General features: G+C 41.5%; 1 protein-coding gene, 1 long non-coding RNA gene and 1 other non-coding gene across 3 annotated transcripts; 1 reads left to right on the top strand and 2 right to left on the bottom strand.

The window, feature by feature from the left end:
- Window positions 1-19,873: 19,873 nt before the first annotated feature.
- PRSS12 (serine protease 12) lies at window positions 19,874-104,250 on the top strand. The gene is made up of 13 exons (XM_063136105.1): window positions 19,874-20,276; window positions 52,466-52,604; window positions 60,029-60,207; window positions 63,924-64,074; window positions 68,651-68,829; window positions 70,203-70,344; window positions 71,732-71,928; window positions 78,272-78,413; window positions 89,521-89,729; window positions 89,835-89,913; window positions 92,177-92,299; window positions 99,827-100,107; window positions 103,544-104,250. Exons 1-13 carry the CDS (start codon window positions 19,874-19,876, stop codon window positions 103,849-103,851), a joined length of 2,532 nt encoding a protein of 843 aa, XP_062992175.1. The 3' UTR covers window positions 103,852-104,250.
- A 2,540-nt stretch (window positions 104,251-106,790) lies between these two features.
- On the bottom strand, window positions 106,791-109,030 carry LOC134404650 (uncharacterized). The gene is made up of 2 exons (XR_010025894.1): window positions 108,720-109,030; window positions 106,791-107,524 (listed from the first exon to the last, which is right to left on the bottom strand). It is a non-coding gene; the product is annotated as an uncharacterized LOC134404650 (long non-coding RNA).
- Window positions 108,383-108,516, bottom strand: LOC134405220 (small nucleolar RNA SNORA24). The gene has a single exon (XR_010025947.1). It is a non-coding gene; the product is annotated as a small nucleolar RNA SNORA24 (small nucleolar RNA).
- Window positions 109,031-118,875: the final 9,845 nt, after the last annotated feature.

Here is a 118,875-nt window from a genome sequence, read left to right as displayed (position 1 = left end):
GTCCACTAGGAGATGGTTGTGGCTGGTCTTCTAAAAGTTCATTTATGTGCGACTCATTCTTAAGCAGCGTGTCCCCATTTCTCACAATGGAAACACAATTTAAACTAAAGATTAGGATTTCAGTAGCTTTATACCTCAAGGATATATTGAATCACTCTAGGTCATGTTAATAGACCTCCAGGAGACTGTCCAATAAGAGCTGCTGTCTGCTACAATCTCACAAATGGGGTGCCTGTATCATTCATAGTAGTAGTAACAAAATATGAATAGGGAAATGGAATTTGAGCAGCTGTTCGTCCTCAAATACATATTAGCCCACCTCAAATCATATGAGCATACCACTAGGAGCCTCTTCTCTATGAGCAGCTGCACACTGCTGCACATTCCAAAACGACTGTATGGGTATCCCCACTCCTCATGATGGAAACATAAATACAAAGAAAGAACTAGGGTTTCACCACCTTTACATCTTAAAATAGACTTTGAATCACCCCAACTAATGTATCCAGGCCAGTAGGAAATCACCCGCATAAGATTCTATATGCCAACATCAGCCCAGACATCTTGTAAGTACTTGGCTTAAGTGGCTGGTGAACTTTTACCTTCTTTTGTAAGCCTGCCCAAATTCAAGAGTGTGGAGCTCCATCGGTATAATTGGGCACTATCCAGCAAAAGCTAAACATTTTATATCCTTTTGATTTCAGTGAGTTGGATGATCGTATTCGTTACTAGGATTATTACCCCTAATAATGCATTACCTTTGGATTTCAAAGCCTTTATAAAAACAAGGGCATTAATTGATAATTGCTCAGAGTCTGCATTCCTAAACTATATGAATATTATGATTCCCTTTTTAAAAACCGGATTTCCTATCCATATCTTTTCTTTTTTTAAAAAAAATGTTTTGGTGTACTGCTATACTCTTCCAGTCATAACTACTGCAATATAAGTTCTGAAAACTGCATGACACTGTCATGTAAAACACAAACGTCCCTGCACGGATGTGTAATAAGCAGGAATTCTAATGAGGGCTAACAAGGCATCTGTTTTGAACTGAATGGTGTGTGCTTATTAACATACTTACATGTGTAAATTAGAAGCAGATTTTCTAAGAAGGAAATGCAATCTGAAGTACTGGAAAACATGCTGATCTAGCTAAAATGCCATCAAAGCAGCATATGAAGTAACTTAGCTAATTTTGACAGGGATATGCACAGTCATATCAGAACAGCTAGCTAGATATATTAGCAGAGGGTGTTCGATTACTTTTCAAGTATGAGATTCTTGATTGTCACTTGATCTACATGATAAGGAAGTAGCCAGGACATTCTTGCTGTGTGTGAGACTACACTTCCTCCTGGGTTTTAAGTGGGTCAGTGCCACTTAAACTTTTTTTATGAGAGTTATGATGATCAGAATGACCACTGGAAGACAGATGGGTGAAAATAAATTTCAAGAGTCACTTCAGAAAGTTGGAGTGCTCCATTGCCATGAAAGAAGAAAACCACTTTCCTGTATATGGCACGGTTAGCATAAGTAATCCTAGCATGAAATAATAGCTTGAACAAAGTGGCCAACCAACAGCTTACACTGGACTGGATCCAGGCTAAGTCATACTGTGAGTAGACCCATTGAAATCAGTGGGATTTAATGGTCTCTAATTAGTGGGCCTACTCCAAATATGACAAAGTCTGGATCCAACCCATAATTTCTTCAGTATCATAGCTGTCATCCATTTCCTGTGCATAGTAGAAACATTTCCCCACAACCTTGTATTTTGGTTGCAAGGGTGTTGGATTTTATCAGTACTAGATGAACTATATTTTGTACATGGGGGAAGAAAATTCTTCTCCTGGGGATGTTTTCAACCATTGCTATAGCAGTTGCTGTGTGGAATGTGATTGCTCTAATGTTATATATACCTATTGGATGTTGCCTAGGATGTAAATAGTGACAAATAATGCATACTTTGTTTGCAAATAATGCATACCATTGCCTGCATACTCTTGTGACATTTAAAATATTTCTTCATACTCCATTGTTCCATCCCTGGACAGGAAAAGTAATCAAGCAAAAGTAATGGTGAAAATGTATGTTGCCTAAGATACCCATTCTGGTCCATATTTCATTAGCTTCTGCTTTAATTTGATTTTTATTTAGTCCTTGGAAGTCCACTGATAGTGTGTGTTTTTAAAGGAGGGAGATAGCAATATGATCATCTCCAAGGAGTATGGCTATCTTTTTTCCATCTGTTACATTGGGACTGGATATTATGCTTTGAATTACATCCTATGGAGCCAAAGTTAAAATTTGGTCGGGACACTCATTCACCAAGTTAATTGAATAAATCCATTGCAGGTTTGGCCTATCTGGTTTTCACTGAGTCACCCCGCCTTCTATAGCAGATTTGGGGTGGGGAAGGAGGAGGAATTGGTGAATGCCACATTCTCCCCCCCCCCTTCCACTGGGGCAAGTACCAGTTAGCAGAACTGTGCTCAAAGCATGCTCCTGCCAGCGAGAGCAAACACTGGATCCCAGGCAATGTAATGGATCTCTTCTACTTTTGTGTTTTTAAAATACCATTACATGATTTAGTACTTCCTGAATTACCATCTTACTACTTTTACCACCTTAGAAACTTCATAGAGAGAGAAAAATGATCTCAAACTGCACTGTTTGCTGTAATTAATATCGTGGAAGGTCCCTAGCAGTAATCGTATCACTTCCTCCTGGATCTTCAGACTTCCCATACACACGCACACACACGCATACACACACACACACTCTGAAGGAGATTTGTGTGCGGGAGTGCTCTATTTTTAGGACTGCCTAGTAAGATAAGGTAATTTTATCATCTCCAGTCGCTGTGAAACAGGGGAGGAATCATGTTACATGTTTGTGCTGCTGGTTCAGAATAAAACTGTGCCAGTGAAAAATGTGAACACCTTGGAGCTTTCAAAGTATATGCATTGTGGGGAACCTGTACTGAATTATTTTTGGTTTAAATAAATGCTGAGCTAAACTTTGTCTGCGTCCAGCCAGCTAGGGATGGGATGTAATTTCATTTCCAACAGTAGAGCATGCCAGAGACAAATACAGTCAAATCTAATCCCCCCTGAGAGGCTAACACTTTATTCCTAAGTATATCTACTTAGAAATAAAGCCCATTGAGTTCAATGAGGTCTACTTCCAGGTAAGTGTGTATAAGACTGTGGCTTAAGGCTGCTGTCCTATACACACTTAACTGGGAGGAAGCAAATCTTTTTGAACCTGATGGGACTTAACTTCTGATTGACTGCGCAATTCTATGCATGTCTAATGTTCTATCCAAGCCTGACTATAAAGTCACTTGGGATGCAGTCCTATACTTGAGATCTACCAGCTCAGGGACTATAGGATTGGACACAAATTGTCTCCAACTGACTAGAAAAAAAACAAACCTGTACTGCTTTTGTGCCTTCTAACGGAAGCTTGGTCTGCAAAAATGAGCGGGTGACATTTTTGATAAGCTTGGAGGTAAACATTAGGTTTACTTAGTGTAAAGTTGTAGACTAAGGGTGGGCAGTAGGTAGAGTAAGGGAGGGTCAACTGGTAGATCCCTAGGTGATTTGCAGTAGATTGCCAAGGGTTTCTGACTTCCATTAGAAACAAATCCAGTTTCAAGTGGGGGAAATTCTGACCCAGTTTGACTTGTGCTAATTGCTTCTCTCTCAGCCTCCATGGTGCCACCTTGGTGCCGTATTCCCCCTCAACCCTGTGGTTTGGCTTACCTGGTGTGGGTAATCCCCATGCCAAGGAGGGAGCACAGGGTTTCTGGTAGTCATCCAGGTACTGGAGCCACCCGCCCACCCTCTTCCTGGCTTTTGTCGACCAATCACTGGTGGCCATCCTCCAGGACCTCCCCCTGGATCAGCCATGGAGCAAAGTCAGATGACGAAAGAGCCGGGTTGACCTTGCTCCCACCAAAAAAGTTGACTAAGTCTCTGACTTTTTTCACTGTGCAGCTTCGGGGAAAAGCCCCGTGGTGGCTGCAAATCTGTGGCTGCATCGTATAACTGACACAGTGCAGATTCGCAGCCACCACGGGGGGTTGAGCATGTATAGACAACCCCCAAGTCTTTGCTCAGCTCTGCTGGCCACTTCTGATGTTGTATTAGAACATTCTCTGTTCTCTGGTGACCTGCATGAGATATGCCAATGCTTTGTTCTTGGGGTGCAGAAGATAACAGACTCTGCTCCTCAAGCCATCATTTTGTGCTTGGCTTTGGTTTGATAGACATCTTTGTCCTAGTAATCATCATTAGCATCCATCTCACAGACATCACACAAGCCTGAAGTCTGCCCACCCCTGGTGCAGGAAAAAAATCTCATAATCCACCAAGTGTTGGAGGCCTATAGTACACTATTATTGCCAGAATCCCCAAGGTTCATCACTGTGATGCAGCCCATTTGGCTGTTGGGTGGAGTTGCAACATATGCTTTACTGGGACCACAGGGTGGGATGGGGTTGCAGATCTGATCAGGAATGGTGGTTGAGACACTCTTTCCTCGTATGTTGAGAAGATTAAAGAGCTGAGTGGTTGCTGTTAGCAGGGCTGATCAATCTGTAGCCCTCCAGATGTTGTTGGATTGCAGCTACCATTAGCCCTTGCCATTGGCTGAGCTGATGGGGGTTGCACTCCAACAACAGCTGGAGGACCACAAGTTGCCCAGCCCCATGTTAGTTCTTGTTGCTACAGGGTCTATACAAGCTGGACTATCCCTGTGCTGAATGAAGGAAACCAAATGGAAAGTTACTGCCGGTCAGTGTGGACATTGCTCATCTCAATGGACTGATAGTCTGTGTGGTAGATGGCAGCTTCCTGTGTACCCATGTGGCTTGGTTTGAGCAAAGTGTCCTGGCAACACAGGAGCTATAGCTACCCTGGGATTTCAGTCACATCTTATACCTACTGAGAACTGTGCATAAAAATGATTGCAAATACATGTTGGTTAGATCTAAATGAAACTAAATTTATTAACTTTGGAGCTCAATATATTGAATAAATGGTAAAGATCTGTGTGGGCTGACAGTCCTTTAATTTGCAAGTATAATTTTCCACTAAAACCACCAGTGTAGAGAAATTCCCATCTTTCTGTCCAAAACACACAGGCAAAGCAATCTTTGGGTTAGGTTCACCTGCAGGACAGTCAGGATGGTCTCACATTGATCTTGCATTAAAGCACTTGGCAAATCAACTCATGGCATGTTTTGTTAGCAATTTTACCGACTTATTCATGTCACAGTTGCGCTCTCTCTCTCTCTCTCTCTCTCTCTCTCTCTCTCTCTCTCTCTCTCTCTCTCTCACACACACACACACACACACACACACACACACACACACACAGAGAGAATGCTAATACCACTGGGAATATATTAAATAAAGAGCCAAACATGGGAGGTGTAGCAAAAATAAAGTTGAGAAATCTTAAGCTGTTTATGTCACTAATTGTTAAATTAAGCTTGCAAGACCTACAGAAATATTACAAGACCATCATCTTCAAGTAAAGCGTTACTAAAATGATGATAATGTCTTTCATATATAGCATATTATCTCTGGGTGGCTACAAGGTAGTAGCTACATACGGACCCCACATGTTCAGGTGCTCCTTCCTTCTCCAATTTTTCACCCTTCCCTTCAGATGCTTTGCTTAATAGACCACTTCTTGGTTTGATCAAACCACAGTTTGTCATGAATCCTGAACTGGTAAATTATGGTTTGAGCAAGCAAAGCAAACCAGGATTGGAAACCACAGTTTGGTTCTTGTTTGCAATCCTGATTTGAAGGGCTCACTTAAACCACAATTTGCCAGTTCTGATGTAATGGTTAACGTTGGGCCTGTTCAGAAGACCATGGCTTTAACCATGGCGAATAAGGCCGTGGTTTAAGGTGTCTTCTGGACAGGGCCTATGATCTGGTCAAACTAGGAAGTGTTCTGTTAAGCCAAAGACACGCAGGAGATGGGGAGAGGAGGGAGAGCAGGAGCACAGATTTCTGGTTCCTTCAAACAATGGTTTGGTGAGTTGAGAATACAGTTTCGAAAGCTTAGCCATGTTAGTCTGTTAAAACAACAGTAACCCTGTTCAGACGATACACTAAGCAATAGTGGTTAAGCATTTTGAGCTTAACATTATGGCTTAGCATGTCGTGTAAATCATGACTTAGTGTGTTATTGAACTGTCCCTAACCATGATTGCTACATAACCACAGTCTAAACACACACACTACCCATTTGCTGCAAAAGGGTTAGTGGGCTAACCATGGCTTAGCAAGTTGTCTGAACGGGCCAAAAGAGTCTTCTAGCACCTAACAAATGCATTCCAGCATTAATGGTTAAGACTCATGTACATTAAAACTCAAGCAGTATGGGCATAGTTCAAGCTTATAGTTTATTGACTTTACATTCTTTTTGGAGGTACAACCTCAGTTCTAATAATAAATTTGCACATCTGGAAAGAACATTGCATAGACTTTGTAAGGGTTACTTCGTACTGACCAAGCCGTTACTGAGAGCAGAGTTTTATTTATTTTTTCTCAAGGGCAATTCAAACATATCACATTTGCTGCTTCTATGATTTTAATTTGGAGTGAGCTTATTATAAGTGCAGGGACTATGTGCTATAATTTACGCCTATCTCCTTGCACAAGGAGACTGGAAAGCCATTTTAATGTTTTATTTTTGTGTGTACCTGTCTCTTTGTCTTATATGCAACCTTGTCTAATTCACTAGAATTGTGGTAATATAAGTCATGTGTTCCTGCTGAACTTTCAGCATGATCCTAAGCGTGCTTGCTCAGAATTAAGTCCTACTGAGTTTAGTGGGACTTAGACCCTAGAGAGAAGTATGCATATGATTTGTGATCTTTATCTGTTTTTGTCGAACTAACAACAGTGACCCTGATCCCACTCCAGCCAGATGCAACTAATCACACACAGATATTTTGTGGCCTTGGCTGTGGTATCCACATTCAAAGTTGAATCCAGACATTTCAATTGCATTTGCAGCAGTAGTGTGTGCCTATGCCTTTTTCCACACATGGATCTTCCTTGCTAGCTCAGGAGAAATATCTTAATACAGCTGTGTTATCTCCTAAAACAACAAAGAGTCTTATGGCACGTTTAAAGACTAGAGCAACCTCCCCCAACCTGGTACCCTCCAGATGTTTTGGACTTCGGCTCTTATTGGCCCCAGCCAGCATGGTCAATGGTCAGGAATGCTGGCAGTTGCCATTCAAAATGTATGGAGGGCACCAGGTTGAGGAAGGTTGGACCTAGAGTCTACATCATCAGATGGCATCTGATGATGTGGACTTGAGTCCATGAAACCTGATGCCATACTGTAGATGTCAGTCTTTCAAGTGCCACAAAACTCTCTGCTGTTGTTGCTGCAACAGGCTAACATTTGTTGCCGCCTCTGGATCTGGTGTGACCAAGAATGAAAATGAGTGTGTGTATCTTTATATATTCAGTGTATTAACCTTTTGAAAATTGCTTTTATTATTCCAGTAGTTCCCTGTCGTACGCCTGAACAAACAGGGCAGTGCCCAAATTACAAGACGCCAAGTAGATCCCAGCACCTAGCTCTTGTGACAACTCTATAAATTGAAGTCTAAGGGGACATGTTTTGGCTAAAATTGGTGGGTGTTAGAGGATGGGGTCATGGAATTTATTATGCCTCCCCCACTCCCAGCATTTTCTTTCATAAAAAGACTTAGCATCAATTACACTAACACATTTGCTCCTAAGATTTTAAGAACATTTCTGAAAGTATGCTTTCTTTTTCATATCTAGTATTTTATTAGTATGCACACCTGTGATGTTCAGCTGCCTATTATGCATTAAATGTAAATATTTGTCAAGTTATAGTTTATATTATGCATAAAGTTCCAGGAAGTAAGTATGCCTTACTGTACTTACAATTTGTATTGGGGGGTTGAATGCTTGAGTGTTGATTGGATAGTGGCAGGGGAGTGCTTGGATTGGCTGTGTAAGAGTGGGAGCAGCTGGAGAAATGTAGCTCTCTCTCTCTATATAGGCCTTAGCTAGATCTACCTCATAGTCTGCGACGGAGGAGGGAAGATTTCGCATTGTGATTAACGCGAGATCCCTCGTCCGTTTACACGTGAGGTGCGACGACCTCACGAGGAGAGGCGTCACGCCCACCTTATTTTTTAAAAAAGGAGGAAGGAGCGCATGAACGGTCGTGCGCTAAAGGTAAGGGTTTTTAAAATTTAAATTACTTTTCCCGCTCCCCCCACCCTATCCCCGATGGGCGCACCGCTCTTCCTGGCTCAAACCACGGCAACAGGCCACACGTTCCGTGGTCTCAGGCTCAGCCCAGGACCATGGACAAAGCAGGCCCAAAGGGGAGGGTGAGATCCCGCACGCACAGGGACGATCCTGGGGTTCGCCTCAGGATTTCGCCTGGTCTAGCTAAAGCCATAGTCTGAGCTGACAGGAAGACGGTGGGTGTGGATTATGATTCTGTGAAGTGAAGGGTAGAAGTGGGGTAGAGAAAGTGAAGGAGTGATTAAGGAATGTTTTTATGATTCTGTGAGAACAGATATATGGGAGAAATATATGATATATGAGAGAAATGGATGATTTTATGGGAATAAAGATATTGAATATATAAACAGTAGTATATAGTGGAACCTTTAAGAAAGAGTTTACAGAAACCAATACGTTTAGAAGCCTTGTAGCCATATGCATTGCAACTGAGGAAACCATTAAGATTGTTCACACACTTACGTTAATAAATTCTAATTACTTTCAAACAACTGGTGTGGTCTGTGGAGGAGTGACTGAGGAGAGAACAGTTAATGGTGGCAGCGCAATGGGAAACTGAGGGTTAGGTTGCTGGGCTGTGGAGCCTGAAGAATAAAAGAGAGATAGGAGCAGCAGCAGTAGGCCTAAACCCTCACACACATCATCAGCACGGGGGATTGAAGTGGTCCTGAGTGCTAGTGGTGTGGATAATCCTGTCAGGTAGCTTGTGGGCATCTCAGGAGAAAGCAAGACATCACAGGTGCAGGCAGGATATCACAACACCTTCCGGAATACTGCCAGTGTACCTGTGTCATATCTGGGCAAAATAGGCATTCTAGTTTAGTCAATAAAATAGAAATATAGGCATATCACAAACACAGGTAAAAAAATAAAGAAAGAATATGCAAGCTGGCCTAGATTTTTATTTATTTAGGGAGACCGCTAAAAGGCCTAACATTAATGCAGTAGAGACTAATGCTGCAATCCTATTCATGGGTCCCCTGCGTCATGTATTACTCTATTCTACTCATGAGTTCACATGAGAGAGCTTTGGACCCAACCAGTACAATCTGACCTAAGCAGGAGTGGGCAGTTTGTGGGATTTATTATGGGTTTGTTTGTTTTTTACTAGAACCTTGAGATCCACCAACTGGATCCAACAAATCATGCAGAGAGAGAGATCTAGCAGTAGATCCCAATTTGCCTTCTGGCCAATTCTGGTCTATCTTGGATTGATATTTACTTCTCTGTTGCCAAAGGTCTTTTAGGATGAGCTCACACAGCCCATTTGTCATTTGACAACCTAATGAGCTGTGAGCTGCTGTCTCTGTGAATGTCGACTGCTTGGACCTGATGAAAAGGTTCTATTCATAATGGCTAACACTAGATGGGACTTTTAAATGACCATATAATAGTTCTTATCATGTGAAATGAATCTACCCCACAGATTACAGGCTTGAATGGAAGCAGAGTGGCCATAAGATGTACATTGTACTCATTGACATTGGCTTATTGATATACTACAGTATTATCCAGAACTATATGTTGAAATAGGAGTCAGCAAGTAAATAGGAAAGAAGAGAGAACATTCAGGATTCAGGAAACAAGAAAGATTTACTAACTACTGTGACTTATACTTACAGCAATGGCAGTAAATCTTCCATTGCACACACACAAACACACACACACACGCTGTCTATTTCACACACACCCCTCAACACTTGAATCTTCAAAGAACCCCAATGAGCAGTTAAAAACTTCTGTGGTAATGCTTCTGGAACACTGCCAGTATTGTTCCAACTCCAAATGCCTGGTTCAACAGTGACCTTTCTTCGCCTCCAACCCAGACAATAACCTAAGCACATTTATTTCAAGACTGTTTAGGAGTTTCAATGCACACACTGAAGAAAACGCACACATGCGCACACACACAGGAAAGTGCAAGGAGTGGACCTTTATGCAAAGCGTTTTACAGAACAGCTCCCAAGGGAAATGTTTTACCTGTTTGTTCATGTATCTGTGGAAACAACCTCAGAAAGCTTGTATAGATTCAAAAGAACAGCTTTGTTTGCAGTGTTGCTCTTTATAATATCTATAGTACTTTTATGTTCACAACAGCTTTCTGAATCAGTTCATCTGAATTTTATATAAGTAAATATTAGTACATAAGCTTATGAAGCATTTTATAGATATGCAAGATAGTTCCAGAGCTATACCTTATGCTGGCAATTATGGGTTCCCCAAGAACACATCTGCTGGGGGGGGGGTGTCTTTACGACATCGTTTTGGCTGCTCGTTCCCTCAAAACCCTGCGGCATTGCAGCTGCAGGGTGATCAATGGAAAAAATAGTCAACAGCCTTATGTAATTGGTTCAAACTGTTTCAAGGATCCTTTCAAATACAGAAATGGAACTATCTTTCCTTAAGACAATGGAGTCTGCTAGTCTTATTCAATACCATTGCTAATGCTTACAGAATTCACAACTCTTTTCCTTACAAAATCTATCAATATGCTTTTCATAGACTATAAATTTCTGTTACATTTCCATTTTTAGACAGCAAGTTCAAATTGCCACATGTCTGATAGATATGTTTATTTGTCTATGAAGGATTTGTGTTCTCAGTATTCAATCCAGAGAAATGTTTAGCTGATATGGCTCAAATCTTCTTAACAGACAGAGCAGGCAAAATTGAATTTTTCCAGCAGCAAAGTTGTTAATGCATCTAACTTCTGGGATACTTTCAGGGATGGTCCAAGCACATTTATTGCTTGATGATTGCAATATCAAGTGATGGTATATCTGTGTGAATTAGCTATTTACAGATCTAACAGCTCAGATACTGTGTTCAGATACCCAGTGGCATAGCACATGCAATTCATTTCAGTGGTGTTGGTTCAAATGTTCAGTCAACAAGTCTTGAGTATATGAATCAGGACTAAGGGCCTAACTACACGTGGTAAATATTGAACGTGAATCTTTAAAATCAAAATAGCTACTGCAGGGAGAATGGCTGAGAATAAGGATCAAGGCATGTGGTGAGGCAAGGTTAATCACCCTCCAAAGCTGCTATTTGCATCTGGAGGGAAGCTCCAATTGGCCTCCCAAGGCAAATAGCAGAGGAGTTGAGGGGGGCAATTTTAATCTATGGTCCAAATCCTAATTGCCTCTTCACCATGGCAGCTATTTTTTGTTTGCAATGATCCACATTACATGTATTATTGTTTTTGACATAGCATTTAGCATAGTGTCACTTTGAGAGATCTTGGGCAGTGCATAGCAGTTGTTCTTCCAAGACTTGTGTTCAAAGTCCAGTTGACTCACTGCACTTAGGGGTCCTGTTGCCATGTGTCCTCATTCACATGGACAGGCAACTGGCATATATGCATGTGTAATGACTGACATGGGTCTGAAGAAGGCTTTTAACCTGAGCTATCATGTGCACACAGTGGACTTATGCGCTAATGTTCTTATCTACTATTCAAATGAGGAGATTAGCTCAAACCTTTATTCAAAGTCCAGAAGCCATGAACTTCTTTAAACAACTTTTTGTTCTCAGAAACACACATTTGCATATTCATTATAGAGAAGGAAAAATGGCTTGATTAATATACCCACTCATAGGGGTATATTATAGTAATATACCCACTCATAGGGTGGGTGAGTTTTGGGAGTCAGGGGGCTTTTTGGCCCCACAAGGGACTAGCCCTCTTGAATTTGGTACAGCAGCAAAAATTGTGACAATTTTGCAGGCAAACAAGGCATGTGGGAAACCTTGTTTCCAAGCAGAATCATGTCGTTTTGCAACAAAGGGAAGAAAGGGTTTGATGGCTCCAAGACTGGACAAAGGATAGGTAGAAACAAAGAGAACAATAGTTTTGTTCTGGGGTGGGTGGGTGTCTTCATGGTATTTCAGAAAGCCCTACGCTTTCCCTCCCCCCCCCCCGGGTGACATCATGTAATCCCATGAAGACACACACACCAACACCAAGGAGGGAATGTGAGGTTTCTGGCCATCCATCCAGGGACTGGAGCTGCCCCACCCTCTTCCTAGTGGAAGGCGACCAATTGCAGGCACCGCGTTCAGAGCTTTAACTAATTCCCGGCACCTCTCACGATATGCTTTCCAAAACAAAATGGATTCCTCAGCCAAGGTGTCAGGGTAATCCCAGATAGGTCCATAATGGACAGCACATCTGGAGCTCCACTGCAACAGTCCTGGTCTTCTAAAAATGGAAATGAATGCCCTATAGTAAGCAGAAGAAAGGAGAAGGTAAACAAGCCATGTGACTCGTGGCATGGGAGTAGCAGCTTCTATCTACTGTCCTCTTGCCCCACTGCTCTTCAAGGCACAGATAAGATTTCTGGATCTGGCAATCTTAACTGTGGTTGCTAGGCCACTGTAGAACAGCAGTCTTCCTCTTTCATGATTCCCTTAGTCAACAACAGAATAGCTGAGCCTTGTCTTGCAAATGCTGGTAGCTACAGGACCACAGGAGGGCTCAAGAATTATCTCCCAGCCCAGCGTCTCATTGTTCCCCTTGGAGCCCAGGACCTTCACTCACTCTGACTAGAAGCAACCTGCAAACAATGGCTGCCCTGTGTTCAGATAGTAGTTTTCCCCGTGGAGAGCGTGAAGGCAGGGCCTGCCATTGCCATGCTGCAGGCTACTCTCCAGGTCCCCAGAAACCATGATACAAGTGCTGATGGCATCATATACAGCCACGCTAGATCCATTTCTGCAGTCAGAGTCCTCTGCATCCTGTACTCTAGCTCAGGGGCTGGATTGCATCCATATATACTAGGGCAAGGGTGGGGAAGAGAAAGCCCGAGGGTGAGTGCGGAAAAGCATATGGACCCGAGGAAAGAGGGGCATTTGGGGACCAGCTCCTCAGAGGGCCAGACTGGGACCCCAGAAAGGCCTGGATTTAGTCTCCAGGCCTGAGGTTCCCCACCCGTGCATTAAGTAATAGCAACATCATTAATTCAGCAAAATGATGTTTATTAGATACGGTATTGAACAAAATTTGTTTGTTTCACCATTCAGTGTCTGGGACACACATTTTATTTATGTCTCTTCTATGTCCTTGAATAGAAATATTTTCCAAATTACTCTTGTTTATTACTTATTAATATATATGATCTTATTTCCCTGCTACTGCTTTGAATTGAATTACCATGTTACAACTCACTGGAAATATTCTATAGTTCAAGGAGATGTGCCTGAATATATATTTGTACTCAAATACATATTTCGGAACCAGTGTATAGGCTTTCTTGACCTCAGTAATATAGTAACTTGACAAAACGATGATGAATAGGATACCCAAGAAGCCATTTCATATATCCAGCTGTAGATTACTGCTAAATTAATTCTTATGGTCCTCTGAGTTGCTACAGTGCCTTGGTAGATACTTAATCCTTTTTGCATGTTGCATCTGAATTGCTATCACGTTTCCTGAAAGATGCCTTAAAAATCCTGCAGGAAATATCAAAAATACCTTTGTATCACTGTTGCTAACAAGGAGTTGATAGTTCATATATATATATATATATATATATATATATATATATATATATATGTGTGTGTGTGTGTGTGTGTGTGTGTGTGTGTGTGTGTGTGAGAGAGAGAGAGAGAGAGAGAGAGAGAGAGAGAGAGAGAGAGAGAGAGAGAGAGAGAGGGAGAGAGAGAGAGAGGGAGGGAGGGAGGGAGAGAGAGAGAGAGAGAGAGAAGTTATTTCTCTGTGCAGTTTATTGGTTCACATTCATTTAGATCTTGCAGCCATAAGGCAGATTAGGAGGGAAGCATTTGTAATAAAATGATGAGGTAGTGTGAAACATTTGAACTGAAGACAGTTGAGCCAATCTGAATGGGATTTCTTTTTACATAACTACACTTGTGTCAGAATTGATGATAGGAAGTGGGAGCAGGAGCTAGGCCTGGAGGTCAGTGCTGGAGAACCAGTCAAGAAAGACTATTATTGCCCAGGCAAAATCTCATTTTCAACACAAAGACCTTCTAGTTCTTCCTGTTAAAACCGGCCAAGGTTGGCAGAGTTGCAACACTACTTGGGAGCTCTTTACTAGAGAGATGCCTTGCTTTGTAGCCCTGATGACTCACCACATGGAGCAAGTCATAGTAACTGACCAATCTCTTTTGAAATAGAGAGGGATTTCGTAAGGGGAAGGTCCATAGCTCAGTGGTAGCGGCTTTGGATGTAGAACAGGGATGGGCAACTTGTAGCGCTCCAGATGTTGGACTGTAACTCCCATTAGTGTTAGCCAACATTGCCAGTGGTGAGGCATGATGGGTGTTGCAGTCCAACAGCATCTTGCAATTGCAGCCCAACAAGTTGCCCACCCAGGTTCAAGAAGATTCCAGGTTCAATTCCGACACCTCCAGTTAAAAAGATTGGGTAGATTAGAGGGTGGCCTGGTTCACACAGAGTGACAACCTAGGTTTTTTTTTAAAAAAAAACCTCTAGGTTGTTTTGAAGTAGTTAATGTGCTAGTCACCATGGCTCAAGCACTCCCACCTGGCTTCTCCTGCCAGCAGGAGCAGCTAAACATCTCAGGGTTGTCCCAGCTCTGGCTTGTTGATGGAGATATGTTCACGCCATCCCTGGAAACACCAATGTGGCCCATCAATAAAGAGCCATGTCAGTAATGGTGGTCACATGCCATACAGACATGCAGGGAGCCAATCCACAGAGGCCAAGCCTGGGATGTATCTCTCATTCACCATGCAGAGAACTAGGCAATAGCCACAAGCACAGCCAAGGCTGCCCTATGGTACTGTCAATGCAGTGGCAAAGATAGGAGGTTGCTGGTTTGAATCCCCCATGGGCAAAACATTTCACTTCTACCACCAGGGCCAGCCCTACCATTAGGCAGAATGAGGCAGCCACCTCAGGTGGCAGATGTTATGAGGCAGCAGCAGGGTGTTGGGAGTGAGAGCTAAATGCCAAGCTCCCTGCCCTGTGCCTCCTAAGCTAACCCATTGGCTTCCATTGGCTGTTGTTCCTGTTAGTGTTGAAGAAAGAGTCCAGACAGCTTTTGTACATGGAACAGGGGAGGGCACCATCTTGATATTTTCCTCTGGCAGCAAAATGTCTTGGGCCATTTTGACTGTCATCTCCTCATGGAAGAAAAATATTGAACCAGGCAGCAGCAGCAATCATGGCAACTCCATGGTGCAGTCTGCAAGGGAGGCTCAAACAGACTTAAGAGGTCACTGGTTCAAATCGACACAGAGGCCATGGGCAGCAGGGTAATGGGCAGGTCCTGCGCCTCTGACACCAGCCAGGCCAGGGCTGTTGGGAAAGGGGTCACCCCAGAGACCAGGGGTCACCCCTTGGTCTCTGCCCATGCTCTTGGTAGGAAAGCAAAAGGGCAATTCAGAGATGCCTGTTGCTCAGCAATACTTAGGATGCCATAGAATTGCTCTCCAAGATGATGGTAGCCACCACACACCTTCAGGGGCTGGGGTAAATTTGTGCCATTGATGGAATGAAGGGGCATGGCATAAATGTGGTCTTCTGCTGTGCCATCCACTTCCCCCATGACTCAGTGTATCTTCCACCAAATCTATGTTGAGTCCTGGAATGGACTCTGGTTTTTATCTTTTCCTTTATTTCTACAATGTCCTGCAAAACCTGGAAGAAGTGAGGACTCAGCAGAACATAATCACTTAAAGGTCAACTTTGCAGGTGGACACTTATTGAATTATTGGACTATTGCATAGAGTCATTTTCTAAGATTGTTCAATTAGTGGTTGCATCATTTTGTACAGGACTGCCTATAAAAGAAACTGTGTTTGAACCATTGTTAATCTATCATCATTCTCATCACTCATCTATTCTCTTACCCCAGCTTGATGTGTGCTGTATTACTATGACCATGTGTGAGTATTTGTAACTTGTACCTTGTATTGCCATAACTAAATTATATATCTGTCAGTAAAGGATTTACTTTTATAACTTACAAGGAATCCTTGCCTTATTATATTGGTCTTTGCTGCGTCCTGACTAAGAGCCGCTTGCTACTCTGCTATTCACTGGTTCAGTCTGTAACTTCCAGCACGTTAAAAGTCCAGTGATTACCCAACAATCTATACCCCTTTGGTCAATAGATCTTGAATATAGGATGTGCCCCTATTAAGTAACATGCTGAATATTTACCAAATATGAGAATTTCCACTGACATCTGTGGATGGGAGCCAAATCCTATTCAAATATGTTCGTTGGTGGTAAGGTTTCTTTGTCTTTCATGTCTTAAAGGCAAGTATTTTTGCCTTCATGCATTGTTGCAAAATTTATTGAACACAGTTTATATACTTCAAGTTCTGGAATGCTGCCCCAAGTTCTGGAATGCTGCTAATATAATTAGCAGATTTCTTCAACAGTTATTTTCTCTATTATTTGGCTGCTCTGAATATCTCTTTAAAAGAAAGGAAGAAAAGAATTGTCAGCATGTTTTAATGCATAATAAAACCTTTGTGTATCTTTTCAATTTTTTGTGCTTCCTTATTTTCAAGTCTCAGTAATGTAATGAAACAAAAGACATTTTTCTTTCTTCTGTGCGAAAGAACATTTAATTGTAAAGAAACAATGCCGTATTAGAGCAGGGATGTAAAACTGCAGGCCCGAGGCCCAAACTAGCCAAGTATATCTCCAATCCTATGCGGACACATACCAGTGAATATGCCCCCATTAAACAAAGTATTAGTCCTAAGTAGACATCTTTAGGCTTGTGCTGTAAGGCTCAATTCTTTGCGTACTTACCTGGGAGTGAGTTTAATCAAACACAGTGGCAGTCTGAGCAAACATGCACAGGATCATGCTGCAAAGTCCTATTGAAAGCAATGGGACATATTCATACCAACTAGCATTCCATTGATTTCAATGGGGCTTTGTCATGGTAACTTTATTTGGATTGGGGCCATTTCATACAAAGGGATAGCTGTGGGAAGCTTAACATGAATGCCTAACTTTATAATGCCATTGAAAAGGTTATATTTAAAGCTTCTCTGATATAGTAAACAGAAACACCCAAGCTCTGAGATCCAGGGGTCTGCAGGAATTTGTGGGGAACATACCAATAGACTAAAATGAATGGTAGAAGAAGAAGAAAATCCAGCATGGTTGTTGAAAGCAAGGGAGGCCTTTAGAATGACCACTGAAAGCAGAAACTGAATGACATAGGTATGAATAGGAATTAATGTGTGCAGAGTGGAATTACATGACAAAGCAGAAACCATGAAACTCCTTTGTCTGGCATAATCTGATTAACTCCAATGGTTCTTTGTTAATTGACTATGTGTGGAGTAAGGGTCTTGTGGGTTGGGGGGGGGAACCCTCAGACTGAATACCCGGATCCTAAAATGCATTCGAGGGCAACACGTTCCGGGGATTTCTATGGATTTCCCACCTGAGGCTTCGTGTGGCTCGCAGCTTTCGAGAGTGAGGAGAAGATGAGCTGAAGGGTGTGAGCGGAGAATCTCCGAGAACTGGCACCGGGCAGAGTCACGGACTCTCTCCTGGGATGTTTTGTGTCCAAGGCGCGCGCAAGAATGCCAGCGCTCCGAAGCTGGGCAAGAGGCGGCCAGGAAGCGCCAGCCATGCACCCGTCGGCAGCGGCTGAGCTTGGCAGGAGAAGCAGGTCGCTTTTGGAAACCGCGGGCGGGGAAGGTGTTAGAGCTTCTCTCAAGCCTTTTTTCACGGGAATGTCCTCTTCCTCCTTGGATAAGGATTACCAAGGGGGTGGGGAGACCCATACCGGTGCATCGCTTTGCCAAAGTTGCAGCTCGGGATGCTCCTTACAAATGTCTTTTCGAGCAATGGGTTGTAGCCCATGTTAGTCTTACTCAGAGTAGACCCATTGAAATGAATGGAGACTAGGTTAGCGTGCCTTGGGATAAAAACCAATGGCAATGATGAAGTCGATGGGTTCTAAGCATTGCTTATTATGTGACGTTGGTTCGCAGCATGCCAGCGAGCAGCGCCCCGTTCTTAAACGCGGCGCAGGGTGGATCCTCCCTGGTAGGACGAGCTCCTCCGTCTATCTCCCACAACTACCTGAAGCAGTGGAGGCTGGTTGCTCCGATTTCCGTGGGGCTGTGAATCCATTCCGGGTTTTAGACAGAACCAGCCAGAACTGTAACGGAGCTATCCAAAGTGCTGAAACTAATGGGGATCAGCACCTTGGACAACACCTTTAGAGTTCTGGCCGGTTCTGACTGAAACCCAGAATGGGTTTACAGCCCCATCGAAATCGGAGCCACCAGCCTCCACTGACCTGAAGATTGTAGCGGAGTGACCTAGGGGGCGTTCTGCAGGAGCCTTGCCGCCACGACCTTCTCCATTCACTGTTTCTTGGCACGCTGGATCCTGCACTCTCTACCTCTCCAATATGAACGCTCTTTGTGCCTGGGTGATGTTCAGAAGAGTCCCCACCCTGGGCATGGATAGTCCCCAGAACCCCTCTTCCTCCCCCCTTTCAAAATCGCGACTCAGTCTGGTAATATTCAAGTCTCTGAGCATGTCCAAAGCGCTTGTCCTCCTTACTCAGAAACCCCCATAAGCAGCTCCCCACATGACATGCGACTTTAGCGGAAGGGGACCCAGGTTAGAAGTTGGCAGGTTTGCCAACTTCCAGGTGAGCAGAAATGAAAGTGGGCGGTGTGGCTTTCCTCCAGCATGGAGGTGCATTGGAAGGAAACGCTTTACCTGTTGAATTTATGCCAGTGTTGCAGCTGTGAAAAGCATAGGAAAACCTAAGAGTCAGTGTGTCCTTGTGGTTAGAGTGTTGCACTGGGACTTGGTTCTAGTCCCCACCTGGCCATGAAGCTCACTGGGTCAGTCACTGACTTTCAGCCTAACTTACCTCACAGGATTGTTATGAGGCTAAAATGGAGAGGAGGAGGAGGACTATGTAAGACGCTTGAAAGGTGGGATATAAACGTAACAATAAATTAAAATAAAATAAACTCCAGATTATGTGGATGAGAAACAAAGAGATAGTGTGAGAGATAATGCAGCAACTCTAACGGGCAGGGGTGAGTGGTTGCAACCAGTAGAGGCTGGTGGCTGCAATTTCAGTAGGACTCTAAGTCCATTTTGGGTTTCAGTCAGAGCGCTAAAGGAGTTATCGAGGTGCTGAAGCCTATCCCCCAAATAGGCTCAGCACTTTGGCTAGTTCCTTTTGAGTTCTGGCTGGTCCGGACTGAAACACAGAATGGATTCACACCCCACCGAACTCGGAGCCACCCGTCTCCACTGGTTGCCGGCGCACTTTGCTAGGGAGTCTGTTGCATTGAACTCAGGGTCGCCGACTTCTGAGGAAACATAAGCTGCGGTGGGAATGGCGATGGACTGGAGCCACCGCGCGCGCCTCTCTTTCGGATGCTGATGCTGCTCTCGAGAGGACGCTGCGAGGAGGGCAGGCGGGCTGTGCGTTGCCGCGGGTGGGGGAGGATTAATGGGACGCCGCGGCCCCGCCCTCTCCTTCCCCAGTCAGGGCGCCCGAGCCGAGGGGCGATGGACCAAAGCGAGCGGGGCTGGCACCATGACATTCGCCCGCGTCTTCCTAGCGCTGGCGGCGGCGGCGCTGGCGTTCGGGGCGCTCCCTGAAGTGGGCAGCTTCGCTACGGGTCGTTCTCCTTCGTCTTCCCGGGGCGTCGCCCACCCTCCGCCGCGTTCCCCGCCGCCTCTGCCGCTCCAGCACCAGCAGCCCGTCGTCGTCGTCGGCTGCCCCCGAGGCGGCGGGCGCTTCGTCAACGTGACGGAGTTCGGCGCCGAATGCCTGCCCTGGGCGGACGTGCCCACTTTCCTGGAGCGGACGCCTCAGGGCAGAGGGCTGCGAGGGCAGCGCAACTTCTGCAGGAACCCCGACGGCAGGAGCAGGCCCTGGTGCTTCTACAGGAACAACCGCGGCAGGGTTGACTGGGGCTACTGTGACTGCAGGCAAGGTGAGGAGAAGGAAGCGAGCGGGGCCGAGAGACGAGGGAGGGAGACCAGGCGCGCCAACTCTCTCTCTCTCTCTCTCTGACTTTCCCTTTGCCAGAGACGGTCCCCTTATTCTGATACAGGTCCCTGATAAATCCGCCTTCCCGTTTTGTCGCCTTCTTCCTTCCTTCCTTCCTTTCTTTTCGCGGGCACACGCGTGCATTCGCGGGCGCTAACTTTCCTTCTATGTGCGCCTTCGCGTGCGCGCTGTCTTCCCCTCACGCGAACTGTCTATCCAGACTCAGCCGAAGCGTTGGATGTGTGCGAGAGGCGCAGCCAGTAGAGGCTGGTGGCTCCGATTTCGGTGGGGCTGTGAAACCATTCAGGGTTTCAGTCAGAACCAACCAGAAAGCTAAAGGAGCTATCCAAGGTGTTGCACCCTATCCCCAAAATAGGTTTAGCACCTTGGATAGCTCCCTTAGAGTTCTGGCTGGTTTGGACTGCAACCCAAGGTGGATATATATAGACCCACCGAAATCAGTCACCAACCTCCACTGGTTGCAGCTATTTTACATGTTGCCAAGCCATAGGGCCAAACTAGATGTGGCTTTAAATACAGCTTTGCACTTGACCTCCAGCGTTTTGTTTTGTTATTTAAATTTGAATGGGGAGGATGTGATCACCCCTTCAGCAGTGTGGGGTGCGTGCGCAGACCCCTTTCCTCCCCTGCTGCTGTTCTGAAGCTGAGTTTTGCCTTTCTCTGCCCCCTTAGAAATATTCCAGCTCCAGAAGAGGGATTTCCCTAAAGACAGCAGCAGGGGAGGAAAGGATTATAACCCCCCCCCCCCCCGCATGCCTGCTGATATCCAATCATCAGTCTCCCCCCCACCTGCCAAGCTATCTACATGTCTTAAAATCTGCACTTTAAAAGTAAAGAAGTATTTAACATCATGTCTAATTTGGCCCTAAACCAGCCCTTCAGACGTTTTGGACTTTTACCATCACCATCCAGTCAGGAATCCTTAGAATTGTGGTCAAAAACACCTGGCAGGCATCGGATTTGGAAAGTTGCCTTAAACTAAAACATTCCCTTGAATGTTATTTATTTAGAAGACATATAGTGTGGTCTAAGCATGTTTACTGTCATTCCCATTTACTCCCCAAAAGCTTATTCCAGGTAAGTGTGCATAGGATTGCACACTTCCCCAACCTGGAGTCCTCCAAATGTGTTGGACTACAACTCCCAAAAACGCCAACCAGCATGGACAATGGGCTGAGATGATGGAAGGCATAGTCCAGCCTCCTGGGGGGGCACCATGTTGCCCTTGAGGTACAAAAACTGTGTGTGGACATTATATGATCTTTAAAAGAAATAAAATTCATGTTTATTAACATCCCTGCTTTAAAAAGCCACTGCAGAACAGGCTGTCACAGAGTAAATGTGCATAGCTGACTGAGAGCCTTCATCAGTGTGTACTGTGTAGAGGTAAATGTGCTGGAATTTGTCTTTGGTGTGAGACTAGTTACAAGTCCACAAGGGTGTCACTTTTTTCATCTGTGAAAAGTTAGGGGGTATGAATGCATCACATGGGGGGGGGGGGAACCTGCTTGACTGCCAAGCAAAGCCCAGCAGCGTCAGGGTGTGAGAACAGCTGCTCAGGTGGGCAGTGCTGAGCACTTGTGCAAATGCCAGCTGTAATGGGATAGGTTACTTCATGAGAAAGGGCTGACATGAGTTGCTGCAAGACGTTGGTGGTTTGGATGTTGAGGTCTTGGTGTACTTGTTACCATTGTTGGAGGTGTGTGTTGATTGAGGTGTGTGGGTCTTTTACTGCATTTACTATTATTTTTTTATTTTTTTATTACATTTTTATACCGCCCAATAGCCGAAGCTCTCTGGGCGGTTCACAAAAGTTAAAACCATAATAAAATAACCAACATGATAAAAGCACAATTACATGTTAAAAGCACAATTTAACATGTTAAAAGCACAATTTACTACTCTGTGTATGTGTGTTTGCTGTTGAGATTTAAGTGGAACATAGGAAGTGGAACATATTGCCGACAATGATTGCCAACAGCTCTCCAGTGTTTCAGGCAGGAGTTTTTCCAGACATACCTGGAGATGTCGGAGACTGAACCTGGGAACTTCTGCGTGCAAAGCAGATCCTCTGCCAGTGTGAGCCATGATCCTTTCCCTACTATTGCCCTTCCCCTAAGTGCAGAAGGATACTTTTAAAAATGACACTGAAAGTCCATTATAACACATTGGTTCTTGGGGCGCAGGGGCCATAGCTCAGTGTGACTGGCATGCAGAAGGTCCCAGGTTCAATCCTTGGCTTCTTCAGGTAGAGCGAGGAAAGAATCCTGCCTGAAACCCTGGAGAGCTGCTGCCAGTCAGTGTTGACAGTACTGGGCTAGATAGACCAAAGGTCTGACTCAATATAAGGCAGCTTCCTGAATGGCCCTAGGAGTATTTTAAGTTTCTGAAGTAACATTTGGTGTTACTTCTTTTTTTGTATGTCCTATGAATGCACTTCTCACACTTTTTGGCCTGGGTCTGTGTGATAAAGTTTGTGTGCATGACCTGCATTATTGAGTGGCTTGCAGACAGTTCAGATGTACAACATACTGACTGATGTATTTATGCATGTTGGTTGCCCCAGGGTTGGGAGGATACCTGCACTACTGGTATTTGTGCATTGGATATGGGAAAGTTTTTGTATTGCTTTTGCTGATGTGTTTTGGCTCGTGCATATTGCCTGCACTGATTGATGAGTACTAGCTGTTGGATTGCGTGACTTGCCTTTAATGATTGGTAGATGCCATGTATTACATGCTACCCTAATGGTATGTTTACTGTAGAATACTTTGTTTCTACATCTTGTGCATACTTTAGATGTCCTGCTTAGAGCTAACATCTATGTGTATTGGTTGCTGTGTATACTGCTTTACAGTACAATCCCACACATGTTTATCAGGAAGTAAATTCTAATGAGTTCAGTGGGACTTATTCCAAGGTAAGTGTTCATAGGATTACAGCATTAGTTATTTTTATGTAAGCACATAGACTGCTACAAACCTCTCTTCCCCCTTACCCCTAATTTCAAGTGGGTTAGTACTTATATCTCAGTTATGTGCCATGATTCTTCTATGATGGAACTCAGGATAGTATACATAGGGTTTCCAGGAGATCTCCTATCCTGGCAGCAACTAGAACCAGACTTGCTTAGTTTCAGCAATGTTGAATGTCCTCTGAGGCAAACAACAAAAGAGAGTAGGCTGGGTTTCTGCCAACTGGTGGGGGAAATGCTGTGAGTGTGCAGGAAATAACCCCCCTGCCTGCCCCTCAAACCCAACTGGACATGAGAGTTGCTTATGCACATGACCCTCAGTCATCAGAATTGGGCATTAGATTGAAGTGGCCAGCCCAAGACCATGACTTATGCATCATCTGACCCCAGTACCTTTTATGTAAACCAGCCTTCCTTGACCTGGATTACAGTCAGTGGAAGCTGGTGGCCCCAATGTCAATGGAGCAGTGAATCCACTCCAGGTTTCAGTCAGATCCAGTCAGAACTCTAAAGGACTTATCTAAGGTGTAAAGAGTTCTCACTAGTTCTGACTGAAACCCGGGCTAGAACTACACTAGTGCTTTATAGCAGTATTGAAGTGCACTGATAACTGTTGGGGCACAATCCACATTCCATATACCATTTTCATAGTGATATTCCTGCTTTTTATTCCACATTCGTAATGATTTGACACAATAGAGCCGATTCACTGTTCCATTGGCATCGGAGCCACCAGCCTTAGCTGACTACAGCTCCCATCATATCCAGCAGCGAGCATGCCCAATTCTGTGCTGGCTAGAGATACTGGGAGTTGTAGTCCAACAGATCTAGAGAGCGCCAGTTTGGGGAAGTCTGATGTAAACTGTATGACAGAATAGTAGTATATGGCCCTACTTCCTGTCAAATTTATGCAAATGAGCCATGTGGCTTTGTTTTGGTCACGTGACCAAAACAAACACCACGTGACCGGAAGTGACGTCACTAGCTGTCAAAACAAGCAACACGTGACCGGAAGTGACGTCACCAGCTGTCAATACAAACAGCACGTGACCGGAACTGACGACACTAGCTGTCAAAACAAAACAGCACATGACCGGAACTGACGTCATCAGCTGTCATAACAAAACACCATGTGCCCAGAAATGCTGGCACTACCTGTCAAAAGAAAGGCCACGTGGCCGGAAGTGACGTTTTTTCTGCGGCGACCGGAAATGATGCTTTTTGCAGGCGACCGGTGGAACATGTCCAGGCATGTCTCCCCACAGCCTCTCAGCGGTTGGCTAAGGAATATCACATGGCCTGCCCCGCAACCAATAGGAAGAGTTTTCAGAACCCCTAAAGGATTCACCAGGGTGTGCAGTGCTTTTCAGACTTTCAACCCGTCGGGAACAGTTGCTGATTTTAAGCAGGAGACAACATGGAAACCCCCAGCACCCCGATGCGGCCTAACCCCAGAAAGATGGGCATAATGCGATCTTCATCCTATCCTCAGGTTGGCATGAAACTTACACCAGATTCTCAGAATGTTATAAAAAATAGTTATGCCGCAACTGAGAGCACGCCAGGACCTGGGGGGTTTTCTTTCCCACCGGCACCCTTGAAAATTCAACCCAGACAGAAGGGAATTGTTCGTTCTTTCTCATATCCACCAGCAGACAGAAACATTACACCACAGTCTCAGAATATTATCAATAATAGTTCTGCTGCAACAATGACTATACCCTTATCCGTTGGACCTTCTGGATTTTCTTATCCACTGGCACCCTTGAATCTTCAGCCTAGAAATATGAATACTGACCAGATGATACCGGTAACTGAGAGCTTACCATTAGCTGGACACCCTTCAGGAGAGGTTTCTTTTCTTGAAACTGCATCATGGGATGACGGCCAAATGGATTATACCGAACAAGGTCCTGAAACAGAGGCTATGGATACTTCAGAGAGCCCTGAGGGGTTCACCAACATCGTCGAGGATGTGGATGGGGGTGTACTTAGGAAACTGTCTAATCGACCTATTGAGAAAATGGAGAGGGCCTACCCAAACTTGTCCTGGACGCCTTACCGATCACTGAAAGAGGAGGACCGGGAAAAGCTGAACAGGAGTAGCCTCCCGGTAAGATATTTCTTAATGTCTTGTGTGTTGGTAATTGCCCAGAAGAGGTACCAATTAATTAATGGTTTTCGCTTTTTCACAGGTTGATACGCTGACTGACAATTTTAAGAATCTGCAAATCGATAGTTCCCGGAATGTAAATATTTCCTGTGTTTCATGCGTTTGCCCCTTTCCTGAGTGATAAGATTTACTGCTGGCAATAAAAAATTGTGCTTTTTACGTGTGTGTCCATATCTTACTGAACAAGCAACATGGCAGAGCATGAAGAAATTCTAAAGAGTATATATTATACACCTGGAGAGGTGGGGAGCTTTGGAGGTGTGGCTCCTCTATTTCAAGAGGCCAAAAAGCAGTGTGAAAAGCTGACTAAAAAACAGGTTATCTCATGGCTTTCAGACCAGGATGCTTACACGCTGCATAGGCCTGGCAGAGTCCATTTTAAAAGAAACAAAACGATCGTGTCTGGTGTGGATGCACAGTGGCAGGCTGACTTAGTGGATATGCGACAGTTTTCTAAATACAACAGGGGCTACAAGTACATTTTAACAGTGATTGACATTTTGTCTAAATATGCTTGGGCTGTGGCTTTAAAAACTAAGACCGGTAAAGAAGTGTCCAGGGCCTTTAATGACCTTTTCAGTCAAGATGACAGAAAGCCAGGCAAACTGCAAACAGACAGAGGGAAAGAGTTTCTAAATCATTCAGTAAGCAAGGTGTTAAAAGAACATGGTGTTCACCACTTTGTCACCAATAATGATGTCAAAGCGGCCGTGGTGGAGCGGTTTAATAGAACTTTCAAAACAAAAATGTGGAGGTATTTTACAGCGAATAATACCTTCAACTACATCAATGTGTTGCCACGCCTCCTAAAAAGTTATAACCACAGCTTTCACAGAACCATCAGGGCGCGACCTGTGGATGTTAATCAGGCTAACTCACTTGCAGTTTGGAAAACTGTCTATGGAGACAATGTTAAAAGAAAAGCAGAGACCCCTTTGTTAAAAAAAGGGGATCACGTCCGGATTTCTAAATGCAAGGGAGTCTTTGCTAAGGGGTATGAACAGAATTTTACCACAGAGTTATTTATAGTGGATGAAGTCATCGAAAAAGCAAAGAGACCTGTATACCTGTTAAAAGATTATGAAGGAGATACGGTGGTGGGAACCTTCTATCCTGAAGAATTACAGAAAGTGAATGCCAAGGCGGATAGGACATACAGGATTGAAGAAATCTTAGCAACAAAAGGAAGGGGCAGAAGTAAGTGTCACCTAGTTAAATGGTTAGGTTGGCCTAGCAAGTTCAACAGTTGGGTGAACGCTTCTGATCTTCGTGAACCTGTATAGAAGTGTAGAGAAGAAGTATGGGTGATCATGGGTTTTACGTTACCTTGCCCAGCAATGCCTGTGCTTCAGCTTTTCCAAACAACAAGAGTTCGGCATACACTATACAATTAGCAAGAGCTCTGGATCTTCCAGGATCGTGGGAAGTGGGGTTAGTTGAAATACAGTATCCACACAGCTGGGAGACTCTAACTACCTTTGGACGATTTGAAATTTCTGACAAGGAACGTATGTATCGTTTAGTTCTGTGCAATGGTTATTATACTGACATCCCGGAGGTGATTGAAAAGATGAACAAACTTATACATGGTGGTCATAAAGTGACCCTACAGTACGACGCTGTGTCTAGAAAGGTTAGTCTACAGCCTGCAGGAAAATTTACCTTTCAATGTGATGCAGAGTTGGCCCAAATATTAGGACTGAATCCTGACGTGGCTGTCAAAGAATTCCCTTTTTATGCAGACATTACCCGGGGTTTTAACACCTTATACGTGTACACAGACATTGTGGAGCACCAGATAGTAGGAGACTATTATGTACCGTTATTGCGTTGCGTACCCGTGCGTGGAAAGAACAATGAATGTGTAACCCTTGGTTATGACAAACCACACTACCTGCCTGTATGCCGGGATCACATTGACACTATCACCATTGAAATAAAGAACGATCAGAACAAAAACGTACCATTTCGTTTTGGTAAGGTGACGGTGAAGCTGCACTTTCGCCCCCGGAGAGCTTTTGTCTTTTAAAAATGCCTATTTTGAAAAGCTATGGGGATCCAGCCGTTTATAGGAATTATTATAAGGCACAGGCTGGATATGCACTGCCTGGATACCATGGTTCTCCGGTTATGTATGGCGCAGGACTTGGCGGGATTTTCAGGAGCCTATTCCGAAAAGCAATCCCCCTTTTGAGAAGAGGCCTAGATATCATTAAACCCCACGCAAAAACCGCTGCTCGTAATATTGCTAAAGATGTGGTAGGCCATGTTACACAAGAGGTTTTGAACAGAATGAACACCCCACCTCCACAAGATGGGACAGGGTTGATGTACATTAAAAGGAGGCGGTCTCTAAAAAGAAAAGCCTCACAGGTGAGCTTGGTTGGTCCGCCCCAACCCATTAAAAGGAAAGCGCAGCGTGGAAAGAAACGCCAGAAACGACAAACTGCATCAAAGAGGCGGCGGTCTAGTTCAGCTAAAAGAGATATATTTTAAGACATCGCCATGGCTTTTATCCACTGCGGCTCTGAAGAATGCACTAAATCTGAACTTGATCTATTCAGCATTGGCCCCACACAGACCAGTATTGAGAGAAGTTTGTTTATTGAGGTACCACCCTTGTCAGCCCTTACAGACACGGCACCCCTGGATTTCTTCATAGCCGGAAATGGTGAAGATTACATGGACTTAAATAACACCTTGCTCTATGTGTGTTGCAAAATTGTCAATCCTGACGGAACCAACCTTGCTGCAGCTGCAGAGGTAGGCCTGGTGAATTATCCAATAGCCTCCCTCTTTAGTCAGCTGGATGTGACACTTGGCGATCGTTTAATAAGCCAAAGCAATAATTCATATCCGTATAGAGGTTATTTTGAAGCTGTGTTGAACTACAGCGCGGATACCCTAGCAACACAATTCTCTGCTGGGCTCTTTTACAAAGATATACCGGGGGAACTTGAATCTGCGGATCTGGATGGCAACAATACCGGGTTTATTAGAAGAGCAAATCTGACTGCTCAAAGCCGGAAAATAGACCTGTTGGGACACCTCCACGCCGACCTGTTTTTTCAGGAAAAGCTGTTGTTAAATGGGGTTGATGTGAAAATTAAACTTACCCGCAGCAAAGATGCATTCTGCTTAATGTCAGACGTTGCAAACACCCCTTACAAACTACAAATTTTGTCAGCCTCGCTTTTTGTTAAAAAAGTGAGAGTTGCACCTGGTGTTCGTTTGGGTCATGCAGAAGCCCTGTTGACAGCTAATGCCAAATATCCTGTGGATCGTGTGAGCATGAAAGTGTTTAGCATTCCAAGGGGAAGTCGTGTCGCCAACCAGGAAAACCTGTTTTTGGGGCAATTACCTAAACAGGTAATTATAGGCATGGTGGATAATGATTCTTACAGCGGCGATTATCATAAAAACCCATTTAATTTTCAACATTTTTATACAAATTTTGCTGCCCTTTACCTGGATGGAGAACAGATCCCCACGAAACCGTTCCAGCCCTCCTTCGAAGAGGGGCACTGTGTTAGAGAATACATGAGTCTCGTACAGGCCGCTGGCAAACAAATGAAAGATAGGGCTCTTTTAATTGACCGCGAGGACTATGCTAGAGGTTACACCCTTTTTGCATTTGATCTGACACCCGACCAAGAAGGCGGAGACCACTATTCTTTGATTAAAACTGGAAACCTGAGGGCCGAATTTCGCTTTGGTAGAGCCCTGGTTGACACAATCACCATGATCGTGTATGGTGTTTTTGACAATGTGATAGAGATAAACCATAGAAGAAATGTCCTGTTTGACTATATGTAACATGGACAGTGTACAGTTAACTCGTGTCCTATCTTCAAACCACTACACCAGCGCGGCTTTCTATGGGGTGTTTCCCAGTGACATGCTACCCAGACGACGGTTACAGCAGCGTCCTGTGTGTTTGGTGGTTAACACCCACCCTCACAAACTCCCAGGAGAGCATTGGCTAGCCATCTACTTGACAGAAGACAAGAATGGAGAATTTTTTGATTCCTACGGACACCCGCCAGACCATCCGCTGTTTCCTGAAACCATCATGAAATTTTTAACCAAAAATGCACGCGAGATCGCATTTCAGCCCCGACAAATACAGGCTCCAGATTCAGTTGTTTGTGGCCATCATTGTGTCTTCTTCTTACAGCAACGATGCAAGGGACTAACATTTAAACAGATCCAAGAACTGTATTCTTACGATTTACAAGGGAATGACCAAATGGTTTTACAATTTATTAAAAACAAGAAAAATGTACGCGGCCGTGGTTCAAGCGTATTTCAGACCACCCAAGGCTGTATGTCCTGTTCTGCTTTTCATAGCTATGTTTTCTAATAAAAATTGAGTTTAAAAGATTTTTACTTGTGTGATTATTCTTAGCCATTAAACAGACACAGACAGTAAATAGGTTTTAACATATTAAAACATTTATTTTTACATCTTCAAAAACATTACGGTGTTATAACTTGAGCCATGTATGAGGACTAGATTGTCTTTTCTTTTTAGAAGCCTTGTGAAGAGTTGCCGGCGACCGAATAGATGAGGGTACAGCTCCTGGGGAGCTTTTTAGGTGTTCTAAAACTTCTCTGTTGGCAGAATTGCCTACTACAGACGTTGGAACATTTAGCTCAGCCATGGATTGCAGAAAAACATCCCAACCTTTAGGGACGCGCCTGGGTGGCAGTGGATGATTTTGGGTAACCCCTCTGATCAAATCCAGCATATTGGAACCGGTTACAGCAACCCCTTTGTACACAAAGGTTCCTTTGTCATCCCATGAAGAAACACTTTTGTTTTGCTTCATTTTGTTTAATAGCAATCTGGCGTTGTTCTTAGATCTGGCCGGGATGCTGTCCAAGACTTCTTGAAACATCGTGTCAGTATTTACAACCACTGGTTCTTCTTCAGAGGTCTGCTGGTGTTGTGTCAGAAACAGGCTTAGTTTTTCTTTCTCTGCCTCTTTTTGTCTTACGTGCGTTAGATATTTTTGAAGCAGAGCATTGTAGCGTTTAGCCTTCTCATATTCTGTTAAGTCAGATCTTTGAAGGACCCCCTGCATCTCAGTATCTAAGGCATAGATTGTAGCAGATCTGATGTTTTCTTCTTTAGGGGCCCCCCCTTTTAATTGTTCCAGCTGGCGGCTGGGTACCAAATACATCTTCTCGGTATACTCCATTATTGGCTACTTAAAAGGCCAGTTATCAGAGGAATGGCAAAACTTAACAGCGGTGCAATGAACCCCCCAGACTGCTTCACCAATTGTCTCTTCTTTTTTAAAGAGACTCTTTTGTTGCCCAGGCTTTTGATAAAGCGACGTCTTTTTCTTAAGACACGTACCTGGCGAGAAGTCAGTGGTATGTTGCCTTTTAAAGTATTGAGTGCAATTTCAGAGAGGGCCGCTATAAAATCGTCTGAAGCGGTGGTTACAATAGCTTTCCTCTGGCGTGGTGTGGCCTTAATTAGAACTTTTAAGAGGGCCAGATTTCTCTTTACGCGATTAGACATGTTTCCTGTTCGAGGGATCGCCGGTAACAGAAGGCATACCACTAATGGCCACTCCTTTTATAACTAGGTGTACCTTTTTTCATAGTATAGACCACGGGCCACTCTGGTGGGAAAATACCCGTTCTCAACCGGTAAGATTCGGGGGTGGCGGCGTTTAAATCCACCAACAGATAGCCGTAGGGTTTAAATGTGGCATCGTAGAAAGCTTCCATGAAATAGCGGGTATTTCCCGGGAACATCTGACGGGCTAGAGTCGCAATCTGTAATTTATCCCTCGGGTTTTTGAACAGCACCATATATTTTGCATTTAGACTAATGGTGCGGTTGCTTTTTCCTTTGCAGAAAATATTCTGTGTAATGAAAAAAATACTCAAGTTCCTGTGGTGCACGTACTGCGTAAAGGCTTTCTGAATTTCATGGCTGTTAGAAGCAGAGTCCATAAGATCATCCATAATTAACAAATTTGGTTTATTGACAGGCAAAAGTTCATCATCATCCAGCTTTTCAGGCATTCCTTCCACAAACTTAATAAAAGGATATTTACACAGCAGTTCTTTGTACAATGGTTGCCAACAGCTATAACACCATACTATATTTTCAGGCATCACCGAGAGCAGGGTGTGTGCATTGTCTAGCAAATTTTTAATAAAATAGCTTTTACCGCAGTTGCTTGGCCCTGCCAGAATGGCCGAGAAGGGATGCTGCCACCTGGTATCCATTAAAATCCGTAAGGCAGGGTTTTAAAGTCCCCAGTGAGGACCCTTTTATCATACACCACTCTGAGTGTTTTTTTAAGGATACCTGACTCAATTAGCCACTGTTTTTTATTCCTCACAATGGTCCCTTGCTGGACCACAATGTTTTTCGGATCTGTGTGATAATCTAAGACAAGCTCCTTCAATGTGTCAAAGTTGACCTTTTCTGAGTTGGAGAAGTTCAGAGTAATGCCTTTTACCTTGACACAAAACTTGCCTGAGGATAAATGAAAAGCATATGTTTTAGGACCACCCGACACAAACTCTGTGATGAACTGTTCTGGTGGGATCTCGCTGGTCAGGTCCCCTAAGAAGTCACCCAGTGGAGGATTCTGTTCCCCCTTCCGGCTCACAAATATCACAGAATCTGTGTCATGGTATAAACATCTATCTTGCAACATATCTAACAAGTTATACAATTCTAAACGTGCGTAAGCGGTCGTAAAAGAGGCTATCACAACATTAGTCTTTCCCGATACTGTGTGGAGACCTTTTGCATGTTTCCAGGACACACTGACTGTGTCCTCATCTATAATTTCAAAGTTTGAAACCTCATAGCGTGGAGAAAATGCATACTCCAAAAGCTCAGCAGGATCCCTTACAATAGTAGTATTCATTAAGTTTGTGCGTTGGCCAAATTTACCCCACAAAGAATTGAGGAACAGCTTTGCAATTTGACGCTTTGCAGGGTTCACAGCAATCTCATGTGGACGTAATTGCACACCTTCTTTCTCAAAGAAATCATTGACATATTTTCTTTTTTTCTCCTCATCTGTACACCAAGAGGGGTACCCGGATGCCTCTTGCTTCTGGCGCAGATGCATTTTTATATAATCTGAAAACAATTGATCAGATTTTTCCTCAAAATGCCAAATTTCTGAAATGTTCAACACTTTGTAACCCTTCTCCAGTGCTTTCAACAATTCAACAGTACACCACGTTCCTTCAATAGCCCTTTCCTCATCTCTGTGAGAACAACACTCCTGCTGTTTAATCTTGGCACACGTGTGGCACAATGGGAACATGAGTTTGCCATCCATCCTAACAGGCAACACAGGGAAAAGGAGGTGGCGTGGGGGGAGCATTTTAACTTTAGCAAGGCCAAAATAGCTAGAGAGCGGCCCAAAATCCTTATGGATTATTTTGGGGTGTCCAATTGGGTATTCTTTGGTTTTGTTAACAAATGGGTACAGACTGGTGAAGTCATAGTAATGAATTTGCTCATCAGCCTTTGGCTTATAATAGAGACAGATGGCGTTTGTTCTTCCCCCAAAAAGAGAGTCTCTAGGCTGTAGAGGCTGAGGCAGACACTTCTTACTTAGGAATGCTCTGAGTTCCCCATCAGATTCCAACATCTCCTTCCACTCGTGCTCCCAAAGGGTTCTGACATTGAACCCCTGCCTTCTGAGATAGTCAGCTTTGTTTTGTGTACGGTAGTTCAGCTCGCGATAAGTTGTGTCAGTCATTGGGTTTCGACCATTCTCATTGTAGCAAACAGAGCAGCCGTGGAAAAAGCAGCCATTAAACTCAAAGGCTGTTCTACACCCACCAATTTCTGAATACCCATCAAGGAAATAAGGACCTTCTTTGAACTCCCCACCTTTCAGGGCATGTTGTATCTCGATACCCTCCGTGTGCTCTACAAACATCAACCACTGTATTGAAGGTGTGGAATACCGCTTTATCTGCATATTGTAGTTGTCGTATGGGAGAAGAGCTATGCTGTTTTCTTTTAAAAACATGTGTCTAAACATAGCCATGCAGACACTGGCTAGAGTAAGGTACTGGAAAGGATCAAGACCTGTTGCAGATGAACCATCCCCAGCGGTCATCTGCATGATTTCTTCTCGGTACAGGATACAGGCCTTTCTCAGAATTTTAACATCTTGCTTGCAGTAGTACATGAGCTCTTTTTGGAGGTTAAAAGTGTTGCTTTGATTTTCCCTATACCATGAGAGAAATTCTGCTCTCTCTCCAGGCATCATGCTGTCAACGCCATACTGATCTATGCTGGGCATAGGCCCCACATAATCCCAGTTTTCAGCGGTGTTGAAAAAATGTGGGAAATGCCCTTTGCAACCTTCAAAGCCCATGGCCTGTGGTAATTTCGCCAGTTTCATGGGCAAGAAGTTCAGGCTGTCTATAAAACGGATTCCAAGCTTCCTCACCGTCACACACAATAGTTTGCCGCCTTGTGTGACAAGATCCACGTCCATCTTTTCTGCAATGAGCTGCCTAACTATGAAGTAACTATCATACCCCCCAGCGTTGTGGGCCACAAAAGTCCAGTTCCTGTACTTTTTATCAATAAACCTTTTGACAAAGTCAGAAGTACAATCTTCCCCTTTAAACTCCCATGCATCCGTTTCATTGAGGGCCATTGCAAAAATGTAGTTGGGAGAGTGTATCCCCGTTTCCTGTGTGCATTCAAAGTCAAAAAAAATATACTTATCAGAAATGTCACATTTGTTGACAGGGGGCATGAAGCACCGGTGACTCTTTATATCACAAACTGGCTTTTCACACTGCTTGCAGCATTTCAACTTGCACTGGTGTTTCTTTGGGACATAAGAATTGCAAGTGTCACACATAATTTTAGATTTACAGTCCACCTTCTTTAGAGATGCCATAGCACTGTGTCTCTCTAAGCAGTCTCTGGACCTACAGAATAACCTGCAAGAAGGACACCGCATCTCTTGCCCTGGCTCACACAGCGCCTCTAAACATAAACGGCAGAAAAATTTGCAGTTGTGACTATGACTGTACACATTCCCACAAATGCTGCAGTAATTTTTACTACCGAAAAATGCTTTTATGTTTAGAATCCCATAGTAATGTTCATCATGTAGCAATAGATGAAATGTTTGAGTGTGTACCGGATCCCCAGTCCTAAATATCTCCCAGCCCTTAGCCCCATGCAGAACCACAGCAATATTTACTTTGAAATGCCTTTCAAAGGCTGCCACGTCACTCAACATTATTTTGTTGTCTTCTGAAAACCCCAGCTCTCTATACAGCTGCCTTGCCCCGTCTATTAACTCCCCAAAGGTGGGTCTTTGTGGGGCCATAACTGCCAAGAGACCCCCGCCAAAACACAAATTGCTATCGGTGCTGCTTAGATCCACTAAAAACCGCCTTTTTTTCTGCACTAACTGGCTGTGGAGCAGAGTACTTATAACTCTACGTCCCCGTCCTCCACTGTTACGGATAACTAATACATTTAGGCGCAAAGTCCCATGAATGTGGATTTCGGCATTGCTCTGCATGAGGTTTGCGAGGTTGTCCATGAGATCCGAAGCAAGCAGGCCCCCTCTGACCCTCTGCACAGTGTAGAGAGAGTCATTTAGTCCACCACCATCTAAACGTAATTGAACAAGATCCCCAGCCTGTAACCTCACATTAAGGTCATCAAGAAGGCCCTGAACAGCCTCTCGGATTGCCTCTTGTATCAGGAGTGGATGGTTTAATTGTTCCAGGTTGGCAAACCTGAAGGTTTCCCCATATCGAGAAACAGGCAGGCGTGGTGAATGCCATTCCCACCTATTCAGCCTCTCCAGATAAACTCTTGGCAATTCATTGGGTGATAGAGGGCTTTCCTCAAGGGGTTCTGGGGTACCTAGTCCAGGGTCTGTAGGGGATGCCTGTACAGAATCACTTGCACTCAGAATAGACGGCTCCACAGACTCTAAATCAGCCATATGTGCTGCTTGTGGAGATTCAGCATTGCGGGAGGTGGTTGGAGCTGTCTTTGAAGCTTTGATTTTTTGTAAAAAATTTAACATTGATGGACTTCTTTTCCCCACAGCTTTCATGCGTTTAGCATTCCTAACGCGCTTTGATATGTACTTGTATTTTAATGCTAGATCTTGTGGGTATCCTTTGCGTGTGCGACAACGATGCCTCAGCTGTCCTGCTCCATGCTGTCTCATCTTGTTCAGGCCCTCTAAATACTTTTGCATGTTAGAAATTTTAGCCCGGGCTGCTTCCAAATATTGTGTTGATGTATGGGGTCTCAGTAAGCGGGCACTCAAAGCTGACATAGTCTCCTCAGTACATTGCTTGTACCATTCAAACACGTCATCTAAATTATCAGAAGCAGAAGTGCCCACTTTCCGTTTTTTAAATGGCTTTAAAGTGTTCCCCGTGAGGTGTTTGAGTTTTCGTTTGGCTTTACCGTGGCCTCCAGGTCTGTCGTCCTTTGATGCTTGGGGCCCCTCATGTGTTGTCTCAGTCTTTGAATCTTGAGGTTTGAGATTCTCATTGGTTGCGTGGTCATCCGATTGTTCTGAAAAAAATAAACATTCAACATTTGCACAATATTTTCATGACAAGATAACACTACCCTCAAAATAAAAATGAAATAACAATCATGTTTGTCTTTACCTTGATTTTCAGTATGGGTAGGTTCATGTATGGGGCTCTGGCTCCCTGGTTGAGCGATTTTCTTTTGTTGCGACATTTCACAAACACCCTCTGTAAAACACAAGTAGTTTGAATACACAACAGGTATTCCTCGGGTATTCCTCAAGGACATGTTGGGGCTAGCCCACATATGACCAGATACAACACAAAAGAGCGTCGGACTTTTTTTTACTATGCTTCAAAGGCCAATGGATCCTGTATCATTTGATTATGTTTACAAACTCTTTGTAAACTATTTGAACTGTACTTCTGGACAACCATCACCTAAAACATCACAATACAGAACAACTCTGATTTTACAGAAACTTACCTCTATGTATCACGATTTTGCTAACAAGGAGCTGTTGACGCTTATGGATACACTTGAACTGCGTTCTATGGAGGACGGCTGTAGAATTTTCAATCTTGTGATGAAAGAAGAATTTTCTGATGGAAAAATTAATTTTGGACGTTTATTATCGATTATTCTGTTTGGGTTTGCTCTTTTAAAGAAACTACAAGCATGTGGGATTCTTATGACTCATGAAAACACAAGACAGATGGTAGAGTTCATGGCAGAATATATCCACAACACCAAGGCACAGTGGATCAATGAAAATGGCGGCTGGGTATGACTCCTTTGAAGAAATGGGGTAAAAGGCAAACTATATTAGTACTGTATATCCTAACTGAAACTGCTTTACTCTCTTTACCACAGGAAAATGGATTATTCAATGTGGCTAAGGCCGAGAAACCGTCCCACCGTACGGGAGAAAAATGTCTGTCTTTTTTTCTTAAATGTTACGCTCTGAAATGGCTGTTTTTTCCTGTATAGAAATTTCAGCTGTGTCTATGAATTAAAATACCTTAAGCCATAAGTGTGGGACTTTTTATTATTGTTACAGTAGTGGCCACTTACCCAAGGCACAAGCATTTTACCCTAGCTCCAATTTAAAGGGTTCATAGTTAAAATGTAAAACGCCTTATATTTAAGTAAAAGTAACTACCTTCTCATACACACGGCCATATGCTTGGGCTATTTTTTATCATGCTCCCTCAATTGAAAAGATGGAGTTTCTACACCACAATCAAAATTAAAATAAGCATGCATTTAGGATTTGCTATTCTGTGTATTTAGCAGAGATAAATAAGCCGAAAAAATATTTCTTTAGAAATAGAGAGTTGAAGGAAAAGAAAAAATCACTCACCATTTAAATGCCGGAGAACTTCAGATTCCTATGGGCTGCAAAGATGGCTTCTGCATTGCTCTGATTCTTTATATACTTTTTGGCTCTGGGTGTTGTCCTTCAGGTTCTAATTTTGAAGACTGTCATTGGCTGAGACTTCCAACCCCATTACAACAGTGATTAGATTTGCCCCTGGTGGAAACCTATGATGACTCCACAATGGCTTAGTTGCTTATGACCCATGCAACAGTGATTAGATTTGCCTCTGGTGAAAGCCAATGTTGACCCCACACTGGCTTAGTTCCTTCTGCCCCATGCAACAGTGATTAGGTTTGCCCCTGGTGAAAGCCAATGTTGACTCCACAATGGCTCAGTTCCTTCTGCCCCATGCAGCAGTGATTAGATTTGCCCTTGTTCATTTCCTTCCCTGGCCCCCCACCCTGGCTTAGTTCCTTCCATGATGGGATTATGTACCTGTGGTGTGAAATAAAATAAAACTATTGCTTACATAAAGAAATAAAGTTTTCTTTATTTTTTAATTCTCAATGATGCAAAACAATTTAACAATGAAGGAATTTAGACAGAATTTCTAAAAACAGCATTTACAGATGTAAGAAATGACTTATAGGGCCGATCTTTGATTACGCGTTCTACATGTTGAAGAAAGGATTGGTCGGTGGTCTTCATAATTTTTTCAAGGTACATTCGAGGATTTATAGCTCTGCTAATCTCTGTAGTCAGAATTAAGACCTGGTCCACATTCTCTGAGGTCAAAGCAAGACAATTTAGAGAATAACCAATGAGGATAACAACATGCAACACAGGCTGAAACCAGAGTTTTGCACAAAGAATGCGTAGTTTTGTGGAAATGTCATTTTCTGTCCATACTGTACATTCGTGAGAGCTCTGTCCAGGGGCCTGTATTGTACATCCAATACAGCTCTCATACAGATACTGGCTTAGGCAGTGTTTCAAGATGCCATAAATGGTTGCTCTGACAATTCCACGCATAGCTCCTCGACGCTTTCTTGGTAAAATGTGCTGTGTTTCATCAATCGACAGTCCAAGAAGATTTTTCAGGGTGAGATGCGCCGGCTGATTGTTTGCCAATGCTTCAGGAGCCTAAAAGATATTTTAAAACTATTAACATTAAATCTATTTGGAAAACTTTTTAGACAGAACACTGAAAACACACACACCTGAATGTGAATGTTACTTGCAGAAGCCATATTCCAAAGCTCAATAGGTGACGGCGGGATGCTAGTATTGATGCACTTCTCAGGTTCTTCAGCTGTTACAGCCTCTGCTGCTGGCTCCTGGAAATTTAAGGGGAAAATGTAATTTTCTGTAACTCTTACAAGTTGTTTTTGCACATAAATAGGATGCCAGGAAAAAAAAAGTTTTACCTGCATTATAGAGTTTGGTATCGAGATAGAGTCCAACAAGCTTTGCCATATTTGTGAGATCTCCTCATCTTCCTCCTGTGGGGTCTTTGTTGGTGGGAACTGTTCATCGTCAGAGCTGGTGCTGAGATAACGCTTTCTGGGTTTAGGCCTCTCTGGTGCCATCGGGGTAGACACCTCTATAGGCCTCATCGGGGTGCTGGGGGTTTCCATGTTGTCTCCTGCTTAAAATCAGCAACTGTTCCCGACGGGTTGAAAGTCTGAAAAGCACTGCACACCCTGGTGAATCCTTTAGGGGTTCTGAAAACTCTTCCTATTGGTTGCGGGGCAGGCCATGTGATATTCCTTAGCCAACCGCTGAGAGGCTGTGGGGAGACATGCCTGGACATGTTCCACCGGTCGCCTGCAAAAAGCATCATTTCCGGTCGCCGCAGAAAAAACGTCACTTCCGGCCACGTGGCCTTTCTTTTGACAGGTAGTGCCAGCATTTCTGGGCACATGGTGTTTTGTTATGACAGCTGATGACGTCAGTTCCGGTCATGTGCTGTTTTGTTTTGACAGCTAGTGTCGTCAGTTCCGGTCACGTGCTGTTTGTATTGACAGCTGGTGACGTCACTTCCGGTCACGTGCTGCTTGTTTTGACAGCTAGTGACGTCACTTCCGGTCACGTGGTGTTTGTTTTGGTCACGTGACCAAAACAAAGCCACATGGCTCATTTGCATAAATTTGACAGGAAGTAGGGCCATATACTACTCAGAATGTCCCCTGTTGTTTATAGACCACAATGGGAGAAAGGGAAAGTGAGTGTTCTCTGAGCTGATTTTCTGCCCTTCTGGATTGTTTAACCTGCAAATGCTTGGGGAAAGGGAAAGAATCTTCAAGAACTTGCATCCTGGGGACACAACATTCTGCCTCTATTACAGTCCCTCTCCTTAAACATAGTCATCCTACATACACCTACATATGTATGTCAGTATTTCAAATGTGTTTGAGCCATCATCGAAATGTATCCTTTTCTTAAGAGAGTATAATTTTGTAGTGGAGTAAATTAATACATAAAACTGGGATGGATAATTAATGTCTTATTTCCAGTGAACGTCAAATTCAGTTGGATCTCATTTATGTTTCCAGATGGCTTGATAAGCCAGAGATAAGATGAAATATATATCATTTCTTAATAAAAGAAATACATGACAAATAGTGTAAGAGATTTACAGATGGCTTCATCACCAATGAAGATATAGAGTCCCTATTTTATTAATAATGTAATATGTAATATATTTATACAGCACCATGTACATTGATGGTGCTATATAAATAATAATAATAATAATAATAATAATAATAATAATAATAATAATATAGTTCATGTATCTGATAGATTCAATGTCATTTGTCGTTCCTTTTACCTTTTTTTGTAACCTGCTACAGTCATTTATAATTTCCCCAAGCATACTAAAGAGGAGAGAGAGAGAGAGAAATCTCAGAATTTAGTAAAGCAGCGTATATGCATTATCTTTCAAAGTAACACTGCAGTTGAACAATTTTAGCTTGCAGCTAATAGCAAGAAGGGCAAGATCTTAATCCTACAGTTGGCTTCAGTGCAAGCCAGGGTGGCCATCTCTTAGGCAAATCACATTCAGGGCAAGATACAGTGCCACTCCTGTCAAACCGTACATACACATCCCCCTTCCTTCATACCTTGCTGTGGTTTTATTCCAGTATATTGTGCTAGATAGCAATGCTGGACAGAGAGGCAAGCTGGAATGCTGGCAGGCAGGAATGCTGGCCATCTGAGCCTTCCTGAAACTATCTAGGAGTGACCCCTACCTGGATCACTTGTGGCCCCAGTTCTGCAGGCTGATCCCAGATGCTTTAGTCAGAGCTTTGCTAGTTTAAGCCCCATTTCACAGAGAAGCTTATGAATGACTGTAGCAGCTTATAGTTCTAATAGCAAGCTAGCTCACTCATCCTCTCTGTGTAACAGCACCTGGCTTCTTTTTGGACTTGGAGCAGCAGAGAGGACATTGCTGCTGGCTGTGACTTGTTTGTATATTGCTCCTAATCCAAGAAGTTGCTAGGTGTTGCTAGAGGGAAGATGTGAGGCACTGAGTGAGGGCTGGAATCTATTCAAGGGTCTATAGACGCTGCTGGAGGAACTGCTAGCTGCTGCAGTCATCTGGAGGCTTATTACAACATGGAGCCTCATTCATAGGCTCATAAGAATATATGAACATAAAAAGAGCCATGCTGGGTCAGGCCAAGGGGACATCTTGTCCAGCATTCTGTTCACACAGTGTCCAACCAGCTATTGAACAGGAACCCACAAGCAGGACATTGAGTGCAACAGCACCCTCCCACCCATGTTCCCCAGCAACTGGTGTGCATAGGTTTACTGCCTCCTCTACTGGAGGTAGCACATAGCTATCAGGACTGGTAGCCATTGATAGCCTTCTCCTCCAGGGATTTATCTAACCCCCTTTTAAAGCCATCCAAATTGGTGGCCATCACTGTATCTTGTGGTAGTAAATTCCATAGTTTAAGTGTGTGCTGTGTGAAGAAATACCTCCTTTTATCTATCCTGAATCTCCCACCAATCAGCTTCATGAGATGACCCCAGGTTCTAATATTTTGAGAGAGGGAGAAAAATGTCTCCATATCAACATTCTCCATACCATGTATAAGTTTGTACACCTCTATCATGTCTCCCCTTACCCTCCTTTTTTCAAAGCTAAACAATCCCAGCTTCCCTCTTAAGGGAGATGCTCCAGCCCCCTGATTATTTTAATTGCCCTGTTCTGCACTTTTCCAGCCCTACAATGTATTTTTTAAAATGTGGTGACCATAACTGTACACAGTATTCCAAGTGTGGTTGCACCATAGATTTGTATAAAGGCCGTATGATACTGGCAGGTTTTTTCTCAATTACTATTCTAATTATGCCTAACATGGAGTTTGTCTTTTTTTATAGCAGCTACACACTGAGTTGATATTTTCACTGGGCTCTCCACCACAACCCCAAGTTCTCTTTCTTCTCGCTCAGATCCCATCAGGTTATACTTGAAGTTGGATTTTTTTTTGCCCCAGTGTGCATCACTTTACACTTGCCTACATTACACTGCATTTGTCATTTAGATGCACATTTTCCCAGTTTGGAGAGATCTTTTTGGAGCTCCTCACAATCTCTTTTTGCTTTAACCACACTAAATAATTTGGTGTCATCAGCAAACTTGGCCACCTCACTGTTCACTCCTAATTCCAGATCATTTATGAACAAGTTGAAAAGTTCCCTGTGGGACTCTCCATTGGGAGAATTTACGATTTGTTTCTGCAATCTGTTCTTTAACTGGGTACTGATCCATAAAAGGACCTCTGCTCTTATTCCATGACTGCTAAGTTTGTTAAGTAATCTTTGGTGAGGGACTTTGTCAAAAGCCTTCTGGAAGTCCAAGTAAACAATGTCTACCAGATCACCCCTTTCTATATGGTTATTGACACTCTTACAGAACTCTAAAAGGTTAGTGAGACAGGACTTGCCTTTTTTGGAAGCCATGTTGATTCTTTTTAAGCGGGGTGTATTCTATTATATGCTTACTAATTTTATCTTTAAGAATGCTGTCAACCAGTTTAACCCAAAGCAGACATTAAGCTAACCAATCTGTTATTTCCCAATCCCCCTTGCCCCTTTTTAAAAACTGATGTTATATTGGCCATCTTCCAGTCTTCTGGTATTGAAACTGATCTTAGGGACATGTCGCATATTTTAGTTAGAAGATCAGCAATTTCATATTGCGTTTTTTAAGGACTCTCGGATGTATACCATCTGAGCCTGGTGATTTATTTGCTTTCAATTTATCAGAACTCCATCTTTTGTCACCATTGTTTGCCTCAGTTCCTCAGACTCCTTTCCTGAAAACAGCAGTTCAGACACAGGTATCCGTCCTATATCTTCTGCAGTGAAGACGGATGAGAAGAATTCATTCAGCTTCTCTGCAATCTTCTCGTCCTCCTTCAGTACTCCTTTAACTCCATTGTCATCCTCCCTGGCTCCTGAGTGAATCAGTTCTTCAAGTATTTAGAACCCATCAAGAGCAGACCAGCTGTATGTTTAGTCAGTTTGGCTGTGTTTCATGGCATCATAATCATTCATGGTAAGCACAGCCACTCAAAGTGTAAACATTTCTTTCCACAACAGACTTGAAGAATGAAGTACTTCTCCATATGCATGTGGATATAAACATGTGGGCAGTTCCATGTTTGAACTATCATACTTGAAGTCTCACACACTACTTCCCAAGCTCCTTTAGAAAACAATAATGTAGCTTTGTCTTGCTGTTTATTCTATACACATGATGTATCTTCACTACAGCTTGATTAATTAAAAATGGACAAAAACTAGGAAAGTTCATATCAATATACAATATACTCAAAGATGCTTACATCAATATACTAAAAGTAACAATGAAATCAAAAGTACAGATTCTAGAATACTAGAGAGATAATGCTAGAGTAGAATAAGAGAATAAAACCTAATGCCTGGAATGTCTGTTTTCATGTTTTTAGCCTGCAGTGCATAAGAATAGGTGCAAGTATTTTCCACTTGAGATCACCTAGGAACAAAAATGCTCTGCAATTTTAGATCACTTACAAAAGAACACTTGAATATAATATCACTCATGCTAGAAAGTGTTGGAGGAACAATAGCTAAAAATTTCCAGTGGAATGATTATATTTATTCATTTGTAATTCTATACATTTAAAATTTGATTTCTTAAAAACACACACATTTTATTTATTTATTTTCAAATTGTGCTCAAAGATGCTCATATCAATATACAAAAATTAACAATGAAATCAAAAATCAAAAGTACAGATTCATTAAAACCGAACAAACGAAATAATAAAACAATAAGCATATATACATCATGAAAGAAAGAAGAAATATCTAAAACTAATTCTTAGTTCTCAAGGGCCTAATCCTGTCAATAGAGGAATGTATTTACTGAACTTCTAAAAATCAAATGGTGTTGACTTGACTTTCCATTCCTGCATCAATTCAGATATTGTAGAACAAAATAATGTTAAATAGTATGTGGTGAAGGAAAATTGAATATGGAAATATTTGTATTGTATTCATTTTTCTGAATCTGAGAAAGTTTTTTGGGAGCCATTCTCATTATGGTTCCACAGTATGATTTCCAGGCAGCTCAATGGCTCAGGAATTAACAGGCTATTATTTCCAAGGAATCCTAAACCATTGATCAATGAAGTCATGATCTCTAACACTATGAAAGTGCACAGCTGATATATGCACTGCTTTGGGATTTCCAGGTTTTAGGAGAAATAAACGTGCAGTCATTCTGAAACTTGCACTTGTAGGGTGGGGTGAAATTGATGGATATATATTGTATGAGTAAAGGACAATAATTCAGCAGTCGTAGAAGAGGTCAGAATGCAGAGTTGGTTGAGAATTACTTCTTTTGCTCTCTCTCTCATCTATCCTTCATGCTTGATTGTGCCTCATCCAAAGTGTGTGGCACATGTTAACAGAATAAATCTCATCTATGCTAGTCTGAATTCCCCTTCCAGCTTGCACTGGAAAGTGTAACATAATCTTCTCGAAAGGGTAACAGGAGGTATCAAATGCTTCTGCTTGGGACTGATCCAAAGGAGCTCTAATTGCCAGACTGAGTATAAACAGCATGAGTTGGCTCTTGGTGACTTCAAGTTTAAAAGTTTGGGTGCAATCCAGAGAAAGCACATGCAAGCCCCATTGAAACTGCTCTATTTAACTATTGGAATCCAGAGCATGGCTACTTAAAAAAACAAGGATAGCTATGTTGGTCCATGAGGGGAAAAAATCATGAACGAACAATATCTTCATTAGGATCAACCAAAATTCCACAAAAGCTTGCACACTTTTGTAGAATTTTAGCTGGTCCTAATAACATTATTGCCAGACTATGGATTTTGGTTGCTTAAAATAAATTCTGTAGGAATCTCTTTCTTTCCGTGAAAGCTTTGGAACAACCTATATTCCTAATAACCCACCATGGCTTTCTTAAACCTCACACCATCCAGATGTGCTAGACTACAGCCTCCATCATCCCCAGCCAGCCTGGTCATATAACTGGAGGGCACCAGATTGGGGAAGACTACCTTACTGTAACTAAGCTGAAAAAAAATTGCACATTCTCCACCCCTACCAACACCTTTTACCTCTGCCTCTATTTCTCTCCTGTTACCTTTCCCCCATCATGGGGAAGGGATTTGTCAGATCTACTCTTTGTAAGGCCTGTTCTTTGTAAAGTGCCATGTACAATAGAATTTGCAATCAATCCCAAGGAAAATGGTTTAGGATCAGGTAATTCAGTCCTTCACTATACACTTGCATTGATTCCACTGAAATCCTGTTTCTATAGGGTTAAAAATGTGGCTAGATTTCCTTACAATGTAGCAAGAATGAATATCTCCTCCACTGCAATATAAAAGGACCCTGATGTTTTACGGTGCCTGCTACATATCTACATTATATTTATTTTTCCCTTACACTCATTTTGCAGCCAGACATATTTATATTTAAAAAGGATGAATCGGAATTAGAAATGAGCTGAAACAGGGCGATCATGTCCTGACATGAACAAGGGTTTTGTATTACTCAGCTCACATTCATCCTGGAATATCATGTAAACATGATGTTATCTGTGGTGAGTAAAATTTAGAATTCCATAGAAAGATACAGTGTTTGTATATAGCTACATAGTTAACAAGGGTATGTAGCTAAAATGCTCTGAAATTACCTCTGTATATATTTAGGGTCTTGCTATCACAGTATAATCTAACTACAACTTGAAATAATCTCTGAATCTTGATTGTGTAAACAAGCCCTTAGGGCTAGGGTAAAGTCTGGAATTTTTAGTGTCTCAGCTTTATCTCTCTTTCTCAGAGCCCAACTATGTACTGTGGTATCTTCCTTTCTTTTATACTGACTAAATATGGCATGGTCTACTTTCTGGTTAGAGAGATACACTGTTTGTAGAAAAAAATGATCAGTGGTCCTCTAGTGAAGAAGAGGCAATAGATCAACCTAGCTCAGTGGTCTTCAATTGGCCCAAACCTGAGGCCCACCTCAGACTCCGAACCTGCAACATGGGACCCACTTTCACAACTTCACAATTGCCCAATATGGCGGCAACAGCTTTACTGTGATCCATCTGGACTGATCTCGTGACCTATGTTTGGGTCGTGACCCACCAGTTGAAGACTACTGCCCTAGCTGGAGGTTACACTGATGGCTGTGGCTCTTAATAGGGCAAATGTGGCAGCTAAAACCAAAGCTAATGAATAACGCTTTCTATGGAATATTGGCTATTCAGACTAGCATAAAAGTAATCCCATTGTGGCCAACTGTAATCAAAATATGAGAGGAAGTTAGGATGACCCTTAAAGCCCCATCCCCTGACTCCCATTAAATGTAGATAAATCATGCCTCCTGTCCTGTGGGGGATAGCATAAAAGGAAGGGGGACTAGGCCCTTTCTTTCCCTCCCCCTATAATATGAGCACTGATGGTTGACACCAATGAAAAACCAACACTGTCTTTCCAGAATTTGTGATCTGCTTTCAACTGTCTCAAGAATCCCCAAGTTGGATGTAATCCTGATGGAGAACACTAGTAGCTTCTCCACACAGCCTATGGAAATTGTGGAGAACAGTTGACTATCCAGGACAAATACTTGATAATACAAGCAAATCTGAAAGCACAGATCATTCATTTCTTACTTGGTCAAAATCCTAATGAATTTCTATATAAATTTACAACAGATTAAAACCATTAATTAAGTAATACAACAAACATGCTAAATTAAATTATACTATATAAAAGAGCTCCTCTCGGACCAGAATGGAAATAGATTGCTTGTAGTTAACATAGAAATGCATTGCTTGTAGGGGGAAAACTAACAGGATCTGGGACCTAGTTCTAGTTGAATTATCCCTGGGGTGAAGGTGAAAATGTTTCCAATTACCCAAATGGAGTGGGGTGGAAATAAGCTACCCAGTTGAATGCCTTTTAATAATGTGCTGCTTTTAATAATGTATTAGTTATAAATGTTTTAATCAGTTACATGTATTTTATGGCATTTGCATTTGTGTTGTACCACGCCTCGATCTGGAGGGAGAGGCGGGTTATTATTATTATTATTATTATTATTATTATTATTATTATTATTAGAGCATATGTTAAAACATAATAGCCAGTCAAAGAGGCTGAAGGGTTGTAGCAAAAAATGCACGCACCAGAGACTTCTGGAGAGGGATGCCATGTACCGGTATTTCTATACTAATTCTAAAAACCTATGAGCCAAGATGGGAGGGTTAGAGTGCTTGGTTTTAAGAGAGGTAATAATGGAAACCCATTTTAATGGAGAGAGCCAGTGGGATATTGGATATGGTACAAACCCTATAGGAAGGACAGGAAAGGGCATACTGGAGGTAATGTCACACTGTACATCAAAGAAGGCATAATGTCAAGCAAACTAGAAACTTTAAAGGGTCAGACTCCAACACACAATTACTGTGGGTGACAGGCTTCAAAACTAATTTAGTATTGGAGCCATGCATGGTGGTTCTTATACCTTCCAAATACAACTTCAAACAACAACAACAACACCAAAGCTATAATCATATATACAACTAAAATATATAATTCTCTTCATTTCACTGACAATCATAAATGTGCAACTCTGTGGCTGAGTTCAGAGATAATGAGAACCCATTACTTTTCTTTCTTTCTTTTACTTGATTTATATATGGCTCACCATATTTAAATAATATCTCCAATTAGTTTATGAGAATTGCATCCCATCCTCCTCTTCTACCATCTTCATGAGTGTGAAGGGAGGAAATGTAAAGCTTCCTCCTGTAAGAACAAGCCACTGTTATATTTTCCCATCCAAACACAAGACACAGTGGTTTGTTCAAACTATAGTTAGCTGAAATAAACCACAGTCATAGTTCCCTATCATAATAGGAAACTGCAGTTCATTCCAAAGTGCAAAAGGAAGCTTTAAAATTGCTCCTCCCCGCTAAGCTATCAGGCAGCTCTTTTCTTTCATCATGTGAACTTGGTCTTTTAATGTGCATTCTACCTTGCCCATATGACTCCCCTCGCATGTCTCATTTGCAAAAAAGCTTGTTCATCTGACACATATAGCAATACAAAGATACCAGGCAGGTTCTCATGTCACATTAAGAGACTCTGCAAATATGCCACAGTGGGTTGATTGTTAGTAGAACAACCCACAGGACACCTAACAAGTGATCAGCTTGCAGCTGCCTGTTCTCGCCCTTCTTCCCCCTCAGTCCTCCAGCCGGCTCTATCATTTATCTTAGGGGACTTCGTAGGAAAAAACATCTTGTTTCCACCTCCCTGTTCTGATTTCTACCCCTTTTTTGTGTGTGTGGGGGTCCCTCAAATTGCACAGTTGGGATCACTACCATAGCCATAAGTGCTCTAAAAAGCAGCCGTAGAAGGAGGGGAAATAACATCTCGCCTTTCTAGAGTAGATAGAGAATCAGAGAAGTGTTGTAAAGGTGGCAGTCACTCAAAAGTATCAGTCCAACACTTAAAATCGAGAAGATCACATTGCCAAGAGGGAGATATTGTCCCCCACCTGTGCACTTACTCCTTTAGCTTGTTACCCGCTGTTTAGGGTTCTACCAGGTCCCTCCTTTCCCTTAGTGTTATTCTCTTTCCCCCCTCCGTCCTTTGCAACTGTACAAAAATTAGCCAATATGCAACCTCTCCATGTCAGTTTCCTTGCATGTTACCTACTCCCTTCCCTGCTCCCTTTGACAGCTGAAACAGACAAAGAAATTACCCAGGCAAGGCTCTACATATTGGACAGCCATAAGAGCACACTTGCAAAAGACTGATGACAACAACAACAACTTGCAACCCCAATTGTGCATCTTTGAGGCACCGGGGAAAAAATGCAGAGGAATGAGTGATGGTCCTTCTGAAGTGCCATTTTGACTGCCCTTCAGTGGATGGGCAGTCACTGGTGAGTTCATGAAAAGTGAGTGGCACTGGCTTTTTTGCTGCTCTTGTTGAGTGGCTCAGTAGCCAATCACCACAAGCCATGATAAAATCACTTTCCTAGGTTTGGACAACTCGACAATCCATGATAGGTAAAAATAACCCTTCAAGAAACCATGGGTTCTCAGCATGGCTTATTTCCAACAAACAAGCCACCTAGTAGAAAGTGCTCTGGGTTTGGATGACACCACAACCAACCATGGTTGATTGCCCATGATGGCTGTCATGTCATGTGAACCTAGTCACAATGTGCAGTGTTCTTAACTTCATCAGAACTCTGGCCCATCCCTGATGATGGAAAACTGTTTTCTATGTGCAGATCTCCTAACCCTTGAGAAATTGGCTGGCTGTTGTAATTTGTATGGCAAGGCTTTATTCCCTATCTGGCGCTGATTGTTGTTTTTCCCCAAGTTGTTTGCAAGATGGTGCAGGCTGCGTTTTGGCTGCCAAGGGAACTGAACTGCTATTTGAAAGAAACTCTGCCGCGTCCCTTACTGCCTTCCTGTTCACTGGGCTATGGATGGCTGTGATAGGAGAGGTACTGGGGTTATTCCTGGTAGCCTTCTTGCATGTGGGGTGTGTGGGGTGTTGTACCCTTGGTTTCTTGACATCATCATAGTGTTCTCTCGCATTTGCCGTATGTTGATGGAGGACCTCCAGGAATGGATAACAAAGGGGCATTGCCAATGAATGTCACTGTTACTGGTGTTTGGTGGCATTTGTTTCCAGGGACGGTTTGGGTTTGGGTGCTGCTATTGCTATGTTTGTTAATTCTTTTATTGCTATTATTGTGTTCTGATTTTCCTGTGGTTATTACTATTTTATTTATTTATTTATTTATTTCCCACCTTTTTCTCAGTACTGGGACTCAAGGCAGTTTACAAGATTAAAACATGTACAATTAAAACATATAAATATAAATTAAAATAGAATTAAACCTACAGTAAAATTAAAAATATGTTCAAAAATTAAAACCTGTAACAGGTTAAAAATGGGGGGTGGGGGAAAATCCAATACATTAACACAGGTCCAGTATAGTTCCAAAAGCCTGCTGAAACAAAAACGTTTTTGCCTGCCTCCGGAACTGTAGCACAGAGGGACCCAGCCTAGCCTCCCTGCTAATCTAGAGAGTAAGCCCTAGTGTAGCAACATTCATATTGTTGGCTAGCATAAGGTTCATTTATTTTAGTTGTTTGGCAGTGATTCGTCTTAGATATTTTTAATGTGGGTTTATGCATGTAGATATATGTATGATGGTACAGTATGTAACCCTTATAAAAATCTGTCCAGTTATTCAGAACTGAACAGTGAACAAAGATATCTTCTGTGAAATGAAATGGGAGAACAGGCAAACGAAAGAGCAAATATGACAAAAACTCTCATGGAATGCATTTCCATTCAGAATATGGCCTGCAAAATAACATGTCTCATTTGCAAAATATATCCTCTTTTTTCAGTGGCTCTTATGAAAGCTATATAAATATCTTCCAATGTCATATATAAAATAATTTGTTGTATGAAGCTGAAACATATTAATAACCTTCTTCGTTGTATGAACCGTGTTCTCAGTTTTCTATATTAGTCATACATTTTTTTCAGTTCCCAAGGCTTTCAATATTCAAGGATGAGAGTGCTTATTTATTTAATTTCTAGACTTGAGGAAGTTCAGACCATAAATTCACGTGAGCTTTGTGAAGTGGTGTTTGGTTTTAGCCAAGTATGAATAAATGCATTCTTTGGCCTGAAATAAACTCCTGGCATCTATGTCATGCATACTATTATGTGGGTCACTGAAAAAGCTATGTAATCTATGTGATTGTTTGCTAATTCCTTTAAACCTGATGGAATTATATGGGAGGCGAAATATAGCATTCATGCCTGGCTATATGTTGTGGTCTCTTTATCTTTGTTAAATGCCTTTGAAAAAGGAATGGTAAATTCTGTAAGGCTGACATTTCTGCACCTATATAGACTCTTAACTTAACAATATTTTTTATTAACTACATTCTACATATTCCATGATTAGAGTGTAGTAAAAATTAAATATCTGATGCTGACAATTACTAAAAAGGGATTAAAGAGAATTTCTACTAAAGGCACTCCAACCCTTTAAGACAAGGGTAGGCAACTTGTGGCCCTCCAGATGTTTTCACCTACAAATCTCATCTGCCCTCACAATTGACTATGCTGGCTACAGCAGTTGGGAGTTGTAGGCCAAAACTTCTGGATAGCCACAATTTGCACACTTCTACTTTAAGATAACAAAGGTAAGCTCTGTTCCAGGGGGATAATGAGCTAGCTAGATTATGCATCATTAACTTTTCAGTTGTGGCTGCAATTGTATAGAGTTCCCTCTCTAGGGAAACCTGCCAAGGTCCATCTTTATCTTTTTTGGGGGAAGTCCAGCAGGTACTTAGTGATATTGTTAAATGTTGCTTTGGTGTGATTTTATTGTGCTATTTTTATAAGTGAGTTATTAAATTGAATGCTTTCAGTTTTGAAGGAAGAAATGGCATAACATATTTCATTCTACTTGTACTGTAGTGTTTATATTAGACAGGTTACATTACAAAGCATACTTGGAAGTAACCTCTGTGCTTCCCTAGTCAGCATGCCTGGCAGCAAGGTTATAAAACTGTGCTTTTCTGAAATGGGGTGGAAGACAGCAGATGAACGTGTATTGAACCCATTCACCATATTAATATGTTCCTTGTGGTTTTTCATCAGAAGATTATTTCAAGGTCAGCCTGTGTTGAAGAAAGCAATCCTATGAATCTGACTCTAAGGTTACAGTCAGTTGTGATAACAAGCAAACTTCAAACAAGTAAAGAGGTATATTGGCTGAATATACCAAAGAATGCAGATGGAAAAACCTCTTAAAATCTTCTGGTTTCATATCAAAGTGATCTGAAGGCTGCATTTCTTCCTTTTTCTTTTTAACGTACACCTGATTTGCACTTAACCAGAGTATAGATTGAGTATGGGTTGTTGTTGAATTGTGGAGTGTTGTTGAATTGTAGGCTGTCAGTATGAGTGAACTCTGCACTATGGTTTAACTATAGGTTGTTCACCATGAATAACCCAAGAAGAGAACCTATGGTTTGTTGTTGGGTTGTTTGTGCTTTACAACCCATAGTTAAACCACAGTGCAGGAGTCGTGCACAATCCACAATTCAACAACAACCCACAATTCAGTAACAACCAATATTCAGTCCATTACTCTGGCTTTTGTTATGTGTAAACCAGATCACTGTTTCCTGTCTCTACAAGGGACTTTCCATATTTCCAAATAAAGCAAATACCAAGCAGACTTGGGTGGGTGGGTTTCTTTATAACAACAACAAGTGCTGGGACACATCTTTTTTAAGAACGTGATTGCTCTATATACTGCAAATATATAATCTTGTTTTGTACTATTTTTATATTTTTGATGGTTTTAAATTTTGTATACTTTTTAATGTTCACTGTTTTTAACTTTTGTAAACCACCCAGAGAGCTTCAGCTATGGGGCGGTATATAAATTTAATAAATAAATGAATAATCTGTAAAAAGATTTTTTATTTAAAGAACTTTATTTTTAATAAACAGGCTCGGTGAGACTTAGAGGTGGCAAAAACGAGTTTGAAGGCACAGTTGAAGTTTATCTGAATGGAATATGGGGAACAATCTGCAGTAGTCATTGGGATGATACTGATGCATCGGTGATATGCCAACAACTTGAACTTGGGTAAGTTTAGCCCCCAGTTCATATCGATTATAAATTCTATCTCTGAAAGCTTTTTGCATTGTAGAAGTGTAATGACAATTAGTTCTGAATTACCCATAGTAATGATGTTACAGTGGCGGTATTAATGGCTTAACAAAATCCTCCATTATTATAGAGAAAATATTGTTTCTAGAATATTCAGGACAGTTAAGAAATTATGCAATTAATTACTTTGGCAGTGTGATGTAGTGGCTAAAATGTTGGACTGGGAGTCAGGAGATCCGGGTTCTAGTCCCCACTCAGCCATGGAAACCCACTGGGTGACTTTGGGGCAGTCACAGACTCTCAGCCCAACCTACCTTACAGGGTTGTTGTTGTGAGGATAAAAATGGAAAGGAGGAGGATTATGTATGCCACTTTGGGTTCTTTGAAGGAAAAACAGTGGGATATAAATGAATTTATTAAATAAATAAAATGCAATAAATAAATACAATAATAAATAAAAATAAAACCAATGGCTTTAGAAATCCTTTACAGAACAATCCTAAGTGAGAGGAGCCCTATAGATGGAGCATTCCAATATCAGAGCAGGGCAGGACGAAAGGTGGAGACAATTTTTGGCCTCTGTATCATCCGAAGGGGATTTTTTGTAAGAAAAACTTCAGAGCCTACTTAACTTGCCCTCTGTGCTTGGGGTGAAGCTGGGGGTTGAGAAAAATTAAAATCCCTTGGATCCTCAGCCACTCCCTCCCCACCCACCGGCATGTCCCTGGCACTTCCATTTCTCCCTCTCTATGAGACTGAAGTTCTGATGTCATAGAAACCCCCGTAGTGGCTGAAAGGGGTGCTTTGGAGGGCTTTTTCTAGGATAGTGGTCTTCAGTTGGTCCAGACCCGAGACCCACCTTGGACTCCCAACCTGCAACATGGGACCCAGTTTCACAATTTCACAGTTGACCAACATGGCGGCAACAGCTTTGCCATAACCCATCTGGACTGATCTTGTGACCCACCAGTTGAAGACCACAGTTCTAGGCAATTCTATGATCCCTGGGATGCTGCCTAAGGACCATAAGATTGTTCTATTAAATAATTGAGAAATAAGAATGACAAACTTCTAAACATTTCAATTTGAACCTAAAAGACAGCTTCATTTAACTCTGATACTAGTTTTCTGAAGTACTTAAAAATAGATTGTTAATTTGAACAGCTCCTTTAATTTTTAACTTTTTGTGTTACTGTTTTATGATTTTAAGCTAGTAATAGTGCAGTCCTATACAAGTCTACTCAAAGCAATTTCCATTGAGTTAAATGGGGCTTGTTTCCAGGTATGTTTGTATAGGTTTGCAGCCTGTATCTTTCTTACCTTTTTTCCTTTATTTTCTGGGATGGGGGTACAGGGAAGGAGAGAGGGGAAGAAATGACCTAAAATCATTTCTAAAGATTTGATGTAGATGACATAAGGGCGGGGGGGAACCTCCGTGTTGCCTTTTGACAAATGTGTGTTGCAGATGTGCAGTGGAATTCAGGATTAGACTACTGATGGAGCATTCTGCCCAGGAGAATATTCCTTCTCCCTGTTCTCATTTTTAAAACCCTGTAAATCTTCAGTCTTAATGTCTTTGGAGAGAGCCTAGAAATCTGTGGAGTTCAGCTGCTGAAGTCACAAATATGCCAAGTCTTCTTTAGTGCCTTGTGTAGCTCCTTGCCCTTCTTCTGTGCCCTTGCCTTTGGTACACATTTTATACCTCTCTCTACACTTTGTGCTGCGGTTCTTCTCTACTGCTCCATATGAAATAGTTTCTAAAAGCTGAAAGGTGATGTTTGAAGCAGGAACACTGAAATGCTGATCTGGGCTGATGTTGCAATTCTGCATGCATTACAGATTTCCTACATGGAAGTAATTTCTGTATATGAAATAGTGGCCTGGTTCAGACAACATGCTAAATCATGCTGCTTAACCACAAAATGGTTAACGGGATGCATTCCATTAACCATTTTGTGGTTAAGCAGCATGGTTTAGCGTGTTGTCTGAACCAGGCCAGCATAAAATGTGCATATAGATGATGACATAGGCGGGGGGTTTTTGAACCGCATACACACAAAGCAAAATATACTCTTGTACCTTTTCCAGGCATAGCAATCTATATTTGGGTTATACACAATTTCCTTCACTGATAGGACTTAAATGTAGGAAACCCAGAATGTGGGTTATGGGTTTCTTGTAGCAGTGATCCTCTGTCATTCATGTGCAAATTCCAGTTTAATCAATTTAATAAAATTTAATCCATTTAATTAATGGCACTGACCTGCAGATAACTTAAGACAGGATTGTACAAAGAGTGTTGTATAAGTTTGCATTTCTTGGGTGACTTCCTGCTTTCTCTTGAATAGTAAAAACTGGTTTTCCTTAGAATAAATTATATCTACCAATTTTTGTCTTAACTAAAGAGCAAATGACTATTTCAATTGAGTGGTACAGCGCTTTTAGAATAAGAAGAGAATTTGAGCCCCCAAAGGTGATGAAATCTTTGAGGTAGGATTTAAAAAACTCCAACTGATGCAACTTGGGCAACAAAAGAAGCATGTTAAGACTTTTCAAGGATTGTTGTTTAACTGGAATGGGCCAACACATGCCCGGGCCAGCTTAGCCCAGCCCAGATCCAGTCTTCTTCAGTACTCTGTGAAGGTCCTTCCTATTGCTTTGGTTCTTCACATGATTTGAGAGTGTTTAAATAATACAAGCGCTTAAAAATCTCCCTCAACCATGTGGGAAACTGCCTGCTACATGAAACTGTGCACAGAAAGTTGCATTGTAAGTGGGCAGGTGCCTTTTACGTGTACTATAAAGAAAGGTCCACAGCTGTAGTGTAATTATTTGAGAGAACTTCAGTGTGGATCGCGGGTGGGATTATCTTGCTCTGTCCTTCTCCCCCACAAAAAAACCCTCTCTCCCTCCTCAGAATATAGTTGCTATTTGTCACATACTGGGTTTTGTATTGTTTGGCAGGTGGAACTTTTAAAATAGTAGGCTCCAGAGCAGAAGTATCAGAACAATTGTGTTTTCTGCACATCACATATATAGTTTAGGATTAGTGATGCAGGAGAAAGATGCCAGCCTTTCTGGATATCTTTACAGATGGGCTCAGGCCTGAGAGAGAAGGATCAAAAATTTTTGAAGCCTGAATAGGGTTCATGGGGGAAACATCTTTTGCAGTCTTTAATCTAATGTGGTTGAAGTCTGTAAGACACATCCTGAAATAAATTGCCACAGTTCACAAAGAAAGAAAGGCTGTGATATAGCAGAAATGTTAAGGCTATTTGAAAAGTTACAACTTTCCTTGAGAGATAGCACTTCCTTGGTGGAAATGTCATGCAAATTACATACAGACAGTCATGTTTATCCATTTGCACATGTCTTTATTTTTATTTTATTTCTTTGTACTGTGGGCAAGGAAGCTGCAATTGGCTGCAGCTTCCCAGCTCATGTACGTGCAAAGAAGCATGTGCGAATGATTTGATTATCTGCAATGATTTGATTATCATCATTCACTTCACACACAGTCTTTCTACATGGCAATGCTTTCTGTGTAGGAAATTAATAATATTAAACACAATTCTAAATTTACAAAGCAAGGCTATTATCCTAACAGTGGCAGCCTTTTCTCTTCCCAGAGATATTTTACAGTGTGCAAATCATAAAGCTCTTGTTGAAACACTTCCATCCCTCCTGCACGCCCTCCCTCCCCTCTAAATATTCTATCTTTTGCCAAAAAATGTGGACTTGGAACTAGGGATGTGCTCCGCTCCGATTAGGAGCGTAGAAGCAGTAGCGGATTGGCCTGCTCCGCCTTACCCAGAGGCGGAGTAGGAGCGGACCGCGGACCCCCTAGAAGCAAGGCGAAGAGAAGCGACCATTTTTCGGAGCTCCGAGTTCAGGCGGAGCGCTCCGGTCGCCATCTTGAAAACATTTCGCCATAGGATTGCATTGCGGCAAATAATCGCGCATAACTACGTTGTTTTTGAAGCTATCGTTCTGGAAATTCTTGTGCACAGAGAGTCGTGGATGGGGGTCATTTTGAGACCACTCTCACCTCTCTGCGTGCTGTGGTTCACGTGCAATATTTTTTTAAAAATCGGGTCAACCGCGGGGCTCAAACTGCGTTTCGGCTTTTCGCCCATAGGATTGCATTGAGGGAAAGAATCGGGGATAACTGGGGGGGGGGTTTAAGCTATCGTTCTGAAAATTCTTGTGCACAGAGAGTCGTGGATGGGGGTCATTTTGAGACCACTCTCAACTTTCTGCATCGTACGGGTCGCGGGCTAGAAGTTTTTTAAAAATAGGGTCAACCGCGGGGCTCCGTTTCGGCTTTTCGCCCATAGGATTGCATTGAGGGAAAGAATCGGGGATAACTGGGGGGGGGTTTAAGCTATCGTTCTGAAAATTCTTGTGCACAGAGAGTCGTGGATGGGGGTCATTTTGAGACCACTCTCAACTTTCTGCATCGTACGGGTCGCGGGCTAGAAGTTTTTTAAAAATCGGCGGGAAAAATACCTTTTTCAAAGGGCTGAGGGGCAGAGTCAGCTCCCGGTCATGATGATCCCAAAGTTGGAGGAGGGCATAGGCAAAACAGGTAACTTGGGATTCTGGGAAACTTCTCTTTCTTCATCTGAACGGGCTTTTCCCCGTGTTTTTTAACACAGTAGCCCCACCAAATGCACAAACACAACCTGAAATCATATACTAAGCCAAGAATAAGAGATAGAAAACACAGCACTGCTCCCCACCCTAACCTTGGTGAACAACTGAATCGATGTGGTGCAAGGGGATGAGCTCCCCTAGGGCATCTCATCGTGGACGTGCCCCCACTCTCTCCTGCACTGGAAGGCCATAGAGCCTTCCAAAGAGAGTAAAACGGTGGAGCAATGCCTATCATGAGTTGAAGTGAATGGTCACTTTTCAGTGGTGGAGCAATGCCTGTTATGAGTTGAAGTGAGCGTTTTACTTCTTCTCAGAGCTGTTGGTGGCTGTCTTGAACTGGCAGCTACTTCCCCCTCCCCCGGGCACGTCCCCCTATTGCTGGTAAAAGACAGATATAGCCTTTTTTTTTTAATTCTTCTTGCTGTTTATTGAGCAACACTGCTGCTTTTAATTCCACCCCTCCTTTGTTTATTGATTGATTTATTCCATTTTCTATGCATTACTGGCTTATCCTTGGCTCCCTTCCTTATGCCCCCAGAAATGCCAGCTGCATGCCTGCCTGCCTTCCCTCCCTCCTCCCCTGCCCACCTCGCAGGGATGTTGTGTGTGGGGTGCCCGATTTTCAAAAATTCGCCAAAAATCAGGGGATGATGGGATTGCCTTGAAACTTGGCGTGTGTGTGTATACGCCCATGAGGTGTCATGGTGCCAAACGTGAGGTTTCTAACTTCAACGGAAAAAAAGTTGTTTACTTTTTTAGCTTTCAATGCAACCCTATGGGGGGGCAAAAACGGAGCTCCGGATCCGGATCCGGAGCTCCGAGCGGAGCGGAGCGGAAGTGGGCGGAGCGGGGGCGGGGCGGAGCGACCCGCTCCGAAAAATGGCGGATCTGCAAGTGAAGCGGAGCGGGGGGTCCGTGCACACCCCTACTTGGAACACACTCTCAAAGCATGTTCATTATTAAATAAAGTGGAAGGGAACTTTATATGAATAAAATCTAGGTCCATTTTTTTCACTCAAGTGAAGTTGATGGATTGAGATCTATTAATCCTGTCTGTTTTTTTGTTTTTTTTTAAAAAAATCTCTATTCAATACATGGTTGATTCTAAAATGACTTTCGGGTGGGGAGGGTGGCAATGTTTGAATATGTGTATTTTCAAATGAAAACAACTCTGTTTAGGTTGTGGCAAACATTTAGGAAATTTTAAATGGCATAATGCATGATGTCACAGTGGTGGATTCAGTACAGGACATCACATTGTGCTTTTAGTAGAAGGATTCTGGTGCTCTCTTGCTGTGGCAGAGACAACTGTGCCGGCCAAAGTGCTGTACATTTCTATTAATGTCACAGGAGTCCTATCCCATATTGCATATAACAACCCTGTGACATCCCACAAAATACATGATTGCCCTCTTGTTTTATGCCCCCAATCTTTTTGTAAAGCCAAGCCTTAGTGAGTTCATTTGAAATATTTGCACTGTGACGTTATTCCAGAGATTATTCCACTCTTTAAGAGGGGCCAGTATGAACGGAGTCTGAGCTGTTTTATAATGTCTATTAATCTGCACACACCAAACCAATTTATACAAATATGTGGATTAGATGAGATCAAAATCCTGCCCATCTGGAGCTTTAAATTTTACTTATGGTTTTAACTGTGTGTTACGTGCAATGTTCTTATCTGGTTTTCATATTAAAAATATTTGTACTTCTAGGCAATATATGAGCAATATGGATTGCCAGCAAGTTCACATTAATTATATGCTCAACTACTAGAATAATTTCAAAATGAGCAAGTAATTTCCATATGAAAATGGAAAATATACATTTCTCCTAGGATGTTCTGTCTATGTGTGTAATTTAGTCCACTACTGTTGCTGAAGTTGGAAGAGGGCAGGATCTACACTACTGCTTTATAACAGTATTGAAGTGCACTGACAACTGTTGGGGCCCATTGACACATGCCATATACCATTTTCAAACCACTTTCATATTGTTATATCCTGCTTGGTGTAGATCTGGCCCTGGTATAATGTATGCAGAAGGCTGAGGGTAGATATGCTGAACTTTTGCATTCATTTAGGACCCTGCAGCCTTCTATTTGCCTACCAAGCTAGACGTCCTATACTGTGCTTGAATTTATGGAGCTTACCTATGGCTTCTAGAATTCCTAGGGTATGATCCACAGGTTGGCATCATGCACAGTGTACACAAGGTATCTTACAGTGCACCCACACTATTTTAGCATGCCCCAAACTACTTTAAAAACTCCTTGAATTAAAAGAAGTCTGTAAGATTGGTATGAATTTGGCCAATTGGTAAAGTCACTAGAGAATTTATTTATGTCTCTACTGGTAGCATGATTCCCTGCCTTTATGCATGGCATAATTTAAAAAGCAGACTGGCAGCTCACAACGGGAATACTCAAAATGCCTTGGTTGCACTCTGCTCATGTGCTTCTGGTTTGTATTGCAGTCCTAGCTACATCCTGCCTTCTTGGGACCCTCTTCTTGAGCAGAGGAGCAGAGACTGTGGTGATGCATATGATCTTTAGTCTGGAATAATAATAATAATAATAACAACAACAACAACAACAACAACAACAACAACAACATATTTCTTACCTGCCTCTCCGATTGGATTGAGGCTGGGAACAACAATGAGCATAAAATACATTAGCAAAGGGTTTTGTCAATGTTTTGATCATCTTTCTAACTGTCTGTGTTTGTTCTTCTTCCCAATAGAGAAAGAGGCACAGCAAAACACACCCCGTTTTCTTCACTGGGCCTTATCCCTGTTTACTGGAGTGATGTACATTGCCATGGTGATGAAGAAAACATCCTGCTATGTGAAAAAAGTATCTGGCAGGATGGAACGTGTCCTCAAAATATGGCAGCTGCTGTCGCATGTAGCTTTTCCCATGGTAAAATACAAATACACATTCAGAATTCGGTTTTGCATTATGTAAACAACATCACTGTCATTCCGGATGATTTAATATAAAATAGCCTTATTAAGAACTGTGGGTGATTAAATACTATAGAGTATGCTGAATAATAATGTCATTTTTCGCCTCCCTTTACTTTCTATTGCATTACTATTTTTTTGTGCTTTTCGCAATGATATAAGGGCAAATTATGTAGAGAAAGTTATGGAGAGAAAAAATATCCAGCAGTGAGAAACAGACCCGCAACTAGATGGCAGATCCATGTGAATAAAGTGAGAACTGAAGTTATGAAGAAAGTGATTTATGGAACAAAAAGGCTGTGTGGGTGGGGAGTGTAGAACCCACAATCCGCCATGGTCTTGGGCCCCTTTTGCTCCTTACATCAGACTTTCCCCTTTCCCCTCGGGACAGATCTGGCTTTAAACACATGTATTTGGTTCTGTCTTGTTTATTTCAACCTTAAATACCCTTTGAACCATCTGGAATTCCTCCACAACAGAGGTTTTGGAGATATCTCATAGGATTCATGCACAGAGGGTTCTGTTTTCAGGGATTAGGACTGTAGGTTAGGACTGTAGATTTCTCTCTGTGTTGTGTACTAGCCTTTCAAGGGATTATCAATGGGTTGATTGATCAGAATCTTATTTCCTTGCCTGCATCCCAACACCAAACATTTCTCACGGCGTCTCAGGGGAAAGCAGCTTTGCTAGGACACTATAGGGCAGTATCCAGTGCAATACTATCACTAAACGTAAATTGCATTGCTTTAGCATAGGTGCCCACTAATGTAGGTGTGCAGAATGTGGATAAGGAGATATTTTTCGCCCTCTCACAATACTAGAACCTGGGGTCATCCCATAAAGCTGATTGGTGGGAGATTCAGGACAGATAAAAGGAAGTACTTAACCACACAGTGCATAGTCAAACTATGGGATTAGCTACCCCAAGACGTACTGATGGGCACCAATTTGGATGGCATTAAAAGGGGGTTAGAGAAATTCCTGGAGAGAAGGCTATCAATAGCTACTGTTGGCTATACCAGTTGCAAGGGAACATAGATGGGAGAGTGCTGTTGCACTGTGTCCTACTTGTGAGTCCCTGGTCAACAGCTGGTTGGCCACTGTGTGAACAGAATATGGGACTAGACGGACCCTTGGCCTGATCTGTTCTTATGTAATGCCAATAGTGCTTCATGGCATGACAAGTTTCTCTGGAAAACCCATCACACCAACAAGTGCTATTGGCATTGAGCTAGAGGTTGTTTACGCTAGCACAACATAATTTACATTTGTGGTAGCGTCGCATTGGACATTGCCCCATAAGTTGGCGGTGTGATACAACCGCTGAACTGCAGTGAGCCTCCTTAATATCTTTGAATCTTTCCAAGGATTACTAAAACAAAACTGGCACTCTGCAGTATTAACCAATAGAAGGCGGAACACTTATAAGGCTCAGATAGCTTCTTGCAGGATGAGATCATGTCTCCCTGAGCAGCTGCCTACACCTCCTTAGGAAGGCATGCCTCACCCTTTGAGAATGATGCCTACAGAGTAAAGGCATGCCATGTTGTGTGTGTATACAGGCTTGTCTAGGCCAAAAATACTTGCTGGCATGGCAATTTGTCACCTTCTGGAAAAGTGCATTCTGTGATTCCCCCCCCCCCCAAGTAAGTATCTTTGGTGCACCATATGATTGCTGATATTTAAAACACCCTGTTGCTCTGTGGGTTTGCACAGCTAGAAGAGTGTACAGTCCTTACATGTTTTATTATGTTTCTATATAAAAATTGCATGGAGATGCAAAAACGTTAAGGCTCTGTTTTACATTCCAGCCTCCAATATATTTATACACAAGAGCAAAAAATTGATGTAGAAAATTGTTTCTCCCCCCACCCTCCAACTGATGGTATAGTATGCATCAAAAAGGCTTCTTTATTCTTTCAAGATTGCTCATCAGCTAGAGTGGATTTAAAAAGGTCATTTGAGGTGGACTAGAATAAGGTATGTTTAAAACTGTACAAGTTGGTTCATGCAGCCGCTTTCCTGTATGAGCAATCATGTAATTTCCATGGCCACAACCATGGCTATAGTCATGTGGAGAAGCAAGTATGAAACAGGTTGTATGCATATGCAGCTAAAAATTAAGTCAGTTCCTGCCTGTCGGCTTACAATCTAAAAGACATGACACAAAAGGAAAGCTGTCTGGGAGGCAGGAGGAAAAAAGCAAGCTCAAGCACTAGATTCTTAGTTGCAAAGTTTAGTAGGTCATGGACAGAGTGAAAAGGCTGCTGCTTCATCTCCCTTTGACACCCTCAGCAGTGACCACTGTATCCAGGCACGATGGAGGGGTACTTGACTGCTGCTTCCTGCTGCTTTCTCTGTCCCTCGTGACCTCAGCAGCAACAGTTGGTAGCTGAAGGGAAGAGGAACTTGACAAGGTTGCAAATGGGACTACCCTCTGCCCCCATTAAAACACCAGAGATGATGGAATAAGTATTTAAGTGAAATCCAAAACTGGAATAGTCGGATGTTTGTATTAAAGGATGTAATGCACAGGATTGTTGAGAATGAGCATGGTCCAAAGCCACAGAATGTCCATTTGAAGAACCCTGATTAATTTATTTCAAGCATAGCAGGAACTACATGGGCCCATGCTTCCTGTTCCTCTGAATTTCCATCTCATTCAAAATATAACTCTTACTATCCCCCACCCCCTCAGCCAGTAGACATCAACATTCTGGTATGGGGACAACTTGGGCATCTCTTGCAAAAGTTGTATTGAAGATGATATGGAGAAGTCACTGTGGAATTTATATAACTAACCTGGTTATATTCAAATAACAATCTATCACTACATTGCCATGAGTGCAAATTCCTGGGAATTTTAAAGCCATCTTAATCTCTGTCCATCACCATCAGTTAACTATGCATTGTTTGAAGAAATACTTTCTTTAGTCTGTCCTGAATCTTCTGCCAATCAATTTCATTGGATGTTCTAGTATTCTGAGAGAATGGAGAAAAATATTCTCCACAGTATGCATAATTTTATAAACCCCTTTCATTTCTCTTAGTCAACCTTTGTGGAAACTAAAAAACCCTAATAATGTTAGATTTATTTTTGACAGGGAAGATGTTCTAACCCTTTCTTCATTTGGGTTGCCATTTTCTGTCCCTTTTCCAGATCTGTGATATCTTTTTTATCAGGTCTGCTCTGATGCTATCGCTCCATGATTCATTCCTCATATTGTCAGGGCTTATTTCCCCACACTTCTTTTGCAACCCTTTTATTTATCAGTCATGCCTATGGGGGGAAATCCCATGTCAATAACTGCAATTATTCCATGAACACAACTCTGGGAAGAGCTCAGCCTAGGCCTGGATCAATGATAACTATAATTGAGAATGCTTCCCAGAGACACCAGGATGGCCACTGCTTGAAATGATGTGCTTGTATTTTTTATTCAGCAATAAGGGAAGGACACTGCTAATGGCATTCCCCTGCTATCAGTCAAGCTTATGACATGTGAGGTACTTGGTTTACTTTTCTGCAGTGGAAATTCTTACCCAGGAGCTCTAGGACTACTGGAGGAAGGTGTTATACTAGGACATTTTCACCTTTCATTTGGTAGTATTTGATCACTAGTCATTGGAAAATGAAAGCTTCATTTTTCTCATAATTTGTTTTCTCTTCAGCTGCTGATTTTATCCCAGTCCGCCTGGTTGATGGGAGCAATGCTCACGAAGGAAGAGTAGAAGTGTACCATGCTGGTCAATGGGGAACTATCTGCGATGATCAATGGGATGATGCCGACGCTGAGGTAGTCTGCAGGCAGCTTGGCCTTGGGTTAGTTTACCCCCCAGATATGTTGTATATTCAGTTGTGAACAACTAATGAACAAAGATGTTCAAGCAAATCCAAATGCATATTTTGTTTTAAAGTGGGGCTGATAATGTCGCTCATTGAACCAATGGCACCACTTTAACAGAAACAAGAGTCTTATGACCTTCTTGAGGTGGAACTAAATGTTAATATCAATATTTAGGTGAAAAGGGTTATTGCATGTTGTGTTTTTCTTCCCTCTTCAATACATATAAGGATGTAGAAGATGTGACACATTGACACAGTTGCTATTTGCACAGACAGAACTCACAAAAGCAATAATGTCACATCATGTCACCCTTATACTACCTAGAATTCCTACACTATTTAGGGACACTCTGTAGCCCGTTGTGACTTATCTGTAAGACAGATAAAGTTACTTAGAGTTGTTTTGGATTGGATATAGGCATTGCATTGGCAGGAACCAGTGTATCAATTGCCAGTCCCTTTTTCCTGAATGAGTTACCTGAGATTTTGTTAGTCAAGGATCTAGAAAGAGTTCTTGGAGAGATTTTCCTTATTACTTAACCCCTGTCCCACTTGGCTGATTAAATCTAGCCTGCAGAGATTTTCTATTACCATTTATGGAAGCATTAGTACTTGGCTAAGGGACTGAGTAATTCCCACCTCTTTGAAAGAAGCAATGGTAAGACCTTTATTAGAAAAAACCCTCCTTAGATTTCTCAGATATAGGTAACTATATCTGAGACCTGTTTCTTCTACTTCTTGTATGTATGTATTTATGTATGTATAAAGGGATGATATATAAAGGTATATATATAAAGGGATGAGCCTGGGAGTGGAAGCCAGAGCTGCAGAAAAACGTGGAAATCCATGGTCCCAGTTATCCTGAGGAAAACCTCTGGTTGTCTCTGCTTGACCCCGGGATCCCTTGTGCATCATTTAGATGCACAGGGATGACTTAGAGATGACCCCAGGATATATGCATGGTGTAGACAAGCCCTCTCTCTCCTTTTCTGATCTGGGTTTGGCAGTAGATTCTATGGATTGATATTAGGAATAGGTAATGGGCCAGATGGGGGTGAATAAATTTAAGTTTAATGCACATAAGATGAAGATCTTTAGCTGTTGCACTGTTGTGATAGATACATGGTGAACCTCTTAAGTTTTAAGTGTGTCAAACATTGTTTTAGATTTTAATTTTTATTGAATTTATTGTAACAGATGCATGAACAAATAAATAGTATTACTGGTTTTTTTTTTGGCTCATTCTGCCTTTATACTTGGATGTTTGAAATGGACAAAAATTGAAAAAAAAATAATATGAAAGAAAACACCAATTGAGATAAGAATGGAAATGATGGGAGTTGCTTTCCATCACATCTGGAGAACACCAGCTTGGGAAAAACTGTGCTAAAGTGAAATGACATTTGCCTTAGACTCATGCTTGGAGTATGTGTGTTTCAAACTTGAGAGGTTGACTATCTTGCTTCTGTTTTTTGTGTTTAGTAAACGATAGCAAAATTTAAAAAGTCCCCAGCCAGATGTTTTTATATGAGCCTATAGATTTGTGATCTCAAAGAGAGCAAGAGGTCTTAGCAGGTAGGCTCATTATCCTTGGATTGACATTTACCAAGTGAGGAAAAATGTAAATATGGTGGCTGGGGGTGGCATAGGGTTAGGGAGAGAAGCTGAGCTATGTGCGTCGTCTCGGTTAATCCAGCTGGAAGTGTTTTGCAAACGGTAATATAAAGCCTCTTGGTAATAACCTTCCTGCTCGCTCACAGCTTTTATTTGGCATTACAGTGCAATAAAACCCACCAGGATTAGTTTGCTAGTGACAAGGAGAGAATAGTGTTCATCTAATTAAATACTTTCTGTATGTTAAAAAAATGTCCATTATATAATTTGAATTTTTAGCTTCTATCCATTAATGGACACATTTTCAGTAGAGCACATAGAATTCTGGGACTAGAAGAAGAAGATCTGAAGATAATCTACCCTAACTCCTTGATGATCAAGGGGCTGGAGCAGCTCCACTATGAGAAAAGGTTAAAACAGCCAGGATTGTTTAGCTTAGAAAAAAGGCAAGGAAGGGGAGCCATTTTTCTCCCTTTCGCATAATACTAGAACCCAGTGGGGTCATCCCATGAAGCTGATTGGTGGGAGATTCAGGACAGATAAAAGGAAGTCTTCACATATCACAAAGTTACACTATGGAATTCACTACCACAAGATGTAGTGATGGCCACCAATTTGGGTGGCTTTAAAAGGAGGTTAGACAAATTCATGGATAAAGGTAGGCTACTAATCTTGATGGTTATATGCTACCTCCAGAATCAGGGGCAGTATGCCTATATACACCAGTCTCTGGGGAACACAAGCAGGAGGTTAGGTCAACATCTGAGGTTGTCTTACACAGTGCCTCTTCTGAAGGAGGTTCAGAGGATGGCAACAGGGGTGAGGGCCTTCTCAGTAGTGTCCTCCTGATGATGGAGTGTTCTCCTCAGTATGGTGCACCTGCCAACAACATCTTTTCAGTGCCAGGTTAATCCTTTCCTCTACTCCTAGGCATTTGATGGCATATGATGGAACTTTTAAATGTTAGTTGTTTTATTGAGACCCGGTAGTGTATTGTTAATTGTTTTTCGCTGTTTCCAAACTGTTGAGTTTTTTTTGTATATTAGAGGTTTTCTTTTTGTTTTATCATGTAGTATCTTAGGGTTTCATTGTTGTGAACCACCCAGAAAACTTTGGCTGTTGAGCAGAATAGAAATGTAATAAATGAATGAAAGAAGTAATAAAGACTTTCAAAGGATTCAGAAAGTCCTGTGTTTCACCCTATTTGGGGGGATCCTCCTTCCCCCTGCACTATAGCTTAACCAATTCAGCTGGGTCCCCTTGACCCTCTGTGTAGATTGGGGGGTGGGAATCCATCAGGGGGTGGGGAAGGGGCAGGGAAATCTGCTTCTACCAGCCCAGTTGCATATGCCTAACTCTGAATTCAACCCAGTGATCCTGTTTAGACAACATGCTAAGCCATGGTAGTTAAACATTTTGAGCTAAAAATTGTGGCTTAGCATGTTGTGTGAACCATTCCTAACCATGGTGACTCCATAACCATGGTTTAAATATGCTCACTAACCATGTCTTAGCATGTCTGAACAGGCCCAATGTTTCATTTTCTCTGCTCACGTTCAGCTGGGTAGATAGCAAAAGGAGGAGGTTTGTGAACTGGTGAGCTATATTTGGCTTAGTGGATCATAAGCTGTGCAGGCTTGACAGAGGAATGTTTCCTTGAGTATATAAAAAAGGCAACAATAGTGAAACAATAATATATGTGCTTTAAAGTGTTAGAAAAAAGTGGCATTCTTCAAAAAAAGGGATCTCCCCCTAGTTAGATTAATTTGTCTTGATAAATTGCCAAGAGGCATTTTAAATGTTATGACTGTATCTATAAGTTATTACAACAGGAAGTACATTCTTTCTCACTGAGTTTTCTAATTTATCTGTTTTGCTGATCTTGTTCTTCTAATCTAGTACCAGCCCTTGTAGTTGCCAACCCTCCTGAGTTTACAAGATGCACTGAGAATTTCAACCTCCTTTAGAATGTGGGCGAAGGAGACAGCCAGATGTCTTATAAACAGATTGAAAAACTGCAGCATATTTTTTTAAGTCATGCAGGACATTTAGAACATTTTGGAAAAGTAATTTAAAAAGAAACCATGATGTTAAATTTAAGCTTGTAGTTGACATAAATACATGCCTGGCTTTCTTTTTCCAAAATGGGGCTTACTTTGAGCATCTGCAGACGAGCGTTTTATCGCACGCTCATGACTGGCCACTCACAAATCTTCGCAGGTCATTTTGACAACACAGCGATCATCCTGTGCACCTCCCACTTCTGTTCTTTTCTTCCTCTATAAAATACAACCCAGAAAATCCATTTCTTCTAGGCTCTGACAATAATTGGCACCATTTCCTGCTGTGTGCAGGAAAAGCTGCACTACAAAAGCACCCACTAAATGGGCCATGTGGTTGCTACTTGCTTCCTCTTTCTTCCTCATGTGAAGGAAGAGGAAGCTGATCATCCCTATTGTGGGACAGAAGCAGGAGGCAAGGTGATGGTAGGGAAACACAGCCCCCTCCATCTGAAAACACTCTTTAAATCCCACTTCCCCTACTTTTTCTACACATGGCCATGCTTTTCTCCATATCTCCTCTATCTCTCTCTTTGTGTCTGTTATCTATTTTGTTCCAATGATCTGTAAAAAAAACTGAAATAGAGTTCAACTTTTTTTTAAAAAACAAAAAAACTCTTATCTGTACAAATGACTAAATTAAGGAAGAATACGGGTAGGCCAGGATTTCTTAGAAGATGTACAAAATTTGTCAAGGGTTCCTCTTAAGAAACATGCACCGTAAGTAACAACTCGGTACTGTACCTGTATCCTTGGTCAATATCACTTTGGACTGTAGGATTTATGCCATGCAATATAAACAATCTCAGCAGCTAAATTAAAGACACGTTCTGACTATTTGCCATCAGTAATTCTATCTGTTTATTATATTTGGACAGGGGAGTTGCCAAGGCATGGAGCCAGGCTTATTTTGGAGAAGGCTCAGGTCTGGTGCTACTGGATGAAGTGCGTTGTACAGGAAATGAACTGTCTATAGAACAGTGTCTAAAGAGCGCCTGGCAAGAACACAACTGCGGCCACAAAGAAGATGCAGGTGTTTCCTGCACACCTCTAACAGGTAGTCAGCAGAAGAACTAGATTGCCAAAGGGCTAGCAGTATAAAGAATACCCTTTATGAAAATTGGTCATGAGTGTCTTTTGTAGTACTACAGCAGAAGAAATCCCTTAGTTCGTGGGAGTAGCGTCACCCAGAGGGAGAGGCTGGTAACAAATATATTATTATTATTATTATTATTATTATTATTATTATTATTATTATTATTATTATTATTATTATCCCTATGTATGTCAGATGTGCACAGAAAGGCTCAGCATCCTTTAAAATACCAGGTCTTACTTTTCCTAGCTGTAACAGGCACTTGAGAATAGAACAAAAAAAATACCCTAACCCATAACTTCAGAAAGATGTTTTTTATCAGCAGTAACTATCATGTATTGCTTGAGTTACAACTATATTATTTTCTGAGGAATGGTAATATATCCATCACTTTTTTTTAATGCTGACCACAGGCTATTAACATTCATGGAACACTAAAACAGAGATAAGGGTTGTGGACTGCCCCCCCCCCCCAGGCATTACTGTTTGATGTGTGCACATGGGATCCTTATGTGCATATGCCACAGTGTAATACACACATGTGTTTGCAGATATCTGTATTTATCTGGATACACATGAGAAAAGGCTGGAATTGCTGGAATTGGCTTTGGTTTCCAGCAACATATACATGTAATCACTAACATACATCTGCTGTCATGTAATCTATGAAATGTATAGGCAGGTGGGTTGGGTGGAGTTTGGTCAGGAAAGGAACAGTGTAGAGAAATAAATGGATATCTGTGCTGAACCATATTCTATATGTCTCATAAATCACATGTTCTTCTCTCACAGAGAAAAGGTCCTTCTCCCTAACTCCCATTTAGCATGTCTTGTAGTCTCCTAAAGATCTTCCAGAGCACAGACAATATTGTGTTCTTTCCAGCTGAAGGAAAGTTTAGAATACTTTCCTACTGGTAGCATTTTACTAGAGCTGGAAAATAAAATTACTTACTATAAGGGACAAGCTTATTCTATAAGAGGGTAGTTTTCTGAACTATGGAGAATGCTAAAGGATCTCAGGGAGCAGAGTTTCCAAATAGAGGAGTACTCTGCTAATTGTTCTGCAAAAGTCTCCAGTTTTTGTGTCCTTCTGCTCTATGTCTTTGTTAATCCAGCTACAGCTCTTCAGTGTGAGGCAGATGTGGGGGAAAGAGAGCAGGGCTCTCACTTGTGTGGGAGTTGATAGAATGGGTTGTAGAAATGGTTAAGCTAGTGAAAGGATTTTCCATAGACATAACTGTCTTTCTTTTGTCTAGCATCAATTTTATAGTGCAGTTACTTTTCCCCACTGGCTGTCTATTAAGCAGGACTGGCTCTTATTTTTAATGCCACAGATGGTGCGATCAGACTAGCAGGCGGGAAAGGCAGCCACGAGGGACGTCTGGAAGTCCTTTATAGTGGACAGTGGGGCACAATCTGTGATGACGGGTGGACAGAACTGAACACACAAGTGGTTTGTCGGCAGCTGGGCTTTAAGTAAGGTCAATTTATGTGAAGCTGCTAATCACTTTGCGAAATGTTTCCATGTATTGTGCAGAATTTCACAGGTGCCTGCTTCGTTTCTTTGCTTCATGGTTGAACCCTAATCAGTTTCATATGCTGTTTGTTCGAGAAGCACATTTAAGTTCAGCAGAAGTTAACTAGAAACAAGCTACAATAAGCAGAATTGATTTAGGTGTGATCTTTTTTTTTGCAGTGCTTTATAAGGAAAGCATAAATTATAATCTAATTTCTTAGTTCACTCTGGATTGGAAAATGGGTACACTTTATTAATTGAATCATTATTTTCTTAACAATGAGCTGTTTCACATGACGTAACAACCCATTGTGGATTAATTTATCTGTGAGGACTATCATGTTGTGTCAGGCACCCACAGGTGCCCAGCTGGCCATGGCTTGTCATGTCATCCAAATCCGGGTGGCATGGCTTGTTGGAGAAGGAAACAACCCTAAAATAATCCAACAACAGATCATGGATTATTTGAGGGTTGTTTCCTCCCCCAACAAGCCATGCCACCTGGGTTTGGATGACACGACAAGCTAGCATGGGCAGGTGTTTAGGCAAATGGTGCTTGGCATTCACTGTGGCTTGTTTAGCTCATGGTGATCATGCGAACCAGCCCAGTATCATGTTCAGCAATCCATGTGTCTGAAAACAGTTGCTAGAAAACAGTTCTGCTAGAAAAATGCCTGAATTGTCAGCAAAATAGGCAGGTGCTAATGTGAAAAAAATGGAAATTGAGATAATAATTGGTGTTAGTACAGATATGGGGTCTAGACTGGTGATCACTTTGCTATGTGAATCCTAGTTAGCCCTTACCATGGTTAACACTGTACTTAATTAATAATATATCCTTGGCAAGGGCCGATGAAGGGTTTATTTTCTTAAGCTCCCCCACCCCATCACCCACATGCTACATATTTAATGTAGTATATAGTTTAGCCCTTAGTGTTTAACTGTGGTTAGGTGAAGCAGAAAGAATTCACACTCCAGAAAAAATGAATGAAGACAAGGAATCCACATGGTTAAGTATTCAACAGCATTACATCTCTAACAGGATTCAGAGAATTTTGCAAAAAATGTTAGATATGTGATTAAATGCTCATGAAATTAGGCTCCTGATAAACTAATACTTCCATGGGTTTTAGCAGCAAGGTTTATTTAACGTTTGTGGACACTGAGCAATATTTGCTCAAAATAAAATCGATTTTAATGGAAGTTGAACCTAGTCCTATTGTGTAATATATACATATATATTGGTATACATAAGAATTGTTTGTTGTTACAGAAAATATTATTTCCTTTCTTTGATCTTAACCAATTATACTTTGTTTACAATATACACACTCTGTGTGTAAACAGGAATGGGAAAAGCGTCTCAGAACGTTATCTAGAAGAAAATACTGGACCCATCTGGCTGGATGATGTCAGCTGCTCAGGAAAGGAAGCTGCTATCCTCCAGTGTCCAAAGAGGGAGTGGGGAAAGCATGATTGCAGCCACCAGGAAGATATCAGAATAAGTTGCTATCGAGATATCGACAGCCACAGAGTCTCACTGGGTAAGTCTCTCTTTTTAGACAAAAGCCTGGATCCAAAGAACTAGTGGAGCCCAAACGTGTTTTGTGTTTGTTATTCTTGTACACCGGCCTGCCAGGCCTCATGGCAAACCTTTTTGGAAACTGAGGGGATTTTGCAAGCAGCTTGTGATATGGCTTTGTGGTGGGGTCTGCTGTTGAGAGGAAACAAAGTAATAACATCTGCTGGGCACAACCAAGCCTTAAGTTAGCTCTTTGGATCCTGGCTACAATATTAGCTGTGAATAATAACTGAAGCTAGATGTGGCTTATTGAGGAAAAAGATGAGCCTGAAGGAACTGTTGAATTGCAGCCCACCTGGGGTACTCCCAACCCCCATGGAACAGCAGCAATAAAACAAGTGATAAAGAAACCCACTGATCTAGTGTGAGGACTATGTGCAAAATCCCTCACTTTCAAGGTCTTTCCCATTCTTTTGAATGGAAAAGAACGGAAGCAGCTCTGCATACCCAAAGTGTGTGTGTGTGTGTGTGTGTGTGTGTGTGTGTGTGTGTGTGTGTGTTGTTTCCCTTCTTTGGAATACACAGGCCTAGATTTGGAGCTGTTTCTTTGTTATTTTAACCTGTGTGAAACTGTAAGTCCTTCACATTATTGTAGACATCAGTGCGTATGAAGACCATGTGCTATAATGATGCAGACACATAATTACAAAAAGTATAAAAGTGTCCATGGGATGAAATAGTCCGGGTTCTTTTTTTAGCATGTTCCAAATGGAAATAGGTCATGTTATATCAGAGCCCACAAAGCTCCACATTAAAAAGAAGAAAATGTATCAGCTGTAAACCTGGATACCTTATTAAATTCTGATCCTGACAACTATTAGAGTTAAATCAATGAAAAACAAAGTCATGTATGTAATGCATTTATCATGAGCAATTCATTGCTACAAGGGAAGGCATCTGTTTCATAAACTTGTATACACCATAAAGGAATTATCTGCAATTACTATAAAGAAGAGTGATAAATATGCCACTCAGCTGGCTGACATTGGTTGCAAAGACTTTCCTCAGTAGCCTGATTGTTTAAGTGGACATTATAGGTTCTCTTTGAAACAACTGATTACTGAAGTAGGTGAATATTTGACCTCACATAGAAGCTCTTTGTTTATAGTAAGGAGTTCCTTAGTGATAAAGGTTGGGTATTTTTCTAATGCAGTAGAACCCTCAGTATAGTGGTAATGATGAACTGAATTCTCCATGTACTCAAGTTTGATTAATAAGTATCAATCCTCATAAGTCTGACTTTCAGGAAAGCTTGCAGAGTGAAAATCATAATATGAGAAAGTGGCTGGGAGGGGCCTTGGTTATACATTACAAAGTAGAGCACATGATTGGCATGCAGAGGTCCCAGGTTAAATTCCTGTCATCTCCCCTTAAAGCCTGGGTCTTGAGCCTCAGGCCTGTGGATCAAATCTGGCCCACCTGTGTGCCAATCCACCCCTCTGTGGTCCCCCAGAATGGCCGGGCCCTCTTTGATGGTTTCCCAGCTTTTGCACTTTTCCTCCTTCTAAAAAGTTAAAATAATTTCCCTAAGGCTTAGTTATTAGCAGTAAGAGTGTTAAGCTGAAATATGATGGTATTTTAGGCCTTGCCCCTTTTGCCTTTGGCTCTGCCCACCACTGGAAAGTGGTCCATGAAAACTTCCCTGAAATGGAATTCAACCCTCAGGCTGAGAGAGGTTCTACACCCCTGCATTAAAGCATCTCAGGCGACATGACTGAAGGTCTGGGAAAGACCACTACCTGAGGCTGACTTGGTATATGGCAACTTCATATATATAATGTAGCTGAAATGACAGCTTTGGGCATCTAAAAAATCCTGATGGAAAAGATTGACTTCATTTCTCCTCCCAACCCCTAAGCACAAAAGAAATGGGTGTCATCCTCGAGTTAGGATATGGCAGTAGCAATTCAGTGAGAAATAAACATATCCAGTGGGGAGAACAGTCATATTGCCCTTTGACAGAGTCTGGGGAGGAGGCTATAGGATACTTTGGATTCCTGAATCCGAGGCCGGGGAGTCTGCTCCCTGTGCTCTCCCCTGCCCCTCACAGCTGGTATAGAGTGAGCTGTGTTGGCTGCCTCTCCAAAGTCACAAAGGCGACCTTGGAGAGGTAGAAAGAGGGCATCCCTGTGGGCACAGAGGGGAAAGGACTGGGAAAGCAGGGATCCAAGCTATCCCTAGCCTTCCCCAGCCTCGTTCCCTCCCCTTCCCCGAGGTCTCAACTAAATAGACAAAAACACCTGTCTAGCTCAAATGCAGAGCAGGGAGAGCACAGAGGTGAAGGTCACCTCCGCTGCTCCTCCCTGTCTGCTTTGGATAGCCATAAGCCTCCAGGGTTGGAGTCTTACAGCCATCCACAAAGGATTGAGCCGAAAGTTTGCAACCTAAGAACAGGGGGGATCTACACTACTGCTTTAAAGCGCTTTAAAGCACTTTATAACAGTTTTGACAACTGTTGGGGCCCAGGACACACTGCATATACAGGTTTCAAAACGTTTTCAACGTGCTTTAAAGCGCTTTAAAAGCAGTAGTGTAGATCCCCCCCAGTTTTTCAACCTAAAGGAGAGCTTTTAAACAACTGTGTAACTTGAGGCATACTGTTAAACAAATAATGTTTTTCCCTGTCAAAATATATTATAAGATTGAAAAGCTTGTAATAGCATTGAACGAGGGTTTCATTCCAACTTGCAATTTTGCCCTTTTTGCTAAATTTGTTTCCAGTTTGTTTTGCTCTCCCCCCTCCCCCAATCTTTTTTCATTGCTATCCTTTTACACTTCCTAGTTTCCCAAAGGTTCTATTATCCTACCAGTATAATGTAAACAGTATTTCTGTGTGGGTAAGACAAAGTGCATTTTCTAGGAATGGAAAATTTTAAACCAAAAATAACAGGAATTCGTATTATGGTGTCTGTTCACAAAACATCTGTGCTCACGATATAGTGGAACCTAACTGGAGCAGAAAACGTCTGGTAGGGTTAAATACATCCACATGGTAAAATTCCCTTTGGGTACTGGAGAGGTGTATTCATTGCATACTTGTGAACAAATCTTCCAAGTAGTAACAAGTTGGCTGACAATAAAATATGCACACTTTTACAGCTAATATCCTGTATTACTACTCAGGTAATATGAGCAGAGCCTACACTTAAAGAAGTTCATCAGACAAGCATTTTATTGCACCCTTGGAACTGCCCACTTATGGATGTGCTCACATCCTTTAGATGATTTTGTCTATCTCCTGTGTGCTTCCCACTCCTTCTGTTTTTCTTCTGTCTCAAAATACACCCATTTAATCTGACTTTTTAAAAACAACAAAATGTGCCACAATCTCCTGCTGTGTGCAGGAAAAGCAGCGCGATAAAAATGCCCCTGAATGGGCCACGTGGTTTTTGTTTACTTCCTCTTTCCCCTCCAGACAGAAAGAGGAAGTAATGAGGGGAAAAATTGAGGGTGGAGAAACGATGGTAAGGAAACACGATTTGTGATGATGCTCGCAGAACCAACAATGTGTATTTTCCCCTCAAACCGTATTCTTGCAAAATAAGTGTTTCTAGATTGAGACCACGACAGGGTGAAAATTTAGGCCTTTTTGGATGTAATCCTAAACACTGATGCTATGCAGCCTGAACTCCATTAGGCGGACTCCTACAGACGAGCAACTAAATTAAATAAAGGTTGCAGTAACTGGAGGATTAACCCATTCGTTATCTAATGCAATATTTTTGGTTGAACTGAATCCCAATGGCGATATTATTTCTGAAATTTAAGAAAGATTTTTAAAACAGTAGTTGCATTAAGGATAAATGTGACAATGAAGCTGTATACAAATAAGGTGACTAAGGCTAAATTTGTGAAAATATTCATAAGAGGATAAGAATTGCTTTTCTGAATGAGATGAAGATGGTCCAGACCATATGTTTAGGATTCTGTCTCTAATAAAATGCCAGCCATTCCTTTGATTGGTGAGATTTCACATTTGCAGATAATGTGCAGGGTAGCTTCTTAATGAATGCCAATTTACATGGTTATTTAAGAGAGCAACCCTATAGTCACTGGGTGAGCAAATCTGGGGCCACAGAATTGTTTGGATTCCCCCTTCCGAGTCTGGAGACAATACTATGACCTTGGAAACAGAGATCTGACTCTCTTCCTCCTGCCCTCACAGCCAGCATGGAACAAACTGTTCCGGCTGCCCTCTGAGCTCAGAAAAGTGACCTTGGAGGAGGACAAAAGGGAAAGTTCCTGTGGGTGAGAAGGGGAAGAGACTGGAGAGACCAGGATATGAGTTATCCAGAACCCCGAGCTTTGTTCCCTCCCATTCTGAAGTGCCCTTGCTAGATAGGATAAAAAACCCTTCTAGCAAAATCTACAAAGGAGGGTGGATGGGGAGGCGAAGATTGTCCCCACTGATCCTACTGCCCTGCATTGGATAACTGGACACCTCCGAGTTCAGGGGCTTCCAATCACCAAGGGTGAAATCAATAGGACTGCACCCTTAGGGATGTGCTATGAGTATATCCTCTCTCATATTGAAGCAATTTTGTGTGGCCACTTCACCCTATGGCCAGTGTACATGCTACTTCGCAGAAATGTAGTTTGATTTGTGTGTAGGGTTTGTAATGAAACAACATGATCTCAAGTCAGTCTGGATATATTCCGGATCCATAGGCTAAGGGTGCCTATGGATGGTTAACCTATGGCATTCCAGATAATGTTGGACTCCAACTCCCATTAGTCCCAGCCAGCATGACCAATAGTCAAGGATGATGTGAGTTGTCTGACTTAGCTCAAGTCCCATTGAACGTGGGAGAACTTACTTTTGAGTAGACATGTATATGGTCATGCTGTAAAATGTATATAATAGGTTACAAGAAAATACATTAAAAGGCAAGAATGGCATGTCCTAGATATGATTTTGATATGTAGCGCCATTGCTGGTTGCTCTATTATTTATTAGAAAAAAGCAATTTGAGCCATTGTGTAAAAATATTAAATTCATAACAGCAAAAGACCTGCTAAACATTTGAGGAAATGTAAGATTAGAGGGAAATGTATTGATTGAGTTTATAAGATCATTGTGTAATGATGCTCAACCTTTGGCTTGTAAAGGCCTTTGGGAGTTGGCAGCCTGCCATCCTATTCCTGAGAGAAGATAAGAGTGTAATTGAGCCAGTCCCGTTTTTCAATTTCCCTTCATTCAGGAAATGTTTAGTAGCACTGTTGAAAAGCTTCAAACAGAGGTGCTTGTAAGACCTTCTATATCAAGAAACAATGTGCAAAACAAAATGACTTCATCAAATCATAGGCCTGGGAGGGGCATGATTAGAGCAATCACAATGTGAATCTTTTCCTGGGCTCTACTATTTAGACTGCAGGTAGCTGGTTGTGTGTTTGAATGCCCAATGCCCATCTCTATTCATGCACATACAAACTTCATGCGCATACGAACTAGAATTTCATGCAGAAGGTTCTTGCCTAAACTTCTGCATGAATGTTTTGTGCATGAATCAACCTGTGATTCCCCACCTCCCATCTGAATTGGCACAATGTGATAACAGATATTTTATGTGTGAAGCTGCTAATCATGTATTTGGGCTCTACCCTACATTCTCCTTTGAGGTAGGATTTTCCAAACATTATACCTTTAGGGTGCATGTTTAGAAAGAAAGAAGTCCCACAGATCCCAGCATGACTGGCTGGGGAATGCAGGGAGAAGCAGGACTCCCCCCCCTCTCTTTTTTTTTTTTACTAAATGTGCATAGGATTGCACCCTCAGTGGCTTAGCTGTGCCCATTCAGTTGTAATCATGTGTTGTTGTGACAAAACATGGCTAGGATCTACACTACGGCTTATAATGGTTATGACAACTGTTCAGGCCCAGGACACATTACATATACCGTTTCATACTGTTTTTAAGGTGTTATATCCTACTTGGTGTAGATCAGCCCTTGTGTGCAAATTATTTCTGTATCTGATTCCTATGTGTTCTTCACAGACTCTGGAAATGTTTTTCCCACAGGAAAAATCTATTCCCCTTTTCCAGATCTAAGACCCGATGTGGAATCAGTGGGCAGAAAAGAGAAATTTTCCCATGGGATATCAAATAGAAAATGCATTTTACCTGGAAGTATAGATCTGTTTAAACAGATTTAAAGAGCTGAATAATTTCAACACTGCCATATAAACTGCAGTGCTTGTTGAACTTGAGTCCCAGTTGACAACTTTCCTTGAATGTCATGGAAATTAGCTAGGGTACTAGTTCTTGCTACTATTGCTGTGCATTAACAGCTGTAACTTATTCCCAGGGCCTCCTATCAGATTGATGGATGGTGAGAATAAGAAAGAGGGCCGCGTGGAAATCTTTATCAATGGCCAGTGGGGGACAATTTGCGATGATGGATGGTCTGATAAGGATGCAGCTGTGGTGTGTCGACAACTTGGCTACAAGTAAGAAAAGTTCCTTAATCTTTCTTAAATAGGTTTTTATGGTTTTCATAGATTATTTTATAAGGCTTTGTGCAAGTTCATACAGTAGGTTAAAATGTTTGCTGTTGAATGTGTAAAGACAGTGAAGAAAAATACTGTATTTTCAATTTTGTTGTTCAAATCGTTATTCACATTTTGAGCATTTTCAGACGGGGCAGAAATCATGTTTCCCTACCGTCGTTTTGCTTCCTGCTTCTCTTCCACAATAGGGATGGGCAGAATCACACGGGGAAGGAAGAGGAAGCAAGCAGTGACTGACAGAACCAAAATAGAGGAGTATGGTGGCAAGCTACATGACAGTAAATTTAAATGAGCCTGAAAAGTGGTTTAGCAGGAAAATATTTTTTACTCTTCAGTCTGCAGTATTCCCTTCAGTTGGGACTGTGTCTTTCTTAAATTGTTGAGAGTGTATGTAACTGTGAAGAATTACAATCCAGCATTTCAACTCTTCTTTCCCACTCCCGCATTGACTAGAAAATAATTCATGCTAATTTCTGGGGCATTTGTAAAGGGCTGATAAACACATAGCAGTTAAAATAAAAGATTGGATTAAAACAAAACTGTATCAAAATACTCCTCTTGATTTCGTTCCAAAAAACATTTCAGACCTGAAATAGTGCACATATTTCTGTTATCTGATATATTTGTCTTATTAGCTTTCTTGGCAGGTTGGTGAGGCTTATCAGGTACACAGTCATTTTGTATCACTCATCATATATACCACAGCTCATCCCCAAGTCTGTAATGAACACTCCGAATTTCTGTTATATCGTTAAAGTGATTAGTAAGTCAGTAAGCTCAGTGAGTCTGTACTGCAGAATGTCCCAATTTTTATCCTGAACCATTTTCATTTACATTCCTTACAGAAGTAATTTGCCTTGCATCATCTTGCCTTTCCCGTAGGACCTTATTTAATGAGGTCCTTTGTTTACACATGCTGAGTTATGCTGTGGCGAGTGTTTCTCATTGGGGTGGAAGTGGAAGACTTTCCTTCTATCTGCACACATGTTTTTTGCATGTACCATTGAAGCAGAGCTATTTCTTTCCTTTCGGTGTGATTACCCCAATTCCCAGATGTTTTAATGTCAGAAGATTGGGCCAGATGGCTCCTGTCATCATCAACACATGATAAACAGTAAAGGCAGAGCTTAAGTTTGGTCAGATGAGATGCTGCTAGTTGAAATTCTCAAGTGCATTAGCCATTTTAGGTGTTTGGATATTAAAATGAACTGGAAAATTGCTGCTATGGATAGGTGTGCCTGTATCCCCAGAAGCTCCATGGAGGCCTTCTAAAAATGATATGTAAAACCTAATTTGTGGTCTGAGATTACTTTGTTCCATTTCGTTAGGATCACTTGGGCAGTTTTATGGCAGAGACTATGTTAGAATGAAATGAGCCATTTTGATTAGTGTATCTACCACAGCAAAGATCAGAGTGTTCCCTCATGGAAGTGGGAGTTTGCCAATGAAGTCCAAGGAAATGATAACCTATGTTTTCTGGGGGATAGGCAGCAGACAGAATAGCCTATGAGGTTTGTAGAGTGGGTCATGGCACAGAATTTGTAAGGTCATCTCTGCCATATGAATCTAATTGAGGTCCCAAAAATGCTAGTCAGGGCTTGTACAAATTCACCAACATCTCCCAGTAGAGCACCACCCTTTTTCAATAATTGGGGGATGCACACAAGGGGAACCCCTTTAAGGTGGCTTACCTGATGGTGTTCTGTTGGGTATTTTTTTTTTTTTTTGGTGGGGGGAAACATATTTGAAATAACAGCTCACACAATTTTAGGACAAGTTCTTAGGACAGAGGACAGATCTACACCTTATGTGAAATCATTATGATCCCACCATGGTAATGCTATATCCCTGTTGCTCATGTATACCTCTTAGGACACACAATGACATTTGTTGCAGTATTTGGAATAATGTGGAATAAAAAGCAGGAAATACCACTATGAAAGCAGTATATGTAATGTGCCCCAACAGTTATCAGTGCACTTCAATACTGCTATAAAACAGTAGTGTAGATCTAGCCAAAGTCTTTCAAAGAGGGGAGTTGGGATAGGTGAAGTCAGCCATACTCCAAAGGGTGGTAGCATCACAGGGGCTACAGATGTGAGAGCTGCATGGCGTTCAGTCTGCAAATGTCTTACCTCTGTCTGTGGATCTGCCTGCTGTGCCTAAAGGTTCTGAAGCAGCTGCATGTGACTGGGGTCCGGAAAGCTAATTGATATAGCATCTGTCCATTCACAGTCATGACTCATACCATCTGAACTCCACATCTGTGCAGGCTTTATCCAACTTTGTTTTAGAGCCTAACCATCTATGAGATGGTTACACACACACATGCACACACATATATTCCACTATACATTTTCACTCTACAAGTTGCAATCTTTTCAAGAAAAATCAGTTAAAGTCAATAAATCCCTCTCCTCAGTTACAGTGGCTTAAGTGTAAATCACAGCTATATAGGGAAAACCCTGAGAAGATTTTTGGATTTCCTTAGATATCTGTGTTTCATAATTCTGCCGCTTTAACTAAGGAAAGTAATCCAGAGAGCTTCCTTAGCACACTTAGATATTCCTTAGTTTAGTTCTTTGGTTTTAGTAAAGAGTACTCAATGGGCTGGTTCACACGTCACAGTAACCCACCCTGAAAATAAGTGATGGTAGATTGGTTGATTGCTCGCTAACCCATGTTACTCTTGACTGACGATCAAGCACTGTGGCATGCTGTGGCTTGTTTCCCCCCTGGTCCTCCAGCCTGCTCCTGGCATGTATCTCCATGTCCTTTGTGGCACAATCCCTCTCATATCCTTGTCACTACAGAGGGAAACTTTTCTGTCTTCCCACCCTGCCCTGATCACTACCCTTTTTCTTTGTAATTTTCCCATTCTCAACTTTTAAATGTTTTTTTCGGTGCTTTAGAAGTACAGAAATGGGTTCAGTTTCCCCCACACACACACACGTGAATGGCAGAAAAATAAAATTAAAAAAGTATCTGATTTGCACAATAAGTACACTCAGACTTCCACACTAATTACATCTATACTCCAGTAGTAATTATACATGCCCCCCCCCCCCCCAGCTCTGTCTCGTTCAGCTGCCACTTTGGGAGTTTGGGGTCAAGGGAAATGCCTGAGTGGGGGAGGAAACTGACATGTGAGAATTTAAACATAATGAAGGATGGAATTGGCAAGTGGGATTTATTGGCTCACCCCACATCCCCAATCGCAACCCCTTTTTGGAGCAATTACTTTGTTTGCAACTTTTTTATTTCTTTTGAACTCCAAAAGCTGTCAAAGGAAAAACCAAAATGGAGTAGGCAATGAGATATATACAGTAGGTCCCAAACTCTGTTGAGTACATATGTAGCACTAAGTACATGGCTTTGTATTATTTTCTTCGGCTTTAGATGCTTTTTCTTGAAGAATATTGAAATGTGTGGAAGGGATGTAAATTTGGCTACTCAGAAGACATTTATATTGGAATGGAAAAATTGGTTGTATGCATGGCTACCAAAGTTGGCCAGATTTTTTAATGTTAAGATGATGATCTCGAGAAATTAATAATCCAATTAAGTGCAGTGAAAAAGCCTGTAAATTAGTATTTTACAGTTGTATCATTAGAGAGCTTGCGATAGTTACAGATTAATATTTATAGCAGAAACATGTAACATAAAAACAATAGAACATAGTTCCTAAATGAGAAAGGCAGTTCTGATACTATAGAAATATTAGCCAATGAAAACTTGATAGAGGATAAACAGCAGTGGAAAGAACATGCATGTGTTCAAGAAATAATTTCATAGAGTAAATGTCATTAAAGCAGAAGCACAACCCCTTTTGAGCTTTAAGGAGCAATCCTATGCATGTTTACAATACTGGATGTTGTAGGACTTTTCTTGCCTAAATGTGCATAGAATTGCACCTTAAATTGCTTGAAATATGGAATTTGGCCCTCAGTGGAATAGCATTCAGAATAGGAAGGGTCAAGTTCCTTTTTATTTTATTTTATAATACTCTTAAAAGATAAACTTCTGCTACCTGGGATCTGTCATGCTATGTGCTTTTTATTTATCTGTTGAGGCATATTATTTTGTGGGGAAAGTTGTGCAGACCACATCATATATTCACACCTTATCACTGCTTATACTGTTTCACCACTTAGAGAACTGGGCTGCAGGAGGAGCAGCAACAATATTGTACAGGAAGATATGATAACAACATTCTTGTTCTAGCAAGAAATTCCCTCGGATCTCCAGGATAGATGGAATTTCTTTTCTTTGATAAGTGTTAGCTAATGTAGTTGAACACTGCTGTGTTTTTGAAGATGTTCCACAACAGTTTGATTAAGCAACTTGTATTTGTGTTAATGGCATATTACTCAATGGCGATATACGATAGTCATCAACAAATGGCTTCAACATGAAAATTACAAAAGGGCCCTTTCTACACCTAAGGGTAATCCCAGGAAAATGAAGGGATCGTCCCTGCCTGCTCCCGGGAACCCCTGTATGTCATTCGGATGCACAGGAATGATCCCGGGAAGATCCCAGGATATAGGCCTGGTGTACACATGCCCAAGGAAAGAGTCTATGATATGCAAGTAATTATCAGGTTTTTTTAAAAAAAGGTCAGTTAAGCAATGGTTGCTCAATATGCACTAATTACCTTGTGGAAATCCAACAGCTGAATATCATTGGAATGAATCTACAAAGAGATTTCTTAACTGGTTTCCAATAGTAGATATAATTTTGCAATGGTCTCCTGCACTTCATCACTGTCTTGCAGATCTAGTTCATACATGGAAAAAAAAAAACAATCCTTGAACAGCTGTCAGGGAGTTCTACATTCCCTACAATATCTGCAATCAATATAACAGTTCAAGGGGGAGAGAGTTCTTGGAACAAGACAAGACATGTAATTTGTAGCTAACTAGTTAAATAAATCACCATAGGGCCATTTTGTAGAGATGAACATAAACTGCTGTTGAAGCCAGTGTGGCTTTGGGTTTCCTTTGCACAGGTCACACGGATTAACATTTCTAGGTTGTTTCATTTTGTGCTCCGGACTATTGGGATTTTCAGAATTTTTGTTTCTTGCATTCTTTTGTTTAATTCAACACTTTTTTCTTTTTTATTGCTCACTTCATTCTAGTCTTTAGTAAACATAATTAAAAGAACAGTATAAATAGTATATATATAAAAAATATTCATATCCGAATGAATGGCCAAAATCTCATATTATAAAACATTTTAACTGGACACATTAATTTCTAGTTTCAAATAATTAAAACTAAGCATGCATTTATGGAGTGCAGATTGCACTCCTAAAATTTAATGTCTCAGATAGTTCTGTTTCTCCCTAGTCCCTTTAGAGTTCAGTTGGCTTTGTGCAAGTCCCATTGGAATGAATACAGGTAGTACAGTAGCATTCCTTAATATTAAACTTGCATAAAACTAATTTCTCTAGTTTCAAACATGATGGGGTACTTTTCAGTAATTTGGGAACTATTATTATTATTATTATTATTATTATTATTATTATTATTTATTGCATTTTTATATCACCCAACAGCCGAAGCTCCCTGGGCGGTTCACAAAAACTAAAACCATTCAAAGTATAAAACAGTATAAAAACATGATATAAAATACACATTAAAAACTGATTAAAAACATACAATACATGATTAAAACATCTTTAAAACCTCCTTAAGCCTCCTAAAAACATTCTAAAATTTCACTGGATAGGCCTGCTGGAATAGATCAGTCTTCGTTGCTTTTTTAAATTCTAAAACACTGTCAAGTTAACGAATCTCCTCCGGCAGGCCATTCCACAGTCTGGGAGCAACAGAAGAGAAGGTCCTCTGGGTAACTGTTGTTAATCTAGTTTTTGCTAGCTGAAGTAGATTCTTCCCAGAGGACCTGAGTGTGCGGGGCGGATTGTACGGGAGAAGGCGATCGCGCAGGTAGCCTGGACACAAACCATGTAGGGCTTTAAAGGTAATAACCAACACTTTGTACTTCGCCCAGAAACTAATTGGCAGCCAGTGAAGGGATTTTAAAACTGGTGTAATGTGGTCACCCCTAGGTGTACCGGTGACCAGCCTGGCTGCCATATTTTGGACTAATTTGAAGCTTCCAGACTAGGCACAGAGGTAGCCCCACCCATGTAGAGCACATTGCAGAAGTCGAGCCTCAAAGTTACCAGTGCGTGCACTACCGTTTTTAGGTTTTCTAACTCTAGGAAGGGGTGCAGCTGGCGTATCAGCCGAAGCTGATAGTAGGCACTCCTGGCCGTCGCATCTATCTGGGCTGTCATTTGGAGCGACGGATCCAGAAGCACCCCCAAACTGCAAACACAGTCTTTCAGGGGGAGTGTAACCCCATCCAGAACCAGTTGACACACCTCCAAACCCAGGTTGCGGCCTTTGACAGCGAGCACCTCTGTCTTGTCTGGATTCAGCTTCAGTTTGTTTTCCTCATCCAGCCCATTACCGACTCGAAGCATTCATTCAGAGGAGACACACTATCGTTAGCTGACGCTGTTGTCGAAGGCATAGAGAAATATATTTGGGTGCCATCCGCATACTGATAGCACCCTGCCCCATGCCTCCGGATGATCTCTCCCAGCAGTTTCATGTAAATATTAAATAGCATTGGCTATTTAATATTAAATTTTAAATTGCATGTGGCAAAAACAGAAAAGCAGATCTGAAGCAAAATGCAGCACATCAAACGTGCCTGCAGGCAAGGGATAGTTTTTTTAGTAAATCAACAAAATCAGTTTAATAAGATGTGCCATTTATAACTATATTTATGATATACAGTAGGAGGTAGATTGTAAAATTTCACTTTCTGTATCAGACCTTGGTTTACATGCTTACACACAGGATAGTTACACATCCCTAATGTTTTGTTAAGTAGTGTTTCCATTTGCTTGAATGTCTGATACTTGGATTATTTTGAATGTCCCAAATGAGGGTGTGTTGTACTCAGTATCACTGTTCCTGCTGTAGTTCCACTCTGCTAGTTGTAAGTAACACCTTGTGTCCTAGCTCATACTAGGTATCTCAATCAAAAAACACAGTCAGTTCAGTGGTGCCCTGATGGCAATGAGATACATATTTTTTTATCTGCATCACATGTCCCCGAGGAAGTCCAAAACAATATGAAGAAACTACCGTACTGTGTTTTGCCTGGATGGGTTGTGCTTCCTGGGAGGAATCAGGAAGTAGTTCAAGGCAACACCCATTGTTTCTGGCCTGAGGGGAGAGAGGCCACAGCCTGAGAAAACTCTGTGGAAAAGCCTTTGTCTAAGTAAACCTTGGTAGGGAGCAATCCTATGGCCTCTATGCGGAGTCTGGGGGAGAGGGGCATAGGATATTTCTCATTCCAGGATTTGAGGTCTGTCTGAGACAACCCTCTGCACTCGGACCCAGGAATCTAAGCTTCCCTTGCCCTTGTAGCCAGTGTAGAAAGAATGTAAAGGGGGCACTCTTGTGGGCATGGAGGGGATTGGAGAGGCCGACTTATACCCGTCTAGCTGAAATACAGATTGGACTGGATCCCTTAGGTCTGCACCCTAAGTTTATTTGCAAAGCAAAGTCTGTGTGAGTCTGTGGGATGCAGTACAACAACTTTAAAACGAAGTCTGCTTGCATGTGTAAATCTTCCTTCCTGGCTCAAAGAGAATGATTTTTTTTTTACTCTATATTTCATATATTTAACTAATACTTCAGTTTGTATTAACGTCATAAGCAATTGAAGCAAAATGACTAGTGCTGTGCCGAATCCTGCCCCCTATTTTCGGTAACTTTTTTTTCTCCCTTCAAAAGAGTCATTGTTTTTTCTTCCTCTTTTGCAGGGAGGGGGAGAATTTTTTCCTTGGGGAGTGGGACAGCATTTTCACATACCTTTTAAAAATGTAGCTGGTTGTTGAGAGGTCTTCTTTTTGTTGTTGTTGTTATTATTACATCCCCAGCACTTGGAGAATCCTGGCAGTTCTTAGTGAATGCCTACTGGGGCCCTTCCACACGTCGTCCCCAGAGCGCATCTATTCGACCCCAGTGCACTCTGAGGACGATCGTGAAACTTCCCTGTAAAAGAAACGACGAAAAGACGTCCTCCACGCTGGCGCCGCCGGCGCCGCTACCCAGCTTCCTGCTTCCCGCCTGGGACGATAGCTCGGCGGAAGAAGGCGGAGGACAGAGCGGAAGAAGCTCTCTCTCCCAACGTCTTCAAAAAAAGCTCTCCGAGCCGGCCGGGGAGCAGGAAGCTGGGTGGCGCCGGCGCCGGCAGCGGCACCGAGGACGTCTTTCCCAGCTTCCTGCTCCCCGGCCGGCTCGGAGAGCTTTTTTTGAAGACATTGGGCGAGAGAGCTTCTTCCGCTGAGCTATCGTCCCGGGCGGGAAGCAGGAAGCTGGGTAGCGGCAGCGCCGGTGCAGAGGACGTCTTTTCGTCGTTTCTTTTACAGGGAAGTTTCACGATCGTCCTCAGAGTGCACTGGGGTCGAATAGATGCGTTCTGGGGACGACGTGTGGAAGGGCCCCTGGAGACATGCTATATCACCCTCTGCAGTAGGCATTTAGGAATAACTTCTGGGCTCCTGCAAGTGCTGGGAATGTTTTTTTAAAAATAAATAAATAAATAAATAAATAAATAAATAAATAAAATACCCCTCAACAACTGGCTACACTTTAAAAGGTATGTGGAAACCCTGTCCCCCTCCCCAAGGAGAAAAATTCTCTGAAATTCTCAGGTCTTCTGGCCTTTTTCTCCAGTTTTCATCCCCACCCCCTGAAAATGGAATAATTGATTTTTTTTGTGCAACACTAAAAATGACATCTGCCCTATAAAAGAATAAGACTTAATGTTGTGGTGTATGTTGTTTTTTTTCTTTTAAAAAAACTGCTCAAAGGATTTGCCTGATAATTTGTAAAAATGAGCAGGTCAGAACGGATGTCTTCCATACTTCACTAGGGTTGAATTTGTCAGCCTCTCAAATGCTAAACAGGACATCTGCATTCCACATTTAGATGCTGAGGTTGTAACATATCCATAGAATTGTGAGTTTTATCCTCTCAGAGAGTTTGGACATCCTAAGAGAACACTGCACTTGCAGACGGCCTTCCTGTTTAGTAAGTGCTTTTATATTGAGGTTTATAGCCAAGCTAGGATTGGCAAGGACAGCAAAAGCATTTTAAAGTGCTCTGTTTTCCCAATCCCCATGGTGCCATGTGATTGCTGGCTGAGAATTTGGCAATACACATGTAATGATTAATATTTATCCTGGGGCATTTATCTGAGATGTTTGGAAATGGTGGTGTTAAATAAAGTTGGCAAACACCACCAACCTGTGTTAATGAGGCATGCTGAAGCTTTGCAGAAATCAATGAAGGTACAATAAATTTGTTTTATAATTGGTGCCAGGGAAACTGGTGTCTCACAGGAAAAGAAATTAAACAAATGCATCCCTCCTGTTATGTCACACAGTTTCCCTTTACAGCTAATAAATGTTGAACTGATATTGCTTGATAACTAAATATTTGGTAATTTGGGGAAATGATGATAAAACATGCCTCATTATCAGTTAACTATGGCCTAGTTCCCATAACCAGAAGGTGAGGTGAGAGATCTATTTCTCAGTTGTATCACTTCAGATAGCAGGAGCAAGGAGGATATGATGGAATGTTTCTCCTTATTAAAATGCAAAATAATTCCTGCACATAGAAAACTATTTGTCAGGGAGAAGGATTCTCAACCAACTTTCTTCTTGAGATGCTAGCTATCTACATGCAGGGGGGAGGGTTGTATTAAGGAGTGTTTAATCAGCTGAATCCCACCTGCGTTCTGAAGAGGTATGTACAAACGTGGGTTTATCACATAATTTGTTGTTTCTGAGAACTACTGTAAATGCTAGTACAAAATTATGGTGAGCATTTGTTGGAGACCTGTATATGGCTTATTATTTTAATGATTTTGCAATATTTATATTGTCAGTATAATTTGATTTGGGGTAACCTATCTGTAGGCAGCAAAATGTAGGGTTAGAAACCTTCCCTGTCTGAACCAGTTTAGCTTTCTGGAAGCTATGAAATGAATTGTTTTTTAACATACACAGCTGCTGATTTTTGCAAGGATTACATGGATTACAGAAGAAAAATAGAGCTTGCAATTCCCAATATGTTGCATTTAAACCAGTTTCTGTTGGATAGCATTTTGATGAAAAGATACGTGATGCTTCATCACATCACTTGATGGGCTAATGAAAAAATGAAAAGGAACATCATGAATTGTTGCCTTGTGGAGACAATTTTGCTGCTAACTTGGGCATTTATTGTCCTTGTACACTGTTGGTTATTTTTGGCAACTACAGAGACTCTTGGCAAAAGTGACAAAAGTGGCTGCTGCTGCTCTAATCCATACAGCAGAACTCCAAATGGCTGATGGGATACCAGTGGGAGGACTGAGAGGGGTGGGCAGAGAGTTATATCCAGTTGTGACCTTCCACGGAAGGCTCTCAGATCCAACAAGTGTTCTGTAAACATCAGGGAGAGGGAAGCGATTTTCACAAACTTCGTCTTTCTGCTGCAGCCCCCTGTGGCACCTTTCATGCTTTTCTGAGGGATTCCCAATCCTCTGAAATAGTTATCTGGGGTGGGGGTGGGGGTTGGGAGAAAGGGGCTGCATAGGGAAGGGAGAATAAGTAGGAATAATTGATTTTGCTTTCTGCTCATGGTAGCCTCTGCTGGATCAAAGAGTCTTCCATGACTGGATAACACAATTGGATATTGTGTTTTAAGCTGGTTTTTAAGCAGATATCTGCTGTTCTGTTAAAATGCATGGTTTTTAAAATTTAATTGTAAAAGGCAGAGAGAAATAATGCAAATAAAATTACAATTCATAATCAATATTAATAAATTGACTACAAATTACTGATGTTTATAGTTTCCTATCGCAGGTAGTAATAAAGCTTTTATGTCTTATGTTGAATCTCTCAGTTTTTATGTCACTACAATGTCTTAATTAAAAAGTTTCCTTTTAAACTTTCTCTTTGTAGGGGTCCAGCACGAGCAAGGACTATGGCATATTTTGGAGAAGGAAAAGGCCCCATCCATGTGGATAATGTGAAATGTACTGGAAATGAAAGATCTCTAGCTGATTGCATTAAACAGGATATTGGCAGACACAATTGCCGCCACAGTGAAGATGCTGGGGTGATCTGTGACTATCTTAGCAAGAAAGCATCTGGCAACAGTAATAAAGGTGGTGGGTATAAAGTTGAATATTTCTATGTTTATTCGTCTACTTGAAATACTCCTGTACTATTTCCCGATGGGAGAATTTAACCTCTATGATTCTATTACTGTTTAGATTCTCTTGCTTCTGTGTGTGGCTTGAGATTACTGCATCGTCGCCAGAAGCGGATCATTGGGGGAAAAAATTCTTTAAGGTAAATATATTACCTTAATATACCTGCAATCCTATGCATGTTTTGGCAGCCCAGTGATAGAGCACATGCCTTGCATGCAGTTTTCGGGTTCAACCTTGCTATCTCCAATTAGAAGCTGAGATCTTGGAAAGCTGCCGCCATGTGGAGTAGACACTGCTGTGGCGCATGGACCCATGCTCTGACTCAGTGTTAGACAGCTTTATAATATATTTCTATACCATCGACCATAGTAACCTTCTGGATAGGTTTGTCTGGGCTGGGAGTTGGAGGCATTATGTTGCAGTGGTTCTGCTGGGGGTGGTTCTCTGTGCCATGGCATTTAGGCCATGGGGTTCCACAGGTGGATTCCTGCATTGAGCAGGGGGTTGGACTCGATGGCCTTGTAGGCCCCTTCCAACTCTGCTATTCTATGATTCTATGATTCCAGGGCTCTATTTTATTCCATGCTGTTCAACACCTACATGACACCACTGGGAAAGGTTATCCGGAGATGTGGGCTGAGGGGTCATCAATATGCAGATGATACCCAGCTCTACATCTCCTTTTCATCAAACGCAAGTGAGGCAGTGGCTGTTCTGAATCAGTGCCTGAGCATGGTAATGAACTGGATGAGGTCCAATAAGCTGAGACTCAATCCAGACAAGTCGGACGTACTGTTAGCAGGTGGTTCATCTGTCCAGCTAGACGATGTTTGCCCTGTTCTAGAGGGGGCTGCACTCTCACTAAAGGATTGGGTTTGTAGTTTGGGGATGCTCTTGGATCCAGAACTGTCACTTGAGGCACAAGTGAACTCAAGTGGCAAGGAGCACCTTTTATCAGCTTAGGCTGATATACCAACAGTGCTCCTATCTGGACAGAGATAGCCTAGCTACTGTTATCCATGCTCTGATAACCTCTCATCTGGATTACTGCGATGCATTGTATGTGGGGCTGCCTTTGAAACGTTCTGGAAACTTCAGCTGGTACAAAACAGGGCAGCACATTTGCTAACAGGGACTGGCTAACGAGACCACATCCTGACAGTCTTTTTCCAGCTTCACTGGCTACCAGTCCAGGTCCGGGCCTGATTCAAAGCGCTGGTATTAACATTCAAAGCCTTAAATGGCTTGGGGCCAGGTTATCTGAAGGAATGCCTTCCCCCATTTGTACCTGTCCAGACTGTAAGATCATCCTCAGGGGTCCTTCTCCGTCAGCCCCTGCCAAAGGAAGTGAGGGAGGTGGCTACCAGGAGGAGGGTCTTTTCTGCTGTGGCACCCCAGCTGTGGAATGAGCTCTCTAGCGAGGTTCGCTTGGCACCTACATTATACTCTTTTAGATGCCTGGTGAAGACCTTTTAATTTCCCCAGTATTTTAACAGTGTATCATCTTAGCCGTTTAACTTTGCTGTTTCAAATCTGTACCCTGCGTTGCTGCTCGGTTTTATCCTGGTTGTGCTTTTATATTGTACTTTTATACTGTTGTTTGTTTTATATTTTGAATGGTTTTCATGGTTTTAATTTTTTGTCCACCACCCAGAGAGCTTTGGCTATTGGATGGTATAGAAATGCAACAGATCAATCGATCGATAGAGATAGGTAGATGAAAGGGGAGGGGGCTCTTTAATTTTCTACAGTTCCCCTAGCTACAGCTGTCCATGACACATTCCATACCACTGCAGAGGGTACCCAACTTTGTGGCAGGGAGAAGGATTACAAATATTGCTATAGAATTTCAGCTAGTTGTGCTATAATGCTAATATTTGCAGTACAAATAATAATGAGAAACAGTTCTACTGTTTCTTTAATATGATTGATATTGGTGTAGTACTACCTTCTGAATTAAGTACTAACAAGAAGAGTAAAGGAAGCAGGGACAAATTGTTGATGGAAGTTGTGGCATAATGTTGAGCAGGTTAACCATTTTTTTTCATATTTTGTATGGATGATGCTCAAAGGATCACATTCTCTGCCTCAAATGATATCAGGTTGGAATACAGAATGGCATTCTTGGTTGATACAAAATATGTAACCTGGTTTATAATAGAACCTGGTTTATAAGAGATGGGAAGCCTGGTTTACAGTAGGAGGAAAGGCTTGAAAAACTGGCTGGCTGAGTAATTTGTAAGTGAAATTCTGATTTCTCTGTTAACGGGAATTCTGAACAAATTCCCAACTCCTGCTCTGGAAGGGGGTTAGCTGCAGAAAGCAAAGCCCTGGCGAAGGCGCTATACTAACAAGTTTCGACACATACTTTTCTTTTGCATGGAACACTATTCTCTGTCCAGAGGTGGATGGCCCTGGCAAGTTGCTCTGCGCCTGAAATCGTCTCATGGTGATGGAAGATTGTTGTGCGGTGCGACTCTTATCAGCAGCTGCTGGGTGCTCACTGCAGCACACTGCTTTAAGAGGTACTGTTGCATGATTCACAGATAGCTATGTTGGCAGCACGACTACGTGCAGGAAGGACAAAGGCAATAAACTCCACTGTCACATCAGGCATTGTATTGTTCTTGGTGAAACTCTGGTTGCTTTTGCACACACACACACACACACACCCCTTTATACTTATTATGTTAATATAAGGTTGGAATCCTGTGCTTATTTACCTGGGTAAGCCCCACTGAACATAGTAGGAATTACTTCCTAGTAAACAATCATAGGTTTGCACTGTTAAACTGCTTGTGCTTCTGCATTCTGGGATTCCATGGTTAATTTCATGACTAAAGATCTATGGTCTGATTTTTTGTTTAGCATTAGCATACCACTAACCAACAACATCAACTAACCAACCAAAACCCAGAGTCCCATATATTTTGAGTTTAACTAGATTCACCACTAAAAATCCTCCCTGCATCACCCACTCTTCCTATCCAAATACAACAAGATGATTTGGGAATTTTTACAAGATATTTTAATGACATGCATAAATACTAGTATACAGCCAAGTTGGATTCTAAAATAACACCTTTAAAATAAATGCGTGATTTGAAGTTTGCTATTTCTGCATATTAAACTCAGTAAAAGCCATGTATAGCAGAAGTTGTCCCCCCAAGATCAGAGCTTCTGCTGTACACTCTGTGCTCTCATTGTTGGTGAATGGGTGTTGCGCAGGGGGAGGGGGAGACCATATGCCCCATGAAGTATCTTCTTGCCAAGCTGCTGATGTGGCCAAGTGGTGAGGATTGCTCTAGGGCAGGGATTGGCAACCTGGTGCTTTCCAGGTGTTATGGACTGCAACTTCCATAAACCCTGACTATTTTTGTCCTTCTTCCCAATCCCTTTCCTGTGTTTTGTCCCTTTTTAGATTGGGACCCTGATAACATCTTTCATCTATGCATTTCCCTACCAGTTTATAACGTAGTATACACAGCTTGGGGGCAAAACTGCACCAACTGGGCTTGGCATTTTTTAAAGTGGAATGTAACTTGCTATCTCAACTTCAAGAACCACTTCTGAGCCATCAGATGACCATAGAAGTAAACAGACCAAATAGATTTGAGTCCCAGGAAGAGGCTTAGCAAGGTCAAATCTGAATTTTACCAGGATAGATGTTGAACAGTACCAGGCCTGGGAAGATTGGGGCAGGCAGGCAAGCAGGATTTGGACCTGGAATACAGAAACAACAACAACCAAGCAGACTGGACTCAGGATCGGAAAACCAGGGAAAGAAATAAACTCTGGCCCCTCTCACATGTTATGCTCATGGCATGGGGAGCTGCTGCAGTGCAACTTCCTGTAGGATGCTTTGATGCTTCTTCATACTTACTTATTTAACCAATTTGTCTGCGGCCACTTTCTGCCTTCTTTGTGAGAATTGTTGAGAGGCCGGGGTTAAGGGGTACAAGGAAGCCCCAGCTGTGCCTACTTTTGAAAATAACACTTCAGAGTTAAGGAGAAAATACTGATGTGTAACATACAAATTTAAGGGCTACGCGAGATGATACTTTTAACACAAAGCTGCCGACATGCATGCACCCGTCCAGTTTGCTTTCTAAACTATTAATACAGAATGTGATCATTATTTTATAGCATATATCCTTTCACTGAAAACATCAAAGAGCCTTGCTTCACCTTAAAGATGAACAAAAGATTAACAGATTACAGTGCTGCAATACACTTAGCACGGCTACCCTCTGAAAATCCTTTCACTAGGGGTCAACAGTTCTTAATGACAATGGCCCTGTTCAGAAGACACCTTAAACCAGGGGTCCCCAACTGGGCCACACAGGTGAGCTGCTTTCACCCACCCTCACCCCAGCGTACCTGGGCGTGAGGCACCATCTTGCCTACCCAACCGAAGTGAAGCCAGGATGCTGGGGTGGGCTGCTTCGGAACGGCGCGCCTGGCTGGAAGCCGCTCTGGGAGAGCGATGTCCGGGCACACTGTTCCAAAGCCGCCTGCCCGCCCCAGCGTCCACCCAGCCAAAGCTAAGCCAGGATGCTGGAGTGGGGGCGGGGTGGGTGGGGGCTTCCCAAAACCATCCCCTCAACCCCACCCCCCTGGTCCGTGGAAAAATTGTCTTCCACGAAACCGGTCCCTGGTGCCAAAAAGGTTGGGGACCGGTGCCTTAAACTATGGCTTTAACCACCGTGAATAAGGCTTTTTGAGCCTTATTCACCATGCTCAATAAGATAAGGCAAACATTTATTTATTTATTGCATTTATATACCGCCCCATAGCCGAAGCTCTCTGGACTGTTTACAAAAAAAAAAAAAAAAAAAGCCTTATTCACCGTTGTTAAAGCCATAATTTAAGGTGTCTTCTGAACAGGGCCAATGCGGTCTGCAAATAAAAATACAAGTTTGTAAGAAAAATAATTGGGATGTCTGGAATTACAAAAGGAGCAATGGAATCAAATATCGTTTCTAAATGCATCTCTGGCTAACACAGACCTTGGGGCTCCTCATTTTAGGCTCACAAGCTGGAAGTAGCCAGAGATTTATATATCGCTGTGGAATTATGAAACTTGGTAACACAATCTACTGTACAACATGTCTAGATAAAAGCACTGCATGTTCTGTTGTTGTGCATCTGTCTGCATGTGTGCGAACATGAGGTGGTGCTTATATTTAAGATCAGAAGAAAGCATGAAATATTTCACTTTGGAAATCCTTGCATTGTGTGCCAAAAAAAAAAAAAAAAGTAGAGAAATGTGTATTTCCTATTTCTTTTGCATATCTTCATCTCCTCAGATGAAAACTGTAAAAACTGGCTAAGGGACTAGTAATGTCAGCCAAATTATTATACTCTTAGTATATAATCTCACCCCTCTGAAGAGGTGACACTGGAGGAAAAACATTTGGCTGGAAACCTGATCTATTCCCATGTCAGGATGCTTTTTATATTCTAGATATTACATCTGCTCTGTAAGTAATCTGCTGCAAAGTAAAGGGAGAACACATAAAATATCTTACAGCCCTTACCTTTCAGCTTTTTTGACCAAGCCAATTGGAGTTCACTACAAAGTAATAAATGCACTATTTCTTATTTCCTAGCCTATGAAGCTGATTCACAGTGTTACACGGAGAGAAAGCACCTTAGCTAGGACCCATAGTAGAAAAATATATATACTATTGAATCCCATCCTTATTGTGGTACTTAGGAGGTGTGGGGAACCCATATTCCAAGATGCCACAACTCTGCAGCACTTGAGTCATAGAATCATGGAGCTGGAAGGGACCTGGAGATCCATCTAGTCCAACTTCCTGCTTAATGCAAGCATTGCACTGCTCTTCACTGCAGGATGTAGTGACAGCATCCCTGACAGATGGCCATCCAGCCTCAGCTTAAATAACCCCAGTGATGGAGAACTCACCAGTTCCTGAGCAATCTGTTCCACGGCTAAACAGCTCTCACGGTTAGGCAATTTCTCCTAATGTTTTGCTGAAATCTGCTTCCCTGCAGTTTCCACCTATTGGTTATAATTCTGCCCTCTGGAGTAACAGAAAACAAGTCTGTTTCATCTTCTGCACGACAACTTTTCAGATATTTGAAGACTGCTATCATATCTCCAGATCTGTTCTTCTCCAGACTAGACATATCCATCTTTTTTAACTGTTCCTGATAGCACTTGGTTTCCAGGCTCATCATCATCTTGCTTCCCTTCTCTCAGTATACTCCAGCTTGACAATGCCCTAGTTAAAATGGGGAACCCACAACTGGATACAGTACTCCAAATACAGCTTGCGGTATAGAATATATATATTGCTTCCCATGCTCTGGACACTATGTTTTTGTTAATGCAGCACAAGATTGCATTAGCTTTCTTAGCTGGCTCATATTCATCTTTTGATCCATTATACATCTAGGGCTTTTTCACATGTACTGCTGCCAAGTCAGTTCCCCCTCCCCCAACCTGTAGTTGTTACATGCTATTGTTTGTATGTAACAAGCATACAGATACACAGAGACCAGTTTCTGACAACACAACTTGGCTCATTGTGGGTTATTTAACTCATGATTCCTGCGGGTGTCAGATAACATATGCAATCTGCACTCAGGGCTTGTCATGCCGTGCAAACCCGGCAAGCTGTTTAACCCTTAAACATACCCTCGTATAACTCACAACACAACAACCCCCAAACAGGAGATGCATATTCAAAATGGCAGGCACACGTGTCCTGCACACAGCCGTGCAAATGTGTTGTGCAAACAACCCCACTAAGAGAATTCTCTTATTCTTTGCTAGTAATCTCACTTAAAATCTATTATACAGAACGTAGATATTTTGTTTCTGTATGCTTTATATGAGGCTCCCTGTGTTTTACACTTTCTTCAAGTTAAGAAAATGGTAACTATGACCTGGGTTGCCTGATCACTATGGGTTAAACAAGGCACAATGGGCCAGTTCAGACAACACACTAAGCCATGGTTAGGCCACTAACCCTTTTGCGTCAAATGGTTAGTGAGCGTGTTTAAAACATGGTTATGAAGTCACCATGATTAGGAATGGATTCACACTGCACACTAAATCATGTTTAGCTTAAAATGTTTAACCACCATGGCTTAGCATGTTGTATGAAAAGGGTGCCATTTCCCTAATCACCTGCTTGGGCATGGCTTGTCATGTCATCTGAACCCAGGCTTGTAGGAGGGGAAAACAATCCTCAAATAACCCAATGGTTATTGTAGGTTACAAAGCCATGCCTCCTGGATTTGGATGATATTGTGGCTTGTTTAACCCATGATGACTGTGCAAACCAGCTCTATCTCTTAGTTTTATGGGGAGATACTTGCCAGTGCAGCCTGACATGGGAAACTTTATTTCAGCCAGAATAGGAAGCAGGATGGGTTTACTTGTCCATACAGAGGCATTTTCAATGGGACTCTTTGCTGCATTATGTACTAATGGTACTAATTAATCTAATGGTTCATCTAGCCCTGTGTATGCTATACATTACTACAGAAAATCTTCTACCACTTATCCTTTTAAAAAGATAAAAGCAAATATGCATATAGCGCTGGAAGAGAGACAAGCCATCTCCTTGCAGTTAGTGTCATGTTCTAGCAAGTCAGTTGTGATTGATTTATGACATTACTAAATGAAGTCAAAGATGTCTCCCAGTCATTCAGAAGGTGGGGTACTTAGAAGAGAATTATGCCAGGACTCTAGGCTGAGGTCACTGGAAAACACATTTCCTTAGTACTTACAACTTATTCATGTCACTGTTGACATGAAACTATTTCTTGGCTTGTTTTGTCACAGCCAACATAGTTTTGTAACAAAAATGATTGGGATGTCTAGAATTGCATTAGAAGCATCGGAATCAAATATCATTTCTAGATGCATCTCTTGCTAACAGAGACCCAGGGGCTCCTTATTTTAGGCTCACAGATGGGGTTTAGCCAGAGATTTATATTTCATTACGGAATTATGAAACATGACAGTACAATAGTCTGTACAACACATATAGATAGAAGCACTGCATGTTCCATTATTGTGCATTTGTCTGTGAATCATTGTGTTTCAGCCTGTCTTATGTTACAGATTTGTTGTGAGGATAAAATAGTGGGAGAACCTCGTACACAACCCTGAGGTTTTGTACGATCATGTTCAAAACAGGAAGTGATCAGTATTAGTGACAGGCAGCAGGCAAAGAAATCTTGACAGATGATCCATTTTGATGCAGAATTTAGGAGTGTTGCTGATGTCAGATGAGACTGGAAATTTCAGTGGCATGACTCACACGCCCCAGAAACCAATTAAGGGCTGATAGAATCTCCTTTAGAACCACAGTACATATCAAATGTCTAAAGTCTGCTCATCTTTCCACTAAAATCACTGGGCCTTTCAAAGAAAAGCAGATCATTTTATTTTTTTATGAGGGATTTGAGTGAAAATGATACGTTGTTTACTAATGAATCACTCTCAAAATTGTCATTGGATTGTGAAAAAATAATTGAAAGCAAAGGTTTCTAAATAGTGGCCTATCACAGAGAAAAGTGAGAATATTAGAAGCCAGATAAATTCCTGCAAAAGAGGCAATTGGTCCCCTTCCTTCTAATATTATAGTGCAGTCTTCCCCAACCTGCAGTGCTGCACTACACATCTGGGTGTGTAGCTGGCCAGGCTGGCTGAAGATGATGGGAACTGTAGTCCAACATATCTAGAGGGCACTAGGTTGGGGAAGGCTTAGTAGAACAACAAATATGAGTCCCAAATAGGTAAATCAACTTCTTGATTGACTCAAGATGATTTCCTTTTGTGAGCATATTGTGTAAAGAAATGTTAATCATCATGAAATGATAATTTTAGAAGTCCTTAGTTCCCTTGACTGTCTCCCTGACTCCTCCCATCTAGTGCTGTTTGTGTCCCAGTATTGTGTTCCTTCATAATTTCCCATGATTTCAATTCTGAGGGTAGTTTAAGCTGCAATTTAAAAGTACTGTCAGCCAATAAATTGTATTCATGGGCCATTTTCCAAAATAGTTCACATAATTCATGAAACCCCGTTTTATTTGAAATACCATGCTTGTTTTCATAATTAATGCTTTTGGGTCGACAGCTAATGGTGAAATATTTTCGGTGGTCAGTTAGGAAGATTCTGTTACATATTTTGACTAACAGAATAGATAATTTTAAAATGAGTTCCTGGAAAATATGAAAGAAGTTAAAGCTCACCCTGTAATAAAAGGTTAATGAAAAACCTAAGAGGATAAATAGTCTGTGTTTACTTTAAAAAAAAAAGAAGATAATTAAAATATATTGTTTCGGAGAAAAATCTCCATGATTACATGGGGTCAGGATTTTTTGGTTTCTTTGTTTACTTTGCCCAGACTTTTATTATTTAAAGTCAGCTACATCTTTAAAGTTCCAGACATAAAGGAAATATAATGGGATTTGAGAGAATTATGCAAAATATTAGTATTGGAAAAGAGGTTCTGCTGGCATGTGTTTCTCCATTCATTTATTTTATTCTTCAGTGTTAGAGCACACTCATAACATGAAAACTCTGAAAAATATAATGCATTGTTTCATGGGTAAATTCTTTCACCCTGTAAAACAATTTCCCCTTTTGTAAAAACAAACTATACTGAATAAATGAATTGCCCCATACTTTTCTGGATTAATATGCTTAATGTAATTTAAACTATCACCAAATTGTAGAGGTTTCCGTTTTAGAACAAACAAATTACTTGCACAAATCTTGTATCTTTGATGAAATTTCCCTGGGGTGTCTTACTGGAGAATATCTGGTCACAGATGGCAGACTGATGGTAGTCTGGTGCCATACATACCGGTACATACATACATATATTTCTGTTTGCTATTGAACTGGGATTCTTGAGTTTGGAAATGTCTGGAAAATGTCTGATGTATGTAGCAGTGTCTAAGAGCATAACAATTAAAACCCCTGCCATCTGCCCTAGTATTTTCATTCGTGCTATTACAAAAATAACACGTTCTGTCTGTTAAGTTTTTAATATATTTTTAGGTATGGAAACAACACTCGGAACTATGTGGTACGTGTTGGAGACTACCACACTTTGGTACCCGAGGAGTATGAGGAAGAAATTGGAGTACAAGAGATTGTACAGCACAAAGAATATAGGCCTGACAGCAGTGACTATGACATTGCACTAGTGAGACTGCAAGGACCTGAAGAACAGTGTGCCCGGTTTAGCACTCATGTCTTACCTGCCTGCTTGCCAGTAAAGCGAGAGAGGCCACAGAAAACTGCTCCGAATTGTTACATTACTGGCTGGGGTGACACAGGTGAGAGTGTATATTTATCTACATATTTATTACACTTTTAGACTGACTAGTAAGCAAAGTTTCCTGGATGGTGTACAGGTAAATTAAGAACATGAAATACAAATCACTAATAATAATAATAATAATAATAATAATAATAATAACCAAAATAAAAAGGAAGCTGTAAAAACAACGTAGCAGATAATAAAACCAAAGTAAAACCAGTACAAAAATAAAATAATGCAAATATCTAAAGGCCTTCAAAAGGTAATAATAATAATAATTTTAAAAAAATATTTCTTGCCCGCCTCTCCGATTGGATTGGTATGGGAGAACAAAAAAGTCTTCACCAGGCACTGAACAGACCACAATCTAGGCACCAGGTGATCCTCTTTAGGGAGTGCGTTCCAGAGACAGGGTGCCACCACTGAAAAGGCCTTTCTTTTGTTGCCAGCTGCTGTGCCTCGTTAGGATTTGTGTCCCTTTGTGCCCCTCCATTGGTTTTAATGTTCCATTTATTATATTGTGGTTTTGTTCTTTTTGGGAGTATTTATTTTCTCTAGAAAGTTAGTCAGGTTGCAGTATTATTATTATTATTATTATTATTATTATTATTATTAATTTCCTTTAGGATCAAACTAGACACATTATATGCATATCTGAATCATCATGTTTCAGTTTTTCCATTTTTAATTAATGACAGCAATCAGATTTTGGGCAGGGGGAATTCATTTCCCACTGATAATCACTCCCCTAAGCTACAATTTCTTCCTGAAGCATTGTTGGCTGCCTTTTAACATGCAAAGTCAATATTCCCTGGTAGGACTGAAGTATCAAAACGTAAAAGAGTTGGGAAGGTTATATTTTTGAGAAGTTTTGGCTGTTTCTTAACACTGAAGGCATTTCTGCTCATGAAAGGGGCGGTCCCTAATTTCCCCTTCAGGTTGCACACCCTATCCTATGCCAGAAGGGCCCCCCAATCCTCATGGGAGGCTGCAGGGCTGCAGCAGTAAGGGGAAGTTGGGAAAGCCCTGGGTTGCCAGCAGGCTTCATCTCGCAGAAGTTAGGATCAAAGTCATTTTTACCTTTGGAGAGTTTCTATTTTTCAATTCCATTTTTGATCGTAGTACCTCTCTTCTGACATATGCAATGTTCAAATTTCCATGTTATTTTTACATAACAGTGTGATCAATGCATTTTAATGTTTTGCTGCTGCTCTTCTGTTTTCTTCATTTCTTTCCAGTACTCACTCACTCTCTCTTGTGCATTTTATTCAGTATGGTACATCCTTCCCTCTCTTTAGCCTCCTTTTGAAATCTGGGGTAAGACCTGCAATTACTCTTGACTCTAATGGCAAATTATAGTAGTATCAAGAGAGGGATTTGGTCCTAGTAGAGTTCACTGCATTTTGGCTTTACTTCATGCTTCCATTGCATATTCCATTTCTCCGGTTTAGTAACTAACTAGAGCGCTTCGGCTATTGGACGGTATAAACATGTAATAAATAAAGTAACCAGAAGAAAAAACATACCTTTGAAATGCTTAAGATCGTAAAGCACCTACACTTCAATTTTGCTATAAAAGTCATGCCAGATGTTTTTGCGTGTGAATGGGAGTTTCCTCTACAAAATTGGCTCTGCGTTTCAGCAGCATTAAACTTTGTTATACTAGGTTCATGATTTTTGTTCTTCATTCAAGTTGGCAAAGAAAAAAAGGGGGTTGCCAATGCTTGCTCTCTTCTTACCTTCATTAACATCTAATAGTATGAACAGATGTCTCTCAGTTTATTCAGTATGAGGAGCAATCTGTAAGATATTAGGTTAGTGTACTATTTCTTAGATTAGCACTTCTAGATCAAAAGGAATCTGCATTTTAATTCAATACAATGAAATACACGAGTTTACACAAAACACATTCAGAATGTTTAAATCAACAATGCTGCCATTCACTTTAGAAGAAAATATAGCATTACAGTGATTCAAGTGAGTTCTTTCAATGCTGCAAATTCAAGGACTTACATACTTGTTGGAACATTTCACTTTTAAAACACCTCATGCAATTTTTTTGTCGATCTGGACCTTGAGGGTTGCAAGGGCATTGGATGTGCATTGCTGTTCTGCTTTCAACCCCAAAAGAAAACCAGTGGTTTCCTTTCACAGGCGAAGTGGGATTTCCCTGTCAATGAGGTGACTCATTCTTTCACAGTTGGATCTTCTGTCCCATTTTACACTATTGCACTTAATCAGTTGAGCAATTGACAATGCAGCAGTGTGTCCATGGTTTGGGTCAGTAATTTTGGGAATTACCATTTGCACAAAGTTGAACAATTCTGCAAATAATGAATTGCAAGCAATGAAATCTGTAGTGAGGGAGCTACAAAATTACAGGAATTCATTGAACAGGTCTCTTCATAAAATAGCAACCATGCATCCCAAGCACATTCCATTACTGAATCCATTGACAGCACAGGCATCTTTAATTGCATTGCCAACATATTCTTCAAAGCTTAGAATAATTTCCCAAACAAATTTGTTTGCAGAGTTCAGGAACAAATGAAATCAACTGTTCCTTCAGTAATATCCTGTTGACAATTTCAGTCTCTGCTCCTTTCTTGGACAAGTGCTGAGCAACCACCTTAGTAAGTTTTATTAACTTGGGTGATACATTGCTGCAGATATATGTATCCTGCAGGTATTGCACTAATTCTGCCGTAGCAACACCATACACAATTTGATCAGTGTAGCCAATTTATTTCTTCATGGGTTTATTCATATTTGGCACTTCCTGCTCTCTGGGAGGTTTACAAATGACAGTAAGAATGCAGAATTCCAGTAACGTGATCTGAATGCCCATGTGGGAATGGTACTATCCTGTAAAAGTTTTTAATGTACATCGCAGCATATTGGGTTTGAGATAGTGGAAGGCTGTTAAGGTACACCTCAGTTTGTGTTCGTGTAGGAAGACCCGAGTGCCAGAAAAACATAGAGTTCCAAAGTTTACAATGTCATGGGCATGGCTGCTTTTCAAACTTTGGTGAGCACTGATTTATTCAAGCATCATTAATTCTGCATTACACCAAATGCAGCTCATGTAGCTAGTATGATAATGTACACACAAATGATTTATTGGTGAACTTTTTGCATGCATCTGTATTAATACTGTAATATTGTCTGGTAAAACAAAAGAATTTAACTCTAAGCACAAACTTCACATTCAGTTAAAACATGGCTTTTTATCAAAGCCTTCAAGGGCTAAATTCCCCATGGTTACAGTTTTAATTGTTTTAAAGCTTTTAAAAAAATTATACGTTTTAATTTGTTAACGATTTAATACATTTTAGCTGTGTAAATTATTTATGTTTAAATATACCATCCTAAGATCCCAGTGATAATAGGGAGGGATACAAAAATTTTAATAAGGAATTAAAATATTTGATTCCAGTATTTTTCCCCCATAGGAAGAGCCTATTCAAAAACGTTACAACAAGCTTCCATTCCCCTACTTCCTAAGAGAATTTGTGAAGAACGCTATCGGACAAGGTTCACAGGGAGGATGCTCTGTGCTGGCAGCCTCCAAGAGCAAAAACGTGTGGACAGCTGCCAGGGAGACAGTGGTGGACCACTGATGTGCGAACGCCCAGGAGAAAGCTGGGTTGTGTATGGGGTAACCTCCTGGGGTTATGGCTGTGGAGTCAAAGACTCTCCTGGTGTCTATACCAAAGTTTCTTCCTTTGTACCTTGGATAAGAAGCATGACCAAACTATGACTATTCCCAGCCCCACTGTCCTCTCAATACAAAGCTGGGATACACTGTGGATGACACACACATTTTATCTGTATGTATAGGATATTAAGGTGTTTTGCCATGAAGTATTGTTGTCTTGGACTCATAACTCTTACATTCAAAGTGGGGGTAGGGTAAGCACACTTCTTTAGGGCCCCCTCTATAGATGAAACCCACAAACAAATAGCACAGATTAAAGTTGCACAAATCAAGTATATCATAAACATGAACTACCCATGGATTGTTTAAAATATGGGTAGTCATGAACAACCACTCACCCCCTTCCTCTTTGCTAAACAATCCAAGTATGTTTCTGTATTGTTCCCTGTGATGTCTAAACCTAGCATTTTGAATTTTTGAGGGAGAAAAATTCCCCTGCAGTCATGACTACGTATGGCTTAAACAACCCATAGGTAGTCATGACGTGTGAACCGGGTTACTGTTTCATCCCTTTAGACAACTTAAACTTCTTCTGGATCCCACTGCATAATTTTAGAGACAGTTGAAACAATTTATCATGCAAAAATCAGAAGCATATTTTGTCACAATTATCCATTCCTTAAAAAATATGTAGTTGGCAAAGGCAGGAGCATAACCTTAACAAATCTACCATTACGCATTTGCTTATTGGCAATTTTAAAGGCAATTGTTATAAAGCTACCTGCTGTACAAAGGATCTGGCTTTTAATGAACTAGTCTAATAAATGTCACTATGCCAGTAGTTTCTTTAAATTGCAAAATAGGAAACTGCAAATTATTTATAAATTTTATGTAGGTTTATCTACAAGACCATTTAAAGTTTAGGTTTCTTTTTTGCAACTGAATTTTGAACAATGTTTTAAAAGACGTAGCAATAGCTGCCAGCAGGGCAATATGTGCTAGTTCTGTATATTGTTTATGTACATTTGAAGTACAGGTGCAACCACTAGTAATGGTGTCTACCTTTTACTCAGTAATTTGTTACAATGGTGTTGGCCTTGGATGCTTGTACACATGTCAAGTATGCTTTTCATGTATTGCTTTAGATGTTGCAATGCTCATTTGAATAGTATAAAATCTATTTTAATATTTGGCCTCTTTTCACAATGACCAAAGTATACTAATGCAGCAACAGGCTATGCCCAACTTGAAATGTGTAAAATTGGGTGTTTCCAGTATTTATATAGGTTTTCTGCAACTTTGTACCCATGAGGCTGGCATGTTTTAACTTCATGAAACTAAGTACTTCTTTAATAAAATCTAAACTTGCTACGTTGATTCATTTCTACTTTTAATATACCCAGGGAAGGGGGAATTTAAAACCTTAACAAAGATTTATCTATTAACAGAGCTGACTTCTGGTGATTTACATTTTGATCAGAGAAGCCATACAATGTAAACTTGTGTGCCACTTACTGACAGTATTCATACTATTTGGTTTGTTGTATCTGCCATGTGATATACTTTGTCCTTACGCCGGGCCTCATTACACAAGTTCTAACCAACTTTCTATCAAATGCTGGATCAAATGAAAAAAGGATGCTCACCTACAAAGCTTTTCGTTGCAAATCTCTTTACTGCCCCCAATCTTTGGTCAGTTAAAATACAACAAGAACCACTAATAGGTAGCTATAGAACTGTGGCCATTTTCCTGCATGTTCCTTTGAAGTTATACCAAGGAAATTCTTGCTCTCCCAGTGTAAATTGTGTAAGCTTAGAAGAGCTGGGTTTCCCAGCAGTAATAATTTGTCTTTTATGAGACCCATATGTGCCTAAGGTTTTATTCAGACTTCCTCCTGGCCATTTCTACATGAGATAGGTACAACTGGAAATGAATAAAGTTATCAGTCAGAACATCATGAACACCTACTAATGCATACAATTATCTATTATGTAAATTTTTATGATCTGAGTGAGGATTTTAATGGATCTGGAATGCTTCCTGGTTTCTATACAGAGAACATGCAATTTTGTAGGAAATGCGAATACCACCCCCTAGTGGATAAAGTAGAATTTGATCTATATTTTCTAGACACTGCAGCCAATTTCTCTCCACTTAGATACATCCCTGCACATGGCCTAAAACTGCCTCCCAGAACACCAGTACTCTCAAAACCAATGCTATTATTAATTTATATAACACTTATCAATGCACATGGTGGTGTACAAAGTAAAAATAAAGCTTTTGTACTTTATACTCTATTGCAACTCAACCTAAGCTTGTTTTCCCAACATCCTCCAGATGTTTTGGGTGTCAACGCCATCAGCCCGTGGAAGCAATCTGGATCAAACCCTCACACTGATTATTTCAAGAGATGGAGGGAATCCTGTACACAAGGGAAAACCATCTAATGTTGCATATAGTTGGGTCCTTAGTTACAAGTCATTACAGCACGGCATGGAAGTTGATGGAAGTTTTTTCTACTTTCTGGGAGCTAATGAGGGACTCCACTGCTAGATACTCAAGATGGAGCTGTCTCAGGCACTTGGCAACAAGACAGCTTTTACCAAACAAAGCAGTAACAGGGTTGACAAGAACAAGCTAACATTAACTACTCTTGACATGATCATGTAACACTTGTTACAATCTAAATTGTGCTTTTAGCATATTTGCCATTTAAACTGTTCTATTCCTTTCCAACACATTTTGTATGACAAAAAGCTACAGCCTAATTCATTCATATTTTCTCGAGAGTCCCCAGGCAAGTGCAGAAGAGATCTCAGCCCAAATTAGATATCAGTGACACTCTTGGATACCTCCACCTTCCAATTATGGAGTTCCTTCCTCTTGGTGAACCACTAAGCTGCATTTATAAGTAAACATAACTTTTCTATGTGGCCCAAAAAACCTTTCCCCATTCAGCTCCAATAAACTGAATTGAGAAAACAGTAAATAATCACACACACTGAGCTTTATATCTACAAAAATAATACAGAGTAAGAAGTATTTCATTAGTATTTTAATATATCAAAGCCTCAGCATAAAGGAATATACATACATAGTAAGCCAATAAATTGGAGACCATTTCCACAAATTATTCAACAGCAGTTAAAGGACTCTTTAACTGCCTTTACAGCTCCAAGTAGAATAAGCAGAAAATTCAGTTACTTAAACTGCACTCAGTTGTATCCATGGATTTATTTAAAGTAACTTTATCAAATACCTGATTCATCCACTTGAGTTATTTATGTGTTGATTGCTACTAGGGTGGAGATTTTTTTGGGGCCCAAGGGACTAATTGGCTGAGAACGCATGTTGGGGTTTAAAACCATTCACCAGCAGTGAATGGGGCTGCACCCAAAGTGAGTGGGACCACCCCAGAGCTAGTGTGGGCCCCCAAAGCAACTGCCTGAAATCAGGCTTTTTATAAGCCTCCATTGGTCCAACTGAGACTTTTAAAAAGCTTCAGTATAGTATGGAAAGGAGGAGGGGAAACTCCTTATCTCTAATTGCTTGTCAGAAATAAGCCAGCAGGGATCAGGTCCTCTATGGGTCCAAGTTTCCCCACCCTTGAGCTAGATTTTTGACAAGAGCTCGTAGCCACTACAGCATCTCACCACTGAATAGGTTGATTTCCAGCTATCCTGTTAAGATAGGCACATGTTCAGAGAAAGGTATGGTTGCTGTATTGTGTAATACACATCTTCAAACCCAAAACTGCAAGCACAGGATACCCTGCAAAAATTAAAAAAAAATAGAACAGTAAGTTTTACAGCCCAAGATTTGTTACTGCAACTCATGATTGGACTAGGGCACACATTTTTCCTCAATCAATCTATTCCATGGTGCTTCACACTGACTTAAAAGTAGTACTAGAATACTTCAATACATTAACTATCTTTTAATGTCATTATATAAGCAGTATTGATAGTGGTGATAATCAAGGGCCAAACAGCTTTCCAAACATCAGACATGCCAGTATACTAATTAAACACAGCACACAAGCCTTCTCAATTATCTTTTAAGCTGTGTTTTATACTTTGAATGGTTTTAGTTTTTGTGAACCGCCCAGGGAGCTTTGGCTGTTGGGAGGTGCAATAAATAAATTAAATAAAAAATAAACTTTAAGGCACACTGCCATTCAATGTGCTGGTTCTAATGGGGGCTTTTAGAACTTTGTACCAATGCTCTTGGCAAATCTCTGCCATAAGAGTAATTCCAAGTAAATTTTAAAAAGACCAGTTTCCACATTTACATATATGAAGTGCTTTCAGCACATTGCTATCAATATACCCGAACCTATGTATAGTTTTAGCTTGCTTTGTTTAACCTCAGAAACCACAGGCGTTTAAGTTATGAAGGGTTGCTTCCAATGTTAGCCCAACTTAGAGAAGACCCACTGAATGAAGGGGAATCAAGTTGGTCATGAATTCATTTCAATGGATCTACTCTAGGAAGGTCTAAGATTGAAATAAACCCAGGACGTTTGAACATTTATCAGAGTGCATAGGAAAAATGCTTCCGAGGGAGCTTTTAAGGCCGGCTTCTCTCCACCCAGCCCTTCAAATCCCCCCGTGGTGCCGTGCAAAACGAACATGTTACTTGCCCAAGTCAGAAACTCTCCCCAATGTAATGGTGGGGGAGCTATGCCAAAGCAAGTTGACGTTTGTTCTACCATGAGTAGGAAGGGAGGCTGCCACACTAGCAGGTCCCATGGAAGCATGGAGGTTGTTCTCCCCACGGCGCACGCGCGCCGCCCACAGGGCACAAGATGGCGGACCAAAGCGCCCCCCCCCCCCGACAAGCGACCGTTTGCTCGGCTCGCGCCACCATGCTTCGAAATGACGCGGAAATGCAGTTATTTCCTCCCCCAACCCCCTTCTCTTCCTCCCAATTTCTGTGGGCTTCACCTCCCTTCATAGGCTCTTACCTGAGATTCCTCGCCGGGCGCCTCCCATCTCCCGAACGCCCAAACTGATTTTCGTCGTCTCTCTGACAGGATTTTTTCCTTCTCCTCTCTCTACATTTTTTTTTACCTCACAAAGCGCATGCGCGGCAGCCGCGCCTCGCTCTAAACGCCTCAGAAAGCCGCTCAGAACTTGAGCGGCTTTCTGAAGCCCGTAGAGCGAGGAGGAGACTCTCCGGCGAAAGCAGATAATTAACCGTAAGCTAGCGGAGTACTAACACGCCGATAAAACCACGATTATTCACAAGCTTTAGGCAGCGCCCCGACCCTCACACCCTCCCAGAGGCGCAATTGAAAAGAAAGAAGCGCCCCCCGCGTGAGCGCTTTTATAGCGGAAGAAACGCCCCGCCCCGTCGCGGGCATTGAAGAAGAGGCCGGGCCGCTGGTGCCTCCCGCGCGCTCCTGCTCTTCCTTCATCCGCCGGAAGTAGTGTGGGATGTCATACTTCCTTCGTTCCCCGTTTGTCGGTCTCGCACTCAGAATCCTATGGCTACTGGGCATGCTCAGTCCTCATTGGACTGTTGTGTTTTTGGAGGGTTTTCCCTTTAGTCCCCCCCTTAATCCCCCTTTTGTGTTGCAAATGTTGGGGTTTGCATAAGTACACTGATACTTTCCTGTTGTTTCTCAAAGTCCTATTTGGCTATATTGTCATAACTCAGTGTATGTGTATGGTATTAGTATTTACAAGTGGGACTTGCAACAAAAAGTTGCAGTATAGAGTGCTCCTGTTCAGGTAGCCAGCCATGCCCACTTCCACAGGAATTCATTCATAAGAGCCTTCTTCTTAGTCCCTCTGCCTCCTTTGTAAATCTTAGGTTTTCTCCTTGTTTGTCCATAATTTCCTTCTGTATCTGGATGGTACTGGTCTGGCCATGTAACTGTAACAAAAGAAACATAACTTTTGTATGTTTCTATTTATATGTTTGTTTCAGTTTTGTAAAGCCGCCTTGAATGCCAGTATTGGGGAAAAGATGGGATACTACTACTGATGGTGTGATGTGATCCCTCCCACCAAGCTACACATTCTGATGTGTGGTATTATTATTATTATTTATTTATATAGCACCATCAATGTACATGGTGCTGTACAGCGTAAAACAGTGAATAGCAAGACCCTGCCGCATAGGCTTACATTCTACTAAAATCATAGTAAAGCAATAAGGAGGGGAAGGGAATGCAAACAGGCACTGGGTAGGGAAAACAGGCACAGGGTAGGGTAAAACTAACAGTATAGAGGTTTTATAGTAAACCTCTTTACTATAGAGGTTAGCATTTGCTTTTTCAAGTGGCAAGGCTTCCTTACATTTTCTACTTGCTAAATAGATCTTTTGCTTTAGTAATTAGTAACAAGTGACATTGAGTGGGAAGGTATTTTCCCAAATTATTTCATGGCAATAGGTGTCTTTTGAGTTTGTTTTCTTTACTTTTTCTCCATAGTTTTCAGATTTCTATTCTAAGTAGTTGTGAGTTGCCAAACTAGTTTTCTTAAGAATAAATTTAAAAAAACGATTCCTCGTTTTTACAAGGAAAGGTGGTCCAGTGAATCATGCAGTAGTTTTGTAGTTAGGAGAAAATATAATATAGACTGTGTGTAATGTAAGCATATGTGAAGAAGTATGAATATCCATAAAACTGTAGTATTAAACATATACTCATCAGTTTTAAAAAAGACACAGTCCCAAACCTTTAGAATATTGTATAAACTCAAACAAATCAACAATAGTGATTAGTGAATGCTTCTCCATTTAATCTACTGTGTTCAGCAAACTCTAGAAGTGGAAGGAAGCAAATGCTGTGGTGTACAAATCAATCTGGCCACTGGGTGGTGCTTTTGTTGCATAGGTTTGACCAGCTATGTGGGGAAAAAGTTAAAAAAAAATTATATAAAAGCATATATGTTCCATCTATGGAATGCAATAGTGATGGTAAATAGTAATGCGTTTAATAACTTCACAATGACTGGGTTTGCACATCACAACAACCCATGTTTTTTTTGTTTTTTTTAAAAAAACCTGGGTTGTTGTGAACTGAGAGAACTAGTAAGCATGCTGGCTTCCCCGAGCCTGATTGCTCGCACTCCAAGTAGTAGGGGCTAAATAACCCAGGGTTTAAAAAAACAACAACTTGGGCTGTTGTGATGTTTGAACCAGACCATTGTGTAAGTAAAGGCAGTACTGTTTACAATCACTATTGCATTTCATATATGGAATATATATGCTACAGTTTAATTCTGGGTTGTCACTTGCCCACCAACCCAGAATTCGTGGTTCATGCACGTTAAACAATCCAGGGAGTCATTTACAATAACAGGTTTTTTTGTTTAACCCCCCCCCCCCCCCCCGGGTTGTTGTGACATGTGAAGTGGACCGATAATAACTTTGGGTGCTTCCACATAAGAATTTTATTTTGCAGTCAACCTGCCTTGTTCATGGAATTTTACAGGGGGTCCAGGCAAGATGGATGGTTGATATTCTGGAGATGACAGACTCGACCTTGGGGGAGCTAGGGGTGGCGACGGCTGACAGAAAGCTCTGGCGTGGGCTGGTTCATGAAGTCATGAAGAGTTGGAAGCGACTGAACGAATAAACAACAAAAGATGTAATCTTCAATTTGTAACTCTCCCGTTTGTTCTAGCTAGTTCGTCCATATTTTTTCTTACAACTAAAAATCTATTAAGGAAAAGATGGGATGGCTTCATAATGCCTTTTGATTGGTAGCACTAAGAGCCCTCTGTCTGGAAGCATTGTTCAGATGCCACACTTTTTGCATCTCAGAACAAATGAGTTTGATATTTGATGCATAAATCAATCTAAACTCTTTTTTAGAAATTTGTGCAGTATTTATATATCTCTAAATCCAAAAAGGATGCTTTACAAACTGATGGAATGTGACCCCAAAACAACTGATTTTTATATATTGTAGGGGCTATTTGAAGTTGGTAAGCAGGAAAGACAGTTTCAGTATCTGCTTTCATTACAATTGGTATTGGAAGCACTACAGTGTAAACATGGACTCATGTTAAAGGCTCAAGTCCTTATTTGTCATCACTGCAGTCCTGCTATTATCTTTGTGATTACATATGTAAAATATATAATTGTTTAACAAATTGTAAAGTGTTTTGTTATTTTGTGGCAATCTATGCAAGGTATTTAATTTTGCTTTTAGAATCATTTGGAGTAAGTCCATGGTAACCCCATTAGGTCTTGCTAATCCACTTGGGATTCAGTGAGTACAGGTGTTGTTGAATGCTAGGTCATAGATTGATCTTCAAACAGATGGGTTGGCTGCTTTAATATGTATTTTGAATGACAAGGAATATACTAGCATGACTATCTTAAATTGTTTGTACTCATGACTTTTCTGCATTCGTGGAATGGCTCTGCCAGTCAGCCTTAGCTGAGTCTTGAGTTCTGCTTTTAACTTATACTACAGCTGATTTTCAGGACATGTTTCTCACACACATTTCACATAGGCTTAGAATGAATGATTCTGTGCATGGAGGAAAAAAGCTTAACGGTCCAGGGCAGCTTGTGGCCTTCTAGACATTTTGGCCTACAATTCCCATCATCCCTCATCTGTTATCTGTGTTCTGCTGATGCAGCTGAATTGTATGCTAAAATATCTAGAGCACCACAAATCGCACATCGCTGGCTTAGGTTGCAATTCTATGCATGTTTGCGCCCTAAGCCGGGGTGGGCAAGTTGTAGGATTTCTGTAGGGCTTTGTAGGATTTTTTCTATCTAAATATGCATAGGATTGTGCCCTGAACTACTTAAAGAGGATCCTACTTTGATCACCATGTAATGTGACTGTCAAACCTTCAATGGCCAGAAACCAGAAGTCTCAAAGGGTGCTTCCAGACTAGGCTTTTCTTATGCAATCAGCCTGCCTGGTTCACAAAATTTTACTGGGGGTTTGGTGGTCTTCCACCCTTGACTTCGAAATTCAAAACCTCCCACCATGGGGACTATCTAGGATTGCCAGGTCATTTAACTGGAGATGGCGCTTTACTCCTGTAACTACCAAGTGCCTGAGTGAGATTCTTGGTGGGTCGTCTAATGAAACAGTAGACCACCAGTGCAGAGGCCACCAGTGAGGGAGGAAGCAGCAGCCAGGCCCCTCTCCACCGTGCCTGGGTCCAGCTCCAGCTGAGAGCCCCCTCCCTCCTGCTACCAACTGTCTCTGCAGAGGCCACCAGTGAGGGAGGAAGCAGCAGCCAGGCCCCTCTCCACTGTGCCTGGGTCCAGCTCCAGCTGAGAGCCCCCTCCCTCCTGCTACCAACTGTCTCTGCAGAGGCCACCAGTGAGGGAGAAAGCAGCAGCCAGGCATCTCTCCACCGTGCCTGGGTCCAGCTCCAGCTGAGAGCCCCCTCCCTCCTGCTATCAACTGTCTCTGCAGAGGCCACCAGTGAGGGAGGAAGCAGCAGCCAGGCACCTCCCCACCATGCCTGGGTCCAGCTCCAGCTGAGAGCCCCCTCCCTCCTGCTGTCTCCTGTAACTGCTGAACTTTCCAACTAAGATTGTAGTGCCTGAATTTGCTTTCCTTTCCCCCCCCTCCTCCTCCCTCCCAATCCCCTTTCCTTTTGTGTCATGTCTTTTAGATTGTAAGCCTGTGGGCAGGGACTGTCAAGAAATACTTTTGTAAGCCGCCATGAGAGCCTTTTTTGGCTGAATGGCGGCATAAAAATACTTAAATAAATAAATAAAATAAATAAATAAAACAGTAGATGAGGCAAATAAAATATGAGCCAAGCTGACTCAGTTTTTTGTTTCTTGAAAAACACACCTAAAAGCAAAGAATTATCCAGAGCAATGCAGCTTTATGAAGATTTCTTCATTTTGAAAGATGTTACTGTTGGTGATTGTTGTATTTCCAATGAAGAGAGAAAAATGTGCTTGTTGGCATGCAAGGTGGTATGAATTTCCACTATTTGCCTTAAGGATTTTGTTCCATTATATTTTAAAATAAATAACCTGTAGGGAGCCCCAAACATCTATACTTGCTTCAGCAAAGCTCCATTTCATAGAGAAGGTACAGAAATTACATGTATCTCAATTACTCCATTACCTGGCCTTATAGGCCCCTTACAACTCTTACTATTCTATGATTTCATAGTGTTTGAGCAGGAGGGAAATAGGCCAAGGGTAGATTAAAACACACACAAACCATGTGCTCCTGTATGTGTCTACTCAGAAGCAAGTCCCATTGAATGCAATGACTTACTCCCAAGTAAGAATGAAGAAAAAAGCAGAATGATGACTATTCAGATGGACAGTGTGGGACTTGTAGCCTATGCTCATTAGGTATGGACAAATATTTTCAAGGTAAACCCTGATAATGAAGATCAAGCAATGAAAGATCCCAGGATGCAGTATGGACCCCTATTATGTGAATATTAGTGAATATAGATTGTGCATTGGCAGTTCTCCCTTATGTATATGCATGAAGTTGAATCCAGATCTAGTCATGCTTAGAGTAGACCCATTAGTCTACTCTAATGACATGATGATAAGTCTCATTGATTTCAGTGGGCCAGTTTCAAATATGACTAACTCTAGATCTAGCCCATAGCTTTTCATAATTGGTGGCTCAGTCTGCCTATTAAGACTGTTAGTCCACTTATCCAATCCTGCCTACTCTGGTTAGCAGTAGAGGTCTTACCCAGCCTTGCCACTTGAGCCCAGAACTGGATGCTTTGGAATGCATTCTAAAAATGATAGTCTCATGTCTCTCCAAGTCTCCAGGAGATAGGGGTAAGTCATATGTAATGGCAAACAACGGTTCCAAGTGAACCTTGGCTTATTGGGATCAAACAGTGTACATGCGGGTAGGCCCTCTGTCCATAGTTTATCATAATGAGATTTCTGGCTTGTCTCTCCTCAAACAAGCCAGAGTTATATGCCAACAACAAATCCTGGCTTATGGTTCTGTCTTGTTTGGGGAGAGACAAGGCCTATAAGACCAGGTGATGTCATGATAAACAAACAATGAACAGAGCATATGTGGCTTGTTTAGTCCCTCCTGCTGGCATCGGAAGCCAGGTATGAGCGATCGGGCAGTATGCACCAGCACGCTTGCTCAATCACAATCGGCCAGGATTCTTTTGAACCATGGTTTATTACGCTGTGCGAACCCACTATGTCACTGTGCTGCAAACTTCCTGCTTCCACAACTGACAGCCAATGAAGTGGAGTGGTGATGGACAATAACTTGTGGCATAGTAACGTATCATGCACTTGATTTTACTAGGAGGTACTGCAAAGTTGTTTTCAGCAGTAGTCACATGTTTTTTTAATGTCTAATTCTTGTGGAAGATCCTTTAACTGGCATTAGAAACTTCTGCATGCCAGCATGCCCTCTGCTACTGAGTTCTCACTTTTCCTGTATAGTGCTGTCTAAACAGTTTCTGTTTAGATAGCACGAGGCTGTTCTGCCTCTCAATTTTAATAGCGTAAAGTGCTGTGCTTTCCCCCCTTCTGTGCTGCATATGACTGTTCAAAGCAATTTTTATAGTCTTTATCGCTTCCCTTTATTGTAATAGTATGGATGTGCAACTGTAGCACACTTGAAAAATCCTGGCTCTGAAGATAAAAAAAGGGTGACAAGGCAGTAAAACAAGCAGCCACACAGTAGAATGTTAACCACATGGAAACAGCAGGCAGCACTTTCTAAAATAAATAAATAAATAAATGAAACCCTCTACCAGTCAGGTCTGTTTTCTTGAATATGTTATATCTTGATGTCAAGATCCCATAACGTTGGGGGAACAGTAAATGAATTTGTATTAGAATAAAATCACTACCAACTGGTGAGGCTGTTTTCTTATCAGAGTTTATTGTTGCACAGCAGAAATCATGCCACTATTAGAATAATGTCTAGTTTATATTTTATTTTAAAAAATTGAGAAAAACATTTCCAGCAATTTTCATTCAATGTGAATGAGAAGAATCTTACGTCTATAAACACTGAAATATCTATTTTATTCTTCCTGAGGAAGCTTCACATTTTTCAGCAATAATAAAGTATAATCTGTACAATATGTTCTGAAGATTAGTTCTACTCATTTTCTGTGCAAATCTTGCAGCAGAACCTTATGTATTTGCTTGGATTGCTCGATTGACATCAGTTGTTTTCCCCCCTTTGTTTTTTTTTTTTTTTAATATTTATTCCACAAATCACCCCTGGTTTTTTTTTTACTAACACAACTGTTTCAGACAGCTAACTTTCAGAGTCACTTCTATGAATTTTTACAAGAAATGTTAAACTAAATCTGTAAAGGTGATGCTGTCTTTTGTGCTGTCATTTAAAAGAGGTATTAAATGCCTATCTTGATTTTCCTGCACAATCCTATACTTTCTTACACAGAAGTAAGTCCCTTTGAGTTAATTGAAACTTATTCCCAGGTAAATGGGAATAGAATTGCAGTCCAAGAACAGATTTTTTAAAGGAATACTAATTATATTGTGGTGGCTGAGGAACGTTTACGTCTGCCATAAAATGTCTATGTATGGTGGAATACTCAACAGCACATTCTAGGTCTATGTGCAGTTTATGCAGACAGTGAGCAGATCATGTGTATTGAAACCACAACACAGAAGACCCATAGTACTCCACCTGAATCTGTACTTTACAAAGGAAGATTAGCAGTGAATCTTCCTTTCGAAGGATGCTTGACTGCCATTACTGATCTTTTCTTTTAGGAATGTGAGGATTCTCAGTAACTAAGGTTGAATACCAGTGCTTTAGAGGAAGCTGTTATAGCTCTATATGGCAGGATAAGGAACATTGACCACTCTTCTTCAGGGAATCCTTCACAGATGATAAGGTTATTGTAGACATATCCATGTACAATTTGACATTTGTCCATAAAGTGATGACAGAGGTACAGTTAATATATGGTTGTAGTTAATGAAAACTTAAGAAATGGAACTAATGGTGAAAGAGACTTCCTTATCCATGTATGCTTTAAAAACTATAGGCACAATCCAACAAAAAGCAATTTGAACCTCCACTGCAAGCAGTTCAACACGCACATAACTTTTCCATTGAAATAAGGAAATGCATTCAACATTGGCTGGATCGTGCCTATGTATACAGCAGGGTGGGCCCTTCAGCTGTTTTGGCCTATAAGTTCCATCATACTTACCCAGCATAGCCAATGGTGAGAGATCATGGGAGTTGTAGTCCAAAACATCTGGAGGGCTGCAAGTTGCTCCTCCCTAGTATACATTAAACCAGGTATGGGGAATGTGTCACTTTCTAATTGTTGGACTGCACCTCCCATCATCAGGTATGCTGGCTAGGGAAGTTGGAAAGTTGCAATCCAACAACATCTGGGGCACAGGGACATTCCTTTTCCCTGCAGTAAAGTATATTGAAAATAATGGTACACAACTATGATCTTGTTGTATTTTGGTAAATTGGTTAGCGCTCTAGCCATATAGTTTCAGCGTGAAGCAGTCTCAGCCAAATATCAGTTGTAAATTTGGCTCATAATATTACCTAGATCTAGTCATTATAGTCTTGCAAACTATTAGTCATCAATGCTAGATGCTGTGGAAAATTTCTTCAAAAGCTCCTAAAGTTAAAGGCTTGCATACATTTTTGAGACTAACAACATAATATTCTTTGTTTAGAACAATTTTGATTTGCTTGTTTTATGAACAATTTCAAATTTTCCCAGTAATGACTTTCCTTGGCTTGTGAATCTCTTCAGTCTGAAACTATTAAAGTAGCCTGTGTGCCAAATTTGATTTAATGGTGCTGATCAGAACAGTCTTAAAGGGTTGTTGTTGGGTAAACAAGGCAGATTCGCTGCCTCATCTGTAGCCCTGCCAGCTTGTACCAGCCACTATGGTTAGTGGGTATATGATTGATATAGTGAGGTGGGGGTGGGGGGTGGGCAGCTGTTTTTATCCCTTTAACTTATAATAGGATGGAATTTTCCTACACTAAGTCCAAGCTAGAAAATGAAGTGGCATTGGATCCAAAGCAAGTCCTGATCCACCCATGAAACACCCTGTTTTCAGGCTTTATGTTTGCTACTGCTGATGGGAAAACTGCTGGCAATAGGTTTCTGCCCATGGAGTTTCCTATTGGTGCAGCAGGGACCTCCTCTTTACAGGTGGAGGAGAATTGGCACCATGTCCTAATTTACTCCAATGTTCATCATTGGGGGTGGGGGTTAGGATTGCCTTTAAATAAATCAGTTACATGGGGACCAAGTCATGGTGTAAATAAAGACAAATCAGATTTAAGTCTGCCATTTGCAATACCACTTGTTTTTTCCTGATGTAGGACTGCTGAAAGTGATGCAAGTGGCATCTTTTTCAATTCTAGGCAATTAATTTTAGGAATTAATTCCTAATTCTAGGGTTGCCCTGAAAGGAATCAGCAACGTGGGGAACAAGTCATGGTGTAAATAAGACAAATCAACTATAAGTCTGCCATTTGCAATACCACCTCTTTCCCCCCTGATGTAGGACTGCTGAAAGTGATGTAAGTGGCATCTTTTTCAATTCTAGGGAATTAATTCTAGGGTTGTCCTGAAATAAATCACCAACATGGGGAACAAGTCATGGTGCAAATAAGACGAATCAAATTTAAGTCTGCCATTTGCAATACCACCTCTCCCCCCACCCCCCAAATGTAGGACTGCTGAAACTTTTTCAATTCTAGGCAATTAAAAAAACAAAACACAGTATTTTTAAAAGTCAGCCCAGTTAGTGACAAAAAATGGCCAATAAATTTTTAAAAAGCACAGTTATTGCACTGGTACAATACTTTCACAGTCTGAGAAATGTAACACTTTTTCAGGTTTTGATTTTACACTTTTAGAACTCTACTTCAATAATAATAATAAAAACAAACATAGACTATGTTTGTTTCATTTGCACAACCTACAGTTTTCTTGTATTTGTTATGCAAGGCCTTGTTCCTGCAGTGGCCAAAGGCCCTGCTCCAGCAAAGGATGAATGGAATGTCTGTGGGTAGGGGGAATCCTGGGTACCTAGTAGTTGTGGCTGGATGTGCAGCTTTGGCCCTGGTTTGGAGATCTACAAGCACAGCATCCGTAGAGTACCTTGCAGGGTGGACAAGAATCCATTTAAGCACCCCTTCG

Source organism: Elgaria multicarinata, chromosome 10 (assembly GCF_023053635.1).
Source record: "Elgaria multicarinata webbii isolate HBS135686 ecotype San Diego chromosome 10, rElgMul1.1.pri, whole genome shotgun sequence".
NCBI lineage: Eukaryota > Metazoa > Chordata > Lepidosauria > Squamata > Anguidae > Elgaria > Elgaria multicarinata.
This window is presented reverse-complemented; position numbering and strand designations above follow the sequence as displayed.

What these genes read in the sequence shown, in the direction of transcription:
- PRSS12 (XM_063136105.1), top strand. Translation starts at nt 19,874, where the DNA reads ATGACATTCGCCCGCGTCTTCCTAGCGCTGGCGGCGGCGGCGCTGGCG. An exon ending in TGTCGGCAGCTGGGCTTTAA is followed by an intron (nt 70,345 to 71,731) that starts GTAAGGTCAATT and finishes GTGTGTAAACAG; the next exon opens with GAATGGGAAAAGCGTCTCAG. An exon ending in TGGCAACAGTAATAAAGGTG is followed by an intron (nt 89,730 to 89,834) that starts GTGGGTATAAAG and finishes ATTACTGTTTAG; the next exon opens with ATTCTCTTGCTTCTGTGTGT.